Raw genomic sequence first — 144,179 nt, forward strand, 5'->3', positions numbered from 1 at the left:
TCCAATGCAGCCACTTGCCTCACTTTTTATAAGTTTGATCTAGGTATTACTTTTTACAGTGTACCTAAAAGTATACTTTTAAGAGAAAAAGAAGACAAAATAGTGCTTATGAATGCTTGTAGTGACACACAAAAAAATGAAAAAATTGAAAAATGGCCAGTTTCTCTGGATTAGCTAGGTATGAGTTTGAATAAAATGTTGATATTTGTTTTAGTCTATGAAAGACTGAATACATTTCTTCCAAAATGAGAGCCTTGTTGTTGTCATTTTGTAGAAAATGACAATTGGTTAAACTAACAAATGTTATTCCACCAAATATAGATTTCTTAACCCTTTTCAAGTTAAAACAATTGTTTTGCGTTGTCTTAAAAATAGCTCCGTTAATAAATAATCAATATTTGACATCTTATTTTTACCACCTTGATAATTATACTGTATCCAAAAAATACAAAAATAAAATAACATGAATAAATAATAAAAATCTCTAAATGACAACATTATTTAGAATAAAAAGACATTTAGATTTTTCGTTTTTTTTTGGCATAAAATGAATGATACTTGGTCAAAATAACAAATGCTTTCATTCGGTGTAAACATCAGGGTTATTCTACCAAATATTGATTTCTTAACTCCTCTGAAGTTAAAACATTTGTTTTGTGTTGTCTTCAAAATAAATATAAGCGAGTGATGTTTTCAGATATGTTTATATTCATTATCAGACAACACGATACCAATATTTTATCTTCAGAAGAGTTAAGAAATCAACATTTAGCATCTTATTTTGACCACTTTGATAATTGTATGCAAAATAAATAAATAAATAAATAAATAAATAAATAAATAAATAAATAAATAAATAAATAAATAAACTCTAAATGACAAAATTACTTAAGATTTAAAGGCATTTAGATTTTTTTTTATTATTATTTGATTTTATTTATTTATTTATTCTTTTTGCAGAAAATTTATGTCATTTGTTCAAAATAACAAGTGCTTTCATTTGCTGTGGTAAAAAAAATAAAAAAATAACCCAAAATATATCATTCCAAAATAAATATAAAACATTTAAAAACATGACATCTTTTTGAATATGACCATTTTGAATAAAATTTATAATAAAAAAATAATAATAATGATAATACTTTTTTATTAAATATTTGGAAAAAATGTCAACAGTAGATTACAGAATTCAACAAAACAATGTTTTATGTAAACATATAATTACTGTTACCTACATACCTTTACATAATTACATAATTACATACCTTTTGATATCTCCAGTTGGTTAAAGGGTTTGGAATAAGGGTATGATAACAAATGTAATTTTTTTGCTGAAATATTACTTTAATGTGTGTAGGTTCTGGTTCATCTAAGCAAAGATCCAGACCCAAACATCTGCAAGATTATTGTGGTATCAATGTAATATCAATGGGCAAAAGCAACCATTTACCAGAATTATCTTCAGAATTCATCATCCTTGCATTGTGAAACACTAGATTACTGAAGCATACACTGACTGCAGTTCTTATTGAACATCCACACATGCTTTTTTTATTTTATTTTGGACTCCTGAACACAAGACTGGTGAAAGATTTTACAGCTTTTAAGGATGAGTAGGAACAGATTAAGTGATGTTCCCTACCATTTGCTTCTTTTCCATGCTGTTAACTCTCCTGTCCCTGCAGGCTACTATGACCAGCAAAGATGAAACCTCTTTACGGGCCAAACGCTATTGATTTTTATTAGCCAAGATATGATTGTAGTTTAAAAAACTCCTTTAAATATCCATGATCCCTCCCTTGCTGTTTTAAAACAGAACTTAATGCCTTTCAAAAACAAAAATATAATTAATATATTTGAATCCTATAGTCAAATGTGAAATTTGAGTGTAATATCACTAAGCAATAATAACCTGTGTTAATCTCATTGCAACATTGTAGTTTACATATTTGGAAACCAGTACTCCCAAACCTATATATATATATATATATATATATATATATATATATATATATATATATATATATATATATATATATATATATTAGTTTTGTTTTATATGGTTGCTCAATACTGACTGCAATTGCATTATAAGACTGCATGAATGAGTTTGAATAGAAACATGGTTTGAATGTGCCATTTTACACATATGAGAAATGCAGAAGTTTTTGTTTTCATTTTCCTTCCACTCTCTTTGTGCTCAATTCATTTCTGATTCAGAACCATCTCTCGCCTGGGGAACAGGCGTTGAGCTACCGGGGAATTTCTATTTGTGTTAGCACGTAGTGGCTTTTGTCACTTGATTGATCATTTGGCTTTATATTTAGTATCGCTTCATTTGACTAAATATTAGGTTGCATGTGTGAAAATCATCTTAATTGTATTTCTGCACTTATTAGGTGCTTAGTGTCTTAAAAAAAAGGAAAATAATAAAGGTATGTTTGGCTTGTTTTGATAAAATTGCATTAATGAACGAAAATGACTTAGTGGGAGGTACAAAAATTGTTTTATGCTTCTACGTGTTCCAAATCAGTCCCTATAAGCTCTTAGCAGGGGAGGTCCTGAAGGTTTTGAATGCGTCTGGAGCATTTAAGTGTGATTTCTTTCACACATCTTTCGCACCTTTTTGCTTTTTCAGTTTCATTATTCAGCTGTTGATCTATGTCAGAGTCAACTAAGCCAAAACCTGTCAAAACTGTCTTGCAAGTTAACATTTGGCTATTGAAAGGCTACTGGAGTATTTGTCAGTCCAAATGGTACACTGAAAAGCCTTACAAAAGAACTGAATCCTTACACTCTCAAGAATGTGTTTTGAGTTCGGTAAAAAATTAATTTTGACCTGGTTTCCTTTTGTTGTAGTCTTTTTTTTCTTCTTTTTTTATACGCACACACACACACACGAGTGCACACACACAACCACACACACACACTGAGACATGTCTTTTTTCATATTTACACTTTTCATACCCCGGCACCTGCTCATCTTCTGCATTGTGGTGTTTACAAAGCCGTTTATCACAGTCTTTTAGCAAGAACTTCTGATCACCATGCGGCAGTTAGCACCTTGTTGTTCTCAGATGTGCTATAGGCAGAGAGCAAAGAGTTAATGCCACTGGCTTTAATCCAAAATCCCCTTTAACTGGCCTGTTAATGCTTTCAGTGAAACCTGAGAGGTGAAGAAAAATGAATTTTAGTCAACTGGTGTGTCTTGGCAGATCAGGGATCTTTATGTAAAGAGAGAGCTTCCGAGGCAAGTTGGGCCATGCTTTATATCTCGCTTTATTTTAAACTTAAGTGACCGAAACCTTAGATGTGGGTCTGTGGTAGCAGCATTATTAGTCATAGCTGACATCATCCCAGACCACCTCGAGCTCACGAAAAAGACCCACGGTGGCCGTCTGACCATTTACTTATGATCAAAAGCGATGACATTAAGATATCACTGAAATACTTCAGTTATCACGGTCCGTTCCTTTTAAAGACCACAGATTTCGTTTAAGCATCCTTTACCTCACAAAGCAGGAATTTATTTCCAAATCCATTTTTAGTTTAGAAAAAAAAAAAGATAGAGAGAGAGAGAAAGAGGGTGAGTGAGAAAAACTAATTAAACCACCATAAATTAATGGCGGAGTAAATTGTCATAATTTCTCTTAATCATAGAAGTCCACCATGCGTTTGGTGCATTATCAAATAAAATAAAAAAAATGCCCATAAAAGAAAAAAAATAATAAATACATCACAAGTCTCCACAGAGTGTGTTAATTTACTCTCACCCCAACGGCTGACCCACTGAATAGACAGTTAAATTACCTTCACTGCCCGCTGCCCCACTCCATTTGATCCAAATAATTGGACATTTGAATAAACCAGAGTGACTTCGCTAATTCGTCGGCTGGTTCATCTTCATTGTCTATACTTTATATTCTACCTGAGTGGCTTTAACATCTTTTTCATACGGTGCATAATTTAGTCTTTCCAGCACAGTGAGTATTCCTTTCAAATTATATAAATGTTTTCAAAATAGCCCAATTTAATTTGAAATGACTCCAGATATTTTACATTTTTCTCTTGTATACAAAAAGCCAAAGGCAAAGCTCGATATACACTATCGTTTTGTTTCCCACACATTTAATGTTGTATCAGACTAGAAGCCCAAGTGAAAAACCTCCTGGTGTGAAATATGTACTCCTTTCCAAGAAAAGGCAAGCAGCCTGGAGAAAAAATACAGCATCTTTTGTCACCTTTAGTAAAATCTCCTTTGATTTATCAGGAGCCTAGAGCACAGTTAGAGAGAGGAAACAGGCCAGTGAAACAGAGGAAAGATTCCTCCATTACGTGTTTTTTTTCCCTCCCAACAGTTTTAGCCAATGTGCGCTGTGCAGAGCTGCTTGCAGCCCACATAGACCCCAGTAAAATGAGACTGGTCAGGTCTTAATGTAACCAACAAAAGCCGGATCAAAATCCATACAAACTCAATTAGGAATCAATTTGAGTTTGTGTCAGACAGTCTGGTGCCAACAGAGAGGCTTTTCTATTAGCTTATGCACTAGAAAAAAACTCCTTTCATTTAAATATTTCACATGGGTTGCCTGAGAGTATCTGATGCAAGCCACTTTTACCCTTCTTCCTCTGCCTGCCTCACGAGCCAACTCATATACAGGGTATTTATAGAACAGGATGAATACAATAATCAATTCCTTTCTTTATGTTTAAGAGAGCCGTTTTGTTATGTTGCTACTATCTTTTAAGAGATGCCACCTTGTCGACATGTACCCATTTTGCCGAGATAAGACAATTTGAGACCCGTTGGAAGAACATCTAGTATTTTACCACGAGGCAGCCATTATGGGTTTCACAAAGACTAGACTCGACTTGGACGTCCCTAGAATGAGCTGTAATCTGATTGGTTGCTGCCCTATGTGAAAGCAGTAAATTCCTCCTTCTGATTGGCTCCTCTGTGCACTATGATTCAACATGCTGCTCAGGTTGAGTATACTGACACAGTAATGACAAGAGTGTTATTCCAGTTGTTACCACATCTTTATGACTATGACAAATCGAGAGCAATCAGTAACAACAGCACTAACACTGATGTGGACTAAACTTTTTTTTTTTTTTTTTTTTTTTGATTAATGGGGCAAAAGAGCTGCGAGGAAAGCAAATAGAAATGTTAATTATGTTGCCTGACTGGTCTGTAGGGTTGATTTAGCAAATCTGGTTAAGGGGACATTTGGGGTTATTTACAAGCAGGTCTGGGAATCTATTAAGTGGTGGGTCTGTTGGAGAGTCAGCAGAAGTGAATTTGGCAGGACAATGTCGGGTATGCCTAGCATAACATCCGTTCGATGTCTTCTTTTAAACCCCAGCTTTTTATTTCTCCTTAAAGAAGTAGTTCACGCAAAAGGGGGGATTGTTTGATTATTTACTCAGCCTTATGTGATTTCAAATATATATGTTTGTTTCTTTCTGTGGAATACATGCACACAATTGTTTTGTTTTTTTTTTTGTTTTTTTTTGCACAGATGTTTTCCACATTAATAAAAATAAAATAAAGAAAGAAATAAAGACATAAATATAAGCCCTATGATTTATTTATTTATTATTATTTTCTCATATGCACTCTCAAATCCAATATGACACCTATGTCACATGTTGGACATCAGTAACATCAAACCTAATTGGTAACCAAACGTCATGATGTCAAATATGAAGGTTATTTGATCTTAGAGTTAAAGTAGAGGTAAATATTTTAATAGAATCATATCATATGGCTTCAGAGCAGTTGTAATATTGCAAGTCTCATGGGCTACCTTTGAAGTGTGTGTGTGTGTGTGTGTGTGTGTGTGTGTGTGTGTGTGAAAAATAGCACCATACAGTTTTGAACAACAAGGAACAACATATGTTGCAAGGTAAAGTAATCCTTTAATGTCTTAGACATTTGCACTCTTCCAATGTTTCTCACCAGTTAAGTTTTATCTTTAATTATCTTATTTATAAAGTAATGTATGGGATTTTTTTTAAAGAAAGAAAGAAATAATCTTGTTCTTAGAGGTAGCATCTGATATTGTACTGTACAGTACCACCCATGAAAAAGAGGGAGGGAAAAATCGATGGACACAAATCTTAAAGTATGTTGTTCTGTTACTCTCTACAAGGCATTAATGATTACTTGGCCCTGCAGGTATTCTTTAAATGATCAGGTTGGTTACTGTAAAATAGGACCTGACATCATTTTCCAATGCAGGTTTGTATTTACAGTTTGGCACTGCAGGTTATATTTTTAGTTTTCCGAGGACTTCCACAAGCATCTTCTTCAGTCAACATCTACACAACCTTCCTGCTCGCATTCTGACAGTGATTGTTAAAGACGTCCATTTCTCATTTCTGTGTATCACAAGGTCGGTCTGTCACAGATCAGGTGCTTTATCATATGCTGACAGCCTCTTGTTACACCCATTGAGTTATTTCAGTTTGGAAGGAAGTGTGGGACACTCGTGTGCTTTACTGCATAGTTTCATAACTGGCTTTAGCCAGTTTGGTAAGGAAGGACTAAAGCTCAGAACATCTTGACAGCTGTGGAAATTAAATCACAAATCTATCATCTATCGATCAGATCTGTATATATTGTAGCTGCAATAAACCTGCAGTATATTAAAGGTACTACATTGCTTAGGCTAGGAATGGTTAGTTCCACTGAGCTGGAGACACAGTAGCATTAGCATTATCGTTTCAATAAAAAGTGTTTCCCCAGAAAAAAATAATAAAAATGAAAAATTGCTCAGACTTTGCTCTTGACTGAAATCAGATTCTCATATATCTCTAATTTTAGTATCAAAAGCATTTCAGATATTTCTCCTAAAATTTTAGTTCCTAAGCGATGTAGGACGTAGCGAACAGGAAGCTATAAAAGCACGTGCCAGGCAGCTGGCATCAGCTTCGCATCTTTCAGCAAGCGCACTGTGTGTGCATGTCATTTTGTCTTGTCAGTCTTATTTATTGTTGTTTGTCACTATTAGTTCCTCCATCAAGCAATAGTCAAAGAACAAGGCAAAGACGAGACATCTGAAGGGCGAATCCAGACAGTCTGTGAATGGCCTGCCTGGTATCGAAGCACGCTGAGTTGGCTCTTAAGGGGGTACTGTTCGCATTGTCAACAATTGCCAATGAGTACGCTTGCGTTCCCCGCAGTGCTGGTCCTGCTTCGGCCGAGGCAGAACAGCAGCTGCACTTGTGGGGTTCGCAGGTGGATCTGCTGGAGGGAATGGAGACTGGCGAGTCCCTGTCTCCTTCCTCATCTGTCAGATCCGGCGCCCAATTCCTGGGTTCAGAAGCACGCTCTGCGGTTTCTTCCCCCTGGGGAGAGGGATCAACATTTTACCTCTCTTCCTCCGAGGAGGCTGATGTGGAGAGTGTATGAGGAGCTTTTGGAGGTGGTTACTCATGCGGTTGGGCAGTCTATGGCAGCCAGCTCCTCCCTGAGGCACAGAAGCAGAGCGTCGCCTCTCGTGCTCCTCCATGTTGGGACCGAGAGCCTCAGCAGGGCCAGGGACTTACAAGCCCAAACCAGATCTCAGGGCAGTCATTGAAGCCAGGAAGTCCTCGGCCAAGAAGTCCTGATGTGAGGGGCTCAGGACTTCAAAGGGCGGCCCCTACTCAAGAGACTGATTCCCTTAGTAGATTATTTAGCAGTGTGGAAACTACTGCCAAATTTATCTCAATGGGTCCTGCACACAGTAGAAAAAGGTTATCACATTCAGTTCAGCTATCACATTCAGATTCAACAGGTTATCCCAACGTTAGTCGGTTATCTCAAATCAGATCCAAGGACTGGTTTGTCATGATAGATCTCAAAGACGCATACTTCCATGTCCCCATCCTTCAATAACACAGGACGTTTTTGAGGTTCGCTTTCAGGGTCGAAGCATACTTCCATCGAGTACTTCCATTCGGCCTTGCTCTCTCACGCCGCAGATTTACGAAGTGTGTGGATGCGGCTCTGGTTCCTCTGCGACTGCTGGGCATCTGCATAAAATTATATAATAAACCAATAATATTGACCATTCGTTGATTTTAGCTCAATCAGAGCAGATGGCAGTTCAACATTGGGATGTCGTTCTTGCCCATATGGGGAGCTGGGATTGAGACTGAAAGCCAAGAAAAGTGTACTTTCTCCTTTTCAGAGGACCACCTATCTAGGGGTAGTGTGGTATTCGACCATGATGCAGGCACGTCTGTCTTCTGTTCATATCGAGTCGATCCTCACTTAAGTCAAGTCCCAGGAGTTCTGACGAGAGTATGCCAAGATGGGGTCCTTCTTCTATTAGTAGCCCTGTTCTTGCTGGGCTGAGTATGGTTCTCAGATCTAATCTTGCTCCTAGACTGCTCTCCATGGGAGATTTTGATCAGGACAGATCTACTCTCACAGGCGCAGGGCACGGTAGTTCACCCTCGCCCCGAGTTATGGAAACTGTGGGTGTGGCCCCTGAGGGGGATCCTCCAATCCAGAGCTCCCTCAATGAGGAAACTGTATGCCCTGAGGTGGAAACCCTTCACCTCATGGTGCAGAGACCACCCGCTTGACCATTTTAACTGCCCTGTCGGTACAGTTCTGGATTTTCTACAAGCCAGGTTCTCTGCAGGGTTAACCCACTCCACCTTAAAAGTTTACGTGGCGGCCATTGCGGCCTACCATGTCTCCTTCGGTGGTCAGTCAGTGGGCAGACACCCCCTAGTGACACATTTCCTCCATGGTGTGCTGAGGCCTCCAGTACATCCCATGTTCCACGCTGGGACTTGGTTGTGGAATTAGAGGCTCTCTGTTAAGCTCCATTTGAGCCGAATGAAGATATATAAGATCGACATCTGAGCCTTAAGACTGCCTTTCTACTAAAGAGAGTTGGAGATCTTCAGCTCCTCTCAGTGGCCCCTACTTACCTCGACTTTGTGCCTGGTATTGCCAAAGCATTTCTAGACCCTTGAGCGGGTTATGTTCCAAAAGTTCCCTCTGTCACACCACAACCTATAGTGCTGTCGGCCTTCTGCCCTCCTCTCTTTCGGAAGCCCGACCAGGAAAAGCTTAATTGTATGTGTCCAGTTCGAGCGCCGGACATTTACATCCACAGTGCTGCCCTGTGGAGAAAGTCAGACCAATTACTTGTACCCTTAGTCATTGGATTGTCGAGACTGTCAACCTGACCGAGTTCTCTGGTCTCCCCTCACTGATGGGAGTCAAGGCACATGTTTTTATAGCTTCCTGGTCACTATGTCTCGTTCCCTCAAGGAACCATTGTTGGTACTTGAGCCTTCAGATTTGTCTCATTTCAGAAGTGATTTCAAAGTGTGCACCAAGTCAAATGTATCAATAATAGCTCAAATATTTGGACCATATAACATGTATTATTGATAGAATTAGTCTAGGACTTGGTCACATAACATTTTATGTGCCTTTCATCAAAGAAAGCTCCATGATCATTGTTCCTGTAGTAAGAACTATGTAAGTCCGTTTTGATAAAGGCATCGGGTTAATTATTATTTCCCAAAATATTGCAATCTCTTCTCAATCTTTAAATGAGGTAATTATGATATCTCCAGAATATTTAGTTTCGGAGAAAGGTCTGAGCACGGTATTTGAAGTGGGTGAGATGTTTTTTTTTTTTTTTTTTTTTTTTTTTTTTTTTTTTTTTTTTTACTTTAGAGGAGACAGATGTGAGACCACCGGTGTCTTTAGCTTAGGAGACAGATCTAAGCACAGTGTGTGATGTTTTTAAGATCTCTTCTAAAGCTTAAAGAAGAGAAAGATGTGAGAGATCCAGAGTCTGTAGCTAAGGAGAAAAACCTGTGCACAGTATGTGATGATGATGAGATCTCTTCTAAAGCTTTAAAAGAGATCATTGTGAGAGATTTTTTTTTGTCCCAGGGGAGACAAGTGAGAGAAGTGGGAGACTCAAGCAAAAGTCTCCATTTATGTTGAAGTACACTAATTTATGTGTAAGAGAAATAATTGAGAGATCTCATTTTTACTTTTCTTTCCTCTTGGTACATATGTCACTCTGTTATACGGGTAGCGGAAACCAATGAGAACCTCATGGTGGCTCCTATTCTAGTATTGGGTCTAGCTTTTGTATTGTACCCCTCGTTTGAACAAATGAATAATAGGTTCTGTTGGCTTTTTGGGATTTAGACAGGAGGTGTGGGATATAAGCTCTCAACGGAGAGATCAGAAAACATATGGAGAGATTAGAATATGGGAAGAACAGAGGCAGAATGGAGGCATCATAGTGATTAATGAGCAATACTGATTTTCTGTATTGATACAGACAGTGAAAGTGGAACCTCATGATTCTGTTGGCTTTTTGGGTTTTACTCAGGAGGTGTCAAATATAAGTTCTCAAAGGAGAGATCAGAAAAAGAAAGGAGATATCAAAATATGGAAAGGTCAGAGGCAGTATGGAGGCATCATACTGAGTACTGAGTGAGTTGGATTTTCAGAATCGATACAGACAGTGAATGCGGTAAACCATTTTCCTGTTGGATTTTGGGGTTTAAACAGGAGGTGTCAGGTATACGTTCTTAATGGAGAGACTGGAACAAGTATGGAGAGATCAGAGACAGTATGGAGATATAGTAGCAAGTATTGTGAGAGTAGAGTTATTACAGTGAGATCAGTGCAAGAAAAAACAGAGATCAGCTGCAGTATGGAGAGATTAGAACAGAGACGGCTTCGAAAATATATAGAGATCAGCATGCATATGGGGAGATTAGTGTAAGTAATTATACAGAACTTGCATGCAGTGAATGGACTTCGGATACAAAGATCAGTGTGGGTGTGGAACAATCAATTCACACTGCTGGTAATCAGTTTCTTGGTTCGTGAATTGTAGCTGCATATTGATCATGTGTTCAGCATGCTGAGAGTGTTGTATTTCAGTATTTGACTGCTTTCAATAGACCATGTGGTATTGTTTAGTGCTCAGTGATATTCCAAAAACAGAAAATATTCCACAAGAGTGTAAAGGAATCGTTGAAAGGTCCTTGAAGCATACACTCGATTTCACCCTATTTGAAAAAAGATTTTTAATGAACAAGTCTCAAAATCAGGGCAATAATCCCTTAGTTCTTGCCTAAACATTCAGGGACTCGTGACCTCAAGCAAAGAGCGCAAAACTATGAGTCAGACCAAGTCATGGTGGTTGCCGGGAGGAATAAGAGCGAAGGATGAAATGTTTCCGAGTTGAGTGATGGTGAGGAAATGCAGTTGGGCTCCAGGGACCTGCTGCAAGGCTTCATGATGATTCGGGCTCCCAGTCACCTGAGCTCGGCTTCTGTCTGATACCAGAGAACTTTGCTGACAAGCAGTCACTCAAAGGTGCAACCAAGCCTTTCAACAGCTGCCCGACGGCGAACCATAGAGAGAATATCCACTCTAAAAGGCCCAGGCATGGCTTTGTCAATAGAGCAATTATTGTAACTGGATACACATATGAGTTTAATGCTGGGCTTATTACTAATTGGGGCTGAAATTACTGGGGGGAGGGAGGCTTTCATAGGATTTCTGAAAAATTAGTTAAATAATTTGTGGGCTTTCTGCTTCCTGGCATGTATAGGGAGTCATAACTGACAGAAGGAAAATCCACTGAAATATGTACAGTGTCAAAGGAATGACATTTCTTGGCTCTCAGCTTCATATTCAGCTTTGCAGTTTCACATATCTGCAATATGACATTCTTTGGAAATACTATAGCTCTGGTGCTCTTCGTCAAAAACACAGGCAAATCTGTGAGAGCTAATTTATTCGGAGGACCGTCAGGCAAGGGAGGAAAGACAATCTACTCATTCAGATTCACATTATGAACACTGGTGGCATTTCGGAATTCTATGCAATTCGTGAAGTTTCACCAGCGCAATAGGTTTTCCTTTAGACGTCCGTTCAGATGAAACATAGGGACTGGAGAGCGATGTGATTGGTTAAGTCATCTGCCGCACACGTTTGTTGACTTTGTTACCAATTGTAAGCTATGTTTTGAGTTAAGTAACTGCTGACTGTGTGAGGCATCGTGATTAGTTTCCACAGCTGTATGGGTTTTCTTCACCAAATCAGCAGGAATAGACACGAAAGAACAAACAAAGGTATGCTTATCAAAGCAGGCTTGGATTTGCAATCAAAGAACTCCATTCTATGGAACTATGCCAATCCCAAACTAATTCCAAAAGATCTTAAGTGAACTAGAAAATAACATATTACTAAATTGAATCCCAATGAAGCAAAAACTGTTGCATACAGTATATGAACATAGAACGCAACAATAGATTTCTGAACAAAAGGGCGTGCAGTTCATTATAGTACGAGCAGGTTTTCATTGACTGAAAAAAAAAAAATGTATATATATGCTGGGAAAAACAAAAATTAATGCTTACTATTTACTGGTACCGTGTAATGGGCTGACAAAGTTTGACTAGGAATCGGGCTCAGATTTCATCGAAGGATTATTTCTGTTCTAAAGCAGAGTCCGCCACCTCACGCTGCTGTTTGGGATTTTGTTGACAGGAACGTCTCTTCCTCTTTCAGGCCATTGTATCGCTGAAGACACTCTGCGGTGGTGAATTAACATTAAAATCAACCCCAGCGAGGCTAGACTCCGCAGTGCACTCGGCTCTCCCAATAATCCAATATATTCCAATGGAGTTGCTCGGCAGCTGTGAAGTCCAAGCAGCGGGGATGTCTTTCATGGGAGAAATGAAGGGCTGTGTGATTTGGAGCTCTGAGGCATACAGAGGTCATTCTCTTTTGCTGAAGTTATATCCTCTAGCTGTGTGTACAACTGTCCTCTGGTAGGTGGCAAGTCTTCAAATCATTCAAAGGCCTGGGAGCTTTCTTACTCCAAATGTTTATTTTCTTTTCTTCTTTTTTTAGTGAACAGTTTAAATAAAACTCTCTTCTTGTTTGTCAGACAGCTGAAGGACGACAGTTGATATTTTCGCTGATGTGCCATGGCATAGAAAACAAAATTTTATGTAACCAGTTTTAGTGTATAGACAATCAAGGCAAAACTGTATTTAATTTCCATAAAATGTATATTTAGATTATGTTTGTTAAAGCAAGCTCTTTTGCTATTGCTTGTACTTAGGCTGAAGGACTCATTTGAACTGAACATCCATAATGTAATGGGGATTCTGTTTACATTCATTCACAAATTTTGACCAGGCTGTGTCAAAAACCCATTCTCTTCATTAAGGTTCAGAGAGCTCGCTTAAAATCTTAAAACATGCTAGCTTTGCTAACAGTTCCTGGGCGATAGTATAGTAGTATAGTATATTACTTTTCTTAAAGATAAAATCTCATCGTAAAGGAGTAGAAATTATTGACAGTGTAGTCTACTGTCATGAAAATTCTAAATGTTGTGATGGTTATCATTAAATTAACAATATTTTGAGTAATGTATATTCCTTAAACATTTGTAACTATAATTTAGGAGATTCACTCCTGCATTCACATGTATTGTAGCAGTCAATTCAGAATTTTAGCAGTGGGTACGTGACCATAGCAAAATGCTAAAAGCACTCAGAATGCCTTAGCAACCGCATAACAATGCCCTGTCAACCATTCACAACTCCTGTGGCTGTGAGTTTTGTGCAAGCAAAAAATCCGTTTTCCCATTTATTTATATTTGAAGTTACAACTTTTCTTTGGTTGCCTTGCAAGCACTTCTGTGTCCTTCAGAAAATAAAAATCTAGAGGTACTGATGCCTCTAATTGAATCAATATTTCACAGGCTAAAATCAAGAGTAACACAAATAAAGCAAAGGAGACTTGATTCGTAGCAGACAGAGTTTACCTGAACCCAACTAGATCGGGTTAACACAATCCAGACTGGAAAAATAATAATTAGACCTTTGCTATGAACAACCACCATGAGCTCAGTCTCACCGAAATTCACATTCATAGATCATCCCTTTATTCTAAATAATTTGTAGTATAAAGTGCAATGACTAACCAGTAAGCCATCTGAATTTTTTTTTTTACCAAGTATTTTAAATGAAAATAAATAAATAAATACATACATAAATAGTATTTAGCAAAACGGTTTATTTTCTTTTCTTTTCTTGTATATCCAGATGTGGTTGATGAAATTTAATGAAATTATAGCTTATGCAGATCAAAAAAAAAAAAAAAAAAAAAAATGCAGATGCTGGTAGAAATTTAACCTGTTAATGTAAATAAATAAATACATAAGTAAAAAAATAATAATAACAATAATAATAATTAAAAAAGCATGTATCATAGGAGTTTTTATCTTACATGTCTGATGTCTTGTGTCTTATTTTGCAACAGGACACTGAGCTGCCACTGATGCCCAATGATGTTTATATGAATAAATGAAAATAAATAAAAAAATTATATAATGTCAAATGTGTTGAACATTGAGCCTTAATTTTCTGTTTTTTTTCTTCTTTTTTTTTCTAACACATTTAAAAAGGTTTCACCTACTGCAAAGCTGGAATAATAGATATTTTACAATAAATAAAATATCCAGAAATCATTTAGAGGACACAACACTGTATTGCCATTTAGTCAAAAAAAGAAAAAGAAAAATAGAAGAAAAAGAAAAAGAAAAAGACAACAAAACAAAAAGACACAAAGAAACTTTGGTCATTGTAAATAGGAAATGACATTTTCATCTAACCCTGTTTTATTGTGTCACAAGCCTCATGAGGTTGCACATTTGTTATGTAGTTAAGATGAGCTTAAACATTAATTTCAACCAATTTATGCATAACTGAGCACTCAATGAATAGATTTAGGACAATAATGTTTTATGGAAATAAGCTGTGTGCATTCAAAAAGTTTTATAATTATCGTCTTTTCTATGAACCGAAAGAGTTCTCTTTATATGAACATAATTAATAAGGGTACACAGCTGGACTGGGGATTGCACTTTTACAATTATGTATGACTGTGAGAGATTTTTCATCTTCTCTCAATTAAACATTCAGGCAATTATTTCAGAAGATTATTGACCTCAGAGGGGACCTGTGGTGTCACATTGGTTTTGGACGTCTACCTTTCTCTTACTGTACTCGTGTTAATTAAAACAAAAGTAACTCACCAGCAGCATCTTTAAATGTCCAAACACCATGAGGCACAGCCAAATTGTTCTCTCTCCTTGTGTATGCAAGTCCGTAGTTAAATTGTGAAAAAAAAAGTCTGCTAATGGTCAATCATTTTTATTAGCTGTAAAATATTTCACAGATTTATGTAATATATTTTATTGGTTTATGTAATATATTAAAATCTAATGTATTGAGGGCCAACTGCAAATACAAATGCAAAAAAAAAAAAAAACTTAAATTATTATTATTTTTTAATTAAGCACATTTGGGGTTTCTGGTTTTTCATTCTGCTTCGTTCTGGACTTTATTAATTTAGTGATGATATCTCTGTTTCTATAAACATCAGATAATTGTGCAGTTTGGATAAGACATGGAGTCACCCCAGAGCTTCCTAATGGGTATGGGACAACGTTATTGCAGAATGTGGTTTTTGGCCTCTTGCGTAAATAGAATGAATTGGAGTCTCGCAGGTCACCGAACGCCAGTTGTATATGCTAATGTCTGGGATATATTAATCTTAACTGGCGGACCTCAGAGAAGGGCTGAGCTGCTTTAGCTCCTCTTACGCCACATCTGTTTCCACTTGTCTGTGGATGTCTTTGCATCGAGCCTCCAAGTTCAGACGTAACACTGACTCGAAATTACAGTGACCTTAATAACAGTCGCTAAACCATTCAGCACTGGTTAGATTTGTTTCACAGATATTTGTATTAGCAGATATCATGTTTCAGAGAGAGAGAGAGAGAGAGAGAATACAAAATCACGACGTAAATACAGTGACATACACGTACAAACTGTTGAAGGCTGTGGTAGCGTTACATGTGGGAAAGTGGCATTTGTTTGTATAAGTCGCTTTACAGGTCAGTTATTTGACATTTGTGTAATCCAGAAACCTATGCGGTCATAAAGGAAGTCAAATGTGAACTTCTTTTGAGGCTCGGGACTGTTCCTCCCTGTTCTCTCCTGTGTAAACAGTCAAATTTGGAAAGGCGGGGAGACATTTGAGGAGGGCTGGTTTTCCTTGATAGCATTTTGCATTTATTTAAAATAGTTTGTTTATTGCAGTTGTTTCATTTTGTTACTGTCAAACGCAGTTGGTTTTGTGGTGCTTGATGAATTTTACTGGATGCAGAATATATATATTGTTCAGAGTTTCCTCTTTCATAGCTCAGGAGAAGTAACAAGAGTTGGGATTTAAGCAGTAACTCAGTCTAAGATGTTTTTCTGAAATTCCTTGGGAGAAATATTAAAAAGGGGAAAGCACAGAGCGGATCATTTGGCCTTTAAAGAATTTGATGATAATTTTTTGAGCTATTGAACTCTGACTGTGGTATTTTGGCAAATCTCTGAACAGTTTAGGACATACTGAGGTTTTATGAAGGAGACATGATTACTGGGTTTTAATTTTTTTAACCTTTTTATTGTTTTTAAAGTAAAAAGTCTATTTTTTTTCTCCATTTAAATCTCACAGTCTAAAAGAAACAAGTGAGTTGTAAAAGTGATCTCATTTGTTATTTTTCTTTCTAATGGGAGAACTACAATGAGAAGACATATTCTTATCCAAGCAATCTTATACATTTTAAATTTCATACCCATAAACATTTATTAAAATCAGAATGCTTCAAAACAACAGCGAGCGTGATTTAAGTACAACATGTTCCTGGATTAACATCCTTGTTGATCCTGGAACAACATTCCAATCAACCAATCAGAATTGAGATACAACTTTTCCGGAAATATCTGTTTTTAGGCTTACAAGCAGAGATTTTTGGTTCTTCTACACCCTTGTTAATCAGCTATCATTTCCCACTGGTTTTAGGAAAACATTTTGGGTAATGTTAGGTTTAGGGGTAGGGATTGCGTTTATGAAACAAAAATATATCATGTAATATATTAGGCATATATTCTTATATATGGGATTTAATATTTATTTTTTCCAATATATTGCAATATATTGAAAGCGGCAATCATTTGTATATTTTGCAATATATTATATAATATATGTATCATCAATATATAATTAAATGTATTCAAATAAGTAATATACTGTATTAGAAAACAAAAAGGGAAAATAATATATTACAATATATCACAATATATTTTAAGAAATATATTGGTAAATGTATTTTCCTTTCTTAAGTGTGGGTTAAGGCTATATTTTTGGACAATCTAGGATCATCGAAAGATGTTGATCCAGGAACATTTCTTGGAAAAATCATGGCGTATTTAAGGTCATAAAATAATATTTATAATCATTTCAAGTATCACACACACACACACGCACACACACACACACACACACACACACACACACACACACATATATATATATATATATATATATGTGTGTGTGTGTGTGTGCTGGTTGATCATTTTTATTTTTGTTTTTAATTTTTTTGGTTTGATGTGACCTAGCAAAAACAGCGCAGAAGAGAAAAGCTGCACATTTTCTGATTATCAGGATTGGGAGAGTGTTACACATCTAATACCTGCACTAATCCTTTATTTGAGCTACAATCTGCTGCGCTGCATATCATAAAGAGCAACTCGAATTAATACAGTTCCATCCTGAATAGACCAACAAGTGTTATTTGTCATTATGTCAATCCTATTACAATACACCACACTTCATCTGAATTCGTATTCATATAAAAATGACACAAATCTGTTACAGGATCTCGGCTGCACACATTCACTTAAACAAGCAAAGAAACACATTACACTATGAGCTTTGCTTTCCTATTATTCTCATATATTTTCTCTTATATACAGTTTTGTGATTCAGATATATTTATTTAATACATATATATGAATTGTAACTGTATTTTCACATTTGCTGAATCTATTGATTCTCCAGGTTTATATTCTTTATTTTAAGAGTTTGTTCTGAAGTACTTCCCACTGAAATAAATGTAATACAGCGAAATTAATTATTTTTATTTTGTTTTTTCGTTTGAGGAGACAACCCTAGCATATTTAAATAGATAAAATCAGTGGTTTGTAACTGAACTGATGTGATGCAGTGCGCATGTGAGTGAGTGTGTATTTGTGCATATGTGATTTTACTAAACGGCATTGCCTTTCTTTGGCTGCAAGAATACAAAACATGTGGTTTTAGTTTTACAAAAATAATGCATAAACATCAGAACAAACATCAGTATGACCTTCACCACATCTGTTTTCTCTTTTGTCCCCCCAAATGGATTTATTACTATGTAAAGTTATGCATATGAAAATATAAGTACGCGCTCTTATGCTGTGAAGCTCACCTGCTGTATGAGTGAAAGAGAGAAATGTGCCCTTAGAGTTACTGTATTTGACTGAAATAATGCTCCGAAGCTTTATTAAATCCAGGTGTAAGTGGGGGATGTGTTCCAATTGCATGCTTCTCCTTACATGGCCTTAACAACTCGTTCTTTAACCGTTCTAGGATGTGCACTGCATTTCAGGGTCACTGACTGTGAGGACGATCAACAAATCAAATAATGGTAAGTGCATTGTTGAAAATGGCATGCATGCACCTTTGTTCTGTGGACCCCTGCTCCGGTTGCAGCATACATGGCTACAGTCGCTCTTTCTGATTGAGGCCAAGTCGAGGAGAGAGAGAGAGAGAGAAAAGAGAAAAATCTGAACTTTTCCTTTTTGATGCTAGCTAGAATTACAGTGAGAAAACATGAGCAGTCATTGGCTGAGCAGGCCAGTCTGCCCACAGCATGAGGGAATCTTTCTCTAGTGTGCCCCATTGAAGGGCACGCAGCAATGCAAATCCAATGGAAACTGGTCAAAAGTTGTATATACAAAACAAATAATCTACTTGACTTTCCTCCTCAGCTCTGCGTAATCGTCTTCCACGGCAGCCATTGCTCAAGTTGTACTCGTGATAATATGTGTATGCGATCATTTCCCCACTGACTCCGTATCCGCGCGATGAAGGAATCCGGTTCCAGGTTTTGAACGCAGCCCGTCTCTCACATCTGAGCTCGGCTCGCGCAGAGAGAAGTCCCTCAGCCGCGGGCCGCTGTCTCTCCGGCTGGAACGGGACTCAACAAACCTGAAGAAGCGGCGCAAAGGACTGACAAAAATCAAGAGGACTGCTTTTATTTGTTTATCTTTCCTCGCGTTTCCTTTTTTTTTTTTTTTTTTTTTTTGCTCTTTTTTCTTATTAGTTGCCTTGCAAAGGGGTCCGCGTCCTCTCTCTCTCTCCTCCAGAAGGACGGACTCTTTCACTGTACCCGCATCTCTTCATCCCGACGCGGCGGAGCGCAGCACTGAGCGCGGCTCAGCGGGAATGTGAGCGCTCGCGCCGAGAAAAGCGCTCGCATGAGCGGAGGATGTGTGCGTTGTGCGCTGAGACGCGCTGCTGCTGTTCAAAGACCTCAACTGATTAATTCACTTTCCGTCTGATTTTTCTTCAACTGTCCGCGCAGTCACACAAGGTAAGAAGCTTTAGTTAACCATCACGATGCGCTTTCATGCAGGTAAATCCTGTTGCTCCAACAAATCTGAGTTGGTAACTCAAACTTTTCGTTCAAAAGTATTAATGAGAACATAAATATCAGGTTAATGCTTGATGTTAAGATAATGAAAGAGCGAATATAATAACGGTGGACTGAAGTTTGCATATTAAATATGTATTACATTTCATAACTTGTATGAGAAAAAAAAAACAAAGAAAGTATGAAAGAGTTGAGCTCCAGTTAGATGACTGTAAATGAACAAAACTGCTCTGTTCAGAGTAATTAAAATGATGGAAAGGGGGACCATGGCTAATTGAGAAATGGTTAATCAAAACAGAACCAGATGTGGATTGATTTGGTTGGCTGCCATTTCTCTCTTTGTCTTATGCTATTTCTTTCTCAATCTCTTTGAATGGAAACTATTAGTGTGGGAATGAGGAGTCTTCAAATAAATCCCATGGAGATATTTCAGTCCAATGGAAATTCTTTAAAGGTGTCGGTGAAGTCTGCAGACTTTAATTTATTGTCATTGCCTTTTTGCTTCCTCCAACAAGCATGTGGTGACCTACATCAACTGTTGAACTCACTAAAGCTTGACTCGGGTTGTTAAATTGAGGTCTTGTGTCTATAATTAAAAGCGATTTCAGGCTCTTTTTGGTCGTTTTTAACTCCTCAGGATGATTGATGTGAAAAGAATGGTTCAGGGTGCACAGGCAGCAGCGATCGAGTGCTAACTAGGGGACTGGAAGAACCCAGAGTGGTTTAAATCATCTGAACCTGACTTTCTCTAAATGTAACATCGGACACTTGTGAGCAGCCTCTGTTAAATTAGATTCTTTAACCCCACATTCATAATTAATCCGCGCCCAGGCCCCTGGTGCCAACAGTGAGATGAGCAGAATCCGGTCGGTGGCACTTCTTTGCCCAAACATGCTCTAAAACTGCTGTGGTGAAGAAAACCTAATGCAAAATTTTGCATTCGTATGCATATTACATTGTAATTACATGGTAGTAATAATGTAATTAATGCATTATAATTATTTGCGGTACTGATAATTACACGTTATCATTGTTATAACTGTAGTAATTAAAAATAATAGCATATACTATTTGTAGCTGGACACTGTAATTTGAAATGTTACCAAAGCACTGAGCAAATCACAGTTGTTTTCGGGTAAACATCGCTCCAGTGCATAAGAGGCAGTAATAGGAGTCGCTGTGTGAGCGTGGTGTTGTTTGAAATGCGTTGCATGACGTTAGGGATGCTAAAAAACTGCGAAACATATCGAGTCACCTGAATCAGAGCGGTCTGCACCTACAAATGCGGTTTATATTGATGAGAGCTGTATTTTATATTTGATTTGTGTTTTATTCTGGTTCGTCTAAGATATTAGAGTTATGCTAATGGCATGCTTCCATTGTTACATTAATAACACAGAAAAAAATCTTGTAATATAGTATTCACAATATAACTAACAATTGTGCACTTACTAAAATAGACTTATATTTGATATTATTTCAAACACCCAATATGGTTTCGAAGTGCACAATAATTTCTCAGAAACAGGACTTTAGGTGTAGATGCAGAGTTGAGTTTCACCATATGGCGTGTGGTTTTTGCTCTGGATTCTTGCATGTCACCGTTTGTGCTTTAAATAGACATTCTTTGACCAAAAAAATGTTTTGAATGTGTATAAATGTGAATGGCCCCTGTTTGAAGCCGCTCCATTAGCATTTCAAAGTGGCCTGAGCTCTATTTGAGCCCTGTGCTCTATTAGCTGGAGCGAAGGCCCGGAGAACAGGAGGGGCGAGAGGGGAACCAGGGCTTGCAGTTCATTTCTCCTCGTCTTTGTGTTTGTGTGTGAAAACACTATCCCATCCTTTTCATTTCAAAGGAATATTTTCCTTGGCTCTGTTGCTTTCTGGCCCCCTTCCTGCATCAGAGAAATGAAAATAGCCAAACACGAGCAGGATTATGAGGTCCACCGGAGAACTTGCTTAGGTATTTTCACTCAGTGTAGAAACATTGTGTTTTTCTGCATGTCCAGTAAAGCAGGGATGCATGGATGGCATAACACCTCCACACACATTCTGCGTTATGTTTATGAGAGTTCGTTTGATGTAAAGCACTTCATCTTAATAGTGCAGACGTTGTCTTCTAAATATAATATGATTTTTTTTTTAAGTCAGCTTTAAAAATCTCAGTTTTAGAGCGTATATGTAAATTGATTACCGTTGTTTTTTATTTAATTTAGTCAGCGATAGCTTTGCTTTGGGAGTTCTTTGTTCTCTTCCACTTTTTTTGGCTCCTTATTATTGTGCTTATATAGTCTCTTCTGGTATAAAATTCAGCATTTTTAATTTATTGATTCATTTTTTCGCGATCTTGAAAAATATGATTTGTGGCCCAGTGCGCCGATTTCGATGTGGTGAGTCTCGGACACATGTAGAGAGCATTTGGCATAGTACGAACAGTAAAATGTATAAAATACAAGAATTTTAACAGTTCATCAGCGTTTTTAAATTACAGTTGAGCCCTAAATAATGAACAAGCCAAATTGTGGAATAATACATAGAATAATACCTAGTATTCTGTGGCGTGTGTTTTGCACAACAGTGTAATGTCACTGACAGGCATTGTTCTCTGAACAGGAGAGCGTTTGCTTAGGCGAATCAAATAATTGGACTTATTGAAATACAACAATTACAACGTCATGTAACATGTCTATGGAAGTATAGTTTCTGAATAGTGTATAGAGCAGTGATTTGATGCTATTAAAAATGCTACTGATAATAATGAGCTTGAAGACTTTGACAAAAGCAATCCACTTCATCACTAACGTTGGCTTCGAAGGCAATGCTGTTATTTAGAGACACTGTCACGCAGGATACAAGGCCATATGCTTTGGTTACTAAGCGCAAGAAATCAAAAACACATTCACTTGTGCAAGAATTTCAAATCAGGTGATTTCTTTCGCTGTTTTTGATTCGGTTGTGTGTTTACAGAGCATCCTGCTGTGCTGATAACCGCTCGGCAATTTGCAGGGAATGAACAGCCCTGTTACACTGGGAGTTTTATGTAAAGTGCTCAACTGCCTATGGTGGGTCAAATACCTGCATTTTACAGTGGTTTTGATTTTACGATCAGTAATCAGCCGAAGACAAGGGGCGTCTTCTCTGCCATTTTGTCAAAGCGTTTGTTTCTGCTTGCGAAAGGTTTGTGTGACAGTGGGACGGCAGACTTTATACACAGGCTGCCATTTTAATCAGCTGCAGACTGTGGGCAGCACACACCCAGACTCCAGAGTGTGTTCAGACAGCGATCAGAGGGATCTGGTCTAAACAAACAAACTAAATAAAAGAGTTTTAAATAATGATGATGATAATATTCATAGAAAATATGGTTCTGCTTGTAATTCTGCATTGTAAAATAGAATTAGACTAAGACTAAGATTAAGAATAACCCAATGAAATTGAACAAAACAAATAAAATCACTGCCAACTGGTGGAAATTCACAGCATGTTTCTGATCACTTTTGCACATTTAAATACCAGTGTGAATAAAAATGTATAATAATATAATATAATATAATATAATATTTTTTCAGAAATACTTTTGAAAATTATATACTTTATATAACTATAAGATATAGAAACACAACTGTTGTAATATATATATATATATATATATATATATATATATATATATATATATATATATATATATATATTTCCAATGTGGAAAGGAATATTTTGTTATCGTGGATTCCATCCATTTAAGTGTTTATCTTATGCTCTGCTGTGTTTATTTTTATTTAAATGTAAATGAGGTCCACAGCATGATTCATGTTATTTCATTTTCAAAATCAGAACTACACATATTTCGTTTGATATATACACAGGGGGCATGAGTTATCTATATCAGAACTGCTATTAAAAAACTAAATAAAAAAATGAATGAATAAAAAATTCAATTTCTCATCAGATAGGAGAAGGTAGGAGCCCAGGTACAGGGTAAACAGTATCTGTGAGCAAAGAGCGAGATCTGTTAGACGTCAGGTGTCAGGAGAAGGGTCGTGTCGTGCCTGGTTTATAGGAAGCACACTTGAAAGGGCCGTTTTCAAGAAGACACACCTGTAATTTCAGAAGTCTAATCCTTCTTTTGTTAAGTCATGTACATAAAAAACTTTTCAAAATGTCAATGATTATGGAATTGCAAACTTTATTTTTTTTTTTTTTTGAAATTTAGTTTCACTAATTATTTATTAATCTTTAATTATTATTATTATTAATTAGTAGAAATAAATATTTACTTTTTACTATAATACTAATAACGATTTACAATTAAACTTACTGCTACTTTATGTTGTATTGTTTTGTAAAATAGTAATAGTGATCTTTAAATGTATTTAATAATTCATTCTGACATTTTTGAATGGTGGATAGTGACCAAAACGTTTATTAAGAAATATTAAGCTAATATTTTAGCTTCTCTGAAGTAGCCACTCTTTGTCTAGATTACAGCTCAACCAGTAATGAAACAATATTGAAGGAGTTTCCATGTTTGCTGAACACTTATTCCTTTGTTTTAAATAATCCAATAAATAAATGAATAAATAAAATGATGAAGTTCACATGTAAGTCTAATTTCAGCAAAGTGTTCAAAACTTTGACTGGTAGTGTGCATTTATTATCATGAAATGAAACAGAGTAACAGATCAGACATTTCCTGATTCCACTAATGCTCGGATAACTAATCTAATCTGGGGTCAACAGGAAGTTTCCTAAAAGCATTCCGGGGTCAGAGGTCAGACTTATCTTCTGCTGTTCATGTGACAGTTTATCAGGGCATGAGAGCATAATCAGAAGCAGTGTGTTTCTAAATCTCCTTCCCTCTTTTAGTAGATAATAGTGCTTTCCAAAAAAAGGTCAGAAACTTCACCAGGCACTGATTCCGCTGGAAATATATATGAGAATGAAAGCGAAAAGGTTTGATTGTTGGTGTAAAGAATGTTAAAGAGACCCAAACGTAGTCTTTTGGTCCTGAACATTTTGCAAAGTTCAACTAAAGGAGTTAATTCTACCTGATATGATCCATAAAAACGACTTTTGTTGTGTGTAACCTTGTGTAGTGCAGGTTGATACGCTCATATTAAATAATAATGCCACATCGTACAATAAAAATGGAAAAAGCACGTTTTACGTTACCTGACAAAACCTGAGTAGATTTATAAAAACACCAAAACAGTTTCAATAAGTATAATTAAATAATATATATTCACATGTGCATGCATATTATTATGATGATTTTATTACGTAGTTGTCTGTAATTCTGTGAGGACAGTGCAGTGATGTTTTAGACAAACGAGGCCATGGGATTTCAGCTTTGATTGACTTGCTGACCACCGTTGGCCGATCTCCACGTCTTGTACTGATTAAGCTCAGGAAGAGGATAGTGTTTCTGGATCAGCACTTTCAGGCTCTTCAAAACAGAGCAAGCTAGAGAGCTCTTTATTACCACTGAATCAGTGCTGTTGCTTCCATGCATTCATCTGAATTTCCATGCACAGATTAGGAGTTTATTACAGTGTGAGACCTTTGTGAGGCCAAGGGTCTCCACTGATTGGATAATCTGTCTGCGAGTGACATCTGACAGCTCCGCCTCCATTGATTTTCCAAAGGAGGTCGTCGGCTACATTGCGTAAGATGACACATAATGAGTGGAGACTTTAATCCAGACAAACAGTCAGGTTGCAGAGCGAAGTTAATTACTTTAAGGTAGCAGTCATTACTCTTTACTCTGGTGCTGATGTGCCCAATTCAAACAGTTTCAAGTGTGTGTCGCTCTGACACCCCTCACCTGGCCGTTCTGGCTCAGATGCAGCCTGTCAGCAGCGTTGTGTTGTGTGTGCTCATTTAACGCAATGCATCAGCCACGCTAGGCTGAGAAATGACAGCTGCAATATTTACTGCCAGAACAAACTGGATTCATGTTTAGAGATCCTTGTTTTCTTTTTTTTCCCTTTACTTTTCTTTTCTTTTTCTTTTTTTTTTCGTACTTTGCCTGACATATGAATACAATACAAATCATCTGCTGAATGCAATCAGGGATTTTCATTTAACTACGGACTGAAAGTAAATCTGAGTCCTCCTCACAATTCAAAGTCAAAATGAATTCAAACAAATTTTTAAATATAGATTACTGACGGTAAACTTTTTTATTAATATGAGTAATATATTATGGTAATAGGAGTAATATGATTAATACACATATTGAGTAAAACATGAAAAAACATATCATGAGATATTATTTCTGTTGAGATTGTATTGGACGTGCGATATTCATAAATTTTTTTGCACATATTAAAAAGGATATAAAAAGCCTTATATTTGATAAAAACAATAATAATAATAATAATAATAAACCTGCAGATACCTTGAACTTGTTTCACATCAGCAATGACTATTTATTTATGTTACCAAGGTTGCATCCAAAAAGCTATCAAAGCTAAAAAAGAAAAAAAAAAAAAAAAAAAAAAAATCAGTATGCTGTTATTGCACCCTTCTAGAATTTTGCCAATAATTAACAAGCAATTAATGCGATTGATGTTAATGTAATAAATGTTATGGTAGTAAAAACAAATAATAATATGACCCTTAGCCTTCATGTCCCAGTCAAAAAAAAAAGAAAATATAAATAAATAAAAAGCCTCCTCAAAAGATCTGAGTTTGTGTTCGTTGCAAATTTGCATTCAGCTCTGGCTCCATTCTGATGTTGAACGCCCACTTTTCATGGTCCAATGAAGTTTCAGTGGATTAAATCAAGTCCTACCCAACATTTTTTCCTCACTGAAATAAAAAACACATAATGGCAGACTAAGCCATTACCTTTAGGGAAAAGAACTCAATAACATCTACGGGATTCATTTTGAAATCATGTTGAAATTCGGTCTTGTTGGAATTGTTATGTCTTCTTCTGATACATATAGGATTTTTATCCTCAGAGACAAGGGTACAAAGGACAGGAAATGATGCAGAAAGGGAGACAGAGTGTGTGTCTTGAGTGTGTGTAGCAGTGCCAGGCCGCAGCTCTGACTGGGAAGCGCAGGGTTAAGCGGCAGACGATATAAGCTGAGTTCCTTTATTGTCAGGCTGACTACAATTACCACAATGCATTTCTAATGGAAACTGCATAAAGAGGGAACACAGGTCACAGCTTGTATTGCAAGCATTGCATAAAATGATGAGTCAAGACTGAGCCGATGTATAGTGTAAGATATATATATATATATATTTTTTTAAATGCACATTTTTATAATGCTAAAGATACAATTTGTGTATAAAGTAACCACCCATCAATCAGGTTTGAATAATTATTTAAAGTGTATTTCATCCACATGGCAGTTTTGATATCTTTGGTTTGTCGCACCTGCTGAAATGGCTCTGATCGCCACAAAACTGCGAAGTGTCAAACACTTCCTGATGGCATTTGCATAACTCACACATGTCTGGTGTGAATTTCGCCCTGGTTAACACAAACAGTGGTGGATCGGCTTGTCTCGCACCACACACAAGAGCCAAGAAAGTTACAGATATCCAACTGAATTTGTGTAAAAAAAAAATAAAAAAATAAATAAATATATATATATATATATATATATATATATATATATATATATATATATATATATATATATATATATATATATATATATATTCCTCAGAGGATATTTGGCATATAATACTGCATTTAAAACCTTGAAAATATTAATGTGAAACTTTTGAGCAATACTAATGTTATCATTAAAAATTAATATAGATAAATTCTACATTGTGGGAAGAACACACACACACACACACACACACACACACACACTAATGTTACTTAACAATTAAAAACGAGTAGTTTTTAATAATTATACTAGCTCTTTTTTCAATGAGCTATTTCAAATATTTGAGGTGTAGGTATAATATAATAGAAATAACTGTATGTTATCATTATTTTTAATTTTATTACTAACATTTAATTTTTACACACACTGTATGTACACACATTTTTTTTACAATAAAATAAAGATTTCATACTGTTTTGTTTTGAGCTGTTTAAACTATTTAAATATTAATTTTAAAAGTTACACAATGCAGTAAATCAGTCAAAAGCGTTGCATTTATAATAAATAGGCATTTTTCTTATTTTTCTTATTAGCTCCCGTTATGGACAGCGCTGTTTTGTCTTGTATTCTTGGCTGAACGAAGCGCATCCGACACATTATTGTGAGTGTAGTTCTGCGAGCCCCTGGCCCAGCCGAGCGGCCCCCCGTCATCGCAGGGGCCTCTTCTGTTGTATACTGATAAGATCTGCTCAGTGTTTGCTTCACCAACCTCCAGTGGTGTGTCTGGTTACTTTACTGCAATTAAGAGAAAGGAAAACATGCCCAGCTGAAGTGTAGAAACATCTTGTGTGTGTGCATGTGTGTGTTTATGTGTCCGTGTGCGTGGGCTTTCATTCACAGAGTTTAATGTGATTCATGGATTATGGCACAGAATATATAAGGAAAGAAGAAGCCTTTTGTAGTGCAGTCAGTTTTCCTTTTGGACTTTCTGTCCAGCGAATCACAAGCCCCATCAAAGCAATTACCTTTGCTAAAGCCATATTAGTCTTATAATTGGATAATCTTGTATTGCTTTGGCTTAATTCATTCTGTTGCACCAAATGGTTTCCTGTCCTCAATAACATTTTAGGAGCTCATGTTCTTAGAGCTCTAGCTGTCCCTTCATGTTTTTTTTTTTGTTCTTTTTTTTTTTTTTTTTGTAAGTGCCTCAGTGAAATGAAATATTTGTAAATGTGAACAACACAATGGATTTAGAGCTAAATATGAAAACTAAGGACTATTGCTCTTCTCCAAAACCTTCTGTGCTGCACTATATAGGCAGAATCCTAATGAAACGGAGCATCATAATAGCGTTTAGGAATGCTCTGCTATGGAAACTATGCATAGGCAGCTCAATAGGTTTCTGAACAGAGCTTATTAAGTATTAATTAAACACTGGTGTTCAAAAGTTTGGGGTCAGTAAGATTATTATTATTATTATTATTATTATTATTACTATTTTTAAGGATTTAATACTTTTATTCAGCAAGGACACACTAGACTGATCAAAAGTGACAGTAAAAATATATAAAGTTTTCTATTTTATATAAATGTTGTTCTTTTGAACATTTTATCAAACAATCGTAAAATAAATAAAAAAATAAAAAAATAAAAAAATAAATATATATATATATATATATATATATATATATATATATATATATATATATATATATAATTATTCAATTCAATTCATTCAATTCAAATTGCAATAGAAAATAGTTATTTAAATTGTAATATCCAAATATTACTGTTCTCAGTTTATTTCTGATCAAATAAAGGCAGTCTTGAAGAATGTAAAAGACTTTTCAAAAACATGAAAAAGTCTTAAAAGTGTAACATAACATATATTTAAGTCTATTTGCAAAATATAATGTTATATAAGGGTATAGGGAGTTAAACACTGTTTTTGAAATAAATACAATCTAAATATGCATATAACATCATTTAAAAATTCCAAAGCTTTTTTTTAGGTTTGTTTTTACATTTTCATGTAATCACTTTAATATGATGTATTGTTATTTCTTCAAGAACTCTAAAACCCCCCTCTGTTGTAGTAACATCATCGGTTACGTTTCACCGAAGGACTAAAACAAAGATATATTCATGCAACGGGTGCAAACACACGAAGCAAGACTAAGTCTGCGTGAACGATGCATAAATAATTGAATGGCATCATTTGCATACTGTATGTTCAGCTCTTATTAAAATCTAAACCTACGCCTTGATCAGAGGCAAACGCTACTTGTTATTTTTGACCTCTCTGTGAAGCAGGCTTCCTGAATTGATCCCTGCTTTCAGACAGTTGTGCTGTCACCCCCGAGTGTGCTCATGATATCCTCCTCTGGACTCAGATTGTGGAAAATTACACTGAATGGCAGAGACCTTCACAACATACCAGAGCTGAAAGAACATGAATAAAGAGGCTAGATATATAAAAACGAATTTTCCGTATCTGCAGCCTTTCTGTGGGTGGCAGAAGACAGCAGAAATGCCGGTGATCTATTTATATCGGGAAGATTCCTCAGGACAATAAAGGCTTTGATTTCTGGACAGGTTCGGAGTCCATTGTAGGGAGGTTGTTTCCCTGGACGCGGGTCACTTATGTGACGTGTCTCCCAAAAGCATTCCTGTCCCACCAGCCATTTGGGGATCGCATGAAATGCTGTAGGAAAAGTAAGAAGACATCAAACTCATCAATGTCAGATCCTAGTGCCAGCATACTTTCGTCTGCAACTGAATGCAGCTGTTTTCCGATGCATCCCTACTCATTTCTAAGGAATATCATTGTTTAGATTGCATCATTGTGCAACGATATTGTGTTGAATGTCCAACATTATTACATATGGTCTGTTATTACTGTCAAGATGTTTGTGCTCTGTATCTGAGAAAGAAAAAAAATCCTTTTGAAGTACATGAGATAGACAACATGGCATCTATGTGGCAGTGAATCTGTTACACTCGAATTGTAAATAAACAGAATGAGGTTGAGATACCATTTCGTCACAGTTTCCAAACCTTTCCTCAAGACATTCACAACTGGTAAATTTAAAAAAAACGAAATCAAGCTTCGGGCTCTCCAGCAAACTGCTGTTCCCAATCCAATCATGCATTTATTACACTATAAGCAAGAAGAAAAGAAAATGGCAAGAAAACATGGTGTCATATTATGTCACGCATTCTCTGCATGATTGTTGCCAGCGCAGCGTTACGCGTGGGCTTGAAGGACTGAAGGAGCACAAGGCGGTAAGACACGGTTCAGTCAGGCTAATATAGCACACAAACTCTTCAGTCACTCCAAGCTGTGTCTGTCTGACTACTGTGCTAATGTGCCGCTTTAACCTGTGTGAAAAACACAACCGCCGTATCTGTTGCATCACATTCTCTGATCTGCTAACTAGCTTCAAAATAAAGACATTAAAGCCACTTCACAAACCTACAAGTATAGCTAGTGCTAAGTGTCTGGATTCCAAGATAATATATATATATATAATAAAAGAACACAATAGACAGTCAAATGTGATTTTTTTTTAACCACTGACAGGGAGTAAAGAATATGAGATTTATTTATCGCTATTAGCTAACAATGCTAATCTGTGGCAACAAAGTTTAATTGGAATACTTCTAAATTCACCATGGTAATTATTATCACTGTTTAATAATAATAATAATAATAATAATAATAATAATAATAATAATAATAATAATAATAATAATAATAATAAAAGGGTACAAAACTGTAATGAGGGAAGGAACTTCAATTCCATTGAAACATTGTGAATTACAAATTTTTCAAAAGGTGTGAAATGTAAATATGTTAAAATGTTTTGATTATTTCTATATAAACAACATATTTGTTAAATCTATTGAAAAATGCATACAATCAAATATTTGTGTATTTTGACTTGGGTAAAGTTTTTTTTTTTTTTTTTGGTGCTTCATGGAAGTGACATTGCCACAGTCACATGACAAACACATGTAATTTCATTTGGCCTTTTCAGTGCCTATGTTTCCATCCACCTATTGTTATGCGCATTTTGAATCATCGCATAAACAACAACTGGATGGAAATGCAAAGATGTGCATACATTCTAAAAATGTGCATAAAAAATGTACGCGCACAACTGAGTAGGATAAACATTTTATCCAGTAAGAAAAAAATGTGTATAAACTACCGATGCAAACACATTTACCGAATAAATTCCACCATGCGCATTTAAAAAGTCATGTGACTTTGCGCTATGAGACAGGATCACTTAACTAACCAATGGAATGATCTTGTTCACAGCATCTAGAAGTTGTTTTGGTCATTCTGAAATGCCTGAGTATAATTTGTCATCAAAGTATTTCTGTATAATTACGGTCTTACGTGACTGTGTTTCCAAATAGCAGGCATCCACCTCTAAAAGCAATGACCACATTTATTCTGTTACATCTGCTCTCTCTGAAGCACAAGTAATTTATTACATATGAAAATTATAATATTCAGTGGCTTTTCCTAGTTTTCTCATGGCTCTTTTCCACTGCATGGTACGACACGGTACGGATCAGTACAGTTCACTTTTGGGGGTTTTTCGACTGGGTACAGTACCTAGTCCTTTTTTTAGCGTGACGTGAAGTGTAAACTCTGCTGATCACGGAGAGAATGGTCACTACCTGCGTCACTGAACTTGCCAGACAAACACAAAAGAAACGCAATATTTAAATCAGCACAGCCAGCGAAGCATAGAACACAAATGTTTTGAACGAGCGCACCTTTTTTAACAACCAAAAAATGGCTGTTTTGTTGTCTGTTGAGGAAGTACAGACGTTCCTCTTGTTGATAGCAGACGAGCAGATCCAGGGATAGCTTTATGGGGTGGCAAATGTTTTAATGCGATGTTCCATTTCTGCTCATTTATAAGTTAAATTCGCAACTTTGGATGGAAACATAGCTAAGGTTTTGAATGAAATATCTAGAACTGACAATCAGCCTGTCAACCTTCTTTAAAGTTTAAGAAGTGGGGGGTAGGGGGTCAAATGAGTTAATCTAGTGGAGGGACAGCTGCGTCTCAAAGTGTTAGCTAACACATGTAAATGAGGCTAACGATCCAGAGACAATCTCTCATGGCTTTCTTCTCCAGAGCCTTGAGCCTAACAGCTCAGAAAGAGATCACAAAGTCATCACACAAACAAACTAGAGCCATGCGAGATACTAGATTCGAATCCTTATTTTTCCCTGTACACCCTGTACACTCTTTATTTCAGAATCATTAAGTAATTACTTGAAATTTGACAACTGAAAGGTTCTATTTTTCTTTTCTTTTTTTTTTTTACATATCGGCCAGGCAAGTCAAGTAAAAAAACATAATCTTTCCACTTTTCACTCCATGTGAGTTGTAATCTTGAACTAGAATATATATATATATATATATATATATATATATATATATATATATATATATATATATATATATATATATATATATATATATATTAGAGGTTTGAGAGGAAGATTGAAGTAATACAGAGTTAATTATGATCCAAACTGTGATAAAAATGAGATACCAGGCAGAGGTTCGTAATGAGATGGAGAATTTGAAAGCAAAACCTGCAGGAGCACAAGTTTGTCCTGTTTAATAGAGAAATGGGAGAGTGTGGACTCACTGCGACTCTTTGCCAAGCGTCCCACTGTTCTGCTGAGCTCGTGGGAGGTGAGGCTGTAAAATGAAAGTCACTTGCTTTCCTAAACTGTTTTGCTTTCTTGCTCTTCAACCAAATGCACACAGTAAAACACATAAAAAGACTCAAACGACACACAATTCAGCCGGCAAAGAGTCCCTTTCACTTAACATTAGTTTTACACATGCAAAAGCAGCATTAATAGCATTAATTGCAGAAATGTTTCACATGCAAAAGCAGGTGCACATCTGAACTCAAAAGCGATCGGTTTTGATGGCGTCTTTGAAAAAGGTCAACATCGTAGCACCAGGTTTAACATGAGGCTTTTACTGTTTGTGTTGTCAGGAGAGATTTAGACCCGACTCCACCCTCCTTATCTATCTGCCGATTTTTAACGATTTTCTGACAAGCTTGTTCTCATCCTCACACCGGTTTGCTTGTTGAGACCTGGAAAAGTCACACACACAAAAGTATTTTTCCGTGAGGCTATCTCTAGGAATTTATATATTCAAGAAAACCATTCTCCAGTTTTCACTTGTTTACTTTAATTACAGTAAGCGGCTGTTAATTAAACTCTTCTAAATGACTTTGTGGTTTGTGGCAGAATCCTGAATCCTCTCTGCTAGCATGTGAACTATAAGCTCGAATCATCTCCGAATCATTTCCTCTCATAAGAAATCAATCACTCAACTTGCCCAAATCAATCATCGGTAGGTTTCTTCACCACCCCGCTTTTAATGTCACCCATTCAAGATGTTCTTTTAATGCCCCTCACTTTAGGTTTTGTGTTCCCTTCTGCCATCTTAAAAATTAATCATCCTGTTGAATAATGGCTCACGATGGTGCTGAATAATTGATGATCTTCTGCTTAATAGAGGGACAGAGGAGGCGTTACGCTCACACAACTGCTCTTGTCTGAGGGAGACGCTGTGTATCCTCGCAGAAAGACAAGCTGGATTGTGTGTGTGTGTGTGTGTGTGTGTGTGTGTGTGTGTGTGTGTGTGAAAAATGGTGTTCAATAATCAAATGGCAGTGAAGGACAGACACATAAAAACACACAGAGGCCTGCGTGATATCAAACTGGATCCTATTGAGTTTATTTATGTTCCTGATCTTATTGTGCGCCTTATCATGAAAAAAGTTTGTCTTTGAAATATTTTATCAAAATGTAATACCTTGTTCTGCCTCTGAAACTAAATCAAATTTCAGCTGACTTCACCGAGACCGAGACTTATATTTTAACCTCTCTTCCAAAAAACAAAACAAAACTAATGATTTAAATATTTGAAAGATGAAATGGAGTGTATACAGAGTGACAAAGTAAAATGTGTTTCATGTTGACTTTAAAACATAAGGAGTCTCTGAACAGATCATGCTAAATGACAGACCATGTTTCTGACTGTCCCTTTGTGTACACACGTACACACACACACACACACACACACACATGCACACATTTTCACGCGTGCATTCGCACCATTTTGACAGCAACAGTGCTTTCATTGCTTTTGCGGGAATTAAAAATTGATGCATTTTGTTGAAACTGAGATGATGAGCCTGTGAGAGTAGCAGAAACCTTCTTTCGGCTCTCTCCTGATATTTTATGACCTCTTACACTGGGCAGCTCTCTTTTTGTGGCTTGAAGACAGACGCTGTGGCCCTGTTTGTGGTAAAGGGCCTATTTTGTGAATAGGGTACAGAAAATGGCCTTAAAATGTGTTTCCTTATTTTCTTTTATTATTATTATTATTTCTCATTTTCAACAAATAGTCAGTAAAAATATTTAAACTATACATATAGTCTGTCCTGTGACTAAAATTTGTGTCTGAGTAATGTTAAAACAGGGTTGATACTTAGCCTAAATTAGCTTTGATGAGTATGGACTGACTAAGTTGTGACCAAATCTATTTATATTAAATTAACAGGAAACAGAATCTTTACATATTTATTTTTCATACATAAAAAAAAACAAAAAAAAACATAAATAATGTATTTAACAGGGTTCAATGATTTAGCTTGACAAATGCATTCAGCAATACAAATTGTGTAAATGTAATGAAAACGTTTTTTTTTTTTTTTTTTAACATTTAGAAATTACTCAATGCATGTTATTTTTAGGATGTCACAATTTTAAGTACTGTTACACTATATGCAACAAAAATGGATAAATTGTACAGTAACAGGGTTGCAAGCAAAATGTGGGATTACATTTTTGGTTATTAGTTACTAATTAGTAGATTAGCTAACATATCTAGTAAGTAAGTAAGTAAGAAAGTACATTTCTGCGAATGCTTTAAAAAAAGGCATGTGACTCCAAAGTGTAGTGTATTCTGTGAAGTGCTCAGTGAATTTTGATGCCAAAGAAAGTGTGTTTTCCTCCCGTATCCCAGCTGAAGGGGAAACGTAGAGCGTCAAGGACTTCTTTCTTCTGATTGGCAGGTGCTATCCATGTAAGATTCCTGTATAATGGTGGTCCTCAGAAATGTTTTGACCTTCTTAGACATCTCCCCATATTAATGTCACCCTATTACCGTCAAAACGGAGGCATCTTGGGAAAACACACCAGTCCTGAATCCTCCTTATCATCGGCAACATGAAAGGAGGAATTTTGGCGCTATCAGTTAATGGAAATGAATTTTTTTTTTCTTCTTTTTTTATATAATCCACTCCTTGTCCACTAAAACATCAAAATTACTGTTAACAATATGTGAAGGCGGTATTAAACTTACTTACTCATAGCAGTCGAGGCCCATTATAATCGTCTCTGAGAGACACCGTGCCATTTTAATAGGATTTCTGATACGTTCTGCACGTGATTCTGCCGGTGTGCATGTCATTTACTGCCGGAACGAGAAAGCTGTGCATCAGAATAATGAATAGATGAGTAAACTACACCCTTCCTGTTTGGTAATCTCTACTAATAAGGGGCTGTTCGATCTATTTCCAGCAACTTCTCCAGAAGCTCCAGTTTGTACTGACTAATTTTGTTCTGCTCTGGTTCGTAGTTGGGTTTTTGTCTCTTGCTTGTGAGGCGGCTTGATAGAGACCTTGATTACTCTGATTAATGGATCGTAGGCATCATCTTTGAGAGAAGGATGAAAAGAAGTTGAAAAGAGAGAGATTTCATTCACAGAGAGTGATTACAGTATTTTACCAGCGCTCAAAGCATTATATATGCATTTATACAGTGTCTATGTACTTTCATTAAAGCACTTATTCAGATTTGCCTTGGCCATGAGACATTTTGTCGCACAGGGTTTCATGAATCATGAAACACAGGAGCTAAATGGCCAGTTAAGATGATACATTTGCAGTTCTGGTGTAAAAGCCAGCTGTGCTTGTAAGCATTGAACGCAGGAATAGGAACTGCAAGGAATTTAATGATATTGGTTTCAATTCTGATTCAAATCTGATCCAATTCTGGATTGGTAATGGTTTCATTAATGAGCCCTTTAGCTATTTTGATGGAGCTGGTTTGTGACTGGTTGATTCATGATTTTATAATTTTTTTTAAACAAACTGGACATATAAGTTATTAAAACACATATTGAGCTACATTGGTGACACTCTACATTTGTTGTTGCGCGCAATCAATGACAACAACACAACAGAATTGAGTTTATATACAGTCAATATTGTTTATTGGTTGTCTTTGTACTATTTCACAATGTCCAGACTTTTTTATTTCATTTAGACAGCAAGCTAACAAAAAGAAAAACATAATTTCTTGTGCCATTTCTATGCAGATTTAATAGCAACAGAGCGCTGAAAAGCACTGCAGGAAGTTTTAATACAGTGTTCCAGTTGAATTGTTTGAAAAATTTAGATTTATGAACTATTAACATCATTAGTTTACCTAAAACTGATCATTCTGTCATTTCTAATCAGTTTTATTTTGCTAAAAACCTGTAGAGCTTTCTTTCTTCCATGTTGCACAACAGGATCATTTTTGAGGAACTGCACTGGTCACTCTTTTTCCATCTAGTAGTTGCAATGAATAAGGTCTGAAGCTTTCAAGCTTCAAAAACAATGCAAAAATCCTCTGTGTGCTATCAAAAAAGTAAGCCAAATTCATTTGATTTGCTTTTCCTGTACTCTGCCTTTAGCTTGCCATGCCATTTTAAATTCACTGCTTGTAAAGCAGCATTTGGCGTTTTTTTGTCATTTGCTCATTTAATGTTTGACATTGTCGTCTATCTGACCTTAATACGTCCCCCCGATATCATGACGTTTGTCCTCTGCTTTTAAAATGTGCACAACCGACAGCGTCCAGATGGCAAAGGTGAATGTATGACAGTGGAGTCAATAGGATGTGTTCAGAATGACTCATGTGTGGCTGTGCATTAACTGGTCCACCCCTGGACCGCTGATTGATTTCCTCTAGCGTTTCCGCCTCAGTGGACACTGCCATCTGATCACTGACCACTGATCTTTCGAAAACAAACTCGTCAAAGCCTGTTATTCTTTTGTTTTTGTATTTCTTTGGCTTTCCAAACCAATGTTTCCCAACAGCATGTCGAAACGTTCCAAACATTTTATTTCTCAATAATATTCATGTCTCCATGTAAAGTGCCAAGTTCTGCCAACCCAGCACCTTTTTTTTTATGGCCTTGCAAGGGATGTAAAATTAAACTGTAAAACTTGTTTCAACTCTGTTAATTTTCTGTTTAAAAGTCTATATGCCAACAAACAATTTGGCTAGATTTAGCTTGAAATGGCAGATTGCAGTTTGTAAACACTGAAGCATATTACCAGTGTGATGGAATGTTTAAAATGGTACAAAAATCTACTTTAAAAAAATCACCTTGTCTAACTGAAAAAGATATGCTTCATGGATTCCCATTTATGATTATTTAGCTTGTCAGCTTGTGTGCTTTGTCCCGACGTTGGTATGTTTGGGTTCTATTGTGTGAATGCGTGTCCCTGTTTATGGGTCCATTTTTTATACACTTGTCATATTCTTTGACCATCAATCTCATGGCTCTTTTTGTAGTTCATTGAAAGCTTGGGGGTTAATTCAGAGGTCAAGCGAGACTTGCAAGCTGTCAATCTCGCATTGTAAAGTTTGTCGACCCCCCTCCGCCCCCCTCGGCCTTGCCTCTTGTGCATTATTCCTGCACCCACCCCTTTGAATGGACGACTCCTCCTCTAATTCTCCGGTGGGTCTCACTCCCGGTTGAGAGAAAGACGGCTGCATAATTACACATCTGCCCTTTGTTTCTCTGTTTTGGCATTAACATCTCAAACTGGCCTTTCAGCTCTGATTTGAACGGCTCTCTTCACACCCAGAGAAGTGGAATGTTCTTTCAAAGTTCCTCTGTTTAATTCACGCAACTGTCTTGTTGAGAAACCCTGAGTGTTGCTGGTTTGTTCGAGCAGCTGTGAAAAAGACTTCTGGGTCTAGACCTCTCCATCGATCACATCCCTTATGTAACTTTGTTTATTTGTACGTAGGCTGCATGATTCGGCAAGGCGTTCGTCATAAAACGGTAGCCCGTATTCAAAGGAAGTGCCGGGAATCAAACATCCTGGCCGGAATCCTTTGAAGATGAATGGTTGCTATCGTAATTTGTCATGATTAGATTTTTTAATTTGATTTGCAAACACAAAACACACAGAACAGCGACAACAGGCCATCCCGCTGTGCCACGTTGGCGCTGGAACGGCAGTATTTGTTTGAAGCACTTAACAGGTGTTGATCGCGGTCTTTGCTGCAGCTTAGGGAGATAAGGCCTCCCGCGGAGAGGAGAGACCTCAACACGTTTAATGAGGAGCGCGGGAGTCAGACGGGCCGCCTTCGTCCGTGCCTCTGCTTCTGGAGACTGATCAGCATGTTAACCGCTCACAGCGTGAGACAGAGATATGAAAGTACGGAGCTGTTGTCGTTGATTTAGTCGAACACCCTTTGACTATGCAGGGATCAAACCTCATCCTTTATGCATTTATTTTTCCTCACAGGTAACCTGCTGTGAGCCACCACTGCAGCGGTTTCACTAGTTTTTTTTTTTTTTTTTTTACTTCTAAAATACTCAGCACAAATAATGTTAGGGTAAAAAAAAAAAAAAAACAATCTCTATTTGAGATCTTAAGTGTAACAGTGTATTGTGCTGTTATTTCGCTAAAGCTAATGCTAATGATGCTATGCTTACCATTTCAGTCTTTGCATTAAATGGAGTTTCGTATAAAATTGCATCATCTGTTAAAATAAAAAGAAACAAGATTATGATTCAATTATGAAAAAAAAATAATAATAATAAAAAAAAATGGGGGTTGATTTGTTCCTATAATAAGTCTAAATTCAGAAACAGAACTTTTAGGAACTTTACAGTAGTGAATAAATATTTTGGTCTAGAGGACAAATAAATAATGTATAGCAAATAAAACAATGAATCAATTAACCCTTCAACTGTCAACCAGTCCCTATTACGGGATGCCTAGGTTTACTTCACTAAATTACAATCAAATCGAATCTAATCTTGACAAACTATATATCGTTGGAAAGGTCTAAGACTCCCAAATATATATTTTACCAATGTTGTTTGTTAAAAATTATGTAGAAAAGTAATAGATTAATTTATGATGAGTGCACTACATTATAACAAGAGTTTTGAACTTTGTTTTAAAAAAAAGACTTCCTTGTTGCCTTCTTCTCTATCACATTTAAGAAATCATTAGAAATTATATATCGACCGAAAACTTAAAATCTCAAAATTCATCCTTTAAAACCCATCAGGCATTGCATTACCATGTAAATGGTTAATCAATATCATGTTACAAAATGATTTCAGTCATGATTTATACAAATTTAGGTTTGTATCATGCACATTCAAGTCTATCTTCAAAAATGTGAGTGACAGTTAAGGGGTTAATCAGTTAATTACATCAAATAGTGGTGAACTGTTCTTTGAAAAGACATTATGAGAATACTAAAGTAATACTTTTATTTACTATTCATAGTTTTTACTTATGTATCTGTATTATTTATTTATTTATTGTCACACTTGACAGGATTTGTCAGCATATCCACACCGTCACAAAAAACAATGTAACTTTAATATTAATAGTCGGATTGTTGACTCTTGAATACTAATGATATGGGAGTCCATAACCTTGATAAGTTTAAGACAATGCATTAGCATTTAGACATTCTTTGTCTGATCATACAGACATGTACTCCCCTCTCCTTGTATATGTTAATGCAAACAGACTCCTGATGTTTTTTAATCACATTTTCTCACCTCATAACCATATATATGACAATCCAAGAAGCAAAAATTCCAATACTTTCTTAAAATAAATACCCTGTAATGCAATGATGCATTAAACAGTGGCGAGATATATTTAGTGTATCTTTAAGAAACCTAGGAGGGGTGCACACACTGTTTTTAATGGGCTCCTAAGTGGCTCGTTACTGGAGTGACGATGTTTCCCATGAGGCTGTAAGTGTGTTTTATGGGAGGCCGGTGGAGTGTGTAAACATGCAGAGAAGGAAAACATTTAAAGGGTGAGATATTGTATATGAAAGACTCCTCTTTTTCTGGAGAATATACACCTGTGGCTTTAGTGGACGAAAAACCTGTTTCCTCTCAGAAAAGGATGGTAGCGGAACCGGTTTGGGAGAAGAGAGTAAACGGTAACGACAGGCTTTGAGGTAAATGGCTTGTTTGTAATTCGGGAGGTGCTGTTTCAGGTCTCAGTCACCTTCCAATAGAGGGTTTCTACTCCTGGGAGGAATTCTGTGTGAATTTGCTGGAGGAAAAAAACAAATAGTGTAGAGGAACTGAGGCGAGCAACACTGCAACAGTTTAAAGGAGGACGTTTTTATGCCTGAGGAGCAACACATCGACAGCCAAACACTGACAGTCCGCTGTGGTTTTCTTGTAGGCTCGGAGGTCAATGATGGTTATCTCTCAGCGTGACTTCGCTGGATCGTTGTGACTACAGTGATTTCGACCCAGACATGTGGAAAGCGGAGAGTCCAGTCAGAGCCAGGATGGGATGTTCAGAATGGAAGTCTTTGGTCCTCTGCGGCCTGGTGTTCGTCTTGACGGTTGTACAGAGTTCTGATGGTAAGATTTTTCTTTTTCTTGAATTACACAAATTTGTAAAACAAAATTATAAAACGCAATCCGAATTAGTCATCAGTTTCATGCTGTTCTTGAGTTTATGGTGCTCTTTTTTCGGTAACAGTTTAGTATAGGGTCCAAGTCACAGTAATAACTAGTTGCTTATTAGCATGCCTATTATTAATATATTGGCTGTTTATTAGTGCTTATAAAGTACATATAATGCATGACATCCATAATCCTACCCATAACCTAAACTTAACAACTACCTTATAAACTATTTAATAAGGAGCACATAATGAGTTAATTGAGGCAAAAGTCAGTTAATGGTTAGTTAATTGTGGGAATTGGACCCTAAAATAAAGTGTGACCGTGTTAACTTTTATGTTGTGGACGTTTCTAACACAGACACTATTTATGTAAGCTCAGATAAATAATGGCTGTATCCTTCAAGACAGATAGCGTGAGGTTCCCAGGAAGCTGTGTGCATTAACACAGAGCTTGGCTTCGTTTTCTTTCTGGTTAAATTAAAAGAAAGACCATACAGTGTTTCCGAGTTTTCCCTCATCTCATCTCTGTCTGTTTACTCTCATGTCCTGTTCTAACTATAGGCCTAAACCCTACAACTGCTCATTATAAACAATATCCTCAAGTAAACACGCCTCATTACACTCTGTCCCTGCCGTAATATCTTTTTAATGCATTTTTATAATTGAATTAAATGGGTTACTGCCATAGCCATGGCTGGAAGTTTTCGCTTGTGCAGAAACTTTGAAAGATTGATTGCTTAAGGGTTTGTTCCCCGTTTCTCTCGAGTATATCCTAGAAACTTCAGATCTCATCTTTCTGATTTCATTTCGTGGGCCGAACGCTGTCTATAAGTTCGGATGTATCTCATTTGTATTCTGTGCATCTTCTCAAACTGCATTTTCGGGTATTTTATGAAGCTGAAATGCAAAGCAGTGATGAAGTATTGTGGAGCCATTTTATTGATAGTATGTCTGCCATTGAATGCCATGAAATGTGGCATTGTGCTCTTATAGAAATAAATCAGGGCTGTATATGCTGAATGCTATATTAGTCTGAGCTTCTAATGCTTATTGTATAATCCTAACGCTATTACTGCTTCGCAAGAATGAGTCAGGTTATGATAAACTTTTAATGCAAAAAAAAAAAAAGTCACAAAATTGTGGGATTGATTGGCTGAATATTTAATATATAATATGCATAACGATTAGGGCTGTCACTCACAATTATTTTGGTAATCAAGTAATTGTTCGATTATGCTATCTCACCCAAAATTTGAATGTATTTTAAGAGGTGGCTAGTTCGTACAAATTCGTACGACCTCAATCATACGATGTTGTACAATTGGTCTAGACCCCAGTGACAGGTAGTTTTAGGGGTGGGGTTAGGTGTAAGTCATTTGTACAAATTAATGCAAATTAAAATACGTACGATTTAGCACAAATCATATGAATTTGTACGAGTGCGTTCGCACATATTCGTACGAATAAGCCACTTCATAAAATATGTATGAATTGCCATGCGATCAGGTTGATTATTCTATCGAGTAACTGTGGAATTTTTTAGTAAAAATAGAAATAGCCTAAGTGAACCAATATACTTAATATGAGGCAATGAGGCAATATCATTTCAACAAAACTGTTAAAATACATAATGTAATAAAATAATATAGTCTGAAACGATAAAGTGTACCCACATACCAGATTGTAGATAAGTTAAAATTTGTAATATGTGTTGATCATGCATTTGCGACAGCATTTGACTTGCAAAGAATGCTTTTCTGGCATCAGTATGCAAAGCTTTTTTTCAGTGCTTTGGATTGCTTTCTATAAAAGTCAACAAAACCCATGTTGACTCATTCATGTACTGTAAAGCGGTGCAGGTTTTTATTGTCTGAGAAATTAACATTATCTACCAGCAATTTTTTTTTTTTTCTTTTTTACACACTGTGACTGGATTATTTCATGATGGGCCTAAGTAGTTTTGAAAGAAATCTTTGCTTTATATGTCTGGCCAATTTGCCGGTAAGGATTGTGAGTAATATGAGCCGTTCTTTTTTTAATTATGGAAAGGACTGTATAATATCCGTTCGTGTCCTGCTGCCTTGGGCTCATTCAGAACGAATAGCAGGGAACCGTGGCCACGACCGGCGGCCACCCGCCTGTATTCATATAAAATACTTCATCTCCATCTTAATTCAAATCAGAACAGCTTCTGTGGGACTTCCAGACAGCCAAATCACACATCTCAGAATTAACAGCATTCTTGGCGGCTATAGCCTTTTGACAAAACAGAATTAAAAGGTTGAACTTTTGCTTTACGGAGAGATAACTTTCACCTGTCTCGGTTATTAGGCAAATATATAACCCAGTTTTCCGTCAAGTGAATAGTTTCCTTTCTTAATGTTCTTCTGCTGTGGAACTCGATTGCAATTTTGACCTATGCTGCCTCCATTTCAACTGCGGTTTTTAACTCAGAACTGGATATTTGGTCAATCTTTTTAGATATTTAAAGGTCATGCCTATTGATTTTCAGATTTGAAACATGATATGCATAAATACAGGACTGTAGGTCAGTGATTTGCATGTCTCCAAAATGTAAAATCCTGCCATTTGGGATGAAAACTCTGACCATTATATACTGTAGAGCTCAAGCCAAAACTTTAATATATATGTCATTACATCACCTATGTCCGATATACGTGTCATTTAACAGAATCATCTTACTATATAATTGTTACTGTTTTGAGGTTTTTGTTTTATAATGTTTAAAAATAAACTGTTTTTTGAACGAGTGGTTAAATGTATTTTATGTAAATTCTTTGAGGTTGAGTTTTTTTTATATAATATCATTAAATACAAAGTGAACTGTGTTAGAGAATTACTCATACCATGATATATAATTTTGGTCATACCAACCACCACAACCCATTGTTACATTTAAATCATCCCCCCAAAGGTTAACACTCCTCTCTATGTAAGTATAACCTAAAAATCATATTTTCCACCTCAAATGGGCCCCTTATTTGGACAGCTGCTGTCCCTTTTGCCTTCAAACTCTGACTGAAATGAGCTGTCTGTCTCTCCATCTGAAACAAGCCGTCTGTCTTTCTGTCAGAAATGAGCCGTCTATCCCGTCTCTTTAAACACCTTGGTTGAATGTCTGCTGATTAACAGTAAAATATGTCACATGGACGTCTAAAATAGCAGCTCTCTATCTCTCTCTCTCTCTCTCTCTCTCTCTCTCTCTCTCTCTCTCTCTCTCTCTATATATATATATATATATATATATATATATATGTGTGTGTGTGTGTGTGTGTGTGTGTGTGTGTGTGTGTGTGAGTGTGCAAACTTGTGTCAGATCACAATTTATTTTGTATCATGTTGTTTCATGATAAATTAATGTATAAAACCTTACCGCTTTAGGTCGAGCTGGCTGTATTTATTGTTTATTTCTATTAGTTTTTTTTGGGGGGTTCTCCTCATATCAAGGTTTGTTGAGTCATTGTTTCTTACCTTTCTAGCTTCCTCTCTCTCTCTCTCAAATCTCTCTCTCTCTCTCTCTCTTTCGTCTCTGGGCTGTTGGTCTCTCTGAGCTCACACACAGACAGAATTAGAGCGGATCTTTCTGGTTTCTTTGATTGATGGGGTTGTGCATTTGTCGTCTCATATGTCAAGTGAGTATTTTAGGGGGAAATAATATGTGACTTTTATTGTGATTTTATGTATATTCCAGGGAATATACATAATATAACTTAATATAAGTTTTCTGATTATTTTTCTTCAGTATTGAAATCCACTATGCTAATGCTAACCCAGCTGAATTAAACAAAAATAATAATAATAATTATAAAAATAATTACCAGTAAATAAACCAGCCTAATGTACAGTAATTTGCTGGTCTTTCTTGATTACCAAGTCTAACCAGCTCAGTCAGGCTTGCAGACCAACTTGGACTGGTGTCATTTTTATTAATTTTTTTTTAGCAGGGAATGCTAATGTGCAAGATTAACCACAGATTTGTTTCATACTGAAGTGTCTGGTTAAATGACGTGGACCCTGCTGTGAAAATGCACCAGTCTCTTTAGAGACGGACGAGTGTGGACAAGCTTTCCACATGCCTCAGAATCCCATCTGTGCAGTTACACTTTGTAAGGAAACATTTAAACTAGCGCAACTGATTATCTTCGAGTCGATAGAGCCAATTCCCCTCAGCCTCAGCCCTGTGGCTCTTTGTTCGCATCGACGTTCCGTCAATAACAATATATCTGAATTCCCCCGCATTTAGCTTCTTTATTAAGATCCTGGATCCAGATCTCCGATTCCATTCTTTTAGGTATTATACCTCAGACTACACAGCTCTCTTTGTGTCTTTCTTCTTCTTGTCTCCTGCTTTTTGTTTTTCCTCTTACCCAGGGGTTTTCTATCAGACTGAGGGATCAGACTTCCAATGCCAAGCGGCTGGGGGGGTCTATAAGCCCACATTCGTCTTCACTGTCTTTCATCAGCCCTCCTCCTGATCTGTATGATAAGAAAAGAGAATAGCGGGGGCAGACCGCTCAGTAAGGTGTGTCTGTTGTCCGACGGCCCCCTGCAGCCGAGCTCTTTAAATCCTCATTAGTATTTAACCGGGTAGAGACGCTGGTTTTAATGGATTAAGCCTCATAACAGCTGCCTCCTGATCAGTGGTTGTCATGCAAAAAAATCAAACAGGGCCAGTCACATGTTACTCGTTACTATGTTTCCTGCTCTTCCCGCATGGTCTGGATGATACATCAAGTTGTCTTATAGGTCTCTATTAGTAATATGTTTGTAGTGGGTTGCATAAAAATAGCTTGCAGCATGATTTCAGGATAATAGACTTCGGGGTTTGGGTGATCCAATGAGAAATTGATTGAAACTCCAACCCGATCTCATGGCAATTCGTACATTTTTCACAAGGTGGCTTATTCATATGAATTCGTATGACCACACTCGTACAAATTCATACGATTATTGCCAAATCGTACGTATTTTACGAGTTGCACAATTCGTATGAATTTGTACGAATGACCTACACCTAACCCCGCCCCTAAACCTAACCTCACTGGGGTTTATACAAATCGGATAAAATCGTACGAGTGAGGTCGTACAAATTTGTACGAATAAGCCACCTCGTAAAATACGTACGAATTGGTCGTGAGATAGCGTTGGAAACTCATTCACGTTTTCAATTAGTTTGCATTGTTTTGCATTTAGCCCTAATCAGCTGCATAAAGCAAAACTAAATTTTCCACCAATGTTGCAGTTTGGTCTGTTTTTGTTTTAGTAAAAATACGACAAAGGCCTTTTGAAGAAAACCCAGATCAGAAAACTAATTTCAAGCATTTAAGCAGATTTTTAGCCAAACAACACTGCTTTTTTATTAAATTATTTGTCTAGTTTTATTAACATTAATATTAAGTCAGAAATGTTTTCTAACTCACTTATCCAACATAACAAACTAGACTGCCGCAACAAAATCAAAGAGGCAGATCCTTGAAGTAAAAATTGCAATTACCACTTTTATTTTTTTTTTCTTCAGTGAATATTAATGCAATTCAGTACAGTTGGTAGATCTAAACAGTTTCACTGTAGTTAGTGAGTTGCCTTTTGTTAGTGTTCGCTTACTACTTTTTCAGGAGATGCTTGACTGTAAGTTGAAGTCAACTTATTTGCAGCTTGGCAAGCTACAGTTTCTAAGTTGCTTCCTAAACACTGATGGCATTAGAAAGAAATGCCTGCTCTTTCAGGGACAGTTTCAGCTGAGAAGACAACTATGCATTGCTTAAATTGACAGTGATGAAGACCGTCTCTTATTACAGGCTCCTCAGTGTTTGCAGGTTTTCAGCCCACATGAGTCTGTGCGTGTTGTGTCTGTGTCTCTGGCTCTGTCTTATCTTGTTTGGTGTCAAGCTGGTTGGTGAAATGATGGGTACAGCAGCAGGAGGTCACAGCAGACCCACTGGAATCAGACCGTGCACCTTATCTTCTTGATAAAGCACATATCAAATCTAAACAGAATTGTGCTCTGGAATATTTACGATTCGGCTCTCTGGCATTCAGGAGGGCTGTCTGTACTGCGGTTGTTTAAGAGATCTTGAGGGGGGGATATCAGGAGGAGATACAGGCCACCATCATAACCATCTTTGTTTCACTTCTGTTGTTTTTGTTTCGAGTCTGAAAGATTCGATCAGACTGATGGATGGAGTCGAGAGATGGGGTTGTGGAGACGTCCCGGTCTCGGATCTTTGAAAACAAAGATGAAAAATGCATCACTGTTACTCATCTTCTTTCTTCTGTTTTACTCCTGAATCTCTGATCATCATCACTGATCTAGATGACTAAAATCAAGATGGCGGTTGAGTGGTGATGCCGATTACACAGACTGCTGACTTTCCCACGTTAGCTTGTTTAGCTAACGAGTCTCGCTTTCACTTACTGTAACTAAAGTCATTTAAAGAATGATGTGGACAATTCACCCAAAAATGTAAACTCTGTCACTATTTGCTCATTTTTGAGTCAGTCTAAACTGACATTATGTCACACCATGGGAAACATTATGTCACACCATGGGAAGTCGTGGCCTAATGGTTAGAGGGTTGGACTCCCAATCGAAGGGTTGTGAGTTCTAGTCTCGGGCCGGACGGAATTGTGGGTGGGGGGAGTGCATGTACAGTTCTCTCTCCACCTTCAATACCATGACTTAGGTGCCCTTGAGCAAGGCATCGAACCCCCAACTGCTCCCCGGGCGCCGCAGCATAAATGGCTGCCCACTGCTCCGGGTGTGTGCTCACAGTGTGTGTGTGTGTGTTCACTGCTCTGTGTGTGTGCATTTCGGATGGGTTAAATGCAGAGCACAAATTCTGAGTATGGGTCACCATACTTGGCTGAATGTCACTTCACTTTATTTACTTTTAACACAAAATCAGATCATAATCATATCACAGTTACGTTTTTAGGGAATACATGATTACATTTTATTTACAATGGCAGTAAAATATTTACAATTTGTTGATTCACCCATATTCTTATACAACTGTATAGCACTTATATACAGTTTTGGAAAGCCTGCAGTAATGTAATGTTAAATGCATTTCATGATTCTAATAAAGATATTGGTCAGACTACATTACTTAATATCCGATTCTGGATCACATAACCAGTCATAAGGGTACCTTTTTTTTTTTTTTTTTTTAAATGCTGAATACATAAGCTTTCCATTGATGTATGGTTTGTCAGGATAGGACAATACTGAATATGAGGGTGCAAAAAAATCGAAATCACCTTTAAAGTTACCCAAATGAAGTCTTTAGCACTGCATATTACTAATCATAATACATTTTTTATATATAAATATAGTAGAAAATTTACTAAAATTCTCTATGGAACATGATCTTTGCTTGATATCCTAATGAATTTTGGCATAAAAGTAAAATCGATAATTTTGACCCATACAATGTATTTTTTGCTATTGCTACAAATATACCCCAGCGACTTAAGACTGGTTTTGTGGTCAAGTGTCACATATGTGTAAACCAGATTATGGTTCTAACTACGATTTTCGTTATTATTAATGAACTACAATTTGTTAGTAATGTTAGATAATGGCCAGTACTGTTGTCATACTTGTTTGGAATGACATGAGTGTACAGTAAGTACGATTTTTATGTTTGGGTGAAGCATTCCTCAGCGTTCCTCGATTTCTTGCTCTATAAATAAGGACAGTTCCCATTTGTGTGGCCGTCACAGCAGATGTTGCAGTCGTTCTTCAGACGAGAGTATATCAGTGATGTCATCTCAAAGATCGATGGCTGAAAATGTGCAGCAGATTCTGTTACTCACAGGGAGGTTTGTTCTCCCTAGTCCTACTAAATGAACTATATCCTGTTGTAGTTTAAAAAATGCTTTGTGGTAGACATCCGGACAAAGAAACATTCCCAAGAACAAGATTAATCTGAAGGTCGGAAAGCTGGTGTCATTGAGTTTTATTATGTGCCTTGAAACTAAGTCCTTTACAGAAGGTCGACACTGATATTTTGGACATTGTGCGAAATTAGTGCCTTTTGTGTTCCTTATCAACATATGTGTAAATAATAACTTTAACAATGAGTGACTGACCTGCCATTTTGATTTTGGGGGGGGGGGGGGGGGCAGGTTTATGTTAAATTTTATTCACAATGGCAATTCACTTTCAAGTGATTTCAAGTGATAATTATAAGTAATCATAAAAAGAACATAAGAGAAAAAAAACAGAATTTTATTTTAAAATATAAGTCACATGCACAGGTTATCAACACACACACACACACACACACACACACGCACACACAAATAACCATCCTTTAAAAAAATTACTTGACAAGAACAATTAAATGTTTCCTTTTTAATCACTTTAATGATATCAACCCATCACAATCATTTATTTATTTATTAATTTATTAATTATTTTAATTTGATTGTTGTTGTTTTTTTGTTTTTTAAAAATTTCTGAATAGTTATATTTCTTATAAATATCTTGCAATAAATGACTTGACCTTGAGCGCAGGCTAGTAATCGCTAAAATAACTCTAAACTGTAAACCCTGTTACCGTTTTGAATTTATAATTCATTTTAATATTTATTAATTTAGCCTGTTTATTACGATTTCATCACATTTCTTTAGATATGTGATGATTGATATATACACTCAAACAACTGAATCACTGAAGGAGACAACTTAAGACAGTGGAATTCAACACAGGTTTTTTTTTTTAATCAACATTCCAAACGATTCTTTGAGGTTCTGTTTTGCTTAGTTTAAATCCCAAAATCGGTTCTCAAATCCCACTGAAATGTTTGAAACAATGTCTTAGAAGAAAACACTTTGAATCTGGTCTATGTCTGCATGATTTATACACTCTTTCCTAAAATAATAAGTATTGAATATGACATTTTAATGAGGAAAAACTCCCCAGCTTACATAGCATTCCACACTGGTGTATATAAAATACATTGGAAGTAGCTCATACTCAGTCCTTTGTTCAGTCAGTTTTCTTTTTGCCGTAGTACCTCAAGCATTTAGGGCCATCTGCACCTCGTCTCTGCAGTCTGAGTGACTGACTACATTCTGATATTTTTCAGACAGCCTAAGACACGTTTTCAAACACACTCATCCTTTCAGCCGGACTACAGCGGGTGGTTGTTATGTGCTGAAGTGTCTGGATGCCTGTGATTGTACTGAAAAGTAGTCCAAAAGTTCAGAGCCCCATATTGATACATTTAAAGAAATGTTAACTAAAGCCAAATCCCATGAACTTTGTAAAACAGAAACTACAGTGCTTCCTTGCTCCATTTGGTCTGCAAACATGAGATCTTAAAGAGTTTGAAAGCGATTCTATTTATACCGAGCCCCACAAATGGCATGCAGGAAAAAATAATGGGCTAAATAGTGTGCATGATTTACTAATTCATTCCCTCACTGTATGGTCACTGATCATATGCTTACAGTTGTCTGTAGAATAGTAGAATAGATGAAAGAAAGAAAGAAAGAAAGAAAGAAAGAAAGAAAGAAAGAAAGAAAGAAAGAAAGAAAGAAAGAAAGAAAGAAAGAAAGAAATTGGCCTCTGTGTAATATAGTGCCGAGTTACATAAAAAAGGAGGTTGGAGCACATGCAAATGAAGACAAGCTTGAAGCTAGTTTTACAAAGACTTCCCTTAACAATGTAAGAACCAGCAGGATATGTTTTATAGTCCTACCCGAAGCTAAATGACAGTTTTTTTTCTTTACCATGTACCTATATCAAAGATCCTCCTGATAGCCCGCCTGCTGTTGCCATGGAAGAGAAGGATGCAGATGAATTGGGGCAAATGGTGGTGTTGAATACCAATGAGCCCAGGAGCCGAAAACTCACAAACATGTTTAATGTCTTTTTGCTGAACTACTGACACTCACTGTCTGTTCTTTTCTCTCTCTCTTTTTTTTTGTATTGTGTTTTTAATGGCCCAGCGATGCATCAGGAAAATGAAAGTGGCCAGTAAGAGTGGCTTTGTTATGAAACAATGTAAGCAGTCTCATTGAAGCTCAAAATCTGGATTAATACCAGGCTTAAGTTTCCACTGTAGACATTTGCCTAGTCAATAAAGTTATAATGCTAAGATTTGGCCACAGAATACCAAAGATGTTTACTCGGACCCACGCCGAGGGCTGCATCGTTATTGTAGCTTACCGAGCTTCAATTTTTTATATAATTTTTTTGCCATACAAATCTCATTCAGCCTTAGAGCATCTCCCCTGTTGAGGATATTTGCATTGCCCTGTTGTTCTCCCTCTGGTGAGACCTGACTTCTAAAGACAACATGCCTTTATAAAGGATATTGCGGGATTATGGAAACTGCTCTGTGGGAGGAAGAGACGTCTCTGCTTTCTCTAGATTTCTTTAGTATTTGGCTAGCAGGGAGCAAAGAAAGCGACAAAAAATTGCAGGTATCAAGCTGGGTCTCCAGTGGCTGCAAGCTGATTCGGGGTTTTATGGGTCCCTTTCCTCCTTTAAACCCCCCAGTAAGCAACATCGTCAACTGCAAGCGTGTAATAATATGGCCAGCTTTGAATCCGCGAGCTCATTTACAAACAGCTGTAGCCATTGACAGGACAAAGCACAGTTCAAACTACATTAGCAGGACTTGGCAAGCATGATGAGGTCCGGACTCCTTTCGGTTCTCGGCGGGACGGCATGCCGTGTCAAGCTTGAATAACCATATTAAAACTCTTTGCTGTTGGCCCCGGTGGCTGTTCCCGGAAGATCCTGAAAGCAGTTTAGATCTCACCTCAACCTTATTGCAAATACCAGAACCACTGCATTCTATTATAATACACGAAAAGCGTAGCGCATAAGGGACTCTTCCGTGGGCTGTTTTCTCGAGTCTGGTAATATTTCTTTATTAGGTGACACAGTGACATGACTCATCTGTTTGTCATCTGGCTCCTCGGCGGTCGGGACGAGGGAGCTTACAGCAGGCCGATGATGGTGATCTTTATCACTCGCGCTCTGTTCATTACCCCTCTGCAGTGACACTCATATCCTGGCAGATGGTCACTTTCCGATTGATTTGCCACGTTAGGGAGATTAAAATATTATGGCTCTGAAGAGACCGGCCGCTGTCCTCGTCAAATTTGCATTTTTGCCTGGCTGTTGCTCATGGAATGAGTCAATGTCACCCCATAGGTGATGACGGCATTAGAGTAGGATCATGGGAATTGGGCAGCAGAGATGCAGGAACTCCTGACTTACCGTCATAGCGAAAGCTGATCCTGACGTTTCCTGTAAGGGGCGCTATGACTAATAGCTGCACTTACTAGCAGTGATTATAGATAGCATATAAACACTTCCATCCTCCCATTTTTAAATAATCATTAGGTTTATTTTGCTTGGCTGCAGATCGTATAAAATTGGACAAATGTAAGACCATGAAGCTTCTATTACCTGGATGCATCTTCAGTGGACTGGACAAACAATCAATGCGACTATCTGTAATTTAAGCAGTCATTTTACTGAGACTAGCATGTGACTAACTTCTGTTTACAAGTGTTCAACAAATCAGTTAACACTATCAGGCATTCACTATGTGCTGTTATTAATATTCATGAGAAATGCTAATGAGTTTTATAATGCGTCGCTCTCACTCTTCTGATTATTCCTGTGCTACCGGTGCTATAGCAGTGGCGTTACACTTTATTTTGATGGTCCCTTTTAGGAATTCTGTTGAACTATAAGTAACTTTACAGCAACATGTCAACATGAGTATTAATAGACTATAGGTTAGGGTAAGAAATAATACATTAACGTGGTAATAGTCAATCTGTTGGGGGACTATCAAAATAAAATGCTAGCAGATATTAAGCAGGCAGCCTACACTTGCAGTACAACCCCACAACCCCCCAAAAGAATATATACATACATATATAAAAATTATAAAAACTTTTTGCAATGCTAGGTGTTGCCCATCCCTAATGGTAGTCGACATGTAATTGCAAAGCTACTTATATTCAACAAAATAAAGTGTTATCAGCAGTTATTATATACTGGTTTTGCTTTAGGATTTATATTTCATATTGGGATTCTGTGTTTAATAGAAATTAGTGATCCTATATGTTATTTTACGTTACTAGAAATGTTTATTGTACAAAACAATACAGTTTGAAAGTCGCAAACCTTTTTTTTTTAAATTTTTTTAACTGTCAATGTTATTATTGAACATAGATGAATTACTAGTTAAGAAGCACTCTAGAAAACACTTGATAAAGGAATTACTCTTCAAACATTGCATAATGCATGTTTTTAATGCAGTGTAATAGTATGTACTATCAACCCCCCCGACATCGTACATAATCTTGCATAATTAAAAAAACATATATATCAGTTTTCTGCAACAACTCTCGGCGGTACATAAGCACCTTGTATGTATAAAAACATTTACATGGTAACAGAGCTCGTTAAGGTTAAATGGGAGGCATATTTGAGCCCTGATTAAAAGGCTCTCCCACCAGTTGCCCCGAGCAGATCTGTGGAGTCATGTACAGCAGTGCAACTGATAAGGCAGGGCTCTGAAAGGACTCCATTGTGTGTCGACGTGGGGTCCGTTCGCTAGAGTTCAGAGTTGGGTACCTATCTACCTGAAAGGAATTGAAAAGCGACCCTCGTGGTGATTGACCAGAATGACTGATAAGCCTCAGGGGGAGATTATAGCGATTATGGCACTGCTGGAGCGGTTGCCATGGTGATGACATCGAGTATTCTCTTTAATATATTATTTACTGCCTCCGATCCTGACCCACGCCATTTAATCAGGAGAGAGCAAGGAGACCCATTCACTTTTAAAAGCACCGGTTCATGCACAGGAAGTTCACACACCTCTGCACAGCATAATACAGATGTGGAAGAAAGGTACCAGACTGAGCATAAACTATACATGAAAACCAGCTCAACAGCCAGTTTGCGCATCGCCGCGGGAAAAGCTCAAGAGGCAATCCATAGGCTGTTTCTCTAAAGCCAAAACTAACAAGTCTTATCACATAAAAAAAATCTAATTTTGTGGCAATTTTTAGGTTGATTGAAGTTTCAAGAAATTTGAATATTACGTTTGAATGAGCAAACTTATAATGTTGGGAGTAAAAAAGCCTGACCTGTCGTTTGGTGGACTCTGGTCATGTTACAAAGGGCTGGACATGTAAATGTAGTGAGTGGACATCACTAAAGCTTCTATATAGGAAACTTTGAGTCCATGTCCTTAAGGGCAAATGTCTTTCAAATGGACTTTGTCCTTCCTGCTGTCTGACCACGACTGCTCATCGACCCTGACCGGCTAAAACCAGAGCGGAAATTACACAAATGCTCAACTTTGAGACAAAAGAGACGGTGGATCATTGGCTTTATTGAGATAATAAAGGAAATTAAGCACGAACCGAAAATCTTACTTCCAAATCTCTCCGCGCAGCATTATATGTAAAACCCTTTTTTTTTTCTTTTTATCCTTGAAAGAATTATAATCCATTTACAAATGCTATTAGATGTACTAATCTAAATTACTTTCCTTTCTCCTGAGCAAAATGCCAAATTTGGTTTCTTTGGTGTTGTCACTACGTTTCCCCGCCCTTTAGTACAATGTCTCTTTATTTTCTAAGATTGAAAATGGAGGACTTTTTCGGTCATGGTCATTCATTTGAATTATCTTTAAGGAAACTCTGTTTTTATGTTTTCTAAAGTTAATGCGATAGGTGCTTGCTCATCCAAAACTCAAAGTTTAAGAGACTGCTTGTTGAGGGCACTTGTCCTTGCACGTCATGCGTAATGTGTCCTGTATTTGTCAGACGAAAAATCATTAACACTGTCCATAAACCATTTTAAACTTCAAAGCTACAGTGAGAAGCTCCTTTACCAGTCAGACTGCAGCAATGAGAGAGAGAGAGAGAGAGAGAGAGAAGCTCTAGAAGGCGTTTTGTTAACAAGCACTTTTTAAATGTTAAAATCCTGTTAAATGTAAAGAAGAAAAAAAGAAGAAAACTGGCAGCTGTGGTTGCGAGAAATTCGCTGTAATATATGTTTCATTAACTGATATAATGTTAATGCTCCCGCCTACTTGAACTACTTCAGTCTGCTTTGAAACATTTTTACAGTGGAGTGAAAGAATTCCTCTTTGCAGAATTAAGTCTTTTCCCCTTAATTAGATTTGGAAGTCTGCCCCTTTTTTTCTGTACTGTATAGATGTGACCGTGTCCTGAAATATCCGTCCATAACAGCGTGAGTCAGCAGTGACTCCAGGCCTAATCAATTGTCCTGCTTTTGAAAAGCTGTTTATGAAGCAGGCTCCAGTGGACTACATGATGCATGAACTGCGCTGGTGGGTGTTTCGGGGTTCTGGCTTGGGGAATGCGTTTTAATGTAATTCCAAGACACTGGAGAAGTATTGCATGTTGTAAACTTGACATACCAGGCCGCAGAAACACGTCAAAGTTTCTCATTATCGTCCACTCCATGCCCTCAACATACTCTGGGTTTCCTGGTGTTCTGGTAAAATGAAAGACGGGAGCGTGGTTGAAAGGATCAAATCTGTTGCCATGTGGCGAAACCGCAGCTGGGGAAAATGGAGAGTTTTAGCAGAGCCGATGGGATGGGGTGAAAAGGGGGCAGGTTTGGCTGCGCTATTCCTGTGTAGAAGGGAAAAGGGCCAAGTGAGATAATGCAGGACACCGCCGCAGCCGATTGATCTGCTCAAACACCATTGTGACCTCACAGTCGAGTTGCATTAAAGTGCAGTGGAATCTAGGCCAGGGAAACGGACTGTGCATTTCAGTGCTGAAGCAAAAGACTGAAAAGACCTTAGCTAAATAAATTTAATAAATAAATAAGAAATTATAAAATTTAGTCACATTATTCATGTCAACTTGAATTCTTTGTGGGCTCTGTTCGCTCTTACTGCAGCCAATCTATAACTATTACATTTCGAAATTATGCATATGTTCAATAGTTTGGAAAGATTTGTTATGTTTTTTTTTTTTTAAATAAGTCTCTTGAAGATCCATTTATGTAATCAGTAAATGATAGTAAAAATATCAGCAAGGTAAAACATTAGTATAGCTTTAGCTCTCACTGGTGGTTCTACCGGGTCACAAACTCAATTGCATGTTGTTGATCGGCGCACTATAAAATGACATATCTGAGGCGGCAACACCTGTCATCAGTCAAAACTTGCTGCTGTGTTTAGTTTCTAATGGTCACAAGGAATGACGACAGATTTAAAAAAAAAAAAAAAAAAAAAAAAAACCTTCAACAACCCAAGATTTGATTTCCACTGAATTTACTTTTTAAAGTCATTTAAATCCATTTTGCTGTCAGTGTCTTTGAGAACATCTCAGCATGTCAAACACGGGGGGAAATGCTGTGCAGTGACTGAATAATTACAGGAGAAGCTTCTCAGCAGACAGATTATTTTCCTCTTCATTTGAAAACATGAATGAAAGAAATGCAGAGCCAAGATGTTGACTTTATAATTCCACTTACATCAATCAATCAATCAATCAATCAATCAATCGTATAGACTGCTTTTAGTTAAATTTCTTACTTAAGTGGCCAAAGTTATAAACATTGCTGGAGGAAATATAGATTAAACAGCAGTCTTTCTCTCAGGCTATGAATCTTTGTAATAAATTAGTATTTTTCAGACATGGGGACTTGTGACTTGGTGACTTGGACTCGAGTCGACTCGAGTCGCTATTTTTAGGACTTGAGACTCGACTCGGACTTGGAAGTTAAAGACTCGGGACTTGACTTGACTTGAGACACGATGACTTGAATGACTTGAGTGTTAATCACATCATGTTTTCAGTTTGAATATAAAATATATAAATTATTTTTTTTTAAATAAAGTTGATTACTCAGTTAGAGCGCAGGCTGAGACTGCGTCGTGACTGGATCAGGACACTATCATCAGTCATGCCCTCTCTACCTTACACACACCACGCCCACTTAAATCAGATATCACATCACATCAACATGTCAGCCTGAGAGGTACCGAGGGTCATCGCTTTTGTCTTCAATAGTTCGCGCCTAAAAACGCGTGGAAAACGCTAGTCGCGCCGCTTTCTCCTTCTTCCCAAAGCGATGGGACAGAAGTGCTCCGGCTGGGGCGTCTGTCGTTGCTAAGCATCCATGACACGCTCTCTCTCAATGAAGTCGTAGAATTTTCATCAAAGTATAAATGGATTTGCAGCACTAAAAATCGCTCGCAGTAGCTCTGCCACTAAATTCGTTTCAAAATGGCAATCCATATACAGCTATGAACAGCTGTTCCTTCATCTTAGCTGAGCTTTCAACGTTGATACGGGAAAGGATGAAGCTGATTGGTTAGTTATTGTCACATGACCTGCGGTGCGCTTGCAGCATTCTGAAAAGTTTAGATGTTTTTAACTCGATGCGGTGCGATGCGCGCGCGTTGCTTCCATTATGAGCGCGCATACCGCGCGCCTACATTGGAAATAACGAACTTGCGCGCGCTAAAGACGTGATGTGAACGGCCCCTAATGATCCGCTAGCAGGCCGTCAAAAAAACGCATTCCAGGGGCGGCGCTAGGACTGGGCTAAGGGGGCATAAGCCCCGAATATTTTGTTACCTTGTCTTTCTCATAGAGCAAAACAATTAATCAGAAAAACTAATGTAGCTGCCGCGATTACCCAATCATGAGAAGTGCATATATATATATATATATATATATATATATATATATATATATATATATATATATATATATACAGTACAGAATATATATATGACGTATTTTAAGTTGTTTCATACTTTTTTGTTCTGTACAGTACAGACCAAAAGTTTGGACTCACCTTCTCATTCAAAGAGTTTTCTTTATTTTCATGAATATGAAAATTGTAGAGTCACACTGAAGGCATCAAGGGCTATTTGAGCAAGAAGGAGAGTGATGGGGTGCTGCTCCAGATGACCTGGCCTCCACAGTCACCGGACCTGAACCCAATCGAGATGGTTTAGGGGTAAGCTGGACCGCAGACAGAAGGCAAAAGGGCCAACAAGTGCTAAACATCTCTCGGAGAACTCCTTCAAGACTGTTGGAAGACCATTTCAGGTGACAACCTCTTGAAGCTCATCAAGAGAATGCAGAGTGTGTGCAAAGCAGTAATCAAAGCAAAAAGTGGCTACTTTGAAGAACCAAGAATATTACATATTTTGGGTTGTTTCACACTTTTTTGTTATGTATATAATTCCATATATAATTCCACATGTGTTAATTCATAGTTTTGATGCCTTCAGTGTGAGTCTACAATTTTCATAGTCATGAAAATAAAGAAAACTCTTTGAATGAGAAGTTGTGTCCAAACTTTTGGTCTGTACTGTACATAACAAAAAAGTATGAAACAACTGAAAATCAACATATTTATATTCTATACTCTGAGAGAGAGAGAGAGAGAGAGAGTGTGTGTGTGTGAGAGAGAGAGAGAGAGAGGTGTTCAGAGAGGAGTCTGTTGGATGTTTAGCTGTTATTTGTTTTATGGACTCAATGTTGAAAATGTAAAACATTTCAAACACTGTTGGCAGAAGTGAAAAATAAATAATTTTAGGAAGTTACAATTTTGTTTGATTCCATGATGTATTTTACTGAACATGAGTATTTACAATGCAAATCCAAATTATTTTAATTTACTGACAGTTACTTATATCTTGTCTTTTAACTTTATTAAGATCAGATTCTGCAGGTTAAATAACAGTATTAAGGTGACTTGACTTGGACTTGACTTGACATAGCTTGTGACTTGACTTGACTTGACTTGCCCAAGAAAAAAATACTTGGGACTTACTTGAGACTTGAAGGTTAAGACTTGAGACTTACTTGAGACTTGCACATGTGTGACTTGGTCCCATCTCTGGTATTTTTTAACAAGGCACATTTTAACACCATTTACAGTCTGATGCACCAAGCAATTCAGAAATGATTGCCAATAATTAAAGTTGGATTTTTGTATTTATTTATTTTTTTGTGACAAATTTTTGTGCAGATGGATAGATGCAGTTTTCAGACATTGCACATAACTGATAATTTTTTTTTTTTTTCTCATACGTATTTTCTGCTGCATTAATGCTGCATTTTGCACGTGAGATTGATTTCTAAATTCAGGGCTTGTGATTGGCTGAATGTGTTTTATTTGTGTTTGACATCAGCGTGATGAGGGAAATGCACTTAGCATGCTACTCTGAGCTCAGGACCAGATTGCACTCTCTGAGCAGACATTTGACAGGCATTTTTTTTTACTGCATTTCTCGTATTGTCTGGCCTTTCTCACCCTTCCATAACATGGAGAGAAATACTTGTGTCAGCACTTTATATTTGAAATTTTGTTTTGTAACTGTACATGGGTTGCCAGCATTTGCAGCATTGTTGCGTCTCTCATTCATTAGATCAATTCATCAGTTTTTTTTTTTTTTTGTTTTGTTTTTTTACATTGCAGCAATGAGAATTTGCTGAAATCATTAAGCGTAAACGTTACTTAAAAAAGCCACCATTCCTTATTTCCTTATTTTGATTCTGGGCTGAAACAGTGTTTTCTGTCAGTTTGACAGCCTTTAAAAATACCTTGACTCTTCTCTCTTAATACTTGACATTTCATCACACTAGATTTGTGTAGCATTTTATTTATTTATATTTTTTTGGGCTGAAGTCTCTTTCTGTCTTCCAGGGTTCAGTCGGGCAGCCATGCCGTTCGGTCTGGTGAGGCGGGAGCTGTCTTGCGAGGGTTACCCCATCGACCTACGCTGTCCAGGAAGTGATGTCATCATGATCGAGACAGCAAATTACGGCCGGACAGACGACAAGATCTGCGATGCTGACCCCTTTCAAATGGAGAACATCAACTGTTATCTGCCCGATGCATTCAAGATCATCTCTCAAAGGCAGGTTCTTCCATACTCCTTTTCTAAACCTCTCTCTTCTAAACGTGTCTTCTATCTCATCTGCCCGTCTTTGATTACAACCTAACCAAATCAGACCTCAAGGCGCTCGTATCCGATCTTCTTTGAGTTTAGACAGTGTGGTACATCTGGAGGCTGTGCTAAAAACAGGAAGTGATGCGTGAGCCGGGCTTTGATACGTATTGCTGCAGGAGTGGCGTACACTTCCGCTCGGCTTCATATAAGAGCGTTGTGATTCGTGGGGAAATAGGTTTGGAAATGTGGCGTCTCAATTAGTCCTTTCAGCTGCAGGCAATTAGGCGTCTCAAGTGGGTGCTAATCTGCACAGGAAGTCTAGGCAGGGATTTGCCTCTGCAGGTTTAGTCCAGATGTGAAATTGCATTGTTGTGGACTTTTCATCTTGTTAGCTTTCTGGTCGAAAAATGAATCACCAGCAGCTTCACAATCTTTCACCGCTATAGTTGCATTAATAATAGATTACGATACTTTATAATAGACGCTTTCACTCAACGCTACTTCATTTCTTTGCAAAAGAAAACTTTCTTTTTTTAATTTAATTATTCTTTTTTATATATGTATACACCAGCTTATATCAAATTAATTAATGTAAACACCTCATTCTGTGTCCTGTGGGCTTGTGTCAAAAGCCTATTAACTTGTTTAATAATGTGGATTTATATGAGGGATCGAGCGACCAGACGCACTTTCTGCATTTTCTGTGTGCTGGCCTTCTCTTGCTCTTAAATATTAGACAACTTAGATATTGTTCAGAGCTGTGTTCAGTGAGAAAACAATAAGATATATATTTGCAACAATCAGATGAAAATAGTAAAGCGCACCATCGCAAAAAAAATGACATATTTTTATATTTATTTAATTATTTTGGCTTAATGCAAAGAATATAAAGATTCTGATGAAGATTAGTTTTATACAAAGTTTGTAGTCAGTAAGATTTATTTATGTACTTAAAATGAAATTCATACTTTTCATTCAGCAAGGGGGCACTGAATTGACCCTTAAAACATTTATAATGTTGCGAAAATAAATAAATACATCTTTTATAAAGCTCTTTTGAACTTTATATTCATCAATCAATGGACGTATATTAATATTTCTAAATATAACTGTTTTCAGTGGATTATTGGAGAAGAAATGGAGCCTTGGTGAGCATAAGATATATATATATATATATATATATATATATATATATATATATATATATATATATATATATATATATATATATATATATATATATATATATATATATATATATATATATATTATTATTTTTTTATTATTTTTTTTTTCTTCTTCTAAAGTTTTCTAAAGATTTTTACAGATTTACTTTCTGTGCTTTGCAACCACGCCAAATTGTGAGAAGCACTAAATGTGAAGTGTGCTTAAATTATTAAAAAAGGTAAAGTCCATAACTGTATATAAAATACTGCATGATTATGAATTGTTATTATTATTTGCATTTATTTTTATACTCAACAAGTAGAACCCAAATACAGTGTATTAATCATAACAGGTCAACAGAGGATTAAATAAAAATTACTAAAGTATTACTTCAGTATTTTACAAATTAAATGGTTTTATTTGCAAATTGCTCATTGTTACATTTGAGCTGTAGGCTAAAGTTGTGCTTGGAAATTCCTATCTATCTGTCTGTCTGTTTTTCTGTCTATCCAATTAAAACAATAAATTATTATTATATTATTTCATTTCATAATACAATTTCTGCCAGCTTAATTTATGTATTTATTAATTAGTTTGCTTGCTTGCCAACTCTTACTGGTATTTGTGAGTATTCAGAGACACAAAATTTATATAGAAGACAGAGGGGGAATAGAAAACAACAGTAATAATACTACTACTAATAATAATACTAATACTAATAATAATAATAATAATAATAATAATAATAATAAAAATAGTAAATAAAATAAAATAAAACATGATATTTTATTACAGTAACATAGTTTATTATTTAACTTATGATCACAGCTGTGAATGAAATATTAAGCTTTTTTGTTTTTTGTCTCAGTCCCTTAGCAACACATCTGAAACAAAACTTTCTTTGCAGTAATTCTCCTGCTCCTATCACCCTTGCTCTGCTAAGTACCCTGCTTTGGGGAACACGAGGGAACGCTGCAGTGCTGGATGGGGGAAATTTGTTCTGTATTCACACCATTAATATCTATGACAGAGGCGTCCGCATGGCTCTCAGAAGACCAGCGCTAGCACACTCCCACTGTACATACGGTGTTAGTGAATACTTCAAGCCTTGCAGATTGAGCTTTCATAAGTCACCGTTAATACAACAGCTACACCTGTTTAAGAATTCAGAGCATTGGGAATATCACTGGCCTGATAATAAAGTCTTAAATAATGCCCATGATTCCTGATTTAATTAGATATATGAGGTTTGGGCTGCTCGGCGATATGGATAGAGGAAGTTAGGCTGAATCCAGAACAGACTTTAGAAATCCTGTAGTCTTATATTATATATATATAAGGACTACAAGTGTACTGCCATAATTCTGATTTCTCTTATCACTTGTCTAGGATTCGGTTTAATGTATTTTGGTCTGTAAGAATGTCCGTTTACATCACTTTGGTTGATCTCTGTCCTTTTCAGTTTGACTGACCAGGTTTAATGTAGTTATCACAAACAAATCAGTTTCTTCCTTAACTGAAGAGCCAGATAACACATGCTGGTCTTTTGTGTGACATAAGTGAATGATACCTCGTCCGTCATAACAGCAGAGAATAGATAGGTTTAATATACATCAATTTGTTCCATATTCAGATACAATATTGAACATGAAGCAGTTTTGTCATTCAGGCTTCATTGGATTTTTTTTTTTTTTTTTTTACTTTGATATAGTTACTGTGACAAATACAATATTTCTTGTGTACCATCTTAGAAGGGCGTTATAATATATGATGTGTCATATACTGTATATGATGTTTTTATAGATCAATACTACTAAATTACTCAAATGTCAGCAATGTTCTGGGAACATACTGAATTTAACTCTAAAACTGTGTCAAGTTTAGTTTGCTTTGAGCTCCTTAACTAAAGCCAAATGTGAATAGAGATAGATAGTTTCTTTCCTCTGGGCATTCTTTAGTCCAGATTTCATGTTTGAACCACTTCAATTTACCAAACGATTGTTTTTCTTTAATGAGTGAAATTTTGACTGTAAATGTTGTGATGAGTGTTCAGAGTTTAGGGGGGAGAGATCTGTCTAATGAGGGGTGCCCTGTGAAAACGCCTGAAGTGTGACTGTGGTGTGAAGAGCAAACACCAGCTGTCAGCTAACAGGAACATCACGAGGATGAGGATTTAGCATAGAGTAGCCCAAACTGTGTCTGGACAGTCTTTCCACATTTTATGCCATTGAATTAGAAAACAAAACGTCAATCCAAAGTGTAATTTATATTAAAAAAATAAATAAATAAATAAAATAAAAACAATCACCTTCATATATCCAGAAAACCAGCCTTGGAATTAATTGTTTAAACGTTGTTTATTAAGAATGACATTTTATCACAAAAAAACAAGAATTCATTAAAATAATAAATACATTGGTGAATCATAGTTTTTTTTTTTTTTTTTTTTTTTTTTTTTAAAGGTTTGCTTGCTTGCTTGCATCATTAATTAATTAATTCATTTATTACAAAAAAAAAAAAAAAAATGTTTTGATCTTTACTGTACCAAGGCAAGCTTTCTAAAATGAGAAAACTATGTTGTTAGCCATTATGTTTGACTCCAGAAGTAATTATTCATATTTTCTCATTTTTTCCAGTTAGTTTGTGATCATAATTTATTCATATGGAACATTATGCGAATGAACAGCACATTGTGACTGAATGAAATGTCTCCTTGCAATACAACTACAAATAACCAAACAACCAATCACCGCATTATGATTCCAGCTTCGGCCTTGTGTTATAATTTTAGATCCATAATTCATTTATATGGGTAAACATGCTGATATTCTCATCTGTTACCACATATGAGCGCTCGTTAATAAAGAAACTCCCAGATGAGGGACGTGTTTTTCAGCCAAGCTCGTGTCTATGTATAAATTCTTCTCATCTTCAGACATGAGCGCTGGGAATTCACAGCTGTGGACGGAGTAGGACTCTGTTCCTCGTGCTTTACTGCTTTTACGATAAAAGGAAGAAAAAAAAAAGTCGACTTGTTTATTAGCAAATAGAACATAAGACAAATGAATTGTCAGAGTCACACGCTGAGGTAAAGAGAAATTACTGCAGGAAGAGATGCTGCCCCAAGGCCAGGTCAGAGAAACGCCAGCAGGCTAATTCACCCCCGCGCTGCGCTAACAGTAAAACATGCTCTTTTTCCCAAACCCAAGACCTTTGTTTCCAGATTGTTTTCCTCTAAATTAGGAAATCATCCTGCTTTTTCCTTAGACACTGTGAGATTATACAGCATACATACAGCACACAGCAGTCTTTCATATTTCAAATCTACAATAAACAAGATATTCTGGTATAAACACCACTAGTACCAAGGTTTTTTTATTTTATAATATTACAAAAGATTGAATTTCATTATTAAGGAAAAATGTCACAGTTAAATAAATAAATAATAATAATAATAATAATAATAAATGTTAAGCAGCAAAAACTTTTTCTACAGTAATAATAATACAATTGTTTCTTGAGCAATAAATCAGCATATTAATGATCATGTTACACTAAAGATTTTAATAATGTCTGCTGAAAATTCAGATTAGTCTCAGAGGAATAAATTAACATGTAAAATATATCAAAATAGAAGCAGTTGTTTAAAACTGTAATCATATTCAATTTGTTTAACCTTTGTTTTTACTGTACTTTTCATAAAAAAATGCATCCTTATAAAATCTAATTTTTACTTTTTTTTTTTTTTTTTTTTTTTCTCAAAACCATTAACAATCAACATTTTATTTATTTATTTATTTTATTGAGATCAGTGTGTTGGTTTCTGGGATTTTTAAAGCACAAGTACACTTTTGTTTAAAGAACAAACAAACAAAAAAAAAAAAAAAGCCTTTCAAACATTTTATCCAGCGGACGGCATTGTCGCAGACCTCAGGAACAATGTGACGCAGATTGATGGACGATACTGACACTTCTTTTCCAACATCGCACTGTACACTGTGTCTGTAAGCCATGAGATCATTTCTACACTTTATCTTTTATTGATGTGCTTAATTTTAGTTCCTAGAACCCACATAAACCTCCCTCTGCATGACTTCCTGTTAAACAGGCAGTGGAGGGATGGTCGGTTCATTCCCAGTGAAATGGCATAGAAAGAAAATGAATCCATCATAGGTCCAATCAGCCTGACCTCAGGGGGGATTCATTCAGATGTATAACTCATGTGCTGGCAGGTATGAACACTCAGAGATGAGGCTGTTTATCTTTGTCACTGGTTTAAAAAAGGCCACTTTGGCATCCGCTCTAATTCCAGTTGTCTTTTATCCGTCCGTCCATCAGCAGTGTGCACGCTCGCTCTCAGTTTGATGCTATTGTCCACACAGATGACAGATGAAGGAATATCCAGGGTTCAATACAAGCATTTATTACCACAGAGAATCTTTTGTTACAACGGATACAGTACCATCAAGCAGAAATAAAAAAATATATATATATATTTTCCATTGTAATATACGTTTCAACTGTATCATCTCCAAATTCTGTTGATATAGCTTTTATTCAATCGAGCGTTCCTTTCTACTCTGGTGCAGATAGTTTTCTTTTGTGTTTCACTCTTCTGATTTCTGGTATCTTTATCTCTCTTCGTCCAGGTGTAACAACAGAACGCAGTGCATCGTCATCACTGGACCAGATGTTTTTCCTGACCCCTGTCCAGGAACATATAAGTACCTTGAAGTCCAGTATGAATGTGTTCCCTATAGTAAGTATGAGCCATTTTCTAAAATATATCTAAAAAAATTGTGTTACTCTTTTATGAGCGTGCCTTAAAATGCATTTCTACAGGATTCAGTTGTTTGTCCTTGATAATACAGTGTTTATAAAGTGTACAGTAGGCACTTTTTCAGGTTTTGTTATTTTATCAATGGATTCGGTTTAGTTTATTTTGCAACTGATTAATAGAAAAAAGTATAACAAATGCAGCATCCACAAAAAAAATAAAAAAATAAAACAAATAACACCCCTAAACTACTGGTACAGACAATTTCTTTTCAAAATCAAAGTTAAATAGATACACGAGAGCAGTTAAGTGGTTTCATTTGATTGTAGTATAAATACAGCTCTATCTGCAAGGTCCAACTCCTGGTGAGTCATTACTGCAGAAATTTGCAGACTCCAAGCAGTGAAAGTGATTTGTAATTAAAAAGCACAAAGAAGGGGATGGATACAAGAAGTTTTCCAAGTCACCGAATATTCCTTGGAGTACACTTAAATCAACAATTAAGAAATTGAAAGAGTATGGCACAGCTGTAAATCTACCTAGACCGTCCTCAAAAAAACAAAGTGACCATGCAGGACTGGTGAGAGAGACCACCAACAGACCAATGATTTACAATCTTCAGTGGCTGAGATTGGAGACTGTGCATGCAACAACTGTTGCCTGATGCTTCTCTATTTTTATGAGTCCAAGCCAAAGATAAACTTACTGGTGTTTAAAAAAAAAAAAAAAAAAAAAACACCTCTTGGTTGCAGTTTGCCAGAAGGCATGTGGGAAATCCTCAAACCATGTGTTACTCAATTTGTACACTTACTGTACATTAAAGGGTTAATATGCATTTAAAATAAATGTAATACATTTTGACCAAACAACCAAATTTTGCTTTATATAATAATAATAATTCTAAAATATGAACATTTATTGTAGAACTAATATTTAGCTGTATTTTTATAAATGAAAAAAAAAAACATATTAATATTATTACATATAATAATAATAATAATAATAATAATAATAATAATAATAATAACATTCTTTTTTATAGGCACTGTATTATCAATAACAGTGTTTGCAAGACAGCATTATATAATAATCTGCAATTTATGGCAACGATGGCATTGTCACAATATGTGTGGTTAGTCTTCTTTCCTGTATTTATTCTTTCTTGCTATTTAATCATATTTCTTTAGAGATGAGATGAGCACAAGATTCACGGAAACAGCAAACGCGTCTTTGTTGCAGCATTTCATTTATGGCAAATCTAAGCTTAAAACTTACAACACTATTTGTTTGCTGCCTTGCGAGCACTGCTATTTCCTTGAGGAAAGAGATTGTTATTTGTGTTTTCTTATGATGCGATGCTTCATTCTAATGATTGTATTTCATTGCACTTCATTCTGCACACCTTGTGCAGGTATGATTGGAGTGCACAGAGCTGGATATAAAATGCTTTTAGCTGCCTTGTTTAAATCTGACATTGTTTCATAAAAACTAAAATATAAGCTGTTAAATGTAAACCATTTCCGTCTGCTTTTCTCCCTGTGAAATGCTACTTTTTAGCAGTCTTTCATCTATCAGGAACATTACAGCAATACGCACTACGTGAATGCAAAGCAGCATTCTCTGACGTCCAGTCTCAGCACATAAAACTGCTCAGAGACTGACCAGCATGATTTTCTTGGCCCTTAAAATGTATTTGGCCATGCAAAGATATGCCAGTTTTATGCCAACTACTAAACAGACCAAAGATGTTTTTCGTTAGCGCTTGATCATTGTATTTTGCTTGTAAGAAACCGCAGCTCTACGACTGTCAGAAAAGACAAACTCCAAACAAACGCCTCACTTCTATTCTCAGATTTCCCATTACATTAAGAGTATGGATTGTTGTGCTCCATTAAACAATTAGACAGTACCCTAATATTATTCTCTGATTGAATTGTCTCGTCTTTTCAGAGAAGGTTTCCAGAGACTTCACATTCCAGACGAGGTCCTCTGCTGCACATTTCTCTTCACAATCCCAAAATAACAAAGACCCGCTGGATTTTAATGCTTAGTATAAGTTTATTTTACATCCATATCTATGGGTTATTGAAGTCAAATCCCACACCGAAGCTGATGTTTTATAAAGGATCATGTTTTTCAGCTTTTCTCCAGGAATATCTGTGATTGTTCATCTGTCTTTTCTGATGCGAGCTTCTTCACAGAATACGTTTTTGTATTGTTGTTTTTTTTTTTGTCTTAATGTTTTCGCATTACCCCCTCTAGGCATTTCCAGGTCTGTAACAGTTTTATTTACTAATCACAGTTTGACTCTCTAGGACGCCAAGAGCCCTCATGTCACCCTCAGGCTGCTGAATGCTGTTTTTTTTTTTTTTCTTGAAGTAATTTTCTTATTTGGTCTTGTTTGGTTGCAACAGTGGGATGCTCATGGTGGTATTTGGCCAATGTTATCTCAGAAAACAGGATTTGTCCCGGAATGAAGTGCACATTCTGAGATCCGTCCAGGGCTGCATTTCCCAAAAGATTTGTAAGCCTAAGAAATTTGTAAAAACTATTGTACGACTGATCTTCATATTACGGTCTGTTTCCCAAAACCATCGTAACTAAATTGCACTTGGAAGTTGCTCTGGAGTAATCATAAAGCCCTATGTGCATCATAAGAAGAACGATTTATACGATCACCTGCATGAGAATCGGCAGATTAACTTCAACTTTATTCAAGTGCAATGTAATTATAACATAAGGATTTGATTGTACTTTATTGTACACTTTATTACTATATTGGACCCGGAAATAACATCTCTGTCTCTATCTCTCTCTCTCTCTCTCTAAAGTATATTATATAGTATTATCTCAAGTGTAATATAATATAATAATATAATACATTATGTTATATTTATTATATCTGAGTTGCTTGAAATGCAGACAACTCTGAAAGACAACAGGTTAACATTTCAATAAATGAGCGTGCACTACAATTACGAGCCATTCTATAAGGTGACATTTCAGCATTTGACAATTGTATAGTGACTCCAAAGTAGCAGTTAAAGTACAGCTATGAGTGACTGTGTTAAGTGCATTTTGGGAAACGCACATGAAACAATAACGAACGCTCGTAAAATGGCTCTAAGATCAATCGTTATCGAGAAAACAGCCCAGATTGCATTGGCTGACTTGACTAGAAATGATTTGCAACCGTGGATGGATGTCACTATAGTTTCATTAGTTTTAACCTACCTCATTAGTAACCTGGTTACCTTATTTATTATTTAATTTAATGAGCAAAGGCTAATTATGTACTGTGTGCATGTATTTGTTTCTTTGTTTCAACCTAAAATTCAGTTTGTGGGTGCAGACTAATGACACACTGTATTATCTCCAGGTCAATCTGATGTAAATGTCCAGAATCTAAGTCGACCCCAAATTCAAATATGCAAAAAATTAAAACAAATATATCATTTCCATAAATAAACTGAAACCAATTTTATGGACCATTAAGATTTTTTGCATTATGGTATTATTTTCAGGACAATTAAGCACATTTCCCATCCAAAAATATTATTGCTATAATACATCCAGATTTTTTTTTCTTTGTAATTTTCTTTATTTTAAAGGTGAATCTCATTAGACTACATTACTGCAATACAGTATTTTTATTATTATAGTATTTCTTTATTAAATCAGCATGAAGGCAGCACAACAAAACGTCACATAACTATAATATACATATATTATTAAAAATAATTGCAATGTTCCTTTTCTTTTTTTTCTGCAAAATCTCTTTTATATTATGTCCTCTTTCTTTGTTATTTATTTATTAATTTTTTTTTTTTTGTTCTGGACAGGTTTTTTTGAGATGCATTCCTATGCTAAACAGAGTTCCAGTAGAAAATGCTGACTTTTATGAAAGAGAACACAGTGCTCAGTGACTCCTGGACATTGTGGCCACATAATGGACACCATTAGTCGATCAATCACAATAAGACAAGAAGGAAATCTGAGAAATGTAGCTTTAGATTGTCGGAAATGTTGAAATGCTGAAGATGGCCTTCATGAGATAAAACTTCTGAAGATTGTCAAGATTCTGCCTGCATTCTGTCTTTCTGTCTGTCTCTCTGTTTATCTCTCTTACTCTTTATCTGGTGGTATATGGAAGGATTTGGAAGGACAGTGTATTGGCTCATAAAATCATGACGATAAGAATTTCTGGAGAACTGAAAAAAAAAAAAAAAAAAAAAAAAAAAAAAAAATATATATATATATATATATATATATATATATATATATATATATATATATAAATATATTTATATAAATATATATATATATATATATATATATATATATATATATATATATATATCCTTAGTTGTTAAGATGTTTGGAAATCACATTCACAAACAATAATTTATTTGTATAATTCATCACCATTTCAGCCAAAGAAAAATAAAATTAAATCTAATTGAATTTTTGGCCAGTATTATATTTACAGATCCGGAAGTCAGATGACAGACATAATGTATTAGCATAGTAATTTAATGAAAGCAATTAAAAATATACAGCAAATTGATAGATTTGTGTGAGAGACGTGAAGCTATCATTGTTTCAAATGTTACAAAGTTAAACGTACAGTATGGGATTTTTGGCCACCAGGGGTCACTCAATCAAAATAATAACATAAGACGTACTTTGATGACGTCGGGAAAGAGCGTAGGCTCATGGGAGTTGTTGTTCATTGGAACACGTGCTCTGTCGCTCCCTATCATTCCTCACTCACTCTAACTTAGTATTTTGACAATCACGTCTTTTCAAACGGAGAGATATATGAATTATGAGACCCCTATCAAATCAATATTCCATCTAGCTAGTAGTAATATATGTTAAAAAAACACGGTCGCCTTTCATTAATAATTATAATTACGTTTATACTATGATATCGAACAAGATAGTGAACTGCATTTGAAGCTACTTTATTCAGCTATATATATTTACATTATGCTATACCTGAGAGCTAGTCCGTCTGCGTTTTACACAAGACATCATCGTTTCACAAAATATACGGATAGATACAGTTAGCTGAATGGATGCATACCTGTTTATCAGAATGCAAGCGAGTTCGGCATCTCTCTGTAGTTTCAGCTTGTCACGAAACTCTATCTTGGAAATGCAACTCCAATATTTACCCGTGTCTTGTTTCTTTTCTTGTCCCAAAACCTTCATTTATTTCACCCGTACATTTGCGCTTCACAGAACGTGCAGGCAAAGCATAAACATGATCCATTACTAAGTTATTGATTGAGGTATAAATACGAATATAAACAATATAAATATAAAATATAATAGTCTCGATCAAGGCTAGCTACTACTTTTTCTTCTTCGTCTCGTCTTTGTTTCTGTTCACCTTTGTATTTGGCGGTTCCACAGGAAGTTAGATAAACTAGAGGGGTCAAAGTTTATATGACGCCATAGACGGGCGACAAAGCGGAAATAAAGAAACGTGCTGTGTCTTCTAATTAAACTATAATTTTCTCCGGATTTGAAAGTTCATGGAAACTGTTGGGATAATGTAAGTAGCCTACACAACTAAAAAAAATATATAACATAGATATAGTGATTTCTGCTATTTTTAAAGCAGAAAATTACATATTGCGCCTTTAAAATAGAGCATAATTTCAATTACATGAAAAAGAGTGATATTATTTAAAAGCAGGTGTTCCACAAAAGAAATAAAGTCAGACGTATTTGGAATGACGTGAGGGTGAGTAAATGGCTCTTTTTCATCAGGAAATCCTAAAGTAACCTTAGAAATGACAGACGCATGATTTTCAAAAGTAAAAAGCACTAGCCTGCCAATCTCCCACCGCCACCCTGATCTAGACTGAAAGAAACAGGAAAATATGTCCTTTTAAAAAGTATGAATACATTTTACAAACTTTATGTGTAGGAAATTGAAACCACATACTGCCATAGCTGACTATTCAAGTGTTCATATAAAGCCTAGCAGGGCTGACAAGAACTCTGTGCTTGGAGAAGAACTGTAGAGTCGACGAACAGCTTTATTTTTCTGGTTTTAAGTTTCCCTCCAGCACAACTTACCATCTGTCCACCTGGAATTCAGATTTCCCCGGTCGATGTCCCTGAGTCCTTATGAAAATCTATACGCCACTATCTAGAATTCAGCCAGTGTATTTCCCCGCAGCTTTCCCTCGACAATAGCAGATTGACTTGTCTTCAATGCCACATACACTGTCCTTTTGTACTGTGACAGAACACTCTTTAACCTTGCTCTCTTTCACGTCGAAGGTGTCTAACTGTGATCTCTTCCTCCTCTGACAGCTGTAGCTCTGTGCATAATGCCCGTAACCTCATGACATGTTAACTGCATGTGATCATGGACATGATGGTTAATTCGTTTTAATCTCTTTTTCCCCCCCTGCACTCCTTTCATTCTCTCTTCCAACGCTAAAAATAAAGTGGAGCAAAAAGGTAAATCACTGACACAATCAGCTCCTTGTTTTTCTTTCTTTAATATATACATTTTGTGGTTGTAAAACCTTCCTGTGCCCACTCTTGCTGATCCGATAGCAGGCAGTAGCAGAAAGGGTATTGTATTTTAGTAAAGGTCAGTGCACAAGCAGCAATCGGAGGGAAGCTTTAAAAGAAAATGATAAAGCACAAGTTAAATGTTAGCGGTAATGCTGAGGGTACAAATACCCCATTTCCTCCTCCTCTTCCTGTCCTCCTCACTCTTTTATTGCCTGTTCGAACCCCAGCCCCACTCCACATTCCCTGCATGCTCTGGTTACAGGTTTCCTATAGACTTACACAATCTCTACTGTTTCTCACTTTTCCTTCTTCTAACTCTCTCTCTCACGCTCTAAATTTTTCTCTGACTTTCTTACTTCACCCTTTCTGCATATTTGATTATCATATCTTTGTTAAGAAGAAAGGACATGCTTTAAAATGCTGTAAAATGATTACAACATTAGGCCCATAGGAAAGATGTAAAAAAAACTGTGGAAAAACTTGACTCAGGACACAGACTGCCTGTATGCTGCTCTTCTCTGCATCTTTCTCAAGCCTTATTTAGTTGTCTGCTTTTATTTGCAGGGCAGATTTGTCGTATTCCTTCCTTTTTTCCTTTGTGTTTGGTTGTGGTTTGATTTCTCCATCACTCCCCTTCAGTATGTCCAAGCAGCAGTGAGCCGAAACTGTTCGCTTACGGACACATACAAAAACTGTTTTTGCTTCCGTTTTAAGCTTCAGTAACCTTCAGATGCAGATCCTTCGCGCCTTTTACTGCTTGTGAATGTGTGTAGCTGTTAGACTTCTTAGTGTGTGTTTCTGTCCTCACTGACTACTCAGTTATCAGAGTGATTTAGAGTCAGAAGGCACTTTGCCCTCTGCTTTCAACTAGTGTGAGCTGCCTTCGCTTACGTTTGACTGTTTTCTGCTCTGTTCTTCTCATCACTAGTTTTTCTTTGTCCCGGAACTCTGAAAGCCATTGGAGATCCGTCGTTTCTGTACGAGGCGGAGCAACAAGCGGGGTCGTGGTGCAAAGACCCTCTCCAGGCAGGAGACAAGGTTTATTTCATGCCCTGGACCCCTTACAGAACAGATACACTTATTGAGTACAACTCGCTCGACGACTTTCAAAACTCTCGACAGACTACGACGTATAAACTCCCCCATCGGGTCGATGGCACGGGATTTGTGGTATACGATGGCGCTGTGTTTTTTAACAAAGAAAGGACACGTAACATTGTCAAATTTGACCTTCGGACCAGAATTAAAAGTGGGGAGGCAATTATAAATAATGCCAACTATCATGACACCTCACCATATAAGTGGGGCGGGAAAACAGACATCGACTTGGGAGTTGATGAAAACGGTCTTTGGGTGATCTACGCCACCGAGCAGAACAATGGCATGATGGTGATCAGTCAGCTCAATCCCTACACCCTTCGCTTCGAGGCCACCTGGGAGACCACCTACGACAAGCGATCGGCCTCCAATGCTTTTATGATCTGCGGAGTTCTGTATGTGGTCCGATCCACGTACGAAGACAACGAGAGCGAATTGAGTAAGAGCCTCATCGACTACATGTACAACACCAAACTGAACCGAGGCGAATACACCGACATCCACTTCCCCAACCAGTACCAGTACATCGCCGCTGTGGAATACAACCCTCGAGACAACCAGCTGTACGTGTGGAATAACTTCTACATCCTCCGGTACAATCTGGTGTTTGGTCCACCTGATCCAGCTCACGGTAAGCCACATCTCGAATCCATCTAGCTGCACACACACACACAGAGTCCCTCTGGATATCTGTTTAAGTGGTCGCAAGATTTCAGCCTGCTGAGTTGGTATTCCTCTGGCACCCGAGTCTGTGTGTCAAATGTCACGGATGACTGATTTTTAATTTCAGATTTAATATGTGCTTGATGTATTCCGGAAACCTTTCTCGAGTGAAAGCAACATCTCAAAGTGAAGTGGTGGGTCTCAGCAGTAAACAACATCGTAGGCGTTGTTAGCATATAATAACAGACGCGTCTCTCGAGCTTTCGGAAGACAGAGCCATTCCTCCCCAGTGTTTAGAGTCTTCAGGCTAAACCCCCTCCCACTGCTCCACTGAGAAAGATACCGCTTCACTCATTGATAGAGGGTTACCTGTCTGGACATGTAACTATTCAGCCTTGCGGCAAAAGTGGATCACCCCCAAAAGACTAGATCTCCTTTCCTAACCGGATCAAAACAAACAACTTGCACTTTGCCACAGATGCCTCCCAATGTGTCTGTGCTGTGCAACGGCTGTCCGCTGAGACCGGATCAGTCCCGAAGGTCACGTCAGCGTGGCCTGTTTTTAATTTAACTTTCAAGAGCTAGGACAGGATGGCCATAATATGTGTCAGATCGTCTTTACATTGAAGAAATAATAACCGTAATTACCATAATCCCAGCTCAGCCTAGAGGCCAAGACTCTTGCTTTACTCCAGAAAGACTTGGCTAAGTGTAGAGGTCAAACAACTTTACGCAGATTAGTGGGACTTACAAATTTTAAATATGAGTGTATTTCTTCTGCGGAGAACATCACCTCACTCGTGAATCTGCTTGTGCAGACACTGAGCTCAGTAACTGTACCCAGGGCTGTTGTGAACTTGTTCCTGCAATAAGTGTACTTAGGATAAATTCGTTGAGGATAAAAGCATCTGCTAAATGACAAGATAGTAGATTCTAAGATACAAATCATTTGTAGGCTGCTTATAGCATTCAAAAGTACCTCAAAGTCTACCTGTTATATTAATAACTAGCCATAGATATGGTTCTCATTTAAAGGCTGCAACATTTTTAACTGGCTAAATTACAAGGCAGCTTCACATATATCTTTCAAAGAGAATGCAATCTCAGAATAGACTGTGTTTTTCTTTTTTCTTTTAATCAGCCAAGGTAATATATGAATCAAGATTTTTTTAATAATTTTTTTTATATTATTACAAATATGAATACAATTGATGAAATTATGTAAAAACAGGGTTTAATGAACCATTAATAGTTTTTCACTCATTTAAAATTGTGCATTGCACTGGGTTTAATTTTTAAACTACCGTGTTCGGTAAATTTCAATAATTGTTGAGAAGCTTCTTTTTATACACTGTATATATATATATATATATATATATATATATATATATACATACATACACACACACACACACACACACACACACAAAGACTAAAAAATTCACTTTTTATTTGTAAGAGCTATGCAGTTTTACGCTTAAGAGTATTACAATGTAGCTTAGCTTAGCAACATGCTAACTGCTTGAAATAATTGTAATTTGAGTCACGATGACTACTTTTTTGTGTTCCTCGTAAATCGTTTGAGGTTCCAATGAGGTTCCATTTCACATAAGGTGCTGTTTTAAAAGATGAATATGCAGACGGTAGACTGCAAGGCAGCTCGCTAGCTTTTGGAACAGAGCCAGAACACCTCTCCGAAGGCTGTCTATGATATTCATAATCACATTACTATCTGCACTACTTATTATTCCAGACTTATTTTTGAGATCAGGACAGAATCATCTGAGTCATTCTTAGCATGTGCTAGCAGCTTTCCTTTGGCCAGAAGCGATTACCGCCACTGAATTAAAACCATTGAGCAAATTTATCCCTGCACAAGCAAGCAATTAAGTAAGAAATATCAACTCAATATCACTTCAGATGCAGAGTTTTAGGACTCAGATCTAAAATTCATTGGACATTTCTCTGGGGTGTTACCTCGGAGGGTTCAAATCTTTCATTAAAGAAATGTTATCACATTGTTACCACAATGTATCCACTTGTGTTTCTCACTTATGATGTGGCTGATTGAATGTGCCCGTGTATGTTCTGCCTCTCTTGTAGCCGCCTGTAAGGGAAGCAATTAGCTCTACAATCAGTGCTGATGAAGAACAAAAACATGCTAATTTCACTAGCATTAGCTCCTGTGAAGTGCACGAGTTGAATGATACCCCCATCCCCACTTGAATCTAATCTGCCATCATTTGTATACTGATGTGTTTTCTCTATTTTAGATGTGGTGATTATCTCATCAGCTCAATAATCAGCTCACTCACACTGCCATCAGAGTTGTGCTCCGTAGAGTTGATGTTTGATGTTCCACTTTACTTTCATAGCTGTGAAATTACCTTGATTTTGAGACACTGGATCAACGAACCACTAGAGTATGTGAGATTTGATAAGCCCCTGCTTGTATATTAAGAAATCCCTCCCCTTTAAGTCAAAAAAGAAAAAAAAAAAAAAGAAAAAAAAAGAAGAATTTTTGGAGCATTTATGAGATTAACTGTTTAGCTATTTTGGCAAATCATGTCCTTTAGTCATATTGTTTTTATGTGCTGTAAAGTTGCAAGTTAATTTTTAACAGTTGAAACCACTAGATAAAAATATAGGAAAAAATTAAAGTAAAATTAAGTAAACACTCATGTGAACTATCAAATTTATAGATCAGAGTATTCCAAAATAACCATTTATTGTTCATAATTATCCATAATTATTTAATTTAAAATATACAGTTCTTCTGGTTTATTTGATGCAACTTGAACATAAATTAACAGTGGCTGATTAATTGCTGCTGATACTGTTTGGCTTAATCTGATATATTCATTTAGAAATTAAACTCTTAATTTTGCTCAGACTAACAGTGGGTGTAAATATATTTTTTTCACTCATACAGAAGCTCGCTAAAAAAATATAACCTGTGCTTCTCTGGTCCTTTAAATTCTAACTGACTGGAGACAGAATAACATCACAGACACAAACAGGCCTGAAAATGTTTTTTTTTTTTTTTTTTTTTTACAAATTCAGCAACATTTTATTGAATATTACATTTTCAACAAAAGGGCACCAAAAGAAGTAATTTAGCCTTTAGAAAATGTTGCTTGGCAATAAAAAAAGAGATCAAACTAAATATAAAATGTGCTTTTTTCTGTTTATCTTCTATGAAATTTGAAGTTTTAAACCTGAATCGATGTTTTCTGGAATTAAATCTTTACAAAAATGTATAATACTTGATAGATTGTTCCTTCATGTGGAATTCTGGCGCAGTATATTAGTATGACATCTTATATGGATCCTAAATTGCATCAGATGTGCCGTTTGTTTAAAAAGAAAATGATTAAAACCAGCAGCATATTCATACTGGAATCCTCTTTCATAATGGGGAATCATCTTGATGTGGAGGAGACAGACAGCATTTATATTTGCCATCTGAATTGGGCTGGAAAACACACATTATGCTGCTTGCCACTTAATTTCATTTTTGCTCATCATTAAAGGAATTAGTTTGACACTGATTGTGATAATTGCCATGTGATATTATACTGCTGATGGTTAGCGAAATTTATGCAGAGCCTTCTCTGCTCCTGCATGAAAAAAATAAAATAAAATAAAAAGAAATAATAAAAAAATATATATATAATTTTTTTTGTTTTGTTTTGAAAACAAGACTGCATTAAAATAGAATGAGATAATCCAGTAAGTCCACATGGCAACAACCATAGAGATTTTGTAGGTAGGTTTAATGTTGGGTTTGGTGTTATTTACCAATACGAAAGAGCATTTTAGTGACACTCTTTGGACATTTGAATTCTGAACAAGCACAAGACATACCTGAAGCAATGTAATAAAAACACCACAATACTTCCCTGTACATAATAAATATGTGGCCATGGTCATGTACTGTATGTATATTTAAGCACCACTCATTTGACATTTTACTTTGACACTGACATGAAATGCGCAATAAGGTACGTAATGTCAGTATTGCAGAAACGTCATCAAAAGCACATATGTTCATAATTTTTGTTCAAGTTATGTTTGTGTTGTCTTGTTTTGCCTGCATTTTGAGGACAGTTCAGTAATCCCTTTGATGAAAGTGGCTTAAAACACGTGAAAATTCTTTATCGGTTTGCGTGAGAGGAATGTTTAGAAATCATCATTAGCTCGATGTATATATTCTCCACCATGCTAGAACTAGTACTTAGGAGCATATTGTCACAATCTCATTATAATATTTGGGTGGAAATTGTTCTCTGTTGTGAAAGTAATATTTATATTTATGTAATTTTAGTTTTTTTTTTTTAGTTTTTTTTTACATTGACCTGATGATTCCTTTGAGCTTTATGCGGGTCATACACGTTCATTACAGCACTACAGATGTACTTATCATAAGAGAAACTGTTTGTTACAAAAAAGAGAAAATTACTACTTCTGCCCATAAATCAGATTTCAAATGCATTATATAAAAAATAACACCTAGGTGCTATGAGACAGCTGATTAAGTATTCATTTATCACCTGCATGTTCTGCATGTTTTTGAAGGACCACAATTATTAGCCGACACCACACCAAATAATACGTAAAGTACAAAGGACAATAGCGTCAAAGTTTGAAAACACATATTTCATAAAAGTACCATGATATTAGGATGCTCCCCCCCCCCATCATATATTGACATGGTAATACTATTGTTATGGTTTTCTGGACAAATTCTGTTATTTTAAGGTGCAGTAACACCATGTAAATACTAAGGTATATGAATATGTTAGCTATTCAGTTCAATGCTATAAGGAAAGTACTTTGCAAGAAAGTATCTGATACCGTCTGACCATCTTGCATTATTGAAGAACTGTTTTCTTCAGGGTTTTTTTTATTTTTTATTATTATTATTTATTATTTATAAAACTCTTTAGTACTTTAAGTTTTTTAGTGGGAGCCTTTGTTAAAATTTTGTTTTGTTTTGGTCAGATTTTGTGTGTGATAGAGTGATAGATTTCTCAAATATGCTGTGAAGTGTTACAATTATTTTCTATAATTCATAATTCATTATTTACACAATGTCCTCTTTTGGAATGGACACTGGTCTTAATTTATATATATATATATATATATATATATATATATATATATATATATACACACAACAATTAGTTCTGGTTCTCAAATCTGAAACCTATATTTTACGTTATATTTTACGTAACTTCCTAATAATCCTGTATTTCAGAGTGCTGACTTTGTACATTTGCCTGAATTGTCTAGCAACTTTTATAATAGCTGTTGTTGTTGTTTATTATTAAATAAATACTATATATTTTTAGTACTAGTATTGGGGAACTATTTGTGTGTGTGTTTGTGTGTGTGTGTTCGTGATGGTGATTTTTGTGACATTGATACACCATTAGATGGCGACAAGAGACTGTTTTAGGGGCCGTTCACATATCACGCCTAAAAGCGCGTGGAAAACGCTAGGCGCGCCGCTTTTTCATTCTTTCCAAAGCGCTTGGGCAGTTGCGCTCGTGAGGCGTCTGCCTTTGCTAAGCAACCATGACGTGATCTCTCCGTGAAGACGCGGAAATTTAAGCAAAGGATAAATGGATTTGCAGCTCTAAAAATTGCTTGCAGTAGCTCTGCTACTAAATTTATTTCAAAATTGCAATCCATATACAACTATGATCAGCTGTTCCTTCATCTTGGCTGATCTTTCAACGTTGTTACGGAAAAGAATGAAGCTGATTGGTTAGTTCTTGTCCCATCTCCCGCGGTGCGCTTGCAGCATTCTGAAAAGTTGAAATGTTTTTAACTCGATGCGGTGCGGACGTGACCGCGTCGCTTCCATTATGAGCACGCATACCGCGCGCCTACATTGGAAATAATGAATTTGAGTGCACAAAAGACGCGATATGTGAACGGCCCCTTACGAGTCAGCAGTAAAGACTTATATTGAAAGAGACTGAAACGGGAAGTTATTGTTATTTTTAATAACAGCTTGTAAGACGCAGTATTATGCACTGATCAGTGGTGTCATCGGAAATCACACTTAACAGATGAAAGGACAAATCAACAATGATATCGCTTTGCTCAGCGGACATTCAGTGTTTTATTGTGAATATGAGATTGAGCTGAAGAATGAAAGCTGTATCAGATGCAGGTAATCACACTCTCAGTCCATCTCTCTCTCTCTCTTAATACTCTACATACAGTGAGGTTTTAATACAGTGATACACTAAGCTTTCAATGAAGCAACTCGACATTTCTACGTTACTAATAGTAAATGTGATGCATGCGAATAAGTGACGGAGGCTTGGGCTCAGCCTTTATACCGTCAAACTGAGATTTGAATCTGTGTTGGAAGGAAGTCGTTCAGCGCAAATGTGTTTTAAAGACACTCTGTTGTTGTTTTACTTCTATATTTACACACTAGTTGAAATGTTGTATAAACAATATCACACTCTTAGACGTGAGATATGGCTGTATATCAGCATGCTGTAATTACCTGCGGCCTTATGCCTACAGCCGATTCACAGCCGTGCCAATATACAGCCAAGTATAATTGACTTACACAATTCATGTGTGTATATTACACCACTTAAATGAATTTCCTTTTTTGGCTCACATAACCTATGTGCAGTATATACATGGAATTTGGATAATGTTTCCCAATAGGCAAATAGGTTTTAAGCATTATTTTTAGGCTAGTGTTATAGTAAAATGGTTTGTGAACGTGCTTTCCTGTTGACTTTAACAGGCTTCTCTCATCTGTGGTTTAATAGAGGAACATTGAGCTAAAGCTTGTTTTACAGCCATCATGACAAACAGCCAGATTCTGGGAGTGAAAAGCCAATAATGGCACACCAGTCATGCCAGCCATGTCAAAACTCACACACATGGCTGAAAACAGTAAAGATCGGGGTCTGCAGGTAGAGGCATTGCAGCAGTTTTTTGCTGTCTGGTCAGTTGACACTAATTCACAGTAGGTCATGTCTAACCTCAAAAGGAAAGCCTTTTCTTTCACTCGATCAACCTTGCAAACATACACGGAGGTGCTCTCACACTTCTATGGGGTGCTTCATCTGTGAGTTTCTTGGCTGCATGATGTCGTTCACAGAATCTAGTTAGCTGGTGAAAGCAGCGTGTGAAATTCAGAGGGATTTATGGATTTATCCATATTTGTGGTTGAATGTATGAGGTCAGGTATATCACTTTTACACTGTAAAGGAAGAACCGATGCAAACTGGAAAGAAGTTTGAGTTATCTGGGACTCAAACCACTTTACGTATGAAACTCTTTCTGATTATCATTATGTAACATCCTAGCTAGGAAAAAAATGTAATTGCGTTTTGGAAATAAGACACATTTTTTTTCGTGTAAAGTATGGCCTGCGATATTTGCTCAGTTTATGCTGATATATGTACCATATTTTTCTTGCCTGAGGAATAACATAAGTTATATATAAAGATTATGAAATATAGACACAGGAACAAAGAAACTGAGGGTAAGAGAAAACATGTTCAAAAACTATGTGATTTAACTCTCTCTTTAATAAGATTTTAAGATATAATAGAGCTTGAGGTCTTGTATGCAATATATATATATATATATATATATATATATATATATATATATATATATATATATATATATATATATATTATTATTATTATTATTCTCTTTCATTAAGCACTATGCAAGCTTAACCAAACCGGTACCCAAACATAATTTAAGCAACAACTAATTTTAACCATTATTCTTTTAGCACCACCTATCTCAGAGGCATCCACCTCACCCAAGTTACTAAAACCAACAACCACTACAACAACCACTACTCAGCCGAGAGGTCAGGTGACAACTGTTACCACTACAGGGACCAGAGCTGTTAATAAGACACCCAAATCACCAGCTGTACTTCCCCAAACTACCACCCCACCCTCACTGGAGTCTTTCCCTCCACCTGAGCGCTTCTGTGAGAGCGTAGAGCTCAGGGACATACTGTGGCCACAGACGCAGAGGGGCATGCTGGTGGAGCGACCCTGCCCCAAAGGAACTCGAGGTGGGTGACTGTACCCGCTGAAGTGTAATACGCTACAGTTTTCCATTCAGAGCTCTTTGAATTGGTATCAGTCACGTGCAAGCTATTTTGATATCCATTTGGCCTCTAGGCAAAGAGAAATGTGTCTGTTCTCTTAGAATCAATTTCTGCACCATTTGAATAAAGCAATAAAGCCATTTGTTGCACTGATTTTACCACATTTAGTGTTAGTCTTGTTAACAAAGGTACTTACTAATAATAATAAAATATAATTTGTTAATAATAATTAAAAATAATTTATGTTAATGTATGTATTTATTTGGTAAGTAGTAAGACTGAACTTTATACTTATATTCAGTGCTTAATTCAATACTTTATTCAGATGCTTTATTGTCATAATAAATATTGGTTACACTTTATTTGTTACATTAATGTAATGCACACTTGACTTTTACATGTAATGTAAATATAAATGTATTTGAGTTACAGTGTAATTATATATTTAAATACTGAGTAATATTAATTAATTAACGTACTTACTATAATGTTAGGGTTAGGATGAGGGTTTGCTTTAGGGTTAGTTGCATGCAATTTTTTTCTAATTGTTATTATTGGAGTAACTATATGTAATGTGTGTAAGAATGACACGGTAAAATAAGGTGTTTGTATATTGTAAAATATTGAATTGTATTTTTGTATTGCCAAAGTGTTTGCAGCACTGATGCATACAATTAAACTTGCAAAACGAGTATAGTACAAAACAACAAAAAGGAAGAAAATAAAAAAGGTAATTGACAAAGAAATGGCATTATGACAGACAATCCATCAAATACTACTACTACTAATAATAATAATAATGTCCTTATTTAAACAGGCACTGCCTCCTACCTATGTGTTCTCTCCACTGGATCCTGGAACCCAAAAGGCCCAGATCTGAGCAACTGTACGTCCCACTGGGTGAATCAAGTTGCTCAAAAGGTTTGTAGTTACAGAATATGTCTGTCTTTGCAGAACGAGGAGCAACAAATGTGGCACTTTTCAGAGCATAACCTCATAAAAAAAAAATACTCTCTGGTGCTATAATTTGGAGCTCATTCCTTCTGTTATCACTTGTTAAGATGAAGACACACAGCCTTCAAACATCCAAACTTCCTACAGAACACCCACAAAAATGAACAAAAGAAGAAGAAAGGCTCTGGCCACTGAAACCCAGGAAATGCTTGCAAATGCTCTTCTAAAATGTTACCAGTTTGTAATGATTGCTGTAACTGCTCACAAGAGCTGTTGCTGACTCGGCGTGATGATGTCATAATGAGAGTCAAGAGCCTCGTAGATACAAAATGATATTCTTCAGAGCCATGCTGTGAGGTTAATTTATGTAATCTCTCAGATCCGTAGTGGGGAAAATGCAGCCAACCTGGCGAATGAGCTGGCCAAACATACCAAAGGAGCCATCTTTGCCGGTGACATTAGCTCTACCATGAGGCTCATGGAGCAGCTGGTGGATATTCTAGACGCTCAGTTACAGGAACTGCGACCCAGCGAGAAAGACTCCACCGGCCGCAGCTTCAATAAGGTATTAACAGGATTTCATTCTCAACATGATTCTTTAATAAGCAGCAGCATGCCTTAGACGTTTCAGGGCACTTTGCTTAAAGGACACTTGCTTCATAAAGACTGTTAAACAGCTTTAAGCTCATTGTGTTATACCCCATTGTGCTTTTAGAAAATTTAAAATAGTATAAATGCACAGACTGGAGTGAATCACTCAGTGGGTTTTACCTACTATCCCAAGATGCTTGGATGATGTACTTTGTCTGGTGTGCATCTGTACATGCATTTTCAGGTAATATACCTTGTTGTTTAATAGATGAGGACTTGTAGTTGTAGAAAAGCTGCCACAGCAATGGATAGATGTAAACGCATGACACAGTTGAAATTAAAGAAAGACTGAGAAAAAAGGAATATCAAGGTAACTATTTAGACCCTAATATAAATGGTACTTGACAAAGTGGCCTGTGGTATCACAGCAATAGGGTAATATTTCCCAGTATCAGTGCACGGTCTTACTGCACACTCACACTTTCATTAGAATAGAACATACTTTACTGTATTTTACAAGTATGCAAATTACAACGCACTCACAATGCTCTTGAAAATAGGTCACATGGAGATTAATGAAGCCAGTTATCAGTCAAAAAAAATTATTAGCTGCTTTTATATAAAGCCTATGCATTGCATTTAAAATTCATATGAGAGACTGCTTTATGTACTCAAATGCATCCTAACCCTTCCGGTTACAACTGGCCATTATGTAACATTTACTTTAACTATTAGGATTCTTGAGGGCATACATTCATCAAACATGAGCTTTAAAGATGTATGGCTCTATTCAGCATTTTCTAAGGCTTCTAAGCTTATATTATCTGAATTCACTTGGTGGGCTAAAATATTAGTTGGTAGAGATATAGTTCAATCAAAAATGTAAAACTCAGTCATGACTTATTCATAAAACCCATAAGACTTTTACAATTACAGATAGTTTTAATGATACTTGAAAGTCCATTTAAAGTCCATTCAACCTAAACTTCAATGCTTGAAAAAAGAAAGAAAAGAAAGGTAAACTTTGTAGAAGTATGTCAGTTGGTTTATTCTAAGTCTTCTGAAGGTACTTGGTGTTGAATTAATGTAACTTTTATTCACATATAGACATTGATCAATGCAAATAAATAGAGCACATTGCATGTGGCCAAGGGCAGCTCTACATGCTTGATGTGTGGGAACAAACCTCATTGGTTCTTGCACATCAAATAAGGAATTTTGAGCCTTTTTTATTATATTGCATGTGGTCCATGCCTCTGTTCATCATAGAAAGTGATAATGTTCCTTCAGAAGACTTGGATTAAACTTTTATTTACTATGTTGTTGTTATGAACTTATTGATGCTTCAAAATTTTGGTTGAATAGACTGGCAATTGAGGGACTGAAATGTCTTAGGTTTTATTAAAAAATATATCCTCTTGTGCTTTGAACAAAAGTCTTATGGATTTTGAACCACATGAGGGTGAGTAAATGATTCCATGAAACAGAATTTCCATTTTTGGGTGAACCAGTCACAGAGCTTGAAAGGGCATAGTCAAAGTATTTGAAGTAACATTCATTTTGTTAAAGACAAAACCTCTTTCTCGGTTCTTGTGTTGTCTGTATGGCTTTTTGTGTGTTTCATTCATCAAATTCAAAAAAGTGGGTGTGGGTGGATATCTGTGAACTCAGATGGCTGAAGCACAGGCTGTACTCACTAAGAGTGAAGCCTTTCTTTCAAATTAATTTCTTAGTTAAATGCCAGTGGAAGGAGGTGAAGGCACATCAGCCTGATTGCAAAAAGTTTGGATTCCCCAGTGCACTATAGCAAGAATGTAATTTGTCTCATGGGAGCCATGTGGACAACAGCCAGAGTAGTTTACATGAACACCACATGCTCCAGGACCAACATCCTTAGTTTAATCAACTACTCTATTACTCTAAACCTTAAGACAAACTCTAAATTCTAAATCAAGGATTTATTTCTCTTGACTCCACACTCCTTCAGTAAACCATGGGTCTAACCCCTATTTCTGACGTTAACCCCTTACCCCGGTGTATTTGATTAGGGTTGGAGCTAAACTCTGCAGGGCAGTGGGTCTCCAGGAGCAGGGTTGGAGACCTGGGAAGACAGTTTGTGTCTACTTACTTTGTTTTGCATTTGTTTAATTTGCATGTTTTTTTTTTTTTTTTTTTTTTTTGTTTTGTTTTTTTTTTCACAATTTGGAAACCCAACTTGTATCCCCAAATGTGATCCCCAATCTCCATTCTTAAATAATTTTCCTGACCCTAATCTAATCTGAATCACAACTTTTAGCCTTATCCCAGTGCCCTGTTGCTTACCCTAAACCTTTGTCCTAACCATTATAACTAAACTTCACCTTTACACCTAATCTCCAACCCTATCCAACTCCTTCTCTTAGTCAGCTTCCAACTCCAATCCCCAACCCTGATCTCCATCCTATAGAGGTACACCACACAGTGATTTATACAGTCTGTATCTGAATATTGTTTGCATATGTTTCATTTGCATATTTCATATGGTAATAAGTTATTGATTCTATTTTTACTTGAAAGAGCACCTGAGGGTTTTGAAATCACCAGACTAAATTGATGTTCTGAAAGCAAGGCCACTCTGTGCACCCATACATTCACCCATACATGATTTCATCATAGCAGACCCAACTGCTATACTGTGTTTCTGAAGTGCTTGTGGATTGGAGAACCCATCAGTACACCATCAACCTTTCTAACTGTGTTTCTTTGGTCTGTTTTTGTTCTTGTGTGTGTCCTCTTTTAAATGAAAAAGCTTCAAAAGCGAGAAAGGACGTGCAGGGCATATATGAAGGTATATCTGTGTTATGCTACTATACTCTTCACTTGTTTCTGTACTTTCTCTTCTTCTTTTCATGCTATTGTTTCTCAGCATGGTCTTTCATTCTCACTGTCGCAACAGCATTTCACTCCGCCTGTGTCCTCATTCCCAGAGGTTCAATATTTCAGTGGATTGGAAATTGTGTGGCTGCAATTTTTATGCCCAATTCATACCTTTTATGTGTTTGTTGGTGGTCTGTGTATTTATTTTTCAGTTTCTTTATTGCTAAAGTCATGTGTTAATATCTGTTGACATGCTTTTGAGTCGCAGGTTGGCGGTGCATGTGTTGTTGTTGCACTCAACTTGTTCTTTTTGGTTGTAAATGGTAGATGTCAATTCGTGGTGCTTGAAATCTTTTGATTGCTGCACTGGTTTTGCCACAGCAGTTTGAACTGCTAAAAGATTTCAGACCTAGCAAAAATGATAAAAAAAAAAATAAGTATGACAGGAGAGATTATCTAGAGACCAAATGAAAGGCAGGATTCTGTTTTGGAAAGGCAAATCAGAGTGTAATAAATTTGAAACCCTAGACTGTGAAGATGCATATACAGTATCATCTTTTAATTTTTATTGGTGTTTAGAAAAAAAACATTTTGCAGTGAGAGTAGTTAAAAATTATACCAAAAATTTAGGAAATTAGTGCCCATATGAGACATAGGATGAGCAATAATTATCAAAGGAAACGACAAGTATGAATCAATACTTTAGTCTGGTGGCGTGAGTGTGCACAGTAGCTCTGAATGAATAGTATGAGAATGTATGTTTGTAAGGTAAAGAAAATGCAAGCAGGATTTTAAAGTTGCAAACTCAAATGTAACATCCCTTTGCAGAAATCTACTGTATGTTTGGAAAATCTCTCTCTTTTTTTATTTATGTTTTTTTTTTTTTCTTTTGTGCATCATATTATCAAGACCTAGAAACATTACAATACATGTGTTTTCATACTGAAAGCAGGATCAAATGAATGATATTGGGAAATAGTGGTTTGCACCTCTAGCTCTGACCACACAGAACAATGGTGTCTTTATCTTAAAGGATGCTTTGCATTTATAAGGCCTCATAACTGGCTGTCTTTCTTTACCTCATATGTGTCCATTTATGTGCTTGAAGAGCCTTTGACATTCAATACTGCATTCTTGAGACACACAGAGCATGTCAGGCTATTTTTGCAGCCTGTTTTTTATGTGTGTCACATGATAATGACCTAAAACAAAGTGTGCATGTTTGATTTTATTTGGGCTCGGGCAGACAGCTGCTGATAAAGTCAATGCTTTGACATTTGGATTTACTACAGTGGTTAGTGCTGACACAAGCGTCTCATTGGGCTGCAGGCTATCGTGGATACAGTCGACAACCTCCTCAGACCGGAGGCTCTGAAATCATGGCGAGATATGAATACCACAGAGCAGACACACGCCGCGACTATGTTACTGGACACCCTTGAGGAAGGAGCCTTTGTCCTCGCTGACAATTTAATGGAACCGGCCATCGTGAAAGTACCAGGCAGTAATATAAGTGAGTATGAGTGATGCACAGAACTAATATGACTGATACGTAAACAGTTTGTTTTGTAGCTGATCAGTTTGTGTTTGCAAATATGTTTCAGCTGTGAGATTTTAAAAACTGACCACTAACAGGAAGTTGACATATACTGCAGTGTGGCATGCTAACTCCGTCTTATACTATTTTTAACAGCATTTTTCCTAATCTTTTTATTACTGTTACGCATGAAGCTTTTACGACCTCGTATTAATTGAGACTCTACATGGAATATTTCTACTCCATTCATTTGCCACACCGCAGGACCTTTTAAAAATGAAGTGAAGGCAAAAATGTGATTAAAAATACGAATAAAGACATTTTGACCAGTTACAGGGCCTAATATATACACTCTCCTAAATATATTTGTATATATTGCATACCGTTGATAATACAAGGTCCAAAAACCCATGAATCATCACTTGAATTCTGGCTTGAAAGGTCATGTAGTGAAATCACTAAACGTGTTGAATATTTTCACGTTTCATGCAAACATATCTCTCTTCTATATATTGTGCATTATTTGGAAATTTTATTTTCAGATGAAAAACTGCATTTTTGTTAATCATGACAGCAATTATGCATCAGATGATGGAGATTATTATTTTTTTTTTTTATATCCACAGCTGTAGTGTAGACAAGCACTCTTTACACATTTTAAACTGCTAATAAAGTAAGCCAGTTTGCTGTGGTATACTACATCCGCTACAGCCTAGCAACTAAAACTTAAAAGTAACGTTATGCAAATTGCATTCAGCACAGATTTTGTTAGTGCGTTTTCACCTCTAAATGATTTGCATAATTCTTTTAGTCAACCGAACAACGTTCAATGCATGCAAATAAACCGCAATTCATTTTCAGTGAATTCCTCCATATTTTTATTTTTTATTTTATTGATTTCTCTCTCTCTCTCTCTCTCTCTGTTTCTGCTTGAACTCAATTTGTGAAACGTCTGATTTCTCTCTGCAGTTCTGGATGTTTACGTGCTGAGCACAGATGGGCAGGTTCAGGATTTCAGGTTTCCCCAGAGCGGCAAGGGTGGTATTTCTATCCAGTTGTCTTCCAATACGGTCAAACTCAACAGTCGTAATGGTACGTTCCAGACCACATGCAAACTAACTCATATACATTCATTAACAACAAATTAACAACAATTTCAGTGAGAATAACTACATATAAGATCCGATTGCTCCTGTCACCATGGAGATAAAATTGATGTGAGCATACTGCTTAACATATGTTGTTTTCAACAAGCAAAACTGGGTCTGCTGCAGGGTCACCTGAGAGGAAATTGCACATACTAAAGTAGAAACTTTTGTCGGGTATTTACATTTATTTATGGGATTGTCATGTTTTCTGATGTTTGTGGGTGGATGTCAGATTTAAGTTGATTAAAACTTTACTTTACAAACAATTTGAATGATAAAACAACGCAGTTTTGTTGTCACATTGCAAAATTCGATTCTTAATAGACTTTCTTTTAATTGTGCAAAACATAATTTGTTATTTAGTTCTATCAACTATGAGTTGAAAAAAACACCCAGACATGTTCTTGACAGTTTTTGTAAGACATAATGGTAATGGTAACTAATGAGAAGTAAGGTGTGCCGTTTTCTCTTCGCAGGTGTTGCCAAGTTGGTTTTTGCCCTCTATAGGAACCTGGGGCAGTTTCTAAGCACGGAGAATGCGACGATGAAGCTCGGCCACGAAGCTAATGGACGCAACCTTTCTGTGGCTGTGAATTCTGACGTCATTGCCGCCTCCATAAACAAAGAATCCAGTCGTGTATTTATATCGGAGCCTGTGATTTTCACCCTGGAGCACATCGACGTGAGTGCAAGCAATAAACAAACAAAGGGATCGTAAAAGCTGCGGGATAGCAAAGCAAGACAATGAAGAAAGTAAAATAAAAGCAGTCTCAATTCGAACACCCTACAAGGTCACAGAGGGGTTTACTTAAGCCATCGAACATGAAATTAACAAAGTCTGAACCAATGATTATTAGCAGCCTAGACCGAATTCTTAATGAAAACTAATTCGTTTGTCGACATTAGGATGTAAATGATGCAATTTCCTTTTTTTTGGAGTGGAAAATTAACTCCCAGATTAGCTATACAATGCGGGATGAAATTACCAGAGGACCAATTATCATCTCGCTCTCTTTTAAAGTGTCAGGAGCGCTCCCAGAGGAGACCCGGCTTGATTTTTGCTCTCTATCAAAGTAATTGTGTGATTTCCGCAGACATGCCTTCAAACCATTCTGCCCCCTGTTAGCACCTCATATAATCAATGGTCCCACGCTAGATTTCGCAGTCATTTAACCTTATTAGATTTTTTAGTCGTTTATGGGAGAACACACACTGCGCATTCAAAAGAGTGTCGGATATGGCCAGCGTTTCATTTGTGAAAGAGTGAATGCCAACAGTCTGAGTTAATTACGATGCCATTCCTTATGCGTTCACACGAGACGGCTACTAAATATCAATTCATTATCGCCTGCTAACTCATGAGGAATGTTTGTGTCTCGTCCTGTCGATTACAGATGCAACATTACTATAACTCCAACTGCTCTTTCTGGAACTACTCTGAGAGAACCATGATGGGATACTGGTCCACCCAGGGCTGCAAACTAATCCACGCCAATAAAAGTCACACCACCTGCTCCTGTAGTCATCTCACTAACTTTGCGGTGCTCATGGCTCATCGAGAGCTGCTGGTAAGATGCGATCTTCATAAATATTTAAGCTTTTGTCCGTGCGCTCCTGCGAAACCCAGCTGTTATGATAGACACCGCCAACACTCATCTGCTTCTCTGAGCCAGACGCTGCCAAATGATAACTCACTGGGTTGCAGATGGCTGCAAATCGGCCTGTTTTAGTCTACTTTTAATAATAGCAAAAGTTTCTTCAGACAAAAACAGTTCGAACTAAACTGTTAAAGCTCAAACGTCTGTGCCTCTAGTGTTACCAAGTGGAATTGCAAAAACATAACCACAGAACTTGCTATTAACCATCAAATTTGATCTAATTGGCACGTGTGCTGTCTTGCTAAATTTTGCATTTCAATCTGGACAAAAAGTAAATAAAGAATACTTGTTGCATATCCCTTGCAAATGAGCAAGGGAAATACCTTTTTTTCCATTAGATGCCTTCTATAATCTGCTCAGTTGTGATCAACATCTTTTCCCTCCATCTCTATACGTGCAGGGTGCAGATACAGTCCAGGAGCTGTTGTTGAGCGTCATCAGTCGTGTGGGTATCGTGGTATCCCTCATCTGTCTGGCCATGAGCATCTTCACCTTTTGTTTCTTCCGTGGGCTGCAGAGTGACAGGAACACGATCCATAAGAACCTGTGCATCAACCTTTTTATTGCTGAGCTCATCTTCCTCATCGGAATCGACATGACGGAGCCCAGGGTAACGTGACCTTGAATGGATCTAATGTTTTCAGCTAGTATCATGGAAATTTTTAGAGACGTCCAAGACAAATTGTTGAAGGGAGTTCCAGTGAGTTCGAGCTGCGTTTTGAAACATGATTACAGTTTTTCAGGATTACTGGTGTTTGTCAGTAACTTGATGCTTTTTGTCAATAATTTATATAAAGAAATGCATTTCTAATTAATGTGTATTTTTGTTAAATGTATTATATATATATTTATATATAATTAAATATATAATTAAAAATGCCAACTTTTAGTAAAAGAAAAAAGATGTTGTTATATTACTGAAAACTACCCTATTAATATTTTTGACTACTACTGATATGAAAAAAAAAAAAAAAAAAAGCATTTTAAGCATTTTATTTCAAAAGGCCTGGGAATGCTTTACAGTTTTTGTTGGGACATGACTGTGGGGATTTTCTCCCATTCAGACACAAGGGCATCAGAGATGGGGCCTGGCTCGTTGTTCCAGTTCATCCCAAATGTGTTCAGTGGGGTTCAGATCTGGGCTTTGTGAAAGCCAGTCAAGATCTTCCACACCAGTAAACCATTTCTTTACAGACCTTGCTTAGTACACAAGAGTCATTATCATGCTGAAACAGAAAGGCCCTCCCCAAACTGTTGCCAAAAAAAGTTGGAAGCACACTATTCTCTAGACTGATGTTTTATGCCGAAACATTAAGATTTGTATTTGCTGGACTTAAGAGGCCCAGCAGAAGCCATCAATTAGAAGGGGATCCACATACTCTTGGCTATGTACTGCAGAACTACATTACCTGACATTTTTAGAGCCATTAAATCAAAGCTGTTGTTGAAAAAGAAGAAACCAACATAAATACAAAGTGTTTGTTCATGTATTTATATATATATATATATATTTTTTTTTTTTTTTACATTACCTTGCATTCAAACAGAGTCAGTAACTTGACCTTTTTGTGTGTATAATTTCTGAAATAAATAAAATTTCACATGAACATTTTAACCTTCATGTTTTAAATGTTTCAATTTAAATCAAACTAAATAATGTCAATGTCAAAATGTTGCTTAACTGTCCTTTGTTAGTTACATAAATAAATGAATAAATAATAATAATAAATAAATAAATAAATAAATAAATAAATAAATAAATAAATAGTTAGTAATAAGAAGAAATAAATGTCATTAAATTGCTGAAAGTTTTTACATTGACATTAAAGTGCTAAAAAAAAAGTATTTTGTTTTTGACTTGGTACTGTATGTACACAAGATAAACTAGATTACTCACTTTCTTTATCATTGACCCTTTTGTCCCACAGATGGCCTGCTCCATAATTGCAGGAATCCTGCATTACTTTTTTCTGGCATCTTTCGCATGGATGTGTTTGGAAGGGGTTCAGCTCTATCTGATGCTGGTGGATGTCTTCGAGAGTGAATATTCACGCAGAAGATATTTCTACATGGCGGGATACCTCCTCCCCGCTGTGGTCGTGGGCGTTTCCGCTGCCGTAGACTACAGGAGCTATGGGACTAAGAAAGCGTAAGAGAGCGTTTTCTTTGTGTGTGTTTTTTGTTTTGTTTTGTTTTAAATGCAGTGCCACAATCTGACGGTTCTGTAGGTACCACACACACACACACACACACAGAGAGAAAGTCTTCAGAGGATGCCTTACGGTACAAAATGTGGTTTTCAGGCTGGGCTGCTTGCGTTAGTGTCTTTTGTTCAAAGAGTCTCTGGTGACCTGTTGTTTGTAAATGCTCTCTATCGGAGACGAGGGCCGCATGAGAAAGAGGCTTTTACCCAGATTAATGGCAGTGCTTCAGCCCTGCATGGGCTCTTGGGTTGCTCCTTATAACACATAAACAGGTGGTAGTGTGTCAGCCCTGTCTGCCACATCACTGTCTTTTAATACGAAGCACAGTGGTTTGCTTGTAGCATTGCATTTGTCTCTGATGTTCTCTACGGTTTCTTAGAGAGCTTTAGCATTGATGATTAGTATGATCAGTTTTTCCTGTTGGAAGTCACACTCTAGAGAAACTGGATCTGTTACAGGAAATTACTGTCTTTAAGCAGTGTTTAATAAACGAATGTGGAATCAACCCATATAAAACACTGTAACATAACCCACATGAGCCTGCTCAGTAACAGATACTGTCCTTAGTGTGTGTTTATTGGTTCTGTTTGCAAAGTTAAGCATCTCTAATACAATTGCTCATACTTAAAGTTCGGGATTCAAGCTTAAAACTAATCAACTTCATGTGTAATTGCTTTGCAAAATGTGTCAGAATGCAAGTATTTGCTTTTTAAGACTGACTTTCCGGGTCCAAATGCTTTATCAGATTATTAAAGACAAATGGTGCTCAAATATACACTCGGGGTGTGCTGTAGTAATACCAAAATATCAAGATACTAACTTGTATCTGCATACGTAAATCTCAGATGAGCAGATGGTGATTCATCTTTTATGAATCTTTCAAATATTGGTGTCTGGGATGCAGTGAGCCCAGACGCTGTAGTGTACACAGAGCTTTTAAAAGCATAGCTTTAAGGGATAGTTCCCCCCAAAAATGAACATTTTATCATCATTTACTCACCCTTATGTTGTTCCAAATTTGTATGATTTTCTTTCTTTTGTTGAACACAAAAGATTATATTTTGAAGAATGTTGGGAACCAACCAGTTGCTGAAGTGTTTGACTTCCATAGAATCTTTTTTTTTTTTCATACTATGGAAGTCAATGGCTACCAGCAACTGTTTGTTTACCCATATTCTTCAAAATACCTTCTTTTTTTTCCGTGGAAGAGAGAAATTGATGCAGGTTTGGAACAACACAACGTTGAGTAAATGATGGCAACATTTTTGGGTGAACTATCCCTTTAAATGACATGAAATGAGTTGATATCAATTGATGGCAATATATAATGTAATACTTATGCCATTATCTTTAACATTGTATTTAGAGAGCAAGCACAGTTTGTTAAAGAACATGTTAGAACTCTTGTTTTTGTCTAAAGTAACTGGATGGCTTAGACATGTTTTCTATAAACATTTATTTTATTGTGTTGTCTTCGCAGATGCTGGCTCAGGATGGACAATCACTTCATCTGGAGTTTCATTGGGCCCGTCACCTTCATTATCATGGTGCGTTCAGTGTCTAATGACCTTCACATTGCTTACGATTGAATATGGCATGTACATATTTATGTGTGATTGAATGCTGAATACTTGCGTCAGGTGAAAGGACAAAAAAGTGAAATGTCCAGTGCAAGACCGTGTTTCAGAGTTTAAAGAGTAATTGAGAAAATCCTCCAGTGCAAAAACATCGAGCTGCCTTTGTTTCTTCAGTCTTATTCACCAGATTGCAGCCCATTGATTTCTGCTTAGATCGGTTCAGTCTTAGCGGACCCAGTCAATGCGGCCTGCAGAGAGGTTCGGAAATGCTGCTCTTAAGGCATTTATTTATTTTCTCTCTCTCTGGGATCGTTTTGATACGATGTGGCTTTTTCAACATAGCATCAGAGCACAACATTATGCTGAAATGATACACAGCAGGGCGCTTTCAAGCTACGGGGTCGAGACAACCCATTGGGATGTGGATAGAAGAAATGGCAATGTCAAATAATACAAATCAAAAACCTATATTGTTATGCTCAACCTTTTAAGGAGGTTGCTGATGATTCTCACTGACTTTGTTAGCCATGAAGAGCCGGTCATATAGCACAGCTGCAGTTTAAGCGTGCTGCTATTTGCGAACCAAGAGATTAGAGCTTTGGACTAGATTGGGGAGGTTAAGAGGAAGTAGGCCTGAGAGAGACAAAGATAGAGAAAGAGACTAGCAGGTGGTATTCACATCTGTCTGGCTGTTTGTTTGCCCTCTTAACGCTGGATGAAAAAACAAATCGTCTTCCTGAAAATGGAAGGACAAGAGGAGATGTCTGTGGAGGGTTGAACTTTATTATATCCTTTATGGTTATGTAAACAGACCAGGTGATCTTCCTGTCGGGGTGAGCAGTGATGGAAGCTCTGTTTATTGAAAAGACTTTTAGTTGAAAACAGATTTAGAGAGACACAGATGGTTCAAACCAGTGTTTGTGCTGCAATAAAATATAGAAGGTAATTAGAGAAGTGGCCTGAAACATCTGCATCTGCTTTTAATAATCAAATGCTATGAAATGATCTAGAGATTACTTAAATATACAAAAAAATTAAAATAAAATGGAATGTCACGTGACATCCTAACCATAGAGTAAATACAAAAGCCGACATAAAAACATTTTTAAATGTAATTATTAATATGAACTGATTTGCTGTGACTGTAATTTGTTACATTTCTATTACCGTATTTTTCGGACTATAAGTCGCACCTGAGTATAAGTCGCATTAGTCCAAAAATACGTCATGACGAAGAAAAAAAAACATATATAAGTCGCACTGTACTATAAGTCGCATTTATTTAGAACCAAGAACCAAGAGAAAACATTACCGTCCCCAGCCGCGAGAGGGCGCTCTATGTCTTCAGTGTAGACTACAGGAGCAGTGAGCAACATAGAGCGCCCTCTCACGGCTGGAGAAGGTAATGTTTTCTTTTGGTTCATTTCTCTAGGTTCATGTCAAATTAATTTTGATAAATAAGTCGCACCTGACTATAAGTCGCAGGACCAGCCAAACTATGAAAAAAGTGCGACTTATAGTCCGGAAAATATGGTAACATTTTACCTTGACTAGTTAGTCAAAGTAAAATCATTCTGTGCAATGTCAAATTTAAGTACAGATATTTGATGTATGCTCTCAATTAAAATGAGGTCATAAAACCTGAATGCGTAATATTTATAAACTGCGTTTGAATAGTTATCAATGGAGTATAAGATATCCCTCTTCTCAACATATCCAACTGATTTTAAAGAGGCTGACAGCCCATGAGATACTGCAAACAATACATATTTTTGAACCGCTCTTACAGGAAGTCCTACAAACCCAAAGATCTACTAATTTAGCGGCTGCAGTGCTGGATGAGGTGTGATGTATGTGTTTGCGGTGTTGCTGATAATCAGAATGCGTGTTCCAGTCATCAGTGGCAGGAAGCTTGTGACCCTCTATGAAGCTGATTTATTGTTGCATGCTCTGCTCGGGCAGCAAGCAGCACTCGTAGTCCTCAGGCTGCTTGACAATGCTAGATAAAGCACAAAGACCAGAGACTCTCAGGGGAACGTGAGACCAAGGTTTCCTCCAACCTCTGACCCCTGATTCTCAGCGACAAAGCGGCTTTGTCTTTGCCAATGAGAGAGCCAGAGCATATCCCATTATTCAGAGTTTCAACCATTTGGCTGTGCAGAGGGGAAGAAGAGTGTGATCCTGTTCAATTAGTGGAAGCCCATTGTGGTTCTCATTATTTTACATCTATTTTCAGCGTCCTCATGCACGATGCTGCAGTGATTTAGAGCTCCATGAATTTCACAGCTAATCTAGTCCCGTTTTCCATCAATAGGATTCCTGAGAAGTTGTCTTATATTATATGCAAGTGTTTTCCACAGATTTCTACCAAAGAAAAGTTTATTCTGAACCTGGCTTTACATTTGCTGTTAATACATTCTGGTCTCCAACAACATGAGTGCTGATGTCTATTTTAACAAGCAATACTATCTTCAACCCAAGTTCAGTGGAAATGCATATCTGTGGCAACATTTTTGCAAAATATTACACTGCTTCTTGTTTGTTTTGTGACACGTCACAAACGTCAATGTAAAATGTAAAAAAAAAAAAAGACTTTGAATCTAGCAACATTTTATTCCAATTTGTTTTATTTTATTTATTCATTTATTTTATGTATTATTGCTGCTCAGAAATATAGGGCTCTATTTTAACGATCTAAGAGCAAGGTCTAAAGCGCACGGCACAGGTGCAGTCACTGATCCGGTCCAATCCACTTTTGGTAGTTTAACGATGGGAAAAACGGTTGGCTCACCCAGCACATGGTTTAATGGCGCTTTTCCACTGCGTGGTATGACTCAGCTCTGTACGGCTCAGTACAGTACGGCGTAACTCAACTTGGGTCAGTTTGTGTTTCCACTCCACTGTGGTTACAAGTGCCTCTACTGCCACGACTCGTGACAAACTTTTTCATTCCGTGTCGCTCCACCATGCTCTTGCTGGATCTGCTCCTATGCTATCAACGAGAGGAACGTCTGTACTTCCTCTGTACAGCCATTTTTTGGTTGTTAAAAAAGGTGTGCTCCTTCAAAACACTTGCATTCGATACTTCCCTGGCTGTGCTGATTTAAATCTAGCGGTTCTGTTGTGTTTGTCTGTTGAGATTCTCTCCAGCCAGTCAGTGATCAGCAGAGTTTGCATGACATGTTTTGATAATGGTACGGTTAACTTGGAACCTCACCAAAAGCGGTACTAAAAAAAGTAGCAGGTACTGCACCCAGTGGTAAACCCCCAAAAGTGAACCATATCAAACCGTACGGTGCCGTACCATGAAGTGAAAAAGCGCCATAAAAGGGTTATCGCTATTCTCTTAATGGGTCATGGGTGTGTTTTGGGCATAACATGCAATAAACCAATCAGAGTCTCCCATTCCCTTTAAGAGCCAGTTGCACTCGTGCCATGACGAATTTGCGATTTACACAGCGGAATTTAAAAGTGCAAAGACAGAATGCGTCTCCAGAAAGGAAACTGATCTGCTAAAGCACAAGCAAATAGGTAGCCTAATTCTAATGCATGCAATGACTATCCATTATGACATGTAGGAATTTTAATATTTATGTATCCTACACAATCATATTTTTTTACATTGTAATCCTTTATTTTTTTTATATTTGGCATGTTTGTGTGTGCATTCATGTGTGTGTAATAAGCACAGTGTACGCATGTTGTTGACTTGCCTACATAAGACGCCATTGACTTTAGATCAGGTTTTAGTTGTTCATTGGCGCAGTCTATTTCAGTTGCCTCAAAATAGCAACGCTATATCTACTGTATCAATCTATCTATATCAACTGTATTACTTTACTAAGCATGCGCTATGATAAAAGCATTTTGAAGAAAGATATCATTGTGCAGCGAGTTGTTCAAAAATTGTCTTTATCAATTGAGAATCTGTCCCTCTAATTATAGTTTGTGTGAAAAAGAAATCAAACTTATTGGTTTTTTACTGCTTCCAGTGGTAATTTCAACTGGAATATGCAGTGAATTTTATGTATATGTATGTTTTTGGAGATTTACAGAATTGTAGAGAGAAACACTTTTCCAATGAGCCTATATTGACTACCTTGGTTAAATTAGCTTCACCTGAAAGACAAATAGCTTGAATAGACTTGAATAGCCTGGTATGGACACCCTGTTCATTTATAACTTTATTTTGGTTTTGGGGTTTTTTTCAGTTCTGTTCTGCTCTGTTGAATTTTATGATGACTTTTGCATCAAAATAAGTTTTTAATGGAATAAAGACTATCATAACTGTTGGCAAAAACAAAACAAACAAATTGTTTTGATTGTAAATGGCTAGAAAGTAATAGTTTGTTATATCATTATATGGCTCTCAAGTCAGTGAAAACATGGTAGAAAATGAAAGCAGTGATACTGAGAGAAGTTCACACATCCACCAGCCGAGCACTGGCTCAGGCAGGACAGCCACCACTGCTTTTGTTGGAAAAGATGTTGCTCAGCTCTGTGGCACCAGGCATATAAGATCTATGAAAACCAGGACATTGAGCAAATGAGCGGTTGGAAACCATTAGTGTGTGTGAGTGACGTTAAAACACGCTTAGACTGGGACACGTTTGCATCATGCAGACAGTTCCATCTGCACCTTAAATATTTAATCTGGTTCAATCGGAGTTCAAGACGCACACACACACACATATGAAACACACGCATCCAGCTTTCTCCAGTGGAGTTGAGGGTCTTCTGCTTGGCTAGCGATTCAGGGATGCTAGGGTTTGTAGGAAAAGCTTTTTTCGGAGTAGAGTAAGCCCATGGGACAGGCAGGAACAAGGAGCTTTAGGAGTGTAGTGGCTGGTTTGCTGTTACCACTCCCTCTGCTGAGCATCCTCACTTCCTCTCGTCTCATCAGATCACTGTCAGTGCTCTGGCGGCGTGAGAGGCCTTTTACAGCTCTGAAATTCAGGCACAAGGGCCGCAAAAACCAGGCATAACCCTGCCACCCCCTCCCTCTCTCTCTCTCTCTGCGAAACCGTGGCGCTTGATTGCATGAGCAGCACGTTATTGATCGCCATCACTGTTTTGATGGCAGAATGATGAGCTTGTGCACCCGAACAAGTAGCTGAACTGAAGAGCTTGTTTGAGCTGGTGACACTGCCACTTACGAGAGCGGCCGCAAATGATAGACTGCTACGTCCTCGCCTGTCTGTGCTCCAGAAAATGGATTAGACCAGAAAATGTTCCATCACCACATAGTTGTCCCACATAGTCGTAGCTATTGGGAAGTCATTTTACTCAGTGCGTCATAAAGTATGACCAATGCATTACTTAAGGTTGTTACAAGGTCCCTCTAATGCTGTGTGTGACTTCAGTGTCCATGTCTGTTTTAAAATTGCAAAACAGATGTGCATGAGATCGATTGCTCATCTATTGTAAATGATCGACATTTTTAAAGCAGAATTTGTTCCTTTTGTTTTGTAGATGAAGGCCCTATGCACTGTTTACTCTTAATTATTATTATTATTTTTTTCCTGAGGAAAAATCACTTAAAGTAAAAAATCTTGATTTGTTTACAGATCAGTATAATTCATTAACTAAATTAATTAACATCTAAAGGCTAATATAAGTAACCTAACAGAATGAATCCGATCCCAAGTTGGTAAGATGAAAAGGAATGTGTTTACAGCAAGTGCATTTACAGATCAATCCTGGAGAGCAATTGTTAATCATATTTACTAGGGAAAAACAAACAAACAAACAAACACAACTTTTCAGTTAGCTTCCTTTTGCATTTGTGTCAATAAATGAAAATCTAAATAAATACATAGATCATTTGACTTTTCATATGAAACAGATCTATGGAAGATTATCTACTCACTTAAATAATTATATGAAATTTGAAATGATTTTCCATTTAACATTATGAACACTTGACATTTTTGTTAATTACGTTAGCAATAAGTTTACACTAGCAAATAACCTAGAATAAATGTTTTGCTCATTTAAATCAAATGTATTTATTAACAATGTAATATCTGATGATATTAAATAACATTTTCATATATTTTATTGAATAACCAAATATATATGTATAATACCGGTGGCAGAGAAAATACACATTTGACTTTAAATAAAATAATATTGTCCATAGGTTTGTAAAAAATAAAATAATAATAATAATAATAATAATATATATATATATATATATATATATATATATATATATATATATATATATATATATATATATATATATATATGTTAACATTGCATACGCCATGCAATCACTATGATGAACACAGAGTCCTGTGATGCCATGTGTAATGTTACGATTTACTTTTGCATTAGTGTGATAGTTTGGTGGTAGTGTATTGAATTTATTTGCAATGCTGAATGATTCCCTGCTAAAATCCCACTGAGCGTAACACTGTAAATATACATTTCTGTTTATTTTCACAGACTGAGGGATGTTTTCCCTCCAATGTTTTGCCACAATTGCGGTCCGTGGATGTTTGTATATGCAATATCCCGGGGATATTCCTTAAAGTTATTTATTTTTATCTTATTTTTCGAGGAAATCTCAAATATCCGTTTATCCATGTGTGGTCTCTGAGCGTCTCTGAACTATTGTGTTTTCATTCAGCAGTCAAACGCTGTTATTGCTTTTTTGTATTCTTGTATTGATATACTGTATAGCGACACTGTATTTGGCGCCAGTCATCTTGGCTTTGTCTCGCAATATGACAGATGGTTATTGTATTAGGCACTGGCTGAAGGGATGCTTAGATGGCTGTTTTCAATTAATGCTCCTAATAAAACTTCACTTATCTAATCTTTTAAGTTTCCTTTTTTTGTTTATTAACAAAGGTCTTTTGCTTTCGCACAGCTCAATCTCATCTTCCTGCTCATCACGATGTACAAAATGATGAAACACTCTACATCGCTGAAACCTGATTCCAGCCGGCTGGAGCACATCAAGTAAGTCACGTATTTCCCCCACGATATTTCAGCTCATGTGGAGTCGAAGTGTGCCGCCACACACTAAGACGAAGCTGCATTCCTAATCTAACATTTACAACAGGAACAGACATTGCTTCCTGGTTACCCTGTATGTAGCATCTACAAAACTGTCGTTTCTTTTCTGCTTGGATGAATTTAAGTGTGTCGACTAAAGGGATTCAGATGGACTCCAGACAGATGTTATTCTCTTCAGGTGCACGTCATCTATTAATGTGAGCTATGGCCAGAGAGGCACGTAATGACTGAGACAGGCTCAGCGCTGTTACTCCTTTACAGTGACCACAAAACTCTTTTTTCGAAAACAACCCGCTGTATTCAGAGTCTTCCTGCAGAGTGAATTCAGATGTGTGTGTGTGTGTGTGTGTGTGTGAATACAGCACAGTCAAAGCACTTCCATGTGTTTCCTGTGCGAAGAGGGAGATCTCTTTCTGTAGCTGAAAAGGACAGAAAAAGTGTGCTGGTTGACCACACAACTCTTTTTTTCGTTCTTTTTCTTTTTTCTTTTTTTGCTGGCATGGCAATGAATCTCTTACTGGTTATATTTGATTATATTTTCTATTGTTTTCAAATTGTGATATATGTAGTTTATATATTAAAATATAGGTTAAGATAAAATCATTTTTTGGTTAACACTTAAAGATTTCAATGCATGTATTATCTAACATAAACTAGCAATGTGTTACATAGTTTTAAAGCATTTATTAAACTATGTTTTTGTTTTTTTCGTAAGTTGGTAAAAAAAAATGTTATTGTTTGTTGTTTGTTTTCAGTCTATGAACTAATGTTTAAAATGTTTATAACTTTAAAAAATGTTTAATGTTTAAAAATCAAAAATTGTAGGAAATGTAGGAATACTGTTCATTGTTAGTCTGAATAAAAAAAAAAAAAACAGAATTAAAAGCTTTAGACAAGTCCCACATTTTGGTAACAAAAGTTTCTGTAACCCTTGGACTCTGTTCTTGGAAAGAGCCTTTGTATGTTTTGGATTTGATATATGACACTGATTGCATTTAATGTGATCTTTCAAACTTAACACACAGCCATTGGGGAAATATGCATATTTTATTAGATTTAACAGCGATATAGACATGAATAACATGCTTGAAAAATATGTTGCTCACAGGCATTGTGTCAGCCGTATGTTGTCTAAATTTCTCTCCACCCATCACCACAGGGCGAGAGGAATCAATCCGCTAAACTCTGGGCTCATTGCAGCATGTTGCATGTTCAGCAAGCTAATCTGCAGCCTTTCGTTTCATTTCTGCGTTTCCTATCTCTCTTTCTCTGTCCTCTGTCTGTTCTCTTACCCAAACCAGTAATTATCGCGTCTGTGATGGCTATTATAATTCTGATTTGCCTGAGTAAGATTCACAGTACAGCTGTAACTTATGTCACTCATAAAACATTACTGCCGCATAAAATAGTGTAAAAGCACTGCCACATTTCCCCTCAGAGAACCATCTTTACGCTATTTAGAAACCGGCATAAGGCAAAGCAGCATGGAAAATTAAATGTACTTGGCAGTCTGTGTAGAAACAATTAAAGAAAATTTACAGTGGCAGTAAAGTTTTATGAAAGTCATGTCATGTAATAATCATGTGTGTTATTTCAGAATTAACTCTATTTACTTTCTCAATAAATGTCCACTATTGTGCAAGTTATTCTAAAGAGTTATATAAATAATAATAATTTATCTGTAATTATTACATCTGTAATTATAACAGAAGTTAACTGCATTGTGATGCAGTTTCATGTTGTCTTTAAGAATTCATAACCTGAACAGCTGCATTTATTCAGGAATTTTTCAAGAGGACAAAATCTTTGTATTTATTTTTTTAATTATTATTATTATTTTTTATCTTTTTCCAGCTTTATTTGATTTTGGAACTTCAGAATTCTTACATTTGGACTTTAATGCTAATCCATCTGATGTGCCTGATCTAATGTTGTCTCTCTCCTCTGCTGGCCATGCTCTCTAGCTATGAAGATAATAAACCATTTATCAAGTAAGAGCATTGGCTAGACATCTGTGCCACAGCCTCATGGTTGCTTCCCTTGTCATTTTATTGTCTGTTTGCTGGGCTCTTCCAGAAGCGCTGTCTCTCTGTGCTGCTCATGCGCACCGTATGTCTGTCTGTCTGTGGCTTAACTGGTTTCTTAATTTTTATTCCGCCTGGACCATCTTAAATTGCTGTACATCTTCAACTTCAACTACAACTTCATACCCTCATATCCTTAAATCCTTCAAACCCATAACCCTCTCTACCCCCCTTCCTGTTATTCCTATCCTCAAACTCCTAGACTTCCTCACACTGACACATTCTCATACACTTCATATGGCAAACCCCTTAATATATTACTACCCTCAGGTGCCAAAGCGCTCATGGGCTTCATTTTCACTTTCTCATTTCTCAAAGTGCCATGCCCTTATTTACCACATATATGAGTACATGATATATCAGTGGTTATTGGCTTATTAGTGTAATATTTTGATTTATTTTTCATTCAACTTATTTACTTAGTCCATATTGTTAATGTAAGCCAGTATCACATATTTAACAGTGCATCCTAATTTCCACATATATTTTATTAAATGTTAATAATTTAGATTAACTTTACTCTCACTTAAAGTTATTTTTTAAACAAAAATAAATTAATATTTTGTGAATTTTAAAATGCTAATCCATATTTTATACTATGCATTGCAATGTCAAAATGCTATCTATCTATCTATCTATCTATCTATCTATCTATCTATCTATCTATCTATCTATCTATCTATCTATCTATCTATCTATCTATCTATCTATCTATCTATCTATCTATCTATCTATCTATCTATCTATCTATCTATCTCCATCTTTTATGCTGTGCCTTAGAATCTTGTCAAAATTCACTGTTGATTTTTTTTTTATTTATTTTTTTTATAAGAAGCATTATTTAGGTATTATTAGTTTATTGTATAGAACTAGTTTACAAATCATTCATATAGTGTCATGTATTTATGTAGCTATTGATTTATTTATAGACACAATAGTCATTTTATCAGTTATGTGCCATAACTTAAAAAAAAGAGAGAAAAGTTCATCTTATTCGCATAGGATATTGTTTTAAAACCAAGGAATCCTTAGCTCCATCCATTATGCCCCTCATTTATAGATCTCAGTGCACCCTTAACCTCAAAATAAATAAATAGAAATCTTTATATCCTGAAGCCGTCCTATTCCTCATGCCTTTAAATCCTCATCTGTTGGTTTCTAGTTTCATCTCTCATCTCTCCTCTGATGAAAGCAAGCTCTATCTCTTTGGTTCCTTACAGCCGAGACCTGTTGTCAGCGCCTCCTCCACTAAAACGGACCAATCAGAGATGATTCCTGCTCTTTCTCTTCCCCCTCCGTCTGAATGCAGCCCAGTATCATGCGTCTATACCCAGTATAGTGGCATGCAGAAATATCTCCACACTCCACTGCCTCAAAACTGATGAAACCTTTTTTTTTTTAATGATAATCCTGCTTTCATATGGGATTGATTAACCTCTCAATGATATGTTCCACTGCATTTCCCATCTACTTGTGCCTAATACGTCAGTCCAAATGATTTTGCGAACTGTGTTTGATTGTATTGTTTTGCTGAGATCGTAGCTGTAAACGCTGTGATGATTTCTTCTCTTTGCTGAAGGAAATGTCCCTCTCTCATGCCTCATTGTTTGTGTTTTATGTGCTCTGGAAGGTCGTGGGTCATGGGCGGCTTTGCTCTGCTGTGTCTCTTGGGCCTGACTTGGTCAATTGGGTTGTTCTTCATCAGCGAGTCGTCTGTTGTCTTAGCGTACCTCTTCACCATCTTCAACACTTTCCAGGGCATGTTTATCTTCACTTTCCACTGCCTGCTTCAGAAAAAAGTAAGTGCTTCTTGAAATATATTGTTCCACCCGAGCCGCGGCAGCACTCGATTTTAACGAGAAGCACACATGAAAAAGTTAACTTGATAAAACAACAACATTCCTTTGAACTGCAGGTTCGGAGAGAGTACAGCAAATGTTTCCGACACTCGTACTGCTGTAGCGGGATCACGACTGAGAGCTCGCACAGCTCCACAAAGACCTCAACAACACGGACAAGCGCTCGCTATTCCTCTGGTACTCAGGTACAAACACTACTGACCCAGTTTCCATTGTTTTCATTTCAACGGCTTTTAACGCAACAGTCGGTTATGAGACACATTACATATTGGAATGAAATGAAACTCTGTGAGCGTTTCCATCTGATCCAGTGCATGCACACACACAGGCACAGAGCTTTTTGTCAGTATTATTATTTTTTCATGTATTTGCAGACAGACTTTAGAGATTTCATTTAAACGTCTTTATGATAGATTGTATCATATTATAGTGAATCAAATAAATAGTTGTGTATACTATGCAATGTTTAGATAGGGGTCTGGAATACTATAATATTTACTTTCTAAACAGTATTATGATATCATGTGTAGCATTTGTCTTGCAGATATTTTTTTCATACTGATTTATAGTTGTAATGTGAAAAAAAGAGTATTTTATATAACACAATCTTCCCAAACAAATCAAAGTGATTATGTAGAAAAGAAACTTTGTGCATTTTATTTAAAAATTATAACATGTGCAGACAAATGTTTAGCATATACATGATGATGATGATGATGATGAAGCTATCATATTAAGTTTATCATAAATGGAAAGCACAACATTTATATATTTATATAGACTATGTATGAATATCATTTTTAACTATTTATTTGCTTAAATGTTTTGTGAATGTACAACATTAATTCAAATGCTCTATGTAAATATATGCATCCTGACAGTTTAATTAAATACAAAAAGACAAATCATACTTAAACTGTAACAGCATCAGCATAGAACAGGAGCTTATGTTACTTTAGAAATCATTTACTGCCTACATTTGTACTATTTAAATTAAATTAAATTAAATTAAATTAAATTAAATTAAATTAAATTAAATTAAATTAAATTAAATTAAATTAAATTAAATTAAATTAAATTAAAAAGGAAAATAAATTAATGCTTTTAGCAGATGCTTTTATCCAAAGCAACTTACAGTGCATTCGGGCTATACATTTTTACCTATCATGTGTTCCCGGGGAATCGAACCCACAACCTTGCGCTTGATAATGCAATGCTCTACCAATTGAGATTTCTGTTCTACTCAGACCAGATATTTCAGATCTTTTACTCCAATTCACAACAGGTTTGAACAATAATGATTGAAATCGCTGAACCCCTTTGTTGTCAAAGATCGTCAACGGCCCCTGATTATTGTTGTGTCACTTTCACAGCACGCTAAACATCACACTCTGGACAAACTATGCGATCAGTAAAAAGATTAAAGAATCTAGCTTCTATATTTGATCACTGCAAATAACACAGAAATATTGAAATCATAATTATAAATACACTAAGTAATAACAACACAAGGGGAAAAAAAACTTCATTAATTCTAAGGGAATTTTTAAGGACGTATCATAAACACTTTTTAGATAAAATATTTCACAAAAATACATTTTTAATTGTCAAGATAATATTGCTACACTTTATTACATTTTTAATAGAACATGTCTTTTATAGGATAATAATTAAAATACATATGAGGTTACTCTGGTAGGGCACGTGAACTTTTAGATAACTGTCTCTGAATGCATTAAAAAGACTGCTACCAGTTGCTTTAAAGTCATTGAAAAGGCTCAGAAAAGGGAATTTAGTTCTGATAAAAGCTATCATTTGCTTCTAGATGCCACTTGCTTTGATATTTTTTTGAGAAATGTATGAATGTCATTGCATCAGATAAGATGACTGAAGTGTCCAAAGCCATCTAAATTATTATTTACATATCAGAATTTTTTTTTTTTAAAAAGATGGAACGCAATTTTTCCTTCCTGAAGATAGCGATCATTGTTTCATGGCTGTTTGTTCCTCTAATCAGAGTCGAATCAGAAGAATGTGGAACGACACAGTCAGAAAACAGTCCGAGTCCTCTTTCATCTCAGGAGACATCAACAGCACATCCACCCTCAACCAAGGTCAGCCAAACTCACTTCAGCTCGGTTTCATGGAAATGTTTCTCTGAAATAATAGACGAGACATAGTGATCTGTAATCAGCCAGCCATGTTTAATTCAATTGTTCAAAATACTTTAGTATTTAATTGACCTCATAGTTAATCAAATTTCTTAACAGCCAACAATTGTAAAAGATCTGCAGTAATGAACTCCTCAACTTTCATTTGAGTTAAATACCAAATTAATTTGTGTTTTAAGCATTTCAAGAACTCTGACATTTATTTTAAGTTCAATTAGGCCTGCTTTAGAAATCAGATTTTATGTGTATTTATGCATATTCCAGATACATTTATGTTAAACAAGTTATTTATTCAACTGATAAGCTTATGAAAAACACGATTTCTGGTAGACATGCACAAGGATCTGTTTGAAACCACTCATATGTGATTTTAGCTGAAGTCAACATGAAACAGCATCCGCAACCCTTTTACTAATGTGATGTGACATATTTGTCAGATAGCAAATTAATTAGACTTTGAAAAGTGGTCTCTGTGTGTCAGGTATTTTGGGTGAGGCGATGGATGAAAAATAAGAAAGATTGGTGTGAAAGGAAAGTCATTTCAGAGGCGAAGTCATTTCATTTTGATGAAAGATATGATGCCAAACTTTTTTTTTCTTCTTTTGAATAGTAATGAATCGTTCACAAAAACATCAGGAATATGTATTGAGAAAGTAAATAGCATCAACTTTGATTTCATGTTGACTAAACTGGAAAATTAAATGACTAATATCCATTTAAAGACACAAGAATCCAGACAAGCCCTTTTGGGCCGGTGTTACACAGCTACAATAGTGAGTCAGTAGAAAATATGCCCTCGGTCACCAGTTTCAAGGATTTAGGAAAAAAACTGTCATTTATTATTTAGCCAGGGCTGAAATGCATGTGATGAGAAGATGATGTTCAACTCTAGCTGACCTGCGGTAAGGTTGTATTATTCAGAGCCGTTTGGTTTGGCTTGCTCTAAAACACTCAGCATGCTTTTAATGCACGAGTTCAAGCACAAAACACAAAAGGTACAAAAAAAGAAAGTATTTGTCTTTCTGTGCTTCAGTGTCTCTGTTTAGAAACAATAACAACAATGACTGTTTTCATTTACAATATTGATATATTTGATATATATATATATATATATATATATATATATATATATATATATATATATATATATATATATATATGTGTATATATATATATATATATATATATATATATATATATATATATATATATATATATATATATGGATGGACAAAAAGTTTGTAGAAATTTGGAATTTTCATTTTTAGCACATTTTATTTATTTATTTATTTATTTTTATGAATTAGTAAGAAGCTGTGCCCAGTATGGTAGTTAAATTAAAATTATTATTATTATTATTTTTTTTTTTTTATTATTGTGTTTTGCCATTGGCAATATTCACCCATTGATTTTCAATGGAGGTTACCATTGACAAATATTGTTAACATATAGAATTGGTGATGTGAAAATTTCTGCAAATTAATTTGATTTAATATTACCAATTATATTACATAAATATGCAGCTTAGGTCAAATAAATAAATAATCGTATTTGTCCTCTTGTTTTTGTTGCTTCAGGAATGACGGGCAATTATCTTCTTACTAACCCTCTTCTGAGACCACAAGGCACTAATAACCCCTACAACACCTTACTGGCTGAAACTATCGTATGTAACACACCAACGGTGCCAGTCTTTCACTCTCCAGGTGTGACTACTAATCCACTACACTCCTTTAGTCCTTCTGCTCAAGAGTATTATCAGAGAACTAGTCTCAGCACGTCTGTGCTCAGAAATTATACCGATAGATACGATTTATTATTATATACGATAGCACAGGGTAAAGCTATTTTTCTTCACTATGAAGAATACATGTATGTATATATATATATATATATATATATATATATATATATATATATATATATATATATATATATATATATATATATATATATATATATATATATAATATATGTTATGCTCACACATTTTTATTTTATTTCTTTTTCATTTAATATTAATAAGCAAATAATTTATGTTTAATTTTTTACACTTGACACTGTTAACTGTTGTTTTCTCTTTCCCCTTCCTGCACACACTCAGTGACCTACAGAGAGACAAGTACGCAATCAGTTTTAAATTTGCCCATCAAATTAAATTGCTTTACCATAACTTAACTATCTGGCCATCAACAGACCATCCACATATTGTCAGCACATTGTTCAAAATCATTACAGTTGCTCTCAGTGAAACAATACTTTCATCGCCTCCGCATTTTACAACTTTGGGATGATGGCACGATGCATGCCCATTACACACACAACAGAGATTTCTTACATGTACACACATCATTCTGAATGGAGAATGTGTTAAAATCAGTCGCCTTCTCTCTTTGTTAAACAGTCTCGTTTGGGCTGGATTCATCCAAATATTTTCTTCTCAGTTCAAAGCTGAATTGCTACAGACGTTGAGGCCAGTCTCTTCAATATGAAAAGCACATAGTTTGCAGTTAAATTTGAATGTTTAACTGCATGTTACTCATTCACTTATGAAACTGAGATTCTGATGTTTTATGAAAATTAAAATCTTATTTTATTTTTTATTTTTTTTTGTGGATGTATAAAGTCAGAACCCATCAAATTTACATTGGTTCCTTGCAAAATATCCACAGGTGTAGTTCATCACATTAGCTATAGACATGTTCCACTAAAACTAAAAAGTGTCCAAATACTCTTGTTATATATTTTTTAGTCATTTAAGTTATAGTCTTATTATTTTACATAATTTATTTGTTTTAACTTCCTTTTAATTATTTATTTATTTTCTTCTGTAAAATAACCTATTTTGATGTGGTGTTAAATTATTATTATTATTATTATTATTATTATTATTATTATTATTATTATTATTATTATTATTATTATTATTATTATTATTATTATTATTATTATTATTATTTTATTTCCAGGTATCCATATATTATGGAAGCTTGTTTCCAATAAATAAAGAAATTAATTAAAATATGGATTTACAATTGTTTGCAATTGTAAGAAAATGTCAGAATTGTGACCGACTTTTTTGTCTTCCGGATTGGTCTTTAATAACTCGCAACTACAAGTTTATATCTCACAATTCTGAGAAATTAGTCAGGATTGTGAAAAGGTTTTTTTTTTTTTTTTTTTTTTTTTTTTTTTTTTACCCCGTGGCCGAAACGGGCTTCCATGGTGTATATATAGTGTCCCCAGTGTAATCTCTGGATCCCTCCTCCGGTGTAACACCTCGATCTGTCTGTTTTCGAGTTTAGAGAGGAATTCTGATAGAGAAAAACCCTCATGTTTCTTAAGCCCTTCCGTCTCAATATACAGCAAAAATCTCTCTCAAACTCCCTTTACTCAAATGACTGTCCCTCTTCTGTTCCCCTATGCCGTCTCCTTCCCTTGTCTTGTCATTTTTGTGGAATGGCTCTGAGAATGGCTCTCGTAAGATGCCGTTAAAGATTATGGTAGCTCATGCAGACAGCCACTCATCCACCGGTGCGCAAATGAGCTCCAATTACCACAGTCCACTACTGCAAACAAACCCAACTGTGACATTTAACGGAGGGAAAAGGCCTTAATTTTGACATGAATTTAATTTGCTAAGTCCTTTGCTTGCGCTAACGTTGTAATTAGTTTTTGTTTTGTTTCTTCACCCTTTTTTTTCTGTTAGTGATATCTCATCGTGTTTTACAATGAATCATTTCCTTTTTGTTTTGTGTTCTTTTCGTTCATCAGCAGCGCTCAGGTCTGCTGGCCTGAACAGACAGACTTGATGTGAGTTGTTCAGAGTGAGTTTTCTCTCTCCTGTCTGTTGGATGCTTTGGCTTTCACTGGCTCTCTGTAGTGTGAGAAATGGCTGTTTGTGTGTGTGTTTTCTAATTTTGCTTTTTTTTTCCTGTTTCTTTCAAACCCTTCACCCCCACCGCCTTAACTGCTTCAAATACAAGCTGATGTTGATGAATTCTGTGACTGTCACTGCTTTTTCATCTGTGAATACACATCTGTGCCACTCTTTCATTTCTGTCTGTGATGTTCGAAGCCTACAGAATGATTTTAATGTTGTTTGGGATGTAGTTGAAACCAGTGTTCTGAAATTGGTTATTGTGAATTGTTCAAAATTGTTTGATCGGGGAAAAATTCTGAACTTCAAACTGTGGAGAATTCACAAAGAATGAAATGTGCCTGCGCCTGTGGATTCAGTAAGGGAATTATGCAAATCAGGTCAGGTACATCTAGATGTAGAAGACTACTGTGATCTGGCATACTTTGCTGGGGCTGTAGATCTGTGATCCAGGCACTTTACTGTAAATAAAAAAATAAATTAAAAAAATCCAGAAATACAACTACACATTATTTGGGCCTGGATTGTGTGTCGTTTGCAAATAATGCATAATTTCACACTGAAAGTAGGTTCAGCGATTTAGTAAATTTGTCACTTAAATCAATTCAAATGTATTTTAATAGCACTTTTCAAAAAAAAAAATATATATATATATATTTATACATTTACGTTTATTATATATGTACACAGTTACGTTTATTAGTTAAGAGCTGGGCCTCAATATAGTTTACATTTTGCAGTTGAGATATGCTATATAATATCTGTTGCCCTATGCAAGTATATACAACTTATATATAGAACTGGGTGATAATATATTTTTATTTTGCGATTAATTAAAAATAAAAATAAATAAAAAATCAGGCAGCTGACATTAACTATATAGTATACATTGCTTTAAGGAAGTGTATTGTATGTATGAAAATAAAGTTGGATATAATAAGCATCCAACTTTATATATAGAGCTGTTCGATAAAAGTTTACAATTTTCGACAATTTAAACAAAGCCAAGGTTTGCTAAATAGTATGTATTGCTTAATGTGAGTATACTGTATGTATGCTCACTAAAGATCCAACTTTTAATATATCATTGGGTGATAATATAGTTTCCATTTTTATTAACATAATCTTACAGGTTTGCATGCGCAGAATAAATATTTCCGATTTGTTTCTGATGTTCTAAAAATGTTAGCATTTGACTCAAATGCATATCCTAAACAGCATTAAACATTGTGAATTTATTTATCAGATTTTGCGAGAGCAGCCGACCTAATGTTTTTCTTCCTCTTGTGTTGTGGCAGGACACTCGGTGACCAGCGGCAGAGATACGAACACGTTCGGGACTCTACCACTCAATGGCAACTTTAATAACAGCTACTCACTTCATAACTACAGCGACAGTGTGGATTGCGGGCTCAGTCTCAATGAAACAGCCTTCGAGAAGATGATCATCTCTGAGCTTGTGCACAACAACCTCAGGGCAGCTGAGTCCCGGATCAGCACCAAAAAGGGGGCGGGGATCAGCAGAGGGGAGGAGCCTGTGGTCGCGGAGACGTCGTCCCTTGTGCAGGTTGGCGGGGACAGCGAGATGGACGGTCTGGGGCTGCACCACACGCATCCCCGCACACTCGAAGCCCCCCTCATACCCCAGCGAACTCACTCGCTCCTGTACCACACGCAGGAGAGAGCGAGGGCCGACACGGACGGAGGCCCTTCGCATCCCCACATCGGCCAGCTCCCACCTCCGGCTGAAACCGCCCTGCCCTCGCCCAACAGAGACTCGGTGTACAACAGCATGCCAAACCTCAGAGACTCGCCATTCTCGGAGAGCAGTCTAGACGTTGGCCAGGACCTCTCGCCATCCAAACACAGTCCGAACGAAGACGTTTACTATAAAAGCATGCCCAACCTGGGGTCAGACCAGCAGCTGCACGCGTATTATCACATGAGCAGAGACAGTAGCGAGGGCCTCATAATCCCCGTCTCTAAAGACGCTTGTGTCCCCGAGGGGGACGTACGAGAGGGACAAATGCAGCTGATCACAAGCCTTTAAAACAAACTGTAAGGACCGCCCACCATGTACACAGCCCCGCCCATCCATCAGTGGCAGAGTGGTCTTCCTTTTTAAGCCGCCCACATAACTGCACACATGTACCGCTGTTGTCCAACGAGTTACAGGCAGGCCCAGACGAAATCTGCAGACTTTTAATCTCATTTTAGAAAGTCTTCTTCCTTAAATTCACTGACTTCAAACAGGGTATAACAACTCTCTTTTTCACCCACATTTCTCAGCACTTGCTGTGTTCCCTGTCGAAAATGCTATATTATAATTTTTTTTTTTTATCAATTAGCACAAGTTTTGAATGAAAATTATCCACAAATAATGCTTTTCATTCAAAAACTGAGGCGAATAAGCCAGGGTTGCCAGGTCTTTGTAACAAAACCACCCCATGTGAAATGCAAAACTAGCCAAATCAAGGCTAAAACAAGCCCAATAGCAGCAATTGGAAATCAGAATTACACCAAAATCGTGTTTCATGGTGGTCATACTTGATCGAAATCACATTTTAGGGGGGAAGTGAATGTATCTTTAACCCACAGCCAAAAAATAAATAAAAATAAATGCGGCAATAGTATAAAAGTAAGTGTTGACTTGGCAACTCAGACCAATGAACCCTACAATCATTTAGTTCCAAAAAGAAATATAAAATCTGTTCCATCTGAAAGAAAACAATTGTACAGAAAGATTGAATCCGAGACTTGATGATAATAAAAAAATAACATGACATTAAACAATTGTTAAATGGCTGGCAACACCACATTAGGTAAAGGATTTTCAGCACAGCACAAAGTTAAGGTTTATGCTCAAAAGAAAAGAAAAAAAAAAAAGAAAAGACATTTACCAATGGGGTAAGAAATATCTTCATTCAAGACATTTTGTAAGAATAAATAAATAAATAAATAAACAAAAAGCTTTTTTTCCTGGAAACCAAGACAGAAAACTAATAAGGAAATATATTTTTTGCAATATTTAAATGTAACCCTGTTTTTGTTAGCTGAATATTAGCCACAATTATTTAATAAGCAAACAAGCAACAGTCAGATGAAGTCAAACTTTGTGAACGAGGGCCTTCTAGTTTTGAAGAAATCTCCAGTCTTCTGTGGTTGCAGATTCCGTGTGGGCCTGGTTATAGATATACAGTTTCACACTTAAAAAAATAAATACATAAAATTAAGCCAAAAAAAATAGAGTCTTTCTCGTTCCAGTGCATACGTTTCTCAAAGGATGTACATATGTTCACATATTTCTCTTTTGAATGCAATTTTGCTTTGTCTTTTTTATTATACACAAAAAGGGAATTTCCAGGACCTTAAGACATGCCGAAGTTTTCCTGACTGAACTCAAGGAGTCCTGTAACACCCTTTACAAGCATCAACAATATCCCATATGACCACTAGCAAACAAATCTTTGCCTTATATTTTCTCGATCATACACGGAACTGTCAAGGGTAATGACATAACATAGAACAATATATTTTGTTGTACTGATTGTGTAAAATAAATTGCTAGAAAATAATCAAGAGCAACCCCAAACATAAAGCAAATGAAGAGATTTTGAAAACGAGATGAATATGTAAAAAGATTTGATGAGGTATGCTGTAAAAGACATCAAAATACCTCTGCCCTGTTCAAGAAAATGGCTTTGCCCCTTTAGATCAGTTCATTTAAGTAGATTCTCATGTTCTCGTGCCTTGCACACATTTATTTTGTGCAAATCTGTGCAAAGCATGAAAAATGTAGCGACTGAAGGTCGCAGCTGAGCATGAAGGATCTTCTTCTTCAAAGACATGTTACTGCAGCTGGGGTTGGATATTTATTTATTAAATTATTCTTTAAAAATGATACTTTTTGTGAATATTTTACAGCACTGGTCGACGTAGTTCATCCTCATAAGCATAATTATGAAACCCATCTTTGATAAACATGTTAAGGAGCCCATCTCTACAAAAGGATGTAAAGTTCTACACTTGTTTAACAATAAATAAATGTGAATTTTTGTCTAATTGAATGTGTAATGCCTTGTTGTTATTTTCACAATGTACTTTTTTGTGTAAAGATACTGAATCAGAAAGATCAGGTCAATGCATTGTAAAACTGAGACGGTATTCAGTCTTTTATCACAGTGGTTTGGCATGTTTATGCTATTTAAACTGGTGATGCACATCAAAGTGAACAGCACTGTAAGCTGATACATAAACTGCAATATGAACCTTCAGAAACAGCCTGAAACAGTTTGCTGCATTCTAGCTAGAGGGCAGTGCACAGGGGAATGGAAAGTGCATTTACTGGAAAAAGCTGCAGTTTATGAAGTTTTGAACCTGTCTCTCTGAAGTCCTGTTTGAAACTATCAGTCATCAGAAAGTTTCTTTCAGACAACACCTGCTGACGAAACCTCGAAATGTTCCCTGTGCCTCTTTGAAATCATCTGAAATCCTCACAACTCCTTTGGGAGTCAATGATGAGCAAAGGTTATGTTCAGAATGGAATACTGGCTTACTGCTTAATAAATGGTGTGCAGTATACACTGACAAATAGATACTAGTAGATAATAGTAGGTTTAATGCTGATATGCAAGGCAGAGTACATTACACAACAATTTCAGACAGTAGTATATTTAAATGTAAATGTAAAATTTGTTTTCCATTATTCTAATTTTGTGTGACAATGGTACCTTTGGAGTCAGCGAGAGAGAGAGGATAAAACATTTAGATCATGGCTGGTTCCTTCATCGCAGTAAAACAATAAACAAATAAATAAACAGCAATCAGCATTGCTTTTTTTTATCTAGTAGATTCAAATTAGCAGCGTTAGCAGCAGAAATAAAATAAAAAATGTTAACGTGTAACTGAAGGTGTAGCTTGTAATAAAGGGGGGATTTATTATTATTAAAAGGGTCATTATTATTATTTCATATCTTTATTAAAAGGTTGATTTTTTTTTTTTTGGGGGGGGGGGGGTCGACAACAACAAATAATAATAATTATAATGACAACAACAACAATAATTATAATGATAATTTGGCACATTCTTTTCATTTATTAAAGAATCTGTTAACCAGAAAGAAAGAAAGAAAGAAAGAAAGAAAGAAAGAAAGAAATAATTAAAAGTTGAATTTCTTGGCATTCAATTGTTTAAGAAATCATAATAAGACTGTGCCAAATGACTTTTTTATATTATGAGACAATTATTATTATAATTATCATTTTATTAGATGTATTGTATTAATTGCTGTACAAAAATGCATCCAATATGTCAGCAAAATGAATACAAAGATGACCTTTTTAAGATCTTGGCACGTGCACTTTTACTATTTTCTTCTCTTTTTGAAAAACAAAAACAAAAAACTAAAAGGAGTCCAAAACTTTCCACGCTTGAGGTCACAGCTTCATCTTTTAGATGTTTTATTCTATTCAGTCTGTGAAAGATCATCGTAAAGGCAACAGGGACGCAACACAGCGTTATTAATTAATCGGGTTCAGAGCACAACCTTGAATGCAGTTGTGCTTTCTGGGAGAATATTGATCATGCATTGCCTTGCTGATGGCGAGAGAGCGTCAGGCGATTAAACCAACGGGTGATCAGGGCAAATGATCTCTCTGTGGTTTTATTTGGCCTTATTGGGATTCAAGGAAGATGTGAGGTGTAGAGTTATATTACAGCATTGATCTGGGGCATCAGGGATTGCTCAATTCATGTGACCGGATTTATGAATAACATGCATTTGAATCTGTTTTATTTCAGGAACATAAGGAGAAATTCAATGACTGAAAAGTACTTTGGGGTGAATCGAACATTCAGAAGAGTAACAACCTCAGAATTTTTTTCTTTCAAATATTTATTCAGCAAATAAATGATTTTTTTTTAGTCTGAACATCGATTGCAGTGTCGAGATAAAAGACAGCTCTAAATTAGAACATCATCAAAGCAAAACCTTCACGCTATGTGGATAGAACAAGTCACCTTGTGTTTTCTTTCCTTTGAATGCTGTCATCCTTTACCTGTCAAGGCAAGCAATTGAGCTGTGAAGCTTCCAATAGGAAAGAAAATCACAAATAAGATTGTTTTTTCTTTTCCTCAGTCGTTTCTCCTACAGCACTGAGATTAAATAGAGCGCAAGTAGAGACTTTTGAGAGATTTTTCACCTAAAAATAATTTAGTTGTCCTCATGCTGTTCCAAGCTTATTTTTCCCCCTCGCTTGTCAAATGTGACACGTTTGACATCATTAATGCAGAACTCCTGTAGATGGCAAAATGTTCAGTGAATAATAACGTTTCATTCATGAAATAATTTATTTTTTAAGGCTCTTGAGAGACGGACCACAGTAATTTAACCTCTTAAATTTCAGAAACAAAGTCTCACTGTGCTCAGAATTACCAAGATTCCAAAGTGTGCAATCAACACACAAAGATTTTAATATGGATTCATATTAATTTAATATGATATTTAATATGAGCTCCTGAAATTCTTTCATTTAATCAAAAGTGGTCTGAGCTATAATATCTCAATGCCACGTACGATGGCATTCTCTAACCTCTAAATTCTCTAACTCATTTTGTCTTGTTTTAGTACTTTTAATTATTAATTCTTAATACAATTTGACAGTGTGTGTATAGTTTTATGTATCACACAAGGTTGGCAATGCAGTGTGGCCCTTCACTCTGTGGGGTCCTGATGACTGCAGTCTGATCCTGAAGAGTCTGAAATTAGCCTCTCAATAAATGTCATGTTGTGTGCTTCAGTCGTGTCTGGATCTCACTCACTATGATGTCACAGCACAGCTGTAAATGAGCATCTGAAATTGACTGCACTCATTTGCTGAGATTTGTTCAAGATTTGTATGAGTTTGATGTCATGTCTGCCCTTTAGGAGATGCTTATAAGGATTACTGCTAATTGACATTTAATGACATTGTCAGCGGCCAAAAATAGTATCTTGTACAGAAGTTACATCTTTTAAACATAATGGGCTACAGCAGGTTTTAACAATTCAGTAATGACATCTGATAAATATATCACAACATATGCAGTATTATGGTATCTAATATTATATATAAGTATTATCGTCATCGTTGTTGTCGTCGTCACTGTCATTGTCATTATCAGTCCAATTTGTTTGCTGTTGTAGAATAAAATGTTTGTTTTTTGTTTTTGTTTTTGACAAATAATTGTTAACAGAATTATGAAATGGGGGTGGGATTTGGGAAATTGTTGTTTTCATAATTGTTATTTGTAGTAGTAGTATTGGTTGTTGATAGCATTGTATATTTATTAATACACTATTTATTAGAGTAAAATGTCTCAATCTGTGACCTTTTTGAATACAATTATAAAATGGGTTGGAACTGTAAAAATTAAAGAAAGAAAGAAAGAAAAACAAACAATGTAAACCAGCAAATAAACACTTATGCGGATGTTACATTATATATATATACGCCTACTTTGACTATACTATATTACAATCAAATCTAATCTAATCTTGACAAACTATATTTTGTTGGAAAGGTCTAAGACTCCCAAATATATATTTTACCAATGTTTTTTTTTTTTTTTTTTTTTTTTAATGATGTCGGAAAAGTAATAGATTAATTTATGACAAGAGTGCAGCCTCAGAAATCTACATTACAAAAGGAGTTTTTACCTTTTTTTAAAAAAAAAGACTTACTCGTTGCCTTTTTCTCTATAATATTTAAAAATCATCAGAAGTTATATATCACTTAAAAACATAAAATCTCAAAATTCATCCTTTAAAACCGACATTGCATTGCATGTAAATAGTACATCAAAATCATGTTACAAAATGTTTTCAATCATGAATTATAAAAATTTAGGTTTGTATCATGCACATTCAAGTCTATCTTAAAAAACGTGAGTGACAGTTAACAGGTTAAAGATTAAGATGTGTTAAATATTATTATTAAAAACGATTTTGCTGTTTTAGAATAAAATGTCTATGTTTTGAATTTGAATAAAATTGGAATTGTTCTTAGTGGTAGTAGTATTTTATATTTATTATCATTGTATTATTATTATTATTATTATTAATAATATTATTATCATTACTTCTATTAATATTATTATTTTATTTATTTGTTTGTTTGTTTGTTGTTGTTGTTTGAGTAAAATGTCTCAGTTTGGAAAATGAATGAATGAATGAATGAATGAATGAATGAATGAATGAAGGAAGTTACTGTACAAATGATTAGAGCAAAAAGAGTCACAACAATACCAGGGAAGCATGACAGAGCTCTTTTTCAAACGGCTATAAGCAATACGAGCCATGACACTGAATGAGACTGAATGACACCGTCTCCTAAATTCAGCCCTCCAAAGACACGCCAATCGACACAAACGAAAAACACAGGTAGAGAGGAGCCTCCAAGTTTTCTGATGGGCTGAAACACTGGGGTCCCGGTCATTTCTGTGCTGTTTTTACAGATCCCAGGGCCGTCACAGAGACACCAGCATTTATCAGAACACACATTTCTGTGATGTATGTTTGATAGTGGGGACATTCGTGTTGTTGTTGTTGTTGTTTGCTGGCATGAAAATGGCATAAATAGCTTTAAAGTCATCACGAAATTGCATTCACAACTGATAATGTGCAAAACATAAATATGTGGAAAAACAAAACATAAAATATTACAAAAACATTTCTTCTTTCTCTCTTTCTCTCTCTCTCTTTGTAATAACAAGTGGCAAATAATCATGTATAATAAGACCAGGAATGTGTAGGACCAGTTTAATTCATATTGACTTTAAAGCTTAAAAAACAAAACAAAACAAAAAAATAATAATAATAATAAATAAATGACAAAAACAGCCACTCACCAGAACATTGACAGCAAAGGATATGAGGTATCACAATAACATAATAAGACCCAGCACCCTGCCATCCAGATCCAGCAGTGCCCATGTTTAAAATTAAAATGCATGAGTTCAACTACAGAAAAACAAACAAAAAACTTTTATTGTAAGAAGACCACCTTTTGTTGTCGCAATCACAAAAAAAAAAAAAAAAACCTGACTCCCCCCCATCCCTGCCATCCATGCCCCATTCAGCTGGAGAACCTTGATCCGAAAAATACAGCATGAGATGGAAAAGCAAAAGGCAGTATTTAATATTTAATTTTGTTACACGTAAATCACAATTTTGACAGAATAGTCTCTCTTGTACATACAGTTTAAAAGCTTTATTGATGCCACTTGATTTAATGTAATGAGACAGATGTGTCTTGACTCTTTACAGCAGTATTGCGGTCTGAACAAGCCTTTATTTAACAGTCAATGCATAAGAAATATTTTACAGTGTTTGAGGAGTGAAAGAGCTTGCCAGCATGCTGTAAAGTCAGAGTGACGTATTTTCTTCAAAACAGAAGCATGTATCCCAGGAATTAATGAAACTTCTTAAAATTCCATATAGAACAAGACTCTAATCAAACTTTAAATAATATCTTGATACACAGCCACTGAAGTGGTGCTAAAATATATTGAAAATGTATCAATTGAAAATTAAGACAGATAAAAAAAAGGCAAGTCATTACCCTACCGATTGTGTGTCTCCATGTGTAATGGTTTCATTTACATTCAGGGAATATTTTATTGTTTTATTTTTATTTTATTTTTTTTTCTCAGAGAGCAAAAGCATATTTTAAGCTGTTTACACACCATTTCACTCCATTTAAGATTGTTGTCTCTAATTTCCGATTTATTCTGACATAAAATAAGTGTGAAAGAGGTCACTGCCTTTATCATACACAGTACCACACAAGCAAGCTTTGGAAACTGTAATGTATATAATTATTTATAATCAAAAATAACAGGTAACTCCAAATTAACAAGGACATTTAAATAAATATTAATAAACAATATTTTAACAATTAACAATAGCAGTTATTTTATTTTATTGTATTTGTTTAGTCTGGTAGAATAAGTGCCATTCACACTTTTTTATTATTAAATATAACATCCAAACCATTATCTTGCTTTGCTCTTCGGAGGGCTAAAATATCTCCGGATTTTCCATGCAATTAGAAGGGGACTTTGAAACAGTGTATTTAAAGCTCTTTGATGATCAAAAAACTGCTGGGAAGATAGATAAACGTCAAAAGTGAAACAAATTTTTGACAGCAAGAAATTAGTCCAGGTTCATGAATTAAATATTTACTCACGCATTATAGGGTTCTGTCACACGGGAGTTCAGGATCTAATAAAACTGTAAATACAGCAACCAGTAAACCCTTTTGACAAATGTTACATTGACAAATGTTTATGCCAGTAGTTTAAGAAGTAATTTATTAAGAAATTATTTAAATAAATAAACATGACAAGGTAGAAAATATCTACAATTAGAAATGGTGTTTGACAGATATTAAAAATAACAGGAAGTTATTGCTAAACATGATGCGTGCTTTTATTATTATTATTATTATTATTATTATTGTTGTTGTTGTTGTTGTTGTTGTTGTTGTTGTTGTTGCAAGGATTTTATAAATGTTATGGATAATCACAATAGTTTACACATATTCTTTAACATCTAAATTATTTAAAACATAACATTATATTTATAATTGTAATTGCTTTGTAAAGAAATACTGGGTTAGTGTCCAGTCATTTGTGGTCTATTCATCAACAAAATATAATATAAACAGAATATAAATAAGTGCATCAACATTAGTGTTTTTTCCACAGTTCATTTTAAAGATTATTTCTGAAAACTCAAGACTGTGAATTTCTCAGTGACATCAAGAATTTCAATTCTGTCAGTCAGTTGAATACATGATTAATTTCCTTCATGATCCACTCTAATCTGATTGAATAATCTGCATGGCATCTATTGAATTATGTATTTCTTTCAGTGTAATATTTCATGAATGTGTAGATGTTTCAAAACCTGCTTTTTAATAGCTTTTCTTGTGAAAAGATTAACATTTTTATTGTTGTCTGGCATGATGCTTTGTAAAACCATTAAAAGTGAACAAAAACTATTTCAACTTCATGTAACAAGTTTACATATGTTTTGTCTGGTGTGAGAGTTGAGATGCTAATCAGTTGGTAGTTGGTAGTTGATAGCACTAAGAAGCAATACAGGCCGTGTGGCAGCTGTGACTGTCTGAGGAGGCGGGGCTAAAGCTCACTCACTTTAGATTCATAGGCAGCAATGGAGGCAGAGAATTCAACGAACCATGACAGCAAAGAGGGTGGCAACAAGAATTTTTGAGAACGGAATGATGGGACTGGAGAAACTCCTCTCCTCAGGAGATTATTTTCAAGAACTACCAACAAGTTCAGAAGTTCCTACAGACATGCTCTGACGTGTTTGAGAGTGTGGTTACTTATAGCTAAATGGAAAAAGTGCAATATATATATATATATATATATATATATATATATATATATATATATATATATATATATATATATATATATATATATATATATATTGTATTGTATTGTGAGGGGGTTATTAAATTATGTGTAGTAATTATAATTAGCTGTATAGATTAGCTATTTTATTCCTACTATTTTCATCATTTACCCATATATATTGGGTGACATGATAAATGAAAATATTTTTTAAAATACTGCTTCACTTTAAAAAGAAGTTCACTGCTGAAAGAAAGAAAGAAACAAATGAGGAAAATCAGAACTTTATTAAGATAAATATGCTGAGAAAGAAATCACTTGTTTGCAGTGATCTATAACAATATCACAAATAATTGAACATGGGGTGATTATGAAATATTTTGACCAATTCTTTACATTTTGTAGTATAGTTGGCTTGTCTTGCTTTAAAACATTACATCTTGCTTACATAAAATCATAGAAACTGCTATTACACTATTTAAATATTCAAAAGACAAACTGACACCATTATACAAGCTAACCACCAGTCATACAACCATCTAATATATTCCCATTGGATTGCATTAAAACCCACCATACCTTTATTTTTTTTTTCTTGTTGAATTTCACTCAGAAAAAGATGTAAGGTTCCTTTAAATTCTGTTTCATGTTGACATATAGACACACACGTATATGCGAAATATTAATTCAACCACTTGGATGGAATTAAAACTCTGTGTCTGGTACATTATGGACGTCATGAAATATAAGGAATGAATATGAATCCCTCCAGCACACTTTATAGCATCTTACTGTCACTACCGGGAAGATCTAACAATACTGAAGCTGAGGCTTCCTGCACTTCAGCATGTTCACTGCGTGCCACAAAACCACCACTAATCTGAGGAAATGAGCCAAAAATTCGCCTTCGAAAAGAGATTATTGTATTATTATTATTATTATTACATTGCAGTGTACAAAACAGAATATAATTATCTAAATTATCTAACATGTATGTGTGCACTTTATATACAAATACCTATAAATACAAATGAGATCCACTTTTGTCTCAACACTAAAAATCAGTCCAAAAGACACTGATAATAATGAAAATTTAAGCTAAAAACAACAATACCATATTGTCCAAAAGTATGATTAATATGATTAATATTCATCAGAAGCTGAATAAACAACAGTTGTTCTTTGTGTGCATGCTGGATAATTTAGGATGAGAACATAAACCACTACAACAGATACAGATGCTCTGACCTGCGGAAATGCAAGTGTAAACTGTGCTTTGTAAGAAAGCATGTTCTTTTCACACTGGAGGAGTTTCCAGAGATAGAACAGGATCTCAGTAAAAATCACTTATGTTAGATCGATGTATTGTGCTTCTGTTAGATAAAAACCTGTCACTCTTCCTAACAGGGGCGCTGCACAAGATCCCGGGCCCTATGCATAGGCAGTCCTGATGGGCCCCTTCAAGGTCCTTCTCTTCCTTTGGGCCCCTGGTAATCAGTAATGGTTTTACCCCCAGTTCAGCGTCCCTGCTTCCTAAACATGATATAGGTGCCATTCATAGCCTGAGGGCCTGTGGTTTTAATATTTAATATTATAACATGGGTCATGCTTGACACGCGTGTCCTTACAATGCAGTGAAGGCCACAAGCGCTCAACATGTTCTAACAATGAATGTTCTCATGTTCTCATTTGTTATGTTCAGTCTCAGTATCTTAACATATTGATGAGGGAATATGTGCCATGATTCATAAGTCTCATGTAGTTCCAAACTCATATGACTTTGTGTGTGTGTGTGTGTGTGTGTGTAATGATACAGCAGTTACTAATAGCATAATGTCCAAGCTGTATCCACCAGTGAATATATTAATTAATTAATTAATTAAAATAAAATAAAATGAAACATAATAGATGAACTAGATTTCAAATTTAAATGACCAATTAAAATGTCCATGTTTAATTCAGTGTATTACTTTTAGATATATTTACAGTGAACTCAAAACAGGGAACACTTGAAATTGATGAGGGGAGGACGAGGAACACATGGGACTAATGAAGCTACATAGAAAACACCTGGAAAGAACACAATGGGGACAGGAACACACACAAAACATGGAACAGAGTCTGACATAACGCCCCCCTCTGGAAGGAATGTCCTCACGCTGTACAACATCCAAAGGGGAGAGGGGTCTGCTCTCTGGAGATTCTTCAGGACAGACACGGGACAGTGGCCTCCAGAACGGAACTCGTTCGGGGCGCTGTGGTGGATCAGGTGATTCGGGAGGCCGTGGCAGAGCAGCGTCCGAGGTCGCAGCTCCAGCCCCTGCCTCAGCCTCAACGGCTGGAGTCTCTGAGACCAAAGACCCCAGTCCCCGTCAGACCCTCTATTGCTGGAGCCTTACTGCTCACCCACCCAAAATAAAAATTCTTGTGAAAATTTACTGGATTGAACTTGGGGGCCTGGAGCCTTCCATTTGTTTGACGGTGGATTAGGAGCCCATCCTGGGCTCGACTCAGGAAAAGGAGCCCTCCCTGGGCTTAACTGGGAAACAGGAGCTAATCCTGGGCTTGACTCTGAAACATGAGCTCATCCTGGGCTTGACTCAGGAGCAGGAGCTCATCCTGGGCTTGACTCAGGAGCAGGAGCTCATCCTGGGCTTGATCCTGGGATCAGGAGCCATCCGTGGGAAGTGCTCGGGGGCTGGAGCTGGCAACAGGAGCAAGCTCTGGAGGAGCTTGAGGTTGCTCTGGAAGGTGTTTACGAGGAACAGGTACTAGAGGGCACTCTGGAAGGCTTACGAGGAGCGGGCACTGGAGACAACGATAATAATGAAAAAATAAGTTAAAAACAACAATACCATTTAGTCCAAAAGTATGAAATTAAAATTCAGCAGAAGCTGAATAAACAACAGTTGTTCTTTGTGTGCATGCATCTGGATAATTTAGCATCAGAACATAAACCATTACAACAGGTAGAGATGCTCTGACCTGCGGAAATGTAAGCGCTAAATTGTACTTTATAAGAAAGCATGTTCTTTTCACACTGGAAAAGTTTCCAGAGATAGAACAAGATCTCATTAAAATCACTTGTGTGCTTTTGTTAGATAAAGACCTGTCACTCTACCTAAACATGATAGGTGCCAGTCATAGTCTGAAGGCTTGTTGTTTTAATATTTCATATTTAATTTAATAACATGGGTCACACTTGACACGCGTGTCCTTGAATGCAATGAAGGCCACAAGCTCTCAGCATGTTCTCATGATGAATGGTCTCATGTTCAATTTATTTATTTATTTTTTCAGTCTCAGTATCTTAACATATTTATGGGGGAATATGTGCCATGATTCATAAGCTCCATGTAGTTCGAAACTCGTAAGACTTTGTGTGTGTTTAAAAAATGATAAAGCAGTTACTACTAATAGCATAATGTCCAAGCTGTATCCCCCAATGAATAAATTGATAAAACAAAGTGAGCAAAATTAGTTAAATTAAACATCATAAATGAACAAGAATCAGATTTTAGTCAAAGTTTTTATTTTTTAAGATTTCGAATTGAAATGACATCAGTTCAAATTCACGTTTAATTCAATGTTACTTTTAGATTTATTTGTAAAATTTACTAACAAAATTGTGAAACTAGTAAATATCACGCAACATGGAATTTAAATTTAAAGACGTGGAAAAAACAAGAACTCAGAGAAGACATTTAACAGTCGACAGATAACTCAAAACAGGGAACTCCTTAAATACATGACTTGATGAGGGGAGGACGAGGAACACCTGGGACTAATGAAACTAAATAGCAAACACCTGGAAAGAACACAAAGGAACATACACAAAACATGGAACAGATGTCATTGGACCCTGGTGCGCTACAAAACCCGAGACTACCTGGAGAGGGTGGTCTGAGTTCGGTTGCTCCCGAGCTGTGGCGCAGTTCGCGTGAATGTTCAAGCAACACAGGACTCGGGTGCGCACTTGCTCAGGAAGTAAAGTATCCCACGCAGGCATAACACTGTTGATATCATTGTTTCCTCAACACACGGGAGAGCCGAGGTTGTTTCCACACACTCCTAAAAGTAAAAATTGAATTAACTGAAATGTATAATTAAAATTAATTATTATACTGTTCATAATAGCACTGAAATAACAACAAAATTACAACTATGCTCAGTCGCGTTGTGTTCTCCATGCATTTTCCATATGCGTTTGCGATGACATAAGGTAACTGCAAACGCACCTGGGTTCAATACAACTATTGAGTGTGAAAGCAGACTAACGCTGCTGGCGGTGCCAGGAACAATCGCGCTCAGGCTCGGACCACAGCAAATTAGCCCAGTGTTCATTTTTTTTACATGCACATAAAGAGAAGCTTCGATAAATGTTCTAAATAACTTATTTGGTGCATAAGGGTTTTTAATTTATTGAATTTTGGTTTACTTGTTTTAATATATTCAATTTTAAATGCCTTTCATTAAATGGAAATAACAATCACATCATACATCCAGGCTAGAATATATTTAGTGGCTTTGCAGATTTAAGAGGTTTGTCTTCATGCCCCTCGGAGGGAGCCGTGTCTGACAGTGACTAGTGTTTCCTTTCAGCTCAGCAGTGATGTGAGAAATCGATGGTTGTGCTGATCACTTCACCTTCACTAGAGCAGGCTGTTCAATCGATGCATTTGATGTCAGGACTGGTATGTGAACTGAGTCAAGTGGAGAGTGGAGTTGATCTTATTTCTGTCTCTATTGGGTTACAGGGAGATGCAGGGAGCCAGGGGAAGACAAAGAGAGGTCACTGGCTGAGTTGACTGTGATGAATTACAAGAACAACTCTTCTGGATTTGCGGAGAGTGAACTTGAATTGTTTGGTCACTAGCTGTAAATATGGCAAAATCATAGCTCTCAAGCTGGCAAGTGTTTAGAAACTTAGGTTTAATACTCTATGCAAAATAACATTTTTGTAGTTGTTGGGTTGTCTGAAAGAATAGTTGCCTTATACCCAAAGGGGTGAAGATTTATTAGATAGTATCACCTTGTCAACCTCTGCTGGAAAATATTGTACAAATAACTGCATGTTTCTGCACCATGTTTCTCCATTCACTGAAAAATAAAGTGTGTTTACATTTATATGATTTAAAGGCGCAATATGTAATTTTTCTGCTTTAAAAATAGCAGAAATCACTATATCTATGTTATATATATTTTTTAGTTGTGTACTTACATCATCCCGACAGTTTCCACAAACTTTCAAATCCGGAGAAAATTATAGTTTAATTAGAAGACATTAGAAGTTTCTTTATTTCCACTTTGTCGCCCGTCTATAGCGTCATATAAACTTTGACCCCTCTAGTTTATCTAACTTCCTGCGGAACCGCCAAATACAAAGGTGAACAGAAACAAAGACGAGACGAAGAAGAAAAAGTAGTAGCCTTTATTGAGACTATTATATTTTATATTTATATTGTTTATATTCGTATTTAAACCTCAATCAATAACTTAGTTATGGATCATGGTTATGCTTTGCCTGCACGTTCTGTGAAGCACGAATGCACGGGTGAAATAAATGACCCGAGATGGTTTTGGGACAAGAGAAGCAACAAGACACAGGTAAATATTGGAGTTGCATTTCCAAGATAGAGCTTCGTGACAAGCTGAAACTACAGAGAGATGCCGAACTCGCTTGCATTCTGATAAACAGGTATGCATCCATTCAGCTAACTGTATCTATCCGTATATTTTGTGAAACTATGATGTCTTGTGTAAAACGCAGACGGACTATTTCTCATGTAAATCTACATTTGTTCTATATCTAGCTGAATAAAGTAGCTTCAAATGCAGTTCTCTAACTTTTTCAATATCATAGTATAATTTAATTAAAATTATTAATGAAAGGCGACCGTGTTTTTTAACATATATTACTACTAGCTAGATGGAATATTGATTTGATAGGGGTCTCATAATTCATATAGACGGTTTCATCGGGCGCACGCACCTGGACCTAAGTTAACTTCCAGTCTGTGTTGTGTATATCAGTCTGGCTGCAGTGCCTTCTACAAACGCAGTTAAAGGCAAGGTGATGAGTAGACTGAAGTTGGACTCAGGTGGTTGTGCTGAGGGATGTGTTTCCCATACATTTATTTATTTTTGGAGACTCGCCACAACTTTAAAACTGATCTTTTTTCAAAAAGGCTTCATTGAGTAACGTTACGTACCGCACATTTAATAATAATTCCTTACATTTATATGTTTAAATATCAAAGCGAGGCACAGGTGTTTTTATATCGCTGTATTTCTGAAGGAAGACTTGCATGTTATATGCCTGATAGCAGCATATGAGCGTAGCTCTGCTTTGTTTACAGCTGTTACTGGGGAAACCTCTATTTCTCGCGCTTTATGTCTATGCTTTAAAACATCTCCTGTTGGCAAATAATGAATGTGCATTTTCATTAAGTCCACCTGATCCACGCAACTTTATGGTAATGAGCTATGAAGTGGTTCGGCAGCAACCAAATGGAGTGTAGAAGCGCTCTGCTTGAGAGGATTCCAGAGAACGCTGTCCTGTAAACATTGCTTCCGATCACATTCATTCCCAAGCATTTTCACACTAGAACCCCTTTTTTCAATGGGAATGCATTTAATTTGCTTAAAACAATACAGATTTGACCAATTACATTTACGCTACACTTCAACCAGGACAGTTTGTAATGTAGGATGCTCACAAATTAATGTTAATGTTAATTAAAAACCAAGGCTAGTAAACGTCTCCTATAAACTACATGTTGAAATTAGGCTAGCACTTAACCATGAACAGACACACACACACACACACCCATGGTTTTTTATTGGTTTATTTCATTAGCAAACATAACTATAATTGTTATGTTCGTTCCATTGACCAGTGACCATGACCAGAGATTAAATTATACCCTACTTGTGGTCAGTCTGCACAAGATCAACATGCTTGTTTTATTTGCGGCTCGTTTAAATTCAAGATAGTTCATTGACTAATGTGACTGAACCGCAGAGTGGAGAAAAACTCATTTGGAAACCGTGTCCAGCGACCAGGTAAAGTATCCTGTGTTACACTAAGTTCTACGAATATAATTACATATTTTTATTTATTGTTTTCCAGAATTGAAAACTACAAAGACAAAAAGATAACAGCGGTATGTTTGCCTAGTTTGCTTTTGCTTACATAGTTCATATCAGTCATGTGCGGGTTGATCCGAAATGAGCGGTTACCCACGGTTACGAGTCATCCAAAAATATTTTTTATGATATTTGGGTCGCGGTCGGTCGGGTCACTTGAAATACCTTTGCTATTTATATAGTACTAGACACAATTGAGAAATACAAAGGCCTACACTTTATTGGGTGGATAGCTGGCGCGAATAGAGTGACCATTTGCCCCGCTTTGTTGTACTATACAGCAATTTTACCCTTTGTCCTGCCTCATTCAAATTGAGCATCTGTCCCGCTTTTTCATTTAACCCTGCCTAATAAATACACAGATACGTCCATAGGCGTACTGTTAACTAGGTCCAATAGTTCAGAGGTGAGCAATTAAAGTGTTAGTCGATAGGCTGAGTCGTACGTCAATCAAACTGTTGACTGGTGCACGAACGCACCCTCAACGATCTCAAATTGGACTGGAGAGCGCACGTGCTGTTCAAGTAGCCAAGGCCACAAAAAAGAGAAGATGCACTTTTAATAGCAAATGGACTGCAACATACTCTTGGTTAAGACCTGTAGATGGCAAAGCAGAGAGAAATTTTTGGCATTTTATGCAAAAGCAGTTTTTCTGTGGGACATGGTAGAGAATACGACGTGATGCGACAAGGTGCATGTGAGTACCACAGAAAAAAACACATCATCAAGAAACATGCAAATCAGTTCAATCGTTTTTCAATAAACCAAATGACCCACAGGCTGACAAAGTTTTGGCAGCAGAAGTGACAAGCATTTATCATGCGGTTCATCACACACATTCATATACCGACTGCAGTAACAAGTAAACCCCAGTCATTTTTCCTGATTCTGAAATGGCTAAGAAAAAAGCTGTAGAGAGTTTGGGTGATATGTTGGGACAGGTAGTGTCTTAATCTTTTAGTCGGTGGGTTTAAAAAGAAATATAGGCAATATATTACAGAAAGCTTTAAATGTCTACTTTTAAACGAACATATTCAAATAAAAATAAATAGGCTACTCTCTGATTATGTAATCCATATGAAATGTGCATTTCTCTCTGGTGGTCATGGCGAGTCCACATCGACAACATCTCAGCAGCGACACAGAAAACACCAGTTTATTACTAAACAATTAAATGAGTCCTTGCTAATTTAAACACATTCATAATCATTACTTTAACAGGTTCTTAGTTGCAAGCCTTGTGCGGTCATAATGCTTATGCTGTAGGCTATAGTCTAAGTAATTAAATTAATATAAAGGGGCGACGCATTTACTACTTTTAAAAAATGCGGGTCAGGAAGCGGGTCGGGTACAATATTTTCTTTTTCTTTTTTTGCGGTCCGAGTAGCGAGTTAGTTGAAAACATCGGTCGGTTGCGGGTTGTTTATACATTGACCCGTGCATCACTGGATCATATGTAGCATTGTTTGCAAAGGGTGTAATTTGTATAATAGAATAAAATGTCTGTATAATCCTATAGCCATAATGTCCATAATAACCTATACATTGGACATTGTCTTAAGTTTATAAGGCTGTAAAGTAACAGATCCTCTTTATCTGAATAAACGTTCAGAGGTGAAGTATACTGGGGAATTTTTGGATCTGGGGTGTTGAAACAGACATGGTACACATGGTTAAAGTGCCTGAAAACTGTTCACTGTATTGGGAGTGCTCTAGGGTACTTTAGGTTGACATTACATTCCATCTAGACACTAAAACTGATGTCATGCCATATCTTACTTTGTTATAGCTACATTACAAAACATACATAATTACTGAAATAATAATTATTATTATTTTTAATGTATTTAATTATTTAAATTTATTTTTATTGAGACATTATTTTAAGAAGGCATATTGTGGCTTTAACAGCTTGGGTGATTTGCCCTGCTCAGTTCCTTATCTTGCAGACAGGTTCTGAGTGATAAATTGTGGGGAATACAGCAGACCACCACAATATGACATACTTTACTGGGACTGTACAGCATTGATCCACCACTACAGTCCAGACACCTGAATCTGCTCTTTAAAAGCCCTGAAGTGAGCTTGTCTGCTCCATGGATCTGGATACATGCCTGATTATGGCGCTTTTCCCACCACGTTTGCAAAATGTACACATACATTAATGAAATTGCACTTAAGTCTCACTTTTACCAGGCAGTAATGGCACAAAGTTAATTGCACCAGGCAAATACTGCTGAGGTTTGTCAATGATGCATAATGTATAATGAGCCTAATTTACATAGAAAGCAGTTGTGTTTGCATAGAGTAACAATGAGTTGATTTAAATACCTTCTGTGCATTAAGGCCCAGTTACATTGGATTGTGAGTGGTTAGTAAATAATAATAAAAAAAAAAAAAAAAAAAAAAATTCTGAAATGTTATGCACAAAAGTATTATAACTATTTAGTTTTTTTTTTTTAGGATCCACCAACTTTATTGTCTTTGGAGACATCTGATTCTCTCTGCTGTATGTAGAATGGTCCACCTTCTAAATAAAATACTATTTCATTAGTTCCTTGCAGTATGGGCCGACCTCATTAACTTTTTGTAATTTTGTAATTAAGAATTGCTGACACAATTTACTTCTGGAGAATGAATTGAATGAATCTTTATTAAGTGTCATAAATTGTGAAATACAGCAGCATTAACCTTTTCAGTACAGTATTTTAAAAGTAAAGCTATGCAAACCCACAACGACACTGTGAATGCTGATTACTGCCTGGATAAGCATGGTAAATACAATGGTCCGGACATGTTTACCAGAGGTCCCTTTGGTTGCATGTATATATCTGTATTAAATGTAATGAGATTAGTTTAATCTTTATCAGAGCCTTATTACAGAGGTCTTATGGTATAAAGCTACACAAGAAGACTGTTTCACCAGGTATTTAACCCTCATTATTACCATCATCTTTAAATCTGCTTATGAGACTGGGAATGAATGCTAGACAGAAAGCTTAACTCACAGACTGAGCTCAGATTTAATATAACATGCAAACTGTCACTCAATACCCATTTAATAATACTAGGCCAGACTGTTCAGCTGCAGGACACACAATTAAGCAGACTGGATTTGAGTCTAGAGACTCACAAATATAACTGAATCAACTACTGTTGTTTTAGACATATATAAATAAAGGGTATTATAATGTTACCATGTTAATATATGTATCAAAAATAGCAAAATCTACAATACTGAAGAAACAGTGACAAGTTCCCTCTCATATGATGCTGTTGGCTAAGTGTGGAGACGCCTCCAGATATTTCATCTCTCTTACTGACACTAGCAGAGACTAATGGCTTCATGCTAAGGGCCACGTGGCCCAGCGTCCATCCAGAGGTGTACTAACATCCATAAATGGCTTTCAGAATTACTCCAAATGCGGAAGAGCGATGTTTAGATAATAGACCGAGATGGATTAGCATGCAGATAAATATTTCAACACTTTTGCTTTGCTTATTGATTGAGTCAGTAATTTCCACTTCAGCTCAAATGAAGGTGGTTCCAGACTGTCGAGACCGATGTCTTCCTTGCGTCTCTCAGCCTGTGAACTCTCGGCTAAAAAATTAACAACTCCTCAGTGGAGTTTTCTACTAAAGAAGCAGTAATGCACCTCGCCTTGTCGATTCCCAAGTGCCCTCTGGAACTCTGTGCATAGCGTAATGCAGATTAAACAGTATAACATTCATGTAATTTCACAAATCTTTTTAAAACATTGTTTATATTACCGGAGCTGAAAACCAAATATCACGAACTAAACTGAACTAAAAAAAAAAAAAAAACTTTACTTTCCAGCTGTTATGAGGCTAAATGTTTCTAATTAAATGTTTTGCTATTGAGAAACACACTAATAATCAGCAGGCTTATTTGAAGTCTCACTAAAAGTCCTGAGACAGTCAGAGGAAAAGCAATCCACAGACGTGCTAATTAATGCTGAAAGACTTTCCTCTGGCCTGGCGCCTCTTGTACCGTCCATGATGAGACCATCACGTTTATTTCTGAATACCTTAATATCTCCTTAAGTGATCAATAATGTGCATCATCATAAATCATGCCATGGCAGCAAAGCTGTTATTCCAAAAGTCAATACCAAACTTGGGAGCAACTAATGGAAGGATTTGGTCTGGTTCCCTATAGGAAAGGCAACAGAAGAAGAAGGGGGAAAAATGTTAAGATTTCTGCGTACAGTATGACTTAAGTTTTCACGTCTCAGGAAAGGTGGTCATCGTGCTGTGGTCTAGGCTTATCTTTCAGACACTGTGGCGACTAAATGGATCTCTGAGATAAGAGTGTTACTGAAGCTTAATGTTGAAATTATAGAATGGCATGTGAGAACAAATTAACAGGATTGTGTTAAACTATGGTTTAAATGTCTAAGTTTGTAATAACATTGTAATAACATCATATAGTTATAAGTTTCATACACCAAGCACAAAGTCCAAAATGCCACATTAATTTCCCAAAATTGTGTTTATAAATTATATATATAAAAAAAAAATATCACAGAGAGAAAGTGATGTGTGTGTGTGTGGGGGGGGGGGGTCTATAAATGAATTAATCAATAAATGAGTGAATATTTTAACAACATGTTATTAAATTATTTCAAATTATAAAGCATATTTTATTTATTATGTAAGTTCATTTTGTGTTGTTCAAAATTATATCATATTTGCAAATTCAATATAATAAAATCTTTAGATTAGATTTTAGATGTAATTTATATTTAGACTGCTTGGATAGAGAAAACAGCTAACAAATATTCTACTTATAAACCATTCATTCTTATCTTATAATTACTTCCTATTTTCAAACAGCGTTTTTTATTACGCTAGTTTCTAACAATAAACCAAGAGCATAATCATTTCAAATGTATATTTTATTTATTCAATTATTGATTCATTATTGTATACATTAGTACATGTGTTTAGACAAATCATGCCTAAATCTTTCTGTTAGTTCATATATTCAAATTCATATATGTTTAAAATTAATTTTGACTGAGGCTAGATTGAGGCTAGTCATGATACATTTGAAGTAATGTTGGATCCATGCCCTTTGTTCAACACATGCTCAGATAGACTTTACCGTGCCTGAACACCTGTTCTCAGATCACGCTGTGAAATCATACTTCACAGTGGCTGACAAGCGTGACATATTCAGAAACAATTCTACAATGTAAGTAATGACTTTTACATTTCTGCCAGTCCATCAGCTTAGACACAAAAAGCTCCGGTGTCAAAAGCAAACCAGCACTGAAATGGCAAATGCATCTTAAATTAATATCCATGTATTCATGTATTCATTACACAACACCAAATGTATTGTCAGTTATTTTGAGCACTTCTGACAACATCTGAAAAACATTTTAAAACAGTGTGAAGAGTTGAAGGGTGTGTGTGTGTGTATTTGCTTCAGGAGGAGGGTGCTAAATAACAGGCTCAGTTTGACAGTCAGAGATGCCACAGGTTGACAGGTTTCAAACTCCTGGCCAGTGCTGCATGGGGAGCAGTGTACGTTTGTGTTTGTGTGTGTGTGTTTGAAGAGGACAGGCTCGGGGTGTTTTGACTAATAGGAATCCAGGGCACAGCGATTTCGGCATCCAGAGCAGACAGTTGAAATCTCTGGGCAGTTAGCCTGTGCAGCCTCTCAAAGATTTTCCTGTCAGATTAGCTCTATAAAAGCTGAAAGGTTTTCAATAGTACAAAAAGGAGAGAGAGAGAGAGAGAGAGAGAGAGACTACATGCTTCCTTCATGTGAATTTAAAAATGTCATGTGCCAAGAAATGTATCACCAATATAAATAAATAAATCAATCAATCAATCAATCACCTTTATTTATATAGTGCTTTAAACAAAATACATTGCGTCAAAGCACTGAACAACATTCATTTGGAAAACAGTGTCTCAATAATGCAAAATGATAGTCAAAGGCAGTTCATCATTGAATTCAGTGATGTCATCTCTGTTCAGTTGAAATAGTGTCTGTTTTTATTTGCAATCAAGTCAATGATATCGCTGTAGATGAAGTGACCCCAACTAAGCAAGCCAGAGGCGCGGGCGGCAAGGAACCGAAACTCCATCGGTGACAGAATGGAGAAAAAAACCTTGGGAGAAACCAGGCTCAGTTGGGGGGTCAGTTCTCCTCTGACCAGACGAAAACCAGTAGTTCAATTCCAGGCTGCAGCAAAGTCAGATTGTGCAGAAGAATCATCTGTTTCCTGTGGTCTTGTCCTGGTGCTCCTCTGAGACAAGGTCTTTACAGGGGATCTGTATCTGGGGCTCTAGTTGTCCTGGTCTCCGCTGTCTTTCTGGGCAGTAGAGGTCCTTTCTAGGTGCTGATCCACCATCTGGTCTGGATACGTACTGGATCCGGGTGACTGCAGTGACCCTCTGATCTGGATACAGACTGGATCTCGTGGCCACGGTGACCTCGGAACAAGAGAGAAACAGACAAATAAGCGTAGATGCCATTCTTCTAATGATGTAGAAAGTACGGTGTTATGTGAAGTGTTTCCGGTTCCGGTTTACCTAATTAATGCAGCCTAAAAATCCTTTAAAGGATTTGGATATTAAAAGCATATTAGTATGTTATGTGTATGCCAGGTTAAAGAGATGGGCCTTTAATCTAGATTTAAACTGCAAGAGTGTGTCTGCCTCCCGAACAATGTTAGGTAGGTTATTCCAGAGTTTAGGCGCCAAATAGGAAAAGGATCTGCCGCCCGCAGTTGATTTTGATATTCTAGGTATTATCAAATTGCCTGAGTTTTGAGAACGTAGCGGACGTAGAGGAGTATAATGTAAAAGGAGCTCATTCAAATACTGAGGTGCTAAACCATTCAGGGCTTTATAAGTAATAAGCAATATTTTAAAATCTATACGATGTTTGATAGGGAGCCAGTGCAGTGTGGACAGGACCGGGCTAATATAGTCATACTTCCTGGTTCTAGTAAGAACTCTTGCTGCTGCATTTTGGACTGTAGTTTGTTTACTAAGCATGCAGAACAACTACCCAATAAAGCATTACAATAATCTAACCTTGAAGTCATAAATGCATGGATTAACATTTCTGCATTTGACATTGAGAGCATGATGAATACATCAGTAAATCAATCAATCAATCAATCAATCAATGTACTAGTTTTGCCATTGAAAGTTACTCTACAGGCTCTATTCTGTTTTATATATTATTCTATATACTAAACAATTATTTATACTTTATAAATTAGATATATTGTTTTAAATAAGTAATAAAACACAACAATACAACAGAATTACTACAGATTTCTTGTTAACATGAAGTATATAATTGACTACATAGATAATATGTTGTGTTCTGTCAACTTATACATTATACAACAGCGTTGTACGACACTAACCCTTTAACATTAACATAAACTATTTTAGTATATTGTATCATATTATTCTATTTTTGTACATTTATCAAATATATTACAAATTATTATTTTACAAGTGTTAATGCTGATTTAAGATAAAACAACATACGATGATATCATATATGCTGTATTCTTGTAATTAAAAGTAACATATATTGGATTTATTTTTATAAATATGGAGTTTTTTTATTAAAAATGGCATATGTATATGTGTATGAACCTATTTGTTTAAAGCTTAAAACATACAGTATTTTTTTAACTAACCTGAAAATGTACCACTTTGTGTCATAATGCCTCAATTAACTGATCTTATTCATTAAATGTTAGAATCGACTTACTACATTAGGTAAAGCCAATGAAAGCAAGACAGAACAAGTGGAAATATCTCTGTGAGATAAAAAAAAAAAAAAAAAAACTCATGTTTTACTGTGTGTATATAGCCAGTAGGAACACACATAAACATCTAGCTGTCATATTCAACCTGTTGTACAGTCCATGCCAACACTGCTTCCACAGACCACAATCAAACACCCAAACAAGTGGATGACTAAAAACTTTAAAATATCTGTAGATTGCACATCAGCAGTCATATCCTACAGTCACACCTTGAACACAGTGCTGCAAGTCTGCCTGGTGTGCAATTCCTCCAAGGGGAACCTAAGTCTCTCTATAGGGATCTATTAGACAGGCAGCACTCATGCCACAGTTCTCGATTGTAATGGAGGCCTTTGCCAAGGGGAAAATAGAACGATTTACTCAGGATAGCCTGCGGACATTTTCTTCTTCTTCTCTTTTTCTTTCACTATTTCTCTATTCACTGCCTCTTTCCTCCCCAGGGTGCGAAATGAAGAGGTTTTCCTGGTGTGTGGAAGGTTTTCCTGTGGTGTCCAGCACAAGTTTGAGAGACTGCAGGATTGTTCTTGAAATGTGCTTTCTGAGGTAACTAAACAAAATTTAAACTCACTAAGAATTAACAGCAGGAGTCATTGTCAATGATTTATAAAATATTATTAACTCAAACTGCATATTGGTCATATATTTTAATAAATGAATAAAATAAAAAAAAAATAAGTTAATTAATTAATTAAAGGGGGGGTGAAATGCTCATTTTCACTCAATATCCTGTTAATCTTGAGTACCTATAGAGTAGTACTGCATCCTGCATAACTCCAAAAAGTCTTTAGTTTTATTATATTCATGAGAGAAAGATAGTCTGTACCGGTTTTTCCCGGAAAAACACGACCGGCTGGAGGCGTGACGTGTGGGCGGAGCTAAAGAATCACGAGCACGAGTAGGCTTTTGCGTTGAGAGCGTTTGGAAGCTGTGACATTACCGTGAGGACAAAACCAACCTAAACAACCATGGCTAACAGTCAGATTCAGCGTATATTTATGATCCAGAATCAGATCCAGAGGCTGAAATTTAACAAGAGCAGCATCAGCAACGACGTCTCTATGTGGTATGTACTGAAATTGTATATATTTGCTTAGCGGTTTTGGAAAATGACTAAGTTCCACTTTGTCGTACATGTGGAAAGCTGTACATGTGGAAAGTGCAGTTTGATGACAACATCGCATGTTGTTTACTTGATGTGCTTACGCGCCGATAGCTAAGTTAACAACACAGAGATATTTGAAGCAGTTTTACTCACCGCCTGCGGTTCCAACACACGATCGTGACCCTTTTTTGTTGGGACTGCATTTTCCTTAAGAAATAAACGATATGCAAATCCGGCGTCAAACTGGGCCTTGTTTGTAAAACAAGCATCTTCGAAATGCAGGGGAACAAACACAAACACTTGCACAACTCCATTGATGCTCTGTAAAAATAAACTCCATCCACTGGTCCCTTAATGCTGTTTTTCTTTTGGTAATCTGTGCAGGGTTGTCTTGCCCTGGCAAACAAAAACACACTCCTTTTGTGACATTTCCCCCCCCTTTAAACTGACATATCATATAGGAAATCTCTTAGTTTGTAGTGTATATATGTATAAACAATACCTCAGATTTACATTTGTATTTATTTATTATGCAGATGCTTTTTTTCACGGTTGGTAAACCGTGATCTTTGGGTTGTTTGCACTTTGTGTTGAAATCTGTGTGTTTCGCGTCTGCACTCATTAGCTGCACTCATTAGCTTGTGGGCATCTCTGTTAATTGTCATCAGCAACAGCTGTCACTCATTACTCATCCACTATATATTGGCTTGTCTCACGTCTTGTGTTTGTGAGATCGTTGTTTCCTGTATGTTACCCTATCTGTTGGCTTTAGTGTTGTCTGCGTTGGATGTCTGTGTTTTCCCCAGAACCTCATCCACTTTCCGCACGTTCACTCAGCCACGGACACTTACCTTCGGCTCTATTCCCTGCAGCTCCTGTGCCATCCTCTCCTGCTGCCTACTCACCGTCATCATCCGGACTCCTCACCTTCTCTCCGACATCATCTGGTTCCTCACCTCCTCACCACCACCACGGAGTGTCGTCTTCTCAGCCTCATTGTTTATTTGTGTCTTCCCATTTATCTCATCTCATTAAAACTGTTAACTCGCTATTGTTTCCTCCTTTTCTTTCAACCCTCCATCACACTTTTGTCCAAAGTGACAAGTGAAGAAAACTATATGTGATTCATAACAGTTAAGCTGCAACATACTTACCAGAAGTGAGCTTGTCAAAATTTTATATTAATATTGCAGTATCTTCAAAATGTTATTCATTTTAAATCAGATAGATCATGCATTCAAACGAATGTTATTTTGGACCCACTTTATTTATTTATAGTTAAGTGGCCTTAACTACTATGTACTTACATTTTAATTAATACTTTAGTACAATGTATTTATTGTGTATATACATGTTTTTACATTGTACTTATATTTAAAAAAAAAAAAACTACATGTAATTACATCTGTATTTAATTTCTTTAATTACATTTATAATTACACTGTTGACCCATACTTTACACCTTAACCCACCCTTAAACTTCCCCATACCTCCAACCCTCTCCCTAACCTTACCCCTAATCCCACCTCAATAGCAGCAAAAGTGTTATACAATACAATATGAACATATAAAGTACTTTGTACTTATTTTTTATGTAAGTACATAGTAGTTAAGGCCACCTAACATAAAGTGGGACCGTTATTTTTTTTTATATAGTACTGACCTGAATATGATTTTTCACATAAAAGACATTTACATGTAGTCCACAAGATAAAATAATAGTTCAGTTTATAAAAATGACATCACTCAAAAGATTACATAAGCTTGATTCTTAAAGGAAAACGTCAAGAAGGTTTATTTTGTGTCATCATACTTACTACTCATGTAACTACTCATGTAAGCGTCTTTAAACAGGGAAAACATGGAAGTGTTTGGTAGCTTCTAAATTCATCCCTGTTTGGATCCTAAGGAATGAATGGTGCTAAGCTAAACGCTAGCATAGTGATGCCACACACTACATGACGGGAGAGGTATGTATCAACTCGTCTAAGTTGAGCGAAGAATATAGTGGAATAGGGAAAGATGGTGGTGTTTTCCATTAATGCTGTGTCATTACTTTTTTTTTCTTTTTGTTTTGTTTTGATTTGTGATAGTTGTTCATGAGTTCCTTGTTAGTCCTGAACAGTTAAACTGCACGCTATTCTTCAGAAACATCCTTCAGGTCCCACAAATTATTTGGCTTTCCAGCATATTATTGCGTATTTGAACCCTTTCAACGACTGTGTGACTTTCAGAGACAGCTAAGGGACTTGCAACATGTTTCCTTCTCGAGCATCAGTGAGTATTTGAATCCCTTAGTTGTCCTGTGTGAAAAGATGGATATCACAATCTTACAGTCAATGTTGAATGGTTTCAAATTTGCAGAAGAGGCTGGAAGATTCAAAGAATTTGTGGGCCCTAAAGTATTTGTCTGAAGAACAGCACGCAGTTTAACTATTCTGGACAAACAAAGGGACTCATGAACAAGTAAAAAAAAAAAAAAAAAACGAATATGTTAACTTTTGAACAGGACCATTTTCTATTCTTGTGGGCTATATATAAACATATTTTATTTGAAAAATATCATTCAGGTCAGTAAAAAAAAAAAAAATATGTTTTGCATCCATTGTTTTTGTTTTATATTTTATCTGGCATGGTTTCTGTATTAAATGTATTGATCAAGATACACTTCAAGAAGGAACTAAGGAGCCGTGGATAAATGAAACTGTCATTTATGAAATCCAACACAGAGGTTAAATCCACACGTGGAAGAGAAGGAATACACACATACACAACTGGTAGACCAGACAAACACAGACTGACCAGAATTGGAAATGGGAGGGACACAGGTGAACAGAATGACTAATTAGACCGAGGAGAAACTGAGACAGAGAGCCTATGAGCCAGGGCAACGGGGAGAATCAGGAGGGCCAAGGTGGAGCATATGGCACCGGCGACCAAGGCTGAAATCCAGAAGGCCATGGTAGAGCTGGAGCAACAGAGGACTGAGGAGGAGCCAAAGGAATGGTTGAACCTGACAGAGCCGGAAATATGGAGGGATAACGCACAGCCAGAGAAGTGTAGCCCCAAGGCGACAGATGGATAAATCAAACTGTAATTTATAAAATCCAAATCATGGTAAATCCATGCTTGGAAGGGAAGGAAGACACACGTACACAATTAGCAGACCCGATAAACACAGACTGAACAGACTGGGGCTAAAATCCACAGGATAACGAGGGAATTGGAAGGCACACAGGTGAACAGAATGACTAAGTAATTAGACAGGGAAGAAACTGGGTCACGAAGCACATGGTAAGGGAAAACACAACAAATACAGTCCAGGGGCGTGAGAGTATGTAAATTCCTTTCATTCTGCAAAAAGGCATTGTAAGACATTATCAGTAGAAATTATTGCATTGAAATAAATTAACTTTTTTTAAATGTTTTTTTTTTAAATCCAACAAATCTCTGGATTAGTAATTGAATTAGACAGTTGTATTTAGCTCAAATCCTCCTGACTTTGTGACTGCTCTGTAATCTGCAGAATCACGGAGAGGGATTCAGGCTTTTTAGAATCACTGAATCACTGCTGCCACTCTGGTCCCAAAGACCACAGGTCTGTATCAGGTAGAATTTGGATACACACATGATAAGTGATTTTTCCTTTGTTTCTTACAGGGAGAAGGGCATAATTCAAATGTCACACATGTTTCCTAGGCCACTTGACTGGATTTACCACAAATGGTTCCTGAATTTCTCAAATATCAGCAGCCTAATCTCTAGTACTTTAATATGAAGTGCACCAGCAGTGCCCTTCCCATGAAATCTTCTTACTCTTTGCTGAATCTCTGTCAGAGGGGTTGCAGAGAAAGCTGTTGCAGGCAGATTATCACTGTTCACAAAAAATTAAGTACTAGGATGCCAGTTAAAGATAACATTCAGAGCAAATAAAGAACGCAATAAATGTTTCATGCCATGCCTGAGTCGAACTCAGCATTAATAATCCAGTCACATCTTGCTATCAGGAATCAACCAAGAATTGATGACAAAACAACTTTTTTGCTATTTTAATAGTCCGTGCAAAGAATATGGCAGTGGATAGTGGGTTTTCAGATCTGAAAATAATACAAAGGCACGGAATTTTAATATTAAAGTTTCAAAGATGCTATTCCTGTAGTTGTTCCAGTCCAACCTCAATGCAACAGCCATCAGTCACAAGACATGCAAGAATCAATGACAGCATGACACATGTCGACATGCCATATTTAATGTATACAAATGCATTGATATTTACAGCCGAGGGGAAGATTTTCAGAAAACAACAACTTAATTTTTGGTATGTTTTTCTATGTACAGCTTCAGACTAGGAATATGGATCATATTTGCAAGGAATACTTTAATGGTGCTTTATTGTTATTGTTAGAGCTGGAAAGCACCTGTTTCCTTCACTTTCACTATATGTAAACTACACTCTGGAAGTTCTTAAAATATCTAATACTTGAAGTTCTGGAAAATCTGCATTCATCTTAGCAAGTGTTAGAGCTGTACTAAGCTGTATTTATTGTACAATAGCATTACAACAGCAGTCTTATATTATTTATTTTAACACAAGCAAATCACATGCTTTACATACAGTATAGGCCTATTAATTTTGAAGCCTCCAAAAACTCCTGTGTAATGAGCTCTAATTAACTGATCTTCACTAATTACAGCAGTAATGAGATGCTAATTTCATCTTTGATATGGCATGCATGAATAAGCAAATGGGAAACACTGTCATACTGGGCAGTGATGGAGAGCTGAGTTCTACAAGC

The 144,179-nt window shown here is 36.3% G+C and overlaps 1 protein-coding gene across 29 annotated transcripts; it reads left to right on the forward strand.

The window, feature by feature from the left end:
• The first annotated feature begins 18,769 nt into the window (after positions 1 to 18,769).
• Positions 18,770 to 115,940, forward strand: adgrl2a (adhesion G protein-coupled receptor L2a). Of its 29 annotated transcripts, none has more exons than XM_026220876.1 (26): positions 18,770 to 19,544; positions 40,763 to 40,947; positions 59,720 to 59,933; positions 65,783 to 65,892; positions 72,382 to 72,393; positions 73,382 to 74,182; positions 82,004 to 82,297; positions 83,151 to 83,254; positions 83,667 to 83,852; positions 86,667 to 86,705; positions 88,064 to 88,247; positions 89,241 to 89,363; positions 89,896 to 90,101; positions 90,814 to 90,987; positions 91,478 to 91,687; positions 93,006 to 93,226; positions 94,762 to 94,828; positions 101,736 to 101,827; positions 103,849 to 103,875; positions 105,599 to 105,767; positions 105,884 to 106,012; positions 107,845 to 107,941; positions 109,576 to 109,704; positions 110,103 to 110,120; positions 111,773 to 111,811; positions 113,177 to 113,316. In XM_026220876.1, exons 2-25 carry the CDS (start codon positions 40,839 to 40,841, stop codon positions 111,808 to 111,810), a joined length of 3,753 nt encoding a protein of 1,250 aa, XP_026076661.1. In that variant the 5' UTR covers positions 18,770 to 19,544; positions 40,763 to 40,838; the 3' UTR covers position 111,811; positions 113,177 to 113,316. The 29 variants fall into 29 exon arrangements, 27 of the variants coding, with proteins under 27 accessions (XP_026076661.1, XP_026076663.1, XP_026076662.1 ...); XM_026220878.1 differs by having other exon boundaries at positions 111,776 to 111,811; XM_026220877.1 differs by having other exon boundaries at positions 111,773 to 111,825; positions 113,177 to 113,307.
• Positions 115,941 to 144,179: the final 28,239 nt, after the last annotated feature.

The sequence above is a fragment of the Carassius auratus genome, chromosome 36 (genome assembly GCF_003368295.1).
Source record: "Carassius auratus strain Wakin chromosome 36, ASM336829v1, whole genome shotgun sequence".
NCBI lineage: Eukaryota > Metazoa > Chordata > Actinopteri > Cypriniformes > Cyprinidae > Carassius > Carassius auratus.

What these genes read in the sequence shown, in the direction of transcription:
- adgrl2a (XM_026220861.1), top strand. Translation starts at nt 40,839, where the DNA reads ATGTGGAAAGCGGAGAGTCCAGTCAGAGCCAGGATGGGATGTTCAGAA. An exon ending in TTCAAGATCATCTCTCAAAG is followed by an intron (nt 59,934 to 65,782) that starts GCAGGTTCTTCC and finishes CTCTTCGTCCAG; the next exon opens with GTGTAACAACAGAACGCAGT. An exon ending in TCGACATGACGGAGCCCAGG is followed by an intron (nt 91,688 to 93,005) that starts GTAACGTGACCT and finishes TTTGTCCCACAG; the next exon opens with ATGGCCTGCTCCATAATTGC.